This window comes from Capricornis sumatraensis, chromosome 15 (assembly GCF_032405125.1).
Source record: "Capricornis sumatraensis isolate serow.1 chromosome 15, serow.2, whole genome shotgun sequence".
In the NCBI taxonomy this organism is placed as follows: Eukaryota; Metazoa; Chordata; class Mammalia; order Artiodactyla; family Bovidae; genus Capricornis; species Capricornis sumatraensis.
Genome location: NC_091083.1, coordinates 56,732,026 through 56,873,192, shown reverse-complemented (window position 1 = coordinate 56,873,192; position 141,167 = coordinate 56,732,026). Strand labels below are relative to the sequence as shown.

Genomic DNA, 141,167 nt, shown 5'->3' with positions numbered 1-141,167 from the left:
CCAGGGGCCTGGCGGGTGGTAGATGCTGTTGGGAGGGTGCAGGGAGGTGCTGGGCGTGGGCCAGGAGAGGGGTAACCCTCCACCCCATTCTCCAGCTAAGGAAGGGCTGATAGGGTTCCCTGTGGACATGGGGATGGTCTGGAGATGAACGCAAGTGGCCCACCCCCAGCTGCTAACCTGACATCTATGTCCAGCCACCCCGTCCTGCTCTGACTGTCTACACCCCTGCCACAAGCAGCCTTCTCTGGGCCCCATCAGGCAGGGCTGGAAGATGTCCTGTGTCCCACAGCTGCCACTTGAAGAAGGACATGGCAGCCCAATCCAGTGTTCTTGCCTGAAGAATCCCATGGACAGAGGAGCCTGGAGGGCTACGATCCATGGGATGGCAAAGAGTCAGACACGACTGAAGTGACACTGGGAGGGCTCCCTAAAGCAGGGACGCTGAGAGGTGCAGGGTGCAGGGGAGCAGAGCTCACGACCCAGCAAAATTCTAGGGAAAAGCTGCGACCACCCGTGGAGCTCCTTTCTGACCTGCTGTGCCTGTTCCGGGGTTGAGGGCCTCGCGGTGGTGAAGGGCTGCTTCCTGTTCCCCTCTCCACTCCTCCAAGCCTCCTGCACAAACGCAGGAAGGTGGAGGGGTTTCCGGAGATGCCTAATGGCCAGGACATTCTCTCCCAGTGCTGGCTGTCCCCATTACAAGGTTTTCATTTCCTGATGAAGCAGTTTCCAACATACTGGCCCCATGTCACTGGGTGAATGTGAGGAACCATAAGGAGAGGCAAGGAAATGAGACACTTGGGGATATTGTCTGCAGAAGGCAGTCCGGCTGCAGGCACCTCTGGGCTGGGCCCTTGCATAGCCTCTGCTCAGGTTTGGGGGAGACCCCTCAAGCACAGACAGGCACCCAGCCTGAGCAGAGCAGACCAGATGCCCACCTCGCGTGGCTTCCCAGGGCAGGTGTGGGGTTGGGGCTCTGACCGGTGGCCTCAGGTTTGTGGCCTGTTCCTTGGTGTGGACAACTGTACCTGTCAGGAGGCACAAAGGGTGCTGGGAGCTGAGACCCAGGACACCTTGCCCTGGGGGGAGCTCACGGCCTGTGTGGAGGAAGGCCTCACAGTCTAAGGGGGGTATGTAGGCAACACGATGGGCCCTGGGTTGGGGGCAGTGGGCATCCATGGACCTTGGCCTGAATCTGGACGCATACCTACTAGATGGCAGCTGATGGGGACGGGCCCACTTGGGGCCCTGCCATGGTGATGGGCTAGACCTGTAGCTTTTGTGCTTGTTTCCAGCCATGCCCCTGCACAGGGGCAGGAATGGTGTGTGCAGGCAGGTGTGCATGCACACGCACACATGCACAGATATGCAAACACAGGTGTGCACACACACACGCACAGATGCTCACACAGTGACTACACAGCAGGAGGCACACACGTAAGTGCACACACACTCATAAGGGTGGACTCACCCTTGTGCAAGGTGTGTACACTGTCGCATGCCCATAGACGTGCCCAGCCAGAGGTACGCACAGGTGGACACGCACATCTTGTACTCGAGTGTCCCTCAGGAAACACACAGGCTCCCAGTGTGGAGAACGAGTGAGCACCCTTCTAGGCATGAGGTATATCAGAGGTTGGGCAGGCCCTTTCCAAGGAGGTGCTGGAGGACAGTGGGCCCTGTCTTGTGGAGGGAGGGACAGCCCATGGGACATGGTCAGGCCGACACACATAGCTGAGGTCACGGGCTGGGGTGACTGGACCAGTGACAGGGCTCTGTGTGGTCTTAGGACTCTGTGTCTGTCTGGCCCCCACCTCCCAAACCCCAGGTGTACACGGTGTGCACATGAGCATCTGCCTTGCACTCCTGTGCCCCGTGGGAGATATTGGGGGATATTGGCATGGTTTTTGACTTTCCAAGGAGCCCATCTCGGCTGAAGCAGGACGGTGCACTGGGCCGTGGCTCCCCTGTCGCCTGATTCCACGACCCTCAGAGAAGCCCTCTGACCTCTGTGAGCCTACAAAGCAGGTCAGGTCAGTCTTACCTGAAGTACAGTGACATTGCACTGAGTAACTCTGCGGGCCTCTGCTGGGGGTGCTTACTGTCACTGCTCTTCCTCCTGCCAGTATTGGGCACAAACTCAAATGGGCCCATCGTGGTGTTCTCGTGCAGCTTTAGCTTCAAGCTCAGCAGGGACTACTGTGCCAAGTCACAGCAAGCCCACAGTCCGAGTATCCTGTCCCTCAGCCACAGGGTCTGCAGGCCCAGGGTGGGGACCACAGCCTCTGCTCCTGGGATCCTACTCATCCCTTTTGGGGTGGGGGCCTTTGGCCACTCCAAGCGTATGGATGTCACCTCAAGGTCTCCAGGGTCTTCCCTGAGGCTTCCCTCCTCCCCGACCCTCCTCCCCAGCCCTCCCTCCCCCTGTGCTCTGCGGGATTTGCATACAGGTGCCCCCGCCTGGTGCAGCTGAGGGGTTGGGGGTGGAGCCAGCGGCCATACTGGGAAGCCAGCAGCACGGGAGCACAGGTGGTGGGACAATGGCCCCTCAGAAAGTGGGTTTTATTCCCTCGCTGCCAGCTTGAGCTGCAGCCGGGCCCCGTGCTGTGGAGGGGGAGGTGGGCTCTGGTGTGGTGGGCTCTGAGAGCCTTTCCACGTCAGCCACTGTCCGAGCCTCAGCACCTGGTCAAAAATGGGGCAGGGGGATGGGGTACAGCCTGCCCAGGCTTGTGTGAACTGCCGCCTGTGTCTGCTTGCAGATGGACGGGTTGGGGGGTGGGGTTCCCTGCAGTTGCTGGAGGACCCTTAGCCCAGTCTGCACTTTCACAAAACCTTCCTGTGAAGACTTCTGGGGCAGGTGGGATGGCCCTCAGCCAGACAGGCTGGTGAGCTGGGCAGGTCAGTGGGCGACAGCACCATCTTATCTGAAACATGGGTTAACCCAGCACTTATCACATGAGAAAGCTGACCGTGAACGGGGTGAGATGTGAAGGCAGGTGTCGGCGCACACCCTGAGTTTTGTCATGCAGCTTTGGCATTCTCTGTCTTCCTACAGCCTGGAGGCCTCCTGGTTACCACCCCGGGGGAAGGACCCGGGTGGCTCAGGGCTCATGGCGCCCCCTCCCAGCAGCCTCTTCTCCATCTCCTACCCTAGCTGTGCTCCTGGGGGTGGGGGTGGCCATGTTTGTCAGCCTGTTCCTCTTGTCTTGCAGACTCAGGGATGCCTGATGTGTGGGGTTCAGGTTGATGTTGTCACACGTGCCTCTGGCATTGGGTGGCCTTGTTTGGATGTGTCTTGGGCTCTGGAGGTGTGTGTAGTGGAGTCAGGGTCAGGGAGATAGGCCAGGGGCACACAGGGCTCTAGGGCCCAGCAGACTGTCACATTGTGGTCCCCAGTGAGATACGTCCCCGTGCCTGAGCTTGCACGTAGCCCTACCCATTTGTGCTGATCCGCACCAGCAAACCTTGTGCTCATCCATCCATTCATTCGTACATTTACTGTCCCCCATCTGTCCATCCATGCATTCACCCACCTACCCACCCAAACTTCCATCCACCCAGCCACCCACCAACCCATCCACCTACCTATCCATCTATCCACATACTCACCCACGCACCCACCCACTCTTTCCCCATCCATCATCTCCCCACCCACCCTTCCATCCACCCACCCACCCTCCCACCCTTTCACCCATGCATCCACCCACCTAACCATCATCTACCCACCCACTCACCCACTCATCCACCCATCCACTCACCTCTCCATCCACCCACCCACTCATCTGTGCATTCATTCATGCCCTCATGGCATGGACAAATCGAAGCCTCATCCAGTAGGTTCTGGGCTCTGCCCTTGTGTGCAGGAGGGAAGGGAGGACAGTACAGGGTTTGGAAGGTTCCCAATTGCTCTAACCAGTGAGAGGCTCTAACCAGATGGAATGTCTAGAGCGTGAATTTGGTTGGGGCCCAGGGGACGCTGTGGCCCTGGGACCCTCAGCATAGTTGCTAGGCCTGGCTTAGTCTAGATCACCTGGTAAGCTGGCCAGTCCTGGTTCTTGGAGGCTATGCAGTCCATAGTCCTTGGGGCTGCCCTGGTGGATTTCCTCCCGGTGCCTGCCCAGCCCCCCCTTGGCCATCTCCACTGCCTCCTGCCTCTGGCTCTTCTCATGCTCTGTCAGATGCTTTCTGCTCGCTCCAGGCAGGGACCAGGGTGAGACCTTAACACCACCCACTTTGTTACCTTCTCCTTGCCCCATTCTCCCTTGGGAGCCTAAGATAGGACCTTCCTCACCCTAACATTTTCCCCAGCTTGGGGAAGGGCCCCCGAGGCCTCTCCCTGTGGGGCTGAAAGCCCAGATCCAGGATTTGGCTCCAGACACTCCTGGGCTCCAGTCTTAGTCCTGTCCCTGGGAACAACCAGGTCTGCAAGGGCCCCCCAAACTGTCAGTCCTGCACAGGGCGGGGCTGCATGGCTCCCCCTCCTCATGGGTGTCCTACCTGGCTCCTTAGATGGCATTCCTGTGCCTGTTGGGGTGATGAGTGTGGAGGGAGCTTCCACCAAGATCTGTCCCCTGGTAGCAGTCCAGGTGCCCCTTCTCCTTCTGGGCTCCAGGACCCTGGCCCTCACGCCAGGGGACTGTGTGTAGGGTGGGGCTTTACTTCTCAGCTCACCAGGGAAGCTAGCTGGTTATACTAGAGTGTGGTGCTGACACCAGCTTGGGTTTGGTTTCCAATTCGGGGTGCATCAGTGTGTCTGGGTCCAGCCCAGGCATCTCAGGGCTGAATCTTGGAGCGGGGGTCCTCAAGCCTCCCAGCCTGTGCCCAACCAGTGCCCACTGGTTCCTCCAAGCTCCATTCCATTCTTGCTGCTGTGGGGGCTGGATGTCCAAGTGAGGGTGTCTCCCCACTGGGGCTCTCTGGGGGCTCCCCTCCCCAGAGCCCATGTTGACATTTGTGGGCCGTGCTCTTGTGGCCGCTAATAAGCAGAGGCCACCGGCTCGGCCTACCATGGCAACCGCCAGGGCCTCGCTCTCGCCCAGGCTCTCCGGCGGCTTTATCTCTGAGGCCATCTGTTCCGAGAGCAGAATTCCAAAGCCATTTAAACAGAGCCTGCAGCTCTCTGTCCTCCTGCTCGTGTGCGCACACATGCACGCGCACATCAGATGAGACACGACCCCTGCAGGGTGCAAACCCTCGAGAAGGACAGGATCAGGGGAGGCGCCTAGCCCACCCTCACTTTTTCCTGGGGCAGCTGCCAGCCCCAAGCCCTGGGGCCCGTCTCCCGCCTACCCCTTTGCAGGCACTGGCCTTCTTGCTTCCCTCATCTCTGTCCATCTGTCTGAGCCCATCTGATTTCTGCCTCCTCTCTGCTGCTTCTCCCTTGTGTCCCTGTGTGTCCACCATGGTGCTCATGCCTAACCCTGGACTCCACCCCGCACTGCCTCGCACTCCTGTTCCCGCACTGTAGCTGTACGTCCTCCTCTTGCCCCTCGGTCCTGGCAGCGCTGAGCCCTCAAGAGGCTGTGGTCCCTGAGCAGCTGGACATCCTGCAGAGTCCATGGGCCAGTTGCTCGCTCCTTCCCTGGTCTGGGTCCCTCTGTCTCCTCTCTTCTTTCCTCCCTTCCTTCCAGATGGCCAGAGTTGGCTGGGGGGTGGGGTGGGCGGGCAGGTGGCTACCAGACTCTGCTGTCAGCTTCCTAGCGCTGCACACCTGGGGGTGGACGTTGAGCTGTAACTACACCCCCTTGCTGTCTGAGCCCCTTGGTCTCTGATGCCCTTACTCTGATCCTCTCACTCTCTGAGCCCCTCACTGTGAGCTAGCAGCCCTCTGATACCAGACTGCAGGGAGGGGACATGAGGCCTCTCTGGGTCCATCTGGACCCGGATGATGGGCTGGGCTGTGTTCCCCACCTCAGTTACCCCCCTGGCCTGAGCTGAATCTGCTGAGAGCCCCACAGACCCCAAGACCACTGGGTTCCAGCCTCAATCTAGAGGCCTGAGGGTCCTGCAACCTGCGATCTGGGAATAGCTGCTGTCTTTGCGTCAATATGCACAGAATCCAGCTGCTTCAGGGCCTGTGTCCTCAGGAGACTGCTCTTGCCAGAGTGCTGCCTCTTCTGCCTCTGAGCAGCAGGCAGGACTGTTCATGGCTCAAGTCATCACCTCTGGGGCCCCTCCGGCTTGTGGAAGCAGGGTGGTGCCTGGGCCCCTGCAGGTGCTAGCTATTAGCAGAGCCAGTAGGGGAACCACAGGGCACACCCCAGGGAACATCTGGGCACACACATGAGGGTCTCCTAAAGCATGACCAGAAACAGTGCTGCTGGCCACGGTGCCCACTGCCCTGCCAGCCCACTCACCTTATGGCCCCAGAAGCCCACGCCTGACCCTGGGAGCAGGTCCCACTTCTGTGTCACTTTGTCCCGCAGGGCTGTGGCCTGTGTCAATCTCACTGGGAACATGGCCAGGGAGCCCGAGGGCTTGCCTGGGGTGGAGTGGCTGTGCTCAGCAAGTGACCTAGCTTCTGGTCAAGGGAAGGGAGGAGCTATAAGTGCCCCTGCCCGAGAGAGGCTGGGGTGGCTGCCATGTTTGACAGCCCTAAGGGCTGGGAGCCCTCCCAGCGGCCAATGCTCCTGAAATGCTAAGGGACCCGCAGGTCCCCTGGGGTCTGGTTGGAATGTGATTCTGACTCAGTCCTCAGAGTTCACATCTCATGTTGGGACTCCTGTGCTGCTCCTGCTATTCCTGAGCACACTGAGTTGGGGGAGGCAGAACTAAGGAGTCCGAGGACCTCCTGCAGCCCCCAAGCCTTCAGAGAAGACACTGACTTTGTCTTAGCTGACTCTGCACTTGTCCAAGGGCTTTTGTCATGTGCTGGCTTACAAGGTCATTTGGTTTTATTAAGGGAAACATTGCAAGTGTTCCCAGGCTGCTCCTGTTATTACTCTGTCATCAGCCTTAGTTAACTCCATCCAAGGATGCATTTCCCCCAAGGTTTGGGAGCCTAATGGACTCAGAATCACTCACCACAGGGACCTGGTGTCTGTGGTGCCGGGAGGGAGCCTTTTGGTCTTCCTGGTGGTCTCCCAGGTTGGCAGGCCGGGGATGGGAGGTGATAAGAGATAGTAAGCAATGACTCAGCACCAGCCAACAGGAGCAGCCCCATCTGGGGACCTGCAGGGCAGTGGGCAGTGTTCCTGATGCCCTTGCTTTACGGGGGAGTCACAGGAGGGTTGGCTAACTCAACGGAGGTAAATTCTCTGTAAGCATATCTCTCACTGCAGATGAGGGACCGTGATAGACATGGGGGGACCTCCCAGCCAGCCCCAGCCTCTCTTCCCTGTTGACCCCTGTTCCCCATGAGCCCCTGTTCCTCCATCTGCCCCTGCCCTCCCCTCTCCTTCCCCTCACTAGGCTCTAAGCACATTTGCCCCTCCCCTTGCTGCCCTCTAACCAGGTGACTCACCTTTATTTCTAGTCTTATTTGGCCCTGAGCCTCCGACTGAACCCATGACCTGAGGACAGTAGGGCTTTCAGTCCCCACACACCTGCTCTCCCTTGTCTGCCCCCTTCATTGCCCCTCCCAGGGCTCAGGCCAAACCCTGGAGTCCCCTGTGTCCCTTGATTGGACTCAACAGACCCTCAAGGAGCCTGGTCCTTCACCCAGCCTGTATCCTAGCGTGCGCAGCTCCCCCTAGGATCACATGCTTGTCCATTTCCTGCCCAGCTGCCCTCACTGGAGGCCTCACGACAGGCGTGGAGACAGTCGGCTGTTTGCTGGTGGTCACAGGGCTATGAGGGAACAGGGGATAGCCTGGGTTCCGTCCAGATTTCCGCCCTGCTGTCTTCAGGAGAGTGAAGCCCGGCCCCAGCACCCACCCCTCCAGCTTGTGTGGTCGCCTGGGGCCTGTGACTCACCACCCTCGGGCTTCGTAAAGAGGGATCCACAACCCCAGGGACCAGATTTGAGGCCTTTCCCCTTGAGGAAGGTCAGAGGGGTCCTGGGTCTCATCTGCCCTTCCCACCTTTACAGGGGATTGTCCTCAGGCCCATCTCCTGGGCCTCCCATGGAACCTGAGTGTGGCCACAGGCTGTATGGGCCTCGCCTATCAGGGGCAGACAGCTGCGCACAGAGAAGGGAGTACTCAGGCTGAGGATGGGATGGAGACTTGAGCTGTCACCTGAGAGGTGAATGGGAGTTTCACCCAGCATCAGGGAAAGCTGGGGGCTTCAGCCAGGTCTGGTGATGGCTGAACTTGTAGCTCCAAAGACTTCCACGGGCATCAAAGGGTCACGGGCATGGGGTAGGTCATGAGGGGTCACCACAGAGAGGCCTAACCCACCCCCCACCCACATGTGCCCCCACCCCGCCCTGCTTCTGTGGCCCCCCTCCTGACCCTCCATCCCTGAGGGAGCTGCTCCTCTCTTCACCTTCCCTCCACCCCTCAAGCTCCGCACCTGTGGGGTGGGGCATTCATTGTTCAGGGGCCACAAGGGCCTGCCCCCTCATAGTCAATGCTCGTGTTGGGGAAGTTCAAGGCCAATTAGATCTGACCCCACCCACTTGTCCTGAGTGGTCTTCAGCCAGGTTTCTGACCTAACTTGGTCTGGGGTGAAAAGGAGGGAGAGGAAAGTGAGAGGACGAAGAAGGCTAGGGATAGGGGAGAGCCAGGCAGAAAAGTGGGGAGGGCAAGGGGAAGGGGAGCACCTTCCAGACGGCCCCTCCTCTCCCTCACTTATTGGTCCCTTAGTGAGAAGAGGCTGTGTCTCTGCCTCCTCCCACCTGCAGGCAGGGCTCATTGTCTGGGGCCTGGGGCCCCTTTGTGTGGGGAATGGAGCCTCATTGGCAGGGCATCAATTTGTGATTATTTGCTCCCTGGCCCCCGATTGGCTGCTCGAGAAGGGAGCTCTCCAGGGCCCTGGACACAGAAGTTTGTGCCACAACTTTTGCAGCATGAAGTGACCGCACGGGGCAAGTTTCTGAGTGAAGGTGTGCCCGCTCAGCCAAGATGACACTCTGTGGGACCTTCCTGGGTGCGTACCCCCACCCCCCCACCCTTGAGTACCCCTCCCCCGGCTTGTTCACAGGTTTCTGCCAAGACGCCAAAGGGACTAATTAGCTGTGTGTCCCCATCAGCTCTCAGTGCTCTTTTCTGGGCAGCTGAGGAGGTGACAGACACACGCTCCCTTCAGAGCAAGGCCAGGGCCCTCAGAGACTGATGGAGGGGCTTGCAGAGCCCGTGGAGGCTGCCCTGCCTGTGGGAGGTGGGGAGGGCAGTGGGTGTGTGTGTGTGTGTGTGACCTGCCTGTCCACTCGGGACTCACTGCAGCAAATGGTTCATTGGGGCCGCTGGTGCTTGTGTTTCCATCACATGCAAAGTTACTGTGTGTGTGGGAGACTTTAACAGTGTGATACTCTCCCAGTCAAGTGTGTGTTTGTGTATGTAAGTGTGCACACAGTGTCAGAGGGTTGGTGTGTTTGCTGTCTCAGCACGAAACACTCTCCATGGTACAGCCAGTGTGTGTGTGAGTGTGTGTGAGTCAGCCCAGGATGCTGGTGAGAGTGTTCTCAGTTTTGTTTGCTCCATCTGCCAGAGCCTGCCTGGGGCAGCGCCCCCCCTCGCCCTCAGCTGTTCGTATACAATATTAATGCTGACCATCGCGGCTCCACACACAACGGCCCTAATTGTCGTCTGCAGCTTTAAGGCGGGCGCCCATCTGCAGGGACGCTTTCAGAGGGAAACAAGAAAACTCTCACCCCCAGCTGGTCACCGGAGAAGGTGGTGCCAATTACAGATGCAGAAAGTTTAGACCAAAATTACTTGAAAGAGTTTTTATGAAGCAAATGAACTGACACTTGGAATGTCTGTGTGCAGATTTGCACAAGTAATTACACTTTATTTGAAATGATCTTACTAGCTAAGCCATCTTTGAGCCTGCCTCCCCAGCTCCCACAAAACACTTCCTAAGATTTGCTTTTGCAAATCTGCCCATTTTTCTCCCCTGTGGCATTTGAGAACCCGCCAGTCAAGCAGAGGTTGCTTCCCTGTGGATCTTCCAAATTTTAAAATTACAAGTGTCCTCCTCACAGATCTTTTATGAACGAAAGCTTAGAGAACAAATGCGCTCCTTGCTTAGTTATGGCAAAGGAAATATTTTATAATTAAAAAAAATCCTGACAGTTTCCCCCTGTGCAAGAGGGAAAGTTTTCATGACACCTTGCTGCTGTCACTTACACGCAAGGCTGGGAGACTTGGTTTGGAATCGCCTCTCCCGCTAGGCTCGGGGACTGTCGAGTGCCAGTCCTGACTGCGCGAACAAAGAGCCCTCGGGCGAGGGAGCGCTGTCCAACGTGCTGATCAGATCCAGGCGCGTCTGGACCCTACCACTCAGGCTGACAAAGCTGTGAAACCTTAAAACTTGCGGCTAAGTCCCTTCCTGGCTCCCTTCCTTTGTTCTCTTGGTGGAGTGGGAGGGAGAATTTGAACCTTTATTCATCAAAACCTGTCTTCTGAACCGGCTCTTGCAACGATGACCTCCTGGGGTCGGGGGAGGCTCCCAGGGCTTCTCCCAGGTTCTCGGAACAGGCAGCAATTTGAAGTCGCTGAGCTCCCTGAAGTTGGAACGCTCCCTGAGCAGACTCAGGTGGATACCAGAGGCCGCACTCCGGACGACCAGGCTGCCTGCCTCGGGAGCCTGTTGTTCAGCGGGCAGGTGTAAGAGCTGCAGGTTCCTGAGTGTGTGAGCGGATGGAGTCTGTTACCTGCCATCCCAGGTCTTTCTGTCACACACACTGATCTCTCCCTATGTTACCTCTTGCTTGCTGCTGTTTCCTGCGTCTGAGTGTTCCGTGTCTGAATTACATGCTTTCATGAAACACTGGGTATTGTGGGGGAATCGGCTGATTCAGCACTGGCTCTCCCTTGATTCTGTCTCCAGCCTGGAACAACAGCGCGCAGGGCTGTCTGAGCCTGCAGTCTGCCGATAAGAGTTTAATAGAATTTCTGAATGCCAAAGGTTTGGGATGTAAAATATCCCAGTTCTTGCAGTGTGTCCAGAGGAGGCAGGAAATGGCTTTTCAAGAGAGCTCTTAACTGAATGTGTCCTTCTATGCTAATGGGTGTGAGCTTAGGAAAGAATAAAAACAACGTTAGGCAGTTGTGGTCGGGGCCACAAGCTGTTCTCATCTGGCTGATTAATATTTCATCCTCAGTTTGACCAGTGAGGGCTTGCCTTTATTTCCTATTGCTCAAATTAAGAGATTGCTTTGAGTGCATTTTGTCTTTTATTTGTTGAGAATAATGTGTGTGTAAGAACTGAACATACTTATTTTCAGCATGAATTTCCTTGGTTTACATGCAATGTGGGAGCAGCTCTGCAAGTTGAAAGTAACTGCTTGCGGAAGGGTTTTCCGCTGCCCTTCAAAAACGTTCTCTTAGAGAAAGCTAAATGTTTTGGTTCTGTCTCACTCATGCTTTGGGTGGCCCGAGCCCTTCAGTGCTGATTGATGTAGGACACACACACATTGTGTTCCCAAATAACATACCAAAAACTGATACCTGCTGTCTGTTGCAATCTCTGCACTGAATTTCTGGGCCACGGGTCTCTCTGGCGGTCTCATCGGCCTGCGACAGTCCATTCTGTGCAAGTGTCTGGAATTTGGCGTGTGTCATGTTTCACAGTGCAGTTTCTGACAATTGGATTATGATAATGAACAATTGTTTGCTAGCTTTGTCTGTAAGAAGAGGGACTTCAGATAATAAGCAAGAATCCCCAGCTCCTGGGTACTCTCACTGAGGAAATTCCTACATTTATTCCTAAGTGTGGGAAAAAAAAAAATCAAGCCTAACACCTAAAAAAGTAGACAGTTGGATTACTTAAAGAGTGGGTGGGCACTTCCATTGTGTGTGATATCAATTTTTTCTCTCCTGATTTTCATTGGCTAGCTCCTTGCAGACAGTTTGAAAAAAAAAACTCAAAAAGATGGAACTTGAGTGGTGTGCTTCCTTCTGGCTGGGAAAAACTCAGAGGTTTCAAGGTGTAGGATATATGTGTCTTCCAGAGTGCGCAGGCTTTCTGTGAGAGCGTTTTATGATTTTCAGACTGGAAATAAAAAGGAAACGTGTGATAAAGGCAAAGTCTCTTTTCCTCACCTGCTCTTTGTGTATATGACTCTTTTTTGGTCTGTGGCCATGAGAACCTTATGCACTTAAACAATATATACATATCCATTTAAGTCACTGATACTTAGATATGCAGATAAGCCACTGTGCACCCCTCCTGGCTCATCTGAGTAATAAATTCTGCAGTCTGCTCTTTATGATGGTAGGTCATATTCCTAACCACCAATAAATATTGTAAAGTACTTTCGCTGCAGCCGTGCTAACCCAGGGCATCTGTCATTCCGGTTGCTGCTATTAGGAATTATTGGACTGAACCACTGGTGGAGAAAGCAGAGGGGGGTGAGCCTGGTGGTTGTGATGCGTACTGCCCTTTTGTGTGTTTTGCATAAAAAACTCCAAATCGTGCTGCATATTAATTATGAATCAGTGTGGGCAAACGCGGGCACCTTCTGCTGGCTGAGGCTTGGAGCAAGAGACAGGGGCTCTGAGGGCCTGGGCACCTCTCGCTCCCCGTCAGCAGATCCATCTTTCTGATGCTATACTGTAAATTTATTTCACCTCGGAGAGTAAACAGATATATTGGAGCCCCAAGGGTTCATGGGTAGCGTATTTACAAAGGAGTCTCTCCGCCAGCCCGTGCCACCGCTGCTAATGAGAGCGGTCATTAAGTAAATGAGACGTCGCCTTCAGCTGGCTTAGGAGTTCGCACACTAAAGGGAGAAGATATTTAATTGAAACCCGCACACAGGCTTCCCCACATGTGACCGCTGGAAGCGAGGCAGCCGCCTCGCCTCTCCTCCCGTCCATCCGCACCCCCCATGTAAATTTCATGATTGCTTTCCGTGATGTCATTTTGAAAGAGGACAGACAATAGCTGTGGGGAAAGGTAAGTCAATGTTATGTTCTTTTGCTGACAAAGGCAGATGCCCAGTGCTTGGAGATGGGGAGAGGGCGCGCGCAGAGTTAATTTCTAAGATGAAGGCTTTCTCTGCTGGAAGAACAGGTCTGAGGATGGCTTTTTAAAGCCGCTCTGTTGGACCGAGGCTTTCTCCTCCTCCTGGGTCTGCCGGCGGCTGTTTTCCTCCGCGTTCTCTGTCCCTCCTTGGCTTGCTCACGCGCTTGGCTTCTCCGAGAATTTAGTGAACACATTGTGCGTCTGACAGAAAAGACATTGGGGGACCTGGTGTTGAGATGAAAACTTTATGTGCTTTTCTGGAAGAGGAACACAGTTGTATCTGCAGCCAGGGGACCTAGCCGCTGGGTTCCCTGGGAGAACGCTGGCTCCTTAGGCAGAAGACCGCTCTGCAGCGGGGACGCCGTCCGGACCGCGTTTGTGCCCCCACCCAAGACGGAGTAGAGATGGTCATGTGAGCGCCCTGTCTTCGCGTGTCACGTATTTCTAAACTTAAGGGTGCGTGTCTGTGGGATAGACTCACTGTTCCCTTACACTCCGTTTCTTGCTATGTGATCGGGGTCACGAGTGTGTGTTTATGGCGTTAGTAACTGGATTTTTGTATTTAAAACTGCAAATCAGGCTTAGCCAAGAAGTCTGTGTGAGCCTTGAAAGATATGATGCCTTTGCCTCTAAGGTGATGTGTTCCGGGCCGTGGACTTTGTCCGCTGGGTTCACTTTCCTCTTTGTGAATCAGGAAGATAAACAAGCCGCCAGCAGCTCCTGGGTTATGGTGTGGTGTGCCCTTGTCGCGAGAGTTGCTCCTTCTAAGTCACAGAGGGCTTCTCTGCTCTGGGCATTACCTTTGCGTCCAGGGACATTATTGGCTGGTAGAGTTGGGCTTTATTTTTCTGAGACAAAACCTCTGAGAGGAGGGTCTGGTAGCAGGGTATGGGCTCGGTCCTGAGCCATCAGACTGTGTCACTCTAGTGGCGATAACGGCCGTGATTGTTATGCTTTTGGGAGATGGAGTTGAGAAATTTTGCTCCAGTGGTTAAAAGAAAAAAATCAGAGAGACCTGAGGACTGAGGCTAGTGGCTGAGTGAACAAAAGGCAGGAGAGCACTGGGGCGAACCTGGAGGAGGCAAACCTCAGTCTCGGGTGAGAGGATGTGCCGGGACTTGGCCTCCTGGCCCAGGGAGGCCGGGCGGGTGCTGGGGAGAGGCCCAGGTTCCTCACCACCAGATCTCCCCGCCCTGGCCCTGTGGCTGTGACTCTCACATCTTTCCATATGGCCCTGCTGATTAATGGTAAACAAAAGAACGGGGGAGCAGCAATTGGAGTTTTGTGGTGCCGGTGGGGAGGGCTGGACCGGAGTTGTTGGCTGTGCAGAGGAGGCTTGCTTAGGGTTTACAGGGCAGTTTGTTTGCAAAGAGAAGGAAGTAGCTTCATGACCCCTCTGTCCTGCAGAGCTGGAGATGGGGGCCCCGACCTCCTGGGCACTCACAAGGGTGTCTGCTGATCCAGGGGCTGAGTGGAGCCTCAGAGCTGGCCATGGAGACCTTTTATTCTGCAACTCCTTGGGTTCTGGCCCTTTTGAACTCACCCAGGGCAGAGGGGCTACCTAAGTAGGCAGGGCAGGGGGGTGATGTCGTGGTCCTTGTGACCTCAGGCATTTCCCACAGGCCTGGAGGCAGCCCCAAATACTGGGAGCCAATGCTCCAGGCTCTCTCGGGAGGTTCTGGCAGCAGCAGCGGTCACCTGTCACCCTGAATGCTTCTGATGCCTGAGGGAGGAGGACCTGCTCTGAGATGCCCCCACACAACGGGCAGAGTCTTTGGGGTTGTTAAGAAGCTCTGTCCCTGGGGTCACAAAAGATTGTCCTGGAAAGTCTTGTCTGTGCCCAGAGGCATTAGGGAGAAGCCAGCAGAGAGAATGCTGGCACAGGAGCGTGCTCTGGGCACTCAGACCCCACCAGGGAGCTGACCTACAGCCACCCTTTCTGCATGAAGCTTGGCCTGTCCCCTGTCCTTGGCTGGGGTGGGCATTCTCTCTGATGCTGCCTAGAGTCAGGGGCCTTCCTCTCTGGACCCCACTGTCCTCTTCTGGCCTGGAGTCACCGAATGTGCCCACAAGAACCCGGGAGACTCTGTGCGATGGAATGGGGGCACAGGGGATCTGAGCCAACTCTGGGAGCTGGCTTGGGGGGCCTGGGGTGTGTGTGTGTGCAGCCCACCCCCCTGCTGGTGGTGCCTGGCCTGGGCGAAAGCTGCATGGTTTGGAATGCTGGTTCGCATGGCTAAGCGCTGGGCAGAGAGGGCAGGATGAGGGACCTGCAGACTGAGAGCGTGTGAGAAGTGCCCCTAGGCCTCTGGCTGCCTCCCTGATGGCTGGTGGGGGCTGAGGTGCTTCCGCTCTGGTGAAGAGAGAGTGAGGGAGGGTCTGCTCACACCTACCCCTCCTCCAGTGGCCTGAGCTAGGGAGGAGGGCCCGAAGCGACCAGAACACCCAGGTCAGCACTATGCCTGGAGTGGGCAGAGGGGTAGGGCCCAGGGTGGCTGCTGGGAGGGCGGGGGCTGCCTTGTCACCTGACCCCCTACTTCTTCAGAGAAGGGGATTGGGCGACCAGTGAGGCTTGGGTGCTAGAGAGAGAAACGCCGTCCTGGGCTTGGAAGACCCGTCTAGACATGCTTCTTGCTGGCTGTTACCCTGTGGAAAGCTGGGCCTGGGAGCTGAGAGGGGGCCTGGCCAGGGGCCCTCCCTCCACCAGCTCCCAACCCTTCTATCTTCTCCTTCCATATACACTCACTCATGAGTAAACCAGAAGCTAGTTGTCTACAGAGGTGGTTTAACAGGAATTTTACAGGGACAGTCTTTGGGAGCGGGCATCATCAGGAGATTGGTCAGCCTGGGCGGAAAACGCTGTTTCTCAGGAGTGGGAGCAGTGCCCCGAGCTGCCCCCATGCCTGCCCTGCTCCCTGGAGACCCTGGCGCCCTCTTGGGCCCCTCCTGGGTGCTGGCCAGGCTTTGGGATCCTCAGGGTACATCCTGCTCTTCACAGATGGCTGAATTTCCCCCAAATGTTGCTTAAAAACCCTCAAAACAAACCGGGAGGCATTTTCCACCTGACTTACAAAAGCTTTGCTCTCAGACCAGTTCTGGGCTGGCTCCAGAGAGAGCAGAGTGGAGACTGCTCGCCAGCAGGGAGCACAGTTCTCTTGGTCGGCCTCGCTCCTGTCAGAGCCTGCGTCTGGGTGTCCATCCTCCATCCCTCTTTCATTCTTATTTATGGTTTGTAAGCACAGCATTAGTTTAACCAGATGCACTGAAAGTAAGTCCGAGGAGGTGTAACCCGCCTCCATCAGGATTACTCCCGCATGGAGGGCCAGAGCCCTTGCCCGAATGCTGGTGCTCTGAGACCCCAGGACCCTTTCCGCTGCTCAGGCACCTGGAGGGCCGCGTGGGTCTGTGCGGACATGCCTGATGTGAGGGATTTCTCAGGATGGCAGACTGGGAGCATGGCTGTGTGCGTGTGGGGTGTGCCGGGGACAGGCCTTAGGCACCGCGGGGTTCAGGGTGGCGGGCAGGGCACGGCGTGTGTCCATCCGGACGTGCCATCTGGCTGAGTTGCCACCAGACAAGCCCTCACGCCTGGCTTCACACCTTGATCCTGGTTGACGTGGGTTTGAGGGCTCCGGTGGAAGCCACCTGGGGCCTCTCCTTTTCTCCTGTTTCGTGGCCTAAAAACTCCACACTAAAGCAGCGCTTGAGAGAGAGCTCCCCGGGGCTCCAGGCTGGACAGGCTGCCCTCCCCTTGGCCTGCACTCAGCACCCCCATCTCTCTCGGCTCAGACTCCAGACCTAGGGCCCTCCTGCCCCTCCAGCTTCTGTCCAAGCGGGCAGGAGCTCACTGCTCTGGTGTTCCTCACTCCCGTGCCTGCTTTCCATGGTCCGAGCCGGTCAGACACCCTGAGGTGCAGGCCCAGGCGGGACCCAGCTTCCCGCACATCAGGCTGAGTCTCCTCAGTCTTCACTTGACCACAGGCTATAAAGTGGCTCAGCCACTGTCCTTGCCGTGAGCTGCCCAGTGCTTTCTGAGTGAAGGCTGCCACGAGGCATCTCACAGACTCAGAGCTGACCTGGGACATAACTGAGGTGCTCGGGAACAGTGACTGTCCTAGGGCTCCCAGACCCAGTGGTTCAGAATGGCCTGCTTGCTCACTGGACTCCGCTGAGCAGTAAATTGGTTTGTTAACCACTGATTTTCACGTGTAATTGTGCAGCGTCTCATACGAATTCCAGACCTGCACAGCTTGACTTCCCAGGACCTTAGACCTCCCAGGAGGCCATCCGGGCCACACTGGCCCTCACTGCCCTTCTTGGTGCTTCCCAATTGCCTGGGAGATGTCCTTAGTCTGTCTTCCAACCTGATTCTCCATCCCCTATCCAGGCCACGCCGAGACCCCTGGCCCAGCTCCTGTCTCCTTTCACCTCCAGCTCCTCTTTCAGCCCCAAACAGATGCCATACCGGTCCCTCAGTGTCCCTCCCAGGAGCCACAGTCAAGCCCTAAGTGTTTCGTTGTTGAAACACCTCTGCTATCGCGTTGCATCAGCCTTGCGGGTGTTCCACCTGCCTTGGAGAGGGGTCTGCGGGGTTCGGGGTGCCCAGCGGGCAGTGCCCCTGCACTTGGTTCTGGTCCACACACGGGTACTGGCCTGGGTGCCCTTGTAAACTTAGCCCCTGGGCTGTCAGTGCTGGACTGGACACAGCCAGAGAACCTTCTGAATCCAGGTGGGAAGAAGAGCTACTTAAGGGTCTGCTTCTGAGTTTTCCCTCCAGAATCTGAGTGGATATGCTGTCAGCCAGGGTGGAAAGTTAGACTCCATTGTCCAGGCTAAGGGGTGTTTCTTTCTTTATTATTATATTTACCCTTCTTTTTATTATTTTAAATTAATTAATTATTTTTAATAGGAGGATAATTACAACATTGTGGTGGTTTTTGCCATACATCAGCATGAATCAGCCACGGGTATACATGTGTCCCCCCATCCTGAACCCCCCCTCCCACCTCCCTCACCCTAGAGGGGGTGTTTCTGTTATTACCTTTTAGTGATCTGGTTGTGTTCTGGCTAAATAACTTAGATTTTTGTGTATCTCCTTTTATTTCACGAAGCCCAGCCCCCAACCCTAGCTTCCTGAGGTCTCATTTTGCACCAGAGCAGGTTAGCTGTGAGGTCCCCTCCCCCAACACACATAAAGCAGCACTCTTCATGATGTGTGAGCGTCCTGAGGAGCTGTGAGCTCACCCGCCTTCCATCATCCTGAGGCTCTGATGCTTCCGGAAATGCCACTGAAGGCAGCAGAGAAACCCACGGAGACCTGAAGTCAGCACATCAGCCCAAAGGGAGAGAAAAAGTGGGTTGGATTTGACCTTGAATTGCAGCTAGCAAACTTTGTAGCCCTCTCAAAGGCTCCAAAGTGGTGTGTGATGGCACGAGTGAAGACTTCTGGGTCCTGGCTTCACTGAGTCAGCTGCAAGTCACACTTTGCGTTTCTTGGTTCAGAACCTGCTGCCTGGCGTGGGAGGCCTGCGCTCTCATGCTCAGCCTACACCTCTGGTGTCTGGGGGACCCGGAATGGGCTCTGCTGTGACAGTCAGAGTCCCACTCCTGCCCTGATGCCGTCCCAGAGAACATTCCGACAGCTCCTGAGCATGCGTGTCAGTGCAAGGGTGTGGGTGGGGGGCACAGGGCCTGGAGAGGCTCTTCCCACCCCACCATGCCCCTTCCCGGTGGTGGACCCCTTACTGCCCAGAGCGTTTTGGAGGCAGCTGCCTCTGGTCAGTGTGGTTTACGTTCTCTCCACATTCTGCCTTGTTGACGTCCTGTGTGCTGTGCGTGCCTATCCAAACTGGGAAGCTAGTGTGTGCAGCCCCCTGATATTTCTCACCTAAAGGCAGGAGAGAGGGGGCTGTCCCTGAGCAGTGCAGGAGGCTGATAGGTGGGCATCTTTGCTGGCCATGCCTACCCAGAAAACCAGCCACCGCCTGGGGGCCACTCCGAGCCCTGGGTCTGGGGCTACAATGTCAGCCCCCTGGGATCGCTCTCCGCCCCCAGACAGCAGTGCTTCCACGTCTCGAGTTAGAGGGATGGGGGTAGGAGAAGGAGAGTGGACTACTGTCAGAAACCCCTCCCTCTGGCTGCGAGGCCCTGGAGCTGCCGGGACCTCCCACCCTCCTGCCTGGTCCCCTCTCTTTCCGAACTGGACATGAGCCAGGGCAGAGACAGGCCTCAAGGGACCCTGGAGCAGCTTGGTTTTATTCTGTTTGTACAATGAGAGCCCGTTCTAGTCGAGTTAACTGCAGGAGTCTAAGTGTGTGGTTTCCAGGAAGGGAGAAGTGGCCATTTTCCCTCTCCTGGGCCGGACAGTTCTGACTCCTGCAGGGGAAATTCAGGGGACCCTGGGAGCTGTGGGTGGGCACAGGCCGTGACTGACACCTTCCCTGGCTCCTCCCCAGCCTGCGTCCTGACTTGGTCGATCAGTGGGTCAGGGAGTGGGGAGAGGCCCCCAGCCCAGGGGCCCCATGCACTGAGTAGCAGTGCTGTGCCTGTTTCCTGGGCTTCTCCAGCCCCCTGTCCTGGTCATTGCTCTTGGCCTCAGGGGTTGAGGGAGGGCAGAGAGCTTCCCATGAGCTGCCTGCCCCTGACCCCTCGTCCGGGGGTGAAGCGTGTGTGCCCGGATGGAGGTTGAGGTCGGGATCACTCGTCCTGACCCCTGGTGTTGAATTCCGTCTGTGTGGGGAGGCTTTATGACAAATCCTGTGCACCTGCCTGGGGCACACAGGCTGCCGCCCACGCTCCCACTCCCTTCCACCTGCCCGGGCGCCCGAGTCCTGGCTCCCACCATTGTGCCTCTCCCAGGACACTCAGCCCGCCCTGCGGCTGCAAGGGTCCCCACCCCTCATCATCTGGGGGCCCTCCCCTGCTGGCAGGCTCCCTGACAGGCCGCCTGGAGAGCCAGTCCTGTGATGGGGTTTGAAAAGTCATCATTACTGCCCGGCTGTTTAGCTGTTGTTTTTACAGCGTGGGTAAGTTTAAAAGAAATAATAATAATCATATAAGAAAGACTCAGCCACAGTCAGCCTGCAACATGCTATTTGCATTTTTAAGGAAACACTTCTTTGAGACAGCCTGGGTGAAAGGTCACTATTTGCATATAAATGGAAAAGAAAGTGTACGATGCTGGAAGTTACATCTATATTATTTTCTCAGCAGTGAGCTGCTGTTGGAGAGATTAGGGGACGTGGCTTGCGTTTGGCTTTTATTGAATAGAGAAAGCACCAGCGAGGCTGATTTAGAAGCAAAATAATGAGAAACGTGCAGAGCGATGGAACTGCCGACTCCCCTGCCCCCACTTCTCTCCTCTCATTTTCACCTAAACTCAGCAAAAGCAGGTCTGTCTTTGCTCCACTCAGCAAGTCTTCATTTTACTTCCTCTGAATTCCAGCAAAAAAAAAAAGAAAAAAGAAGAAAGAAAAAGAGCAAAACTTGCCCTCATTTCCCCATCAGTCCTGTTTGCATTTCCTGCCAAAAGCTGATCTGATGGGTGGTACACCAGTGCTGCCTCCAGACCCTGGAAACCAGGTCACAGACAGGCCTGGAGCAGAGAAGGGGGTGGGGATTGGAGAGGGGGAGGGCCACCCAGGTCAGCGTTCCTGGGGGCGCCAGGCACCCCACCCGCCTGCTCCTGCCCAGGACCCGCAGTGTCCAGGGCAAGAGTGCCACTCCCTTTAGGATTTCCAGGCTTGTCAGATTCCCCGGAGGGCCTGCCCTGCCCTGGCTGTCCCCAGCTCTCCAGCAGGTGCTGGGAAGCCAGCCTTGACCCAGGACATTTCAGCCTTGCTGTCTTCTAGGAACAGTCCTGGGACTTGGGAAGCAGGAGGGCCCTGAGGAGACCCTGGGGCTCAGCTTCAAGCTCTCGTCACAGATGCCTCCATTGACTGTCTGTTACTGAAATCTCACCCCCAACAGTGTTATTTTAAAAATATTTATTTATTTACCTGTGCCGAGTCTTAGTTGTAGCAAGTGGGATCTTTAGTTGCGGCACATGGGGTCTAGTTCCCTCACCAGGGATCGAACTTGAGCCCCCTGCCTTGGGAGCTCGGAGTCTTAGCTACTGCACCACCAGGGAAGTGCCAAATGTAATTCACAGAAACTTTTCAGACACAAAACAAACTGTTTTTTCTGACCCATTCTGGAGATATATCTGCCAATCTGTGCTCTTCACCCAGAGGGGTTTCCAATGAAGAAGTTCTCTAGAACCACCATCACTTGGGGCGTCTGGTCCACGATAGCGTCTCAACAGTGGGCTCGGGACCACATGGTGTGTTGGTCTTGGTCAGGCGAGACTTGCCTTGGCGACGCCCACTGTAGCTCTTTCCCTGGTTTGGGTGTTGCCATCCCAGTGTCTCTAGCTGCAACAACACTTTCCCCTTTGCAATGAATAAGTATTGGGTTGGCCAAAAGTTCATTTGGGTTTTTCCGCTAACCCTAACACCTTATGGAAAACCCAAGCAAACTCTTTGGCCAATCCAGTTATTTTGGGGGGAAATGCCGAATTCTTCCTCAAGCCACCAACTTATTCATTTTTATTGATCTCTGAATAGACTGACGATTTATTTATCCAGTGGATTATGATCATTATTTTGATGCTAAGATTGTCCAGTGCTGGCAACTGTGTCCTTCTGATGTGCATGTGATTCTCTGAGCTCTCCCAGACTCGGGCCTGGAGCCACCCCTGGACCTAGTGTGGACGTGCTCCCAGACTTTCAATGCACGTGTGTGTGACATGCACACAGACCTGGATTTTCTTGAAAACCACAGGTTCATCCTGAGAGCTCTGACTTCAATTCCCCCCAGGATACATTCTAGATTTCTCCCTCTCCACATGTGTAACTGCTGTGAGAAATTGGGCTCCTTAATATGCTTATTATTTGATCAGCCTAGTTTCTGTGCTGGGCTGCTCCTTACCCTTCCACATGCGCTTGCCCCGTCTGTGGGCTCTGGCACTCGCTCTCGAAGGGCGCCCAACGCTCCACTCCAGGCTGGGCCCTCAGGGGCCCCATTTGCCCAGGATCGTAGGTTTATGGGATGTGGGGCAGGACAGACCCAGCAGGACTCACAGCCTCAGGACCAGACTCTTCTGCCCTGCCAGTTGCCTGCGTGATGCTGACAGTCATCTTTATTCATTTATTTTCACTGCTAGGGTAATCACACACACCAGATTATTTCTCATACAAGCTTTGCTTTTCTTGTAGATAGTTTTCCCTGTTCCTTGCTAACTTTCTTAGTGTCCAGTGGGGAGCATACTTTTGAGACAGTCTGGGAAGGGTTTTTATTCTGTTGGGTTGGTGAACGAGGATTGAGATGAAAGTAGGAGAGAATTTTCCTTTTGAGTGGGAGCTGTGTTTATTTAGTTGTCCTTGAGACTCTATGGGGGATGGGGTCCAGGACCGCCCAACCAGGATTCCAAAGTCCATGGATGCTCCAGTCCCTTGTATGGAATGCTGGAGTATTTCCTGTAACCTACACACATCCTCCTTAGATTTCAGACCATCTATCTCTAGGTTACTAATAGCACCTACTACAATGTAAACGTGGGCTTCCCTAGTAGCTCAGGTGGTAAAGAGCCTGTCTGCAATGCGGGAGACCTGGAATCGACCCCTGGCTTGGGAAGATCCCCTGGAAGAGGGCATGGAAACCCACTCCAGTATTCTTGCCTGGAGCATTCCCATAGACAGAGGAGCCTGGCAGGCTACGGTCCGTGGGGTCAAAAAGAGTCGGACATGACTGAGCGACTGAGCGCAGCACAGCACGATGTAAACGCTGTGCAAATCGTCGCAAATCAAGTATTCTTTTTGGAACTCTCTGGAATTATGGAGGGAGTGTTTTCCATCCATGTTGGTTGACTCTATGGATGCAGACCCTGCAGACATGGGGAAAACTGTACTGGATTTCAGGGCCCAGGCTTTCAGTGGGTGTGGTCACTTCAGGCTTTAGAGCGGGGTGATGAGCTTCCAAGGGTGCCTGAGGCCTGATGAGAGCTGAGGAGGCTGGCCTCTCCAGGCCAGATACACAGGTGGGACACAGGGCCTGTCTGCCTGGTTGGCTCGTCGTGGGAGGAGGGTCCTGATGTGGTGGAGGGGGCTGCGTGTGGTGCTCTGGGCCTTGGTGCCGCTGCTGTGCAGAAGCGCTGGTCTTCTCCTGGCCTGTGTCCCCAGAGTGGTTGTGGGGTGGGGTGGGGCCTGAGACGCCTCTCCCTGCCCCTGACGGCCCATTCCGCATCCTCTGCCTATACCCCTGGACGCAGCCCTACATGGGCTGCAACTGGCTCTCCTGGTGGGCCCCAGATCACAGGCTCACAGACGCCAGGCTGGGAGAACTAAAGGCAGCCCACCAGACCTTCTTTCCCTACAAGATTCACTGGGGGCGGGCGGCGGGTGGGGGGTTGGGGCCGGGGCTCGCTGCCCCTCCCCTGAGGCTCTGCACCACTAATCTAATTTCTGTTTCTATGGGTTTGCCATTTCAGGACATTCTGTAACTGAGGAAGGGTACAATATGTGATCGTTTTGTCTGACTTCTTCTACTGAGCCCGATGGTGTTGAGGTTCACCTGCTTTTTATTCCTAAATACCATTCAGTCATATTTTATATTGTCCATTCAGCAATCAATGGACATTTGGGTTGCTTCCTATTTTTGGCTAGCGTAAATAAACCTATGATGAAGAGTTGTGTACAGGGCTTTCTGTGGACATGTATTTTCATTTCTCTTGGATCTGTATCTGGGAGTAGAACTGCTGGATTCTGTGGTAAGTCTATGTTTAATATAATGATGGGCCACCAGAATGCTTTCCAAACTAGCAGTGCCATTTTATCCTCCTGCCAGCAGGGTACACGGGCTCCAGTGTCTCCACATCCTGCCCAATACTTATTGTCTGTTTTTTTTTTTATTATAGCCATTTTAGTGGGTGTGCCGTAAGATCATGTTGTGGTTTTGACTTGCGTTTCCCTGATGACTACATGATGAGCAGCTTTTATTGGCCATTTATATGTTGTCTTTGGATGAATGACTGTTCAAATCCTTTGCTCACTTTGTTTTTCGGCCACACCCAATGGCTTGAGGGATCTTAGTTCCCCAGAAAGTGCCAAGTCCTAACCATTGGCATGCCCACTTTAAAACTGGGTTAATTTGTTTTATTCTGGAGTAGTATGAGTTCTTTCTGCACTCTAAATTTGTTATTGTTGTTTGGTCGCCAAGTCATGTCCGACTCTTTGTGACCCCATAGACTGTAGCACACCAGTCTCCTCTATCCTCCACTATCTCCAAGAGTTTTCTCAAATTCATGTCCATTGAGTTGGTGATGCTACCTAACCATTTAATCCTCTGTCGTCCCCTTCTCCTGCCCTCAATCTTTCCCAGCATCAGGGTCTTTCCCAATGAGTTGGCTCTTCCCAGCAGGTGGCCAAAGTATTAGAGCTTCAGCTTCAGCATCAATCCTTCCAATGAATATTCAGGTCTGATTTCCTTTAGGATTGACTGGTTTGGTCTCCTTGCAGTCCAAGGGACTCTCAAGAGTCTTCTCCAGCACCACAATTCAAAAGTATAAATTCTTTGGTACCCAGCCTTCTTTATGGTCCAACTTTCGCATTTGTACATGACTACTGGAAAAACCATAGCTTTGACTATGCAGAGCTTTGTTGGCAAGGCGATGTTTCTGCTTTTTAATATGCCGTCTAAGTTGGTCACAGCTTTCTGTGCAAGGAACAAATGTCTTTTAGTTTTGTGGCTGCAGTCACCATCCACAGTGATTTCGGAGCCCAAGATCTGTCACTGCTTCCACTTTTTTCCCCTTCTATTTGCCATGAAGGGATGGGACTGGATGTCATGATCTTAGTGTTTTGAGCGTTTAATTTTAAGCCAGCTTTTTCACTCTCCTCTTTCACCCTTATCAAGAGGCTCTATATTCCCTCTTCACTTTCTGCCATTAAAGTTATATCACCTGTATATCTGAGATTGTTGATATTTCTCCTGGCAATCTTGATTCTAGTTTGTGATTCATCCAGCCCAGCATTTTACATGATGTACTCTGCACAGAAGTTGAATAAGCAGGGTGACAGTATGCAGCCTTGTGGTACTCCTTTCTCAATTTTGAACCAGTCAGTTGTCCCATGCCCAACTCTGTTGCTTCTTGACCCACATATAGGTTTCTCAGGAGACAAGTAAGGTGGTCTGATATTCCCATCTCTTTAAGAATTTTCCACAGTTAACATAGTCAATGAAGCAGAAGTAGATGTTTTTCTGGAATCTCATTGCTTTCTTTATGATCCAATGAATGTTAGCAATTTGATCTCTGGTTTCTCTGCCTTTTCTAAACCCAGCTTGTACATGTGGAAGTTCTTGGATCACATACTGTTAAAACCTAGCTTGAAGTATTTTGAGCATTACCTTGCTAGCGTGTGAAATGAGTGCAACTGTACACTAGTTTGAACATTCTTTGACATTGCCCTTCTTTGGGATGAGAATGAGAACTGACCTTTTCCAGTCCTGTGGCCACTGCTGAGTTTTCAAATTTGCTGACGTATTGAGTACAGCACTTTCACAGCATCATCTAGGATTTGAAATAGCTCAGTTGGAATTCCATTGCTTCCACTGGCTTTGTTTGTAGTAATGCTTCCTAAGGCCTGCTTGACTTCACACCCCAGGATGTCTGGCTCTAGGTGAGTGACCACACCATCGTGGTTGTTCAGTTCATTAAGACCTTTCTTGTATAGCTCTTCTGTGTATTCTTACTACCTCTTCTTAATCTCTTTTATTTCTGTTACGTCCTTGCAGTTTCTGTCTTATCATGCCCATGCTGCCATGAAATGTTCCCTTGATATCTCCACTTTTCTTGAAGAGATCTTTATTCTTTCCCATTCTATTGTTTCCCTCTATTTCTTTGCATTGTTCGTTTAAGAAGGCCTTCCTATCCCTCCTAGCCATTCTCTGGAACTCTACATTCAGTTGGGTATATCTTTCCCTTTCTCCTTTGCCTTTTGTTTCTCTTCTTTCCTCAGCTATTTGTAAAGCCTTGTCAGACAACCGCTTTGCCTTCTTGCATTTCTTTTTTTGGGGGATGGTTTTGGTCACTACCTCCTATACAGTGTTACGAATCTCTGTCCAGAGTTCTTCAGGCACTCTGTCCACTAGGTCTAAGCTCTTGAATCTATTTGTCACCTCCATTGTATAATCATAAGGGATTTGATTTAGGTCATACCTGAATGGCCTAGTGGCTTTCCCTACTCGATATAAGTCCCTTATCAGGTATGTGATTGGCAAATGATTTCTCCCAGTTTGTGGGTTCTTTCTTCACTTGATTGGTGGTATTATTTGACTTCCAAAAGTGTTAAACTTTGATGATGTCCAGTTCATACATGTTTTTCTTTTGTTGCTTATGATTTCCGTGTTGTATTAAAGAAACCACTCCTAACTCTAAGTCAGGAAGATTTACTCCTGTGCTTTCTAAGAGTATTACCTGGGATGTTTAGATCTCTGATTTATGTGAATTTCTACGTATGATATGAGTTGGTCCAACTTTATCATTTTGGCTTTTTTATGTCCCTTCCTCTGCCATATCAGTTTTAGAATTAGCTTATCAATTTTTGGACACAAATGAAACAGCCCGAGAGGCCAAAAGTGGCCAGATACTGGTGAAATTCAGAAAATGACAGGCAGAATTCTGGGCCAGGACTAAGAGCCAAAGACTGAGAGCAGGGAGGGGAGGAGTCAGAGGGGGCGGTGACAGGACGGCCAGAGAAGCAGAGGGAGGAGAGGCTGGGGATGGGGCTGGAGCACCCCAGGGGAGGAGGGAGGGCTGGGTGTGGGTGCAGGTTGGGCAGGTGACCGGGACTTTACTGAGACTTTTCAAGGGTGCTACTTTGGTGGAGGGCTGTGAGCTGGTGTGGGGTGTGGGGCGTGGGGCCAGAGTCAGCTCGCCAGGGGTCACTTAAGAAATCAGATTGTGAAGGGTGTGGAGACGTGGAGCCCTGGGTCTGGGGTGTGGAATCCAGACAGATTGAGCTCTGTGAATGTGGATGCTTCAAGCTTGTTGAAGAGTTGAGAAGCCCCAGGGAAGGGCCAGTGAGGGGGATGAGCAAGCATTTGAGAGGAAGACGGGCTATAGTTGCTACTCCGAGGACACTTGTTTATGAAAACAGCTTTTTTTGTTAACTGTCCATTTGCTGATGGTCTGCTTGGTTGTGCCAGGTCTCAGTCGCAGCACGAAGGACCTTGTGCCACAGGGGTCTGCTCTGGTGCTTGGACTCTGGTTGTGGTGTGCTGGCTTAGTTGCTCTGCGGCCTGTGCAATCTTAGTTCCCTGACCAGGGATCGAACCTGTGTCCCCTGCACGGCACGGTGCATTCTTAACCCTGGACCACCAGGGATGTCCCTGAGGACACTTTAATTGGCAGTGGGAAAAAGAGCCTGTCAAGCCTGGAGGGAGAGGTGGGCTCAGCCAGGATGGGAAGACCCTCCCCCTTTGCTTGTTGGATGAGAGGCAAGTCACCAGACACATAGAATCTAGTGAAGACCCTGAAGACATCTTGACGGGAGTCTCTCATGAGCCCACAGGGTCTCTATTTCCAGAGCTAAACAGTCCACATGCCAAAGTGGCACGTGCTGGGGATGCCTGATCCGACCCTGACTGGCCCTGAGCATGGGCGTCCTTTGGGACTCTGGCCCCAGGAGGGAGATGCCCTGCCCCGCAGCTCTGATGAGGCTGCTCACGGGCCCTGGTGGCTTTTCTGAGCTTGTCCGTCTGCTGGAGTCCTGCGACACTGAGTTGGGTGGGGTCAGATGCTGGAACAACATGGTGCAGGTGCTCCTGAAGGGACATCACGGCCAAGGCCACTGTCCTCGCCACACGCTCCCATGCAGCCCCTTCGCTCCGTGTGTCTGGGAGCAGGGGTTCAGAACTCACTAGAGACCTCCTAGCCCAAAGAAAGGGATCTTGAAGAAAACCCTCCTCACTGCCGATTCCCGATAACGAGGACAGAGGCAGCCCCGCTCGCGGTCCCTGTGTGTGAGGTGCTCTGAGTCTCCGATGGCTGTCCTCTCACCCTGTGTTGGAGACGGTGGCTGGCAGGGCAGCTGCAGGTGTGGGGGCTGCCTCCACGGGCTGAGTGTCCGTCTTTGTTCTACTCCACGCGTCCATACACGAGGGGTCTGGTCTGTGGTGGGGACAGTCTCCCAGTGGGAGACCAAGAGGGCCCCCGGTTCCTCCCAGCAAAGGAGAAGCACTGTCACGTTTTACTGTAGTGACTGTGGTTTGCTATCCAAAGATTCCCAGGAAAAGGACGGATTGGTTGAAGGACTCCGTCAGTCATGGATCCTTGCGACATAGTTCTGGTCTTGTGTGTGTGCCTCCTGCAAATGTCTTCTGCATCCTGGGGCAGTGCTGTTGTGAGGGAGTGGTGCTGGGGCAGGCGTCCTTAAGCCCTTGTGTGAGGCCCGAGCAGGTGTGGGGCTATGTACACATGACATCCACGGGAACGTGGGTGAGGGGGAGAATTCCCTCAACGGGGCTTCTCCTGGGGAGAGAGCAGAGGCCCCTGTGAGTGGGCTCTCTCCTGGCAGAACACCGAGGGCCCTTGGCACAGACTTGGCTCTCCCACTGCTGAGCTTCTCTGGGGTTGGAGCGCTTTTCAGACACGTGCTGGGGGTCTGTAAGGAGGGAACCATCCCTTTCAAAGATCTCAGGTTGCCCCTTCCCTCCAATTCCCAGGGAGGCCTGCCAGGGCTAACCACTGTTTACATATGTCACCATGACGAGGAATTTCACCAGAGCCTCGCAGATCAGCCCAGGGTGCAGGTCTCTCGTGGGAGGCACATGTGGAAAGGGAACCCCACTTGGGGCTGGGGATTCTGGCCTCCACTGTCACTCTGTCACGAGGAGCAGGGTCCTTGTCCCTGTCTTCAGGTGTGGCACATACCCCATGACCTGACCCATCCTTGTTGACTCATCTCCCGAGTTTCCTCCCTTCCCTCCCCTCCCTCCTCACCACCCTCGCTGTTTGCCGCACACCTCTTAGGGATCCAGGGCCCTAGGCAACTCCTGTCACGGTGTGGGTGAGCCTGTTTCCTCTCACCGTCTGCTAATAACCATGAGGTACCTGGCCCAAGATGTCCAGTTCCCAGCTCTCAGGCTGAGTTCAGTGCTCACCTGTTCAGGTCGAGTTCAGGGCCCTGCAGGTGACCCACAGCTCACTGAGGGTGAGGCACGCAGTAGGCAGTCACAGCAGGTGGTTTAACCCATTCCTCTGAAGGGGATGCATTAGGCTGTTTGCCAACCCACCTGCTTTCCTGTTTGTGCTACTGGAGTCACAGGAGGCCCTTAAATAGATGGAGGCATTTCCAGACAAGAGGACACTGTGGCCAAAGCCACAGGGCTGCCCGGGACAGGACCAGTAAAGTTAGAGGAAAATAGTGTTTGGGAATGCACGTCGAAAACGTGAGAAGACAGATGAGGGGTGTGACAGCACCCAGCCTAACCTGCCTTCAGCAGAACCAAACTCACCTCCAAGGAGAGGAAAAACGCAGGAACATTCATTTCCTGTTTTTATTGTTGGTTACTTCGTGACCTTCCTTTGAAAGCTGCTGTTGTAGAAAGCTGGTTGTCATGGAAACAGGGAGTGCCGTGCGGGGGAATAGGTACACAATGCATCTCTTTGTCCGGTCCAGATGATGCCTTTAGCCTCTGCTCTGACGTGTGAATTTATGTGAGGAATTAAATATTAACTGGAGGTACTGCCCTAGAGAGAGGCAGATACAGAAGGAGAGGAAGGATGCCAGCCACCGGGGCAAAGCAGAGGCAAAGCTTTGGGCCTCACCTGACTGGCACTAGCCCCCCGTTCGGAGTGGCCATGTTAGAGGAAATCTGCCCCCACTCCCTGACATGTCCCATAAAAGAGTGCCACAGCCTATTTGATGATGATTCTGGGTGTGGGCACTAGAAGCCTCTGAGGAGTGTCCCAAACAGAGAGTGATTTTCCCCGAAGAGCTCCTGTCTTTTGTCCCTGAAATAGCCATGGGGCCATGACCTTGGGTGTCTCTGCAGGACAAGTGCTGTGTACAAGAGTGGACCAAGTTTCTCTATTTCTCCCCTTGAGCTGGTGTTCATTAGGTTTTTTTTCTGACTCTCAGAAAATGAGTTCCGGGGTGAGCTTCTGAGTCAGAGGTGGACACACGGAGACAAGGCCGACAACTGTAGGACCCCGAGACTCTTCCTGGGCGGACGCGGCAAGGTAAGGCACTCGGAGGGCAGCCCCTGGGCCTGGGCCCCTGGGTCTTGGCAAGAATCCTTCTAACTCCTCAGCATGGAGTGTGGAGGTGACTTTTGGTCTAGTTGTTATCAGTCCAGCTTAGGCGAAGAGTGAGTAGGGGCTAGGACCATTGATGATCTGGACACTTTAACATTAAAGGAAGACGGGTGACTCCGAGTAGGCCAAAACTAAAATGTGACGGCAGGTCCCGTCTGCCAAGTCTCTGCCCTGAAGCCCCATCACACGCGGCTCTCCAGGCACACTAGTCCCTGCTCTCTGTTCTCCCTGGGCAGCCTTTGCCGCAGGAACTCCTGAGGTCTGCTGGCTTGGTTTACTGCTGTCTTCTCAAATGGGGCCTGTGGTGCCCTGCTCATACCTGCCTGGATCTGGCTGGTGGAGGTGCCTGGAGTCTCCACTTCCCAGTGGTGCTCCAAGCCCAAATATCACATGCTCTTACAGCTGCACCAAGCCTGTAATTCTGGATGTCCTCGCTCCCCATGACATGGTCTGGCAAAGCCAGGTCCCCAGGCTCAGGTGACCCTCAAAGATGGAAGTTGGGTGACAACAGGCTTGATGGGCATCCCTTCCCAGATCTCAGATTCCGACCTCTCACATACTCTGACATGAATACACTCTCCATCAAGGATCCAAGCCATGACCCAGAGCATGGCCACCAAGAAGTGGCGGCCCAGAGTACAGAAGGGCAGGGCTGTGAGGTTTGAAGTGGCAACCTCTTTTGAGGGTGCTTGCATTTTTTCTCTTAAAGCCCAACACTTTCCTCCTGAATCTGGGGACTGAAATGTACAGGGATGGGTTTGTCCTCGCATTGCCTCAGGCTCCTCCACTCACAGTTTTATCCCTTTGTGACCATCAGTGCTTTGCTGACCCATGTTTGAGTCTGGTGCAAAAGGGAAAGCCAGAAATGCTGGCGCAGTCTTTATTTACATCTTTGTTCTTTTGTTCCTCATGGAATATTTGCATTGACTTAGATGTTCTAATAAATAAATAAATAAATAAATTTAAAAAATAAATGTTTTAAGAAGCGAATGTTTTTAGAAACTATCACAGGCATTTATGTTCACCAATCTACAGAATATTAATTTGGAAGACATCATAATTGGTTACTTTCTCAGTTTTCACTAGAAATTAAGGTTTTTAAGAGTTGAGGACTCTATAATTTAAATATGTAATTAGGGAAGAATTTCAGTATATAGGAGGAAAGTAGGATGTGTGTTTTCAATGAACAAGGTATGAGGAATGGAATTGCATTTTATTAGGGGAAAAGACAGATAATGCACTGGCGACCCACTCCAGTACTCTTGCCTGGAAAATCCCATGGGCGGAGGAGCCTGGTGGGCTACAGTTCATGGGGTCGCGAAAAGTCGGACACGACTGAGTGGCTTCACTTTCACTTTTCACTCATGCATTGGAGAAGGAAATGGCAACCCACTCCAGTGTTCTTGCCTGGAGAATCCCAGGGATGGCGGAGCTTGGTGGGCTGCTGTCTATGGGGTCGCACAGAGTCGGACACGACTGAAGCGACTTAGCAGTAGCAGTAGCAGCAGATGTTCTAAAATGCTGCATTAAAATTGTTATCTAACTGATCACTTAGTTTTGTTTTCCCCTTAAATTTGCCTCTGACTGAATGTGCACTCGCCTCACCCATCCAGCCCTAAGCATTCAGACATCACATGACCAAGAAGCTCCTTGATCTGAGGCCAGAGGCTCTGGGTGCTTTGTCTCCGTAGTGGTCAGTGCTGTGGATGTGATGGGCAGGAAGGCTGCACGTGCCTATGGCTCAGGCGTGACAAGACTGGAGGGTGTGGGACCTGCTGGGAAAAAGCTCAGTGGCCGTGCTCAGCTTCTCCCCCAGGGCCAGTGTTTCACAGCTGCTCCATTATGGTCATTTCCTCTAGTTTGGGCAGATAAGGCCCTAGTTACTGCTCTGAGCAGAGAAGCTAAGACCAAGAGTGGGCCAGAGAAGGAGGGACTGTGGGGCTGGCACCAGGGGCACTGTCTGACTGAGGAGGTGGAGAAGGGGTGGGGGCACAAGAGGGCAGGACACATACAACAGAGGCCTGGCCTGAGAAGGAAGTGGGGAGCTGAGGAGCTCATGCCTGGAGACGTCCTGTGTAGGAGGCAGTCACAGCTGCCTGGACTCTGAGTTCAGCACCAGGCATGTGGACAGCTCACAGGTGAGTGTGGAAGTGGCTGATAGAATTATGTCGTTGTATGCTTGTGAAAGTGCTGGGCATTGGGCTTTTTTTCTTTCTTAACTTAAGGAGAAAAGGGTAGGTATTGGTCAACCGCTTCTTGACCTTGAAGAATGAAGTATTTGGGCCCCAGATTATGGGTGTTCAGTGGATGGCTAGAGATATGCAACCCTGGAGCATAGTGAATGCATGGGTGCTCAGCAGGGCCTCCTTACTGCCTCCCCTACTGGATGCTCCTGACAGGGGAAGGGGTAGCACTGGGTGTGCCCGCTGACCGGCCTCATTGGATGTGGCTAGGTTGCTACCCCTCAAAAGTTGGCAATTCCATTTATGTTGAAGTTTTAAACAGATGGGCCCAGACAAGGCTGCTTTATCAGGATATCTGTTACATAGCTATAATTTTAATGTAGGGGTTACAGTGAGCCATGATCTCATGCTTAGAGATGTCAGGAGAGTCCCTCCCAAGACTGGTATTAAATAATTCTCCATGGGGTGTCCTTTCTACAACCCAAGGAGAGGGCTGGTCTATGCAGCTGCTTATGGATTGAACAATGGGTGGAGTGTCAGAGAATTTCAGATACACAATGAGATGTTCCCAAGGGAGGGACACTGATAGGAACCAGAGAGGTGCTGTGGTGGTTGTCAGGAGGTGCAGGCGTGTGCCTGTGTGGTTTAGCCTCAGCTGACTGAGAATGGAGAGCAGGATGTGTGGGAGGGGAGGTCCCTGAGATAGTAGGACTTCTAGAAGCAGAAGGCAGCTCTTGGGGCTGCCTGGGCTGCAGGCTGGGGAGGATCCTGCTGGAAGGCTTGGTGGGGAGAGGGAGCAAGGGACATACTTGACAGCAGCTCTTATGTCCTTAGGGGAGCATCTCCCCAGATGTGGAAATGTGGATATGCCCAGGATTCTGACCCGAGGCTATGCAACGGTGATGTGCCTGCTGGAGGCACTCTTGGCTGTGCACACAGGACCAGATCATGTCCTCCTCTGCCCCCTCCTTCCCCTGCACCCCTTGGTTTCATTCGGTTAGGTATCTCTACCTTCCTCGTTGCAAAGTCATCCCTTCATTCTAGGCAGGTTGCTTGGTCTCGGGAGTCAGCAGAATTCCTTGTTTGGGTCTTCCCAGAGTAAAAAGAACTCTGTCATTCAAATAATCTTGTATGTTTAAAAAGTTGTCCCAAGTTCAGGAGAAGGAAATGGCAACCCACTCCAGTATTCTTGCCTGGAGAATCCCATGGACTGAGGAGCCTACTGGGTTACAGTCCACTGGATTGCAAAGAGTCAGACATGACTGAGTGAGTTCACTTTCACTTTCACTTTGACATGGAGAGAGGGTGAAGAGGAACTAAAAAGCCTCTTGATGAAATTCAAAGAGGAGAGTGGGGGAGTTGGCTTAAAACTCAGCATTCAGAAAAATAAGATCATGGCATCTGGTCTCATCACTTCATGGGAAATAGATGGGGAAACAGTGGAAAGAGTGTCAGACTATTTTGGGGGCTCCAAAGTCACCACAGATGGTGATTGCAGCCATGAAATTGAAAGACACTTGCTCCTTGGAAGAAAAGTTATGACCAACACAGATAGCATTTTAAAAAGCAGAGACACTACTTTGCCAACAAAGGTCCATCTAGTCAAGGCTATTGTTTTTCCAGCGGTCATGTGTGGATGTGAGAGTTGGACTGTGAAGAAAGCTGAGCGCCAAAGAACTGATGCTTTTGAACTGTGGTGTAGGAGAATATTCTTGAGAGTCCCTTGGACTGCAAAGAGGTCCAACCAGTCCATCCTAAAGGAGATCAGTCCTGGGTGTTCATTGGAAGGACTGATGCTAAAGCCGAAACTCCAATACTTTGGCCAGCTCATGCGAAGAGCTGACTCATTGGGAAAGACCCTGATGCTGGGAGGGATTGGGGGCAGGAGGAGAAGGGGATAACAGATGAGATGGCTGGATGGCGTCACTTGATGGACATGAGTTTGAGTGAACTCCAGGAGTTGGTGATGGACTGGGAGGCCTGGCATGCTGTGATTCATGGGGTCCCAAGGAGTCGGACACGACTGAGCGAATGAACTGAACTGAACTGAACTTTGATATGGGCTGCCTTTTGGCCTTAGGGCCTCTATTGCTCTTTGTTTCCTTGGTAACTTGTAAAGTCTGGTCTTTTGATCTTTATCTGAAGAAACTACCTTGTAATACAGTATATATACTCACACAGAATTCAATAAAGCACCCTTGTTCCACCAGAAAAAAAAAAAAAAAGTTGTCCCAAGTTCATTCTAATTCCCCAGCTTTGCAGGCTTTTGGATGTGTTCTAAGTAAAATGGAACATGGCCTGTTTCCTCCAGCCCAGGGCCAGTGTGGGTCCTCTGTGGCCTCAGGGGCCTGGACTCTCCTGTGACTTGGGGCTCTGGGTTCTGCTCTGATGGTCTTAGCCACCTTCCCCAGCTCCAGGATCTCAGTAGACACTTCTGATTGTCCCCATTTGTCTGTCTGTCTGCCTGTTTGTCTGACCTTACATAATACACCCTGAGCAGTGAATGAGGTCTCTGCAGGGAGGCACTGACCTCAAAAACATGAACCAGTGAGCTTATTTCAGATGGAGATGAGCAGGCACAGAGGGAGAGGGAGAGAGGGGGTGTGAAGAGGGAGGACACAGGCCTGACCCCCAAGAGGTGCTGGTCACACAGGGGTGCACCTTCTCTGTGGGTCAGAGGTACTCGCTTCTCGAGGCCTTCCTCCCTGAAATGCCCTCAGGTCATCGCTGATCCATGGGGCCTCCCCACCCCTGCCCGGGCTTGTGGCTGAGCAGCTCCTTCCTCTTGCCATCCCCCCTTCCCTGGAGTGAGACACCTGCTGCCTCAGGTCCCATAGCTGGTGCTGTTCAGGCCAGGGCCCCCTGCAGGGACGGGAGAGGCAGGTGATGTCCAGGGCCACACAGGGCCAGGCTCCAGCATGGAGTCTGTCGTCCAGCCCTTAGCTGTGTGCAGATGGGCAGGGACATGGTTCAAGGTGGAGAGATGGGAAGCTCTTCAGTTGTGAAGGCCTGGGAAGAACCAGGAAGAAAAGAGATTGAAAGAGAGAGAGTCAGAGAGAGACAGAGACAGACAGACAGAGGGATGGGGGAGGCACCCCTCTAGAAACTACCACCAGGTCCCTGAACTAGGCAGGGGGTGGGCAGACCCTTTGGGGAAAAGGTGAAGCTTGGTGCAAAGCCTGCTGGGCCTGACTGGATGTTCCTGGGGGAGAGCCCACGCTGTCCTGTGTGTTCCTGGAGTCCTCACAATCACAGCCGGAGAAGCTGCTGGTTCAAGGTCACTCAACATGACCTTGGTCCCAGAGTGTGTAAACGTCCAGCTCGGGGAACTCAGGTTGGGCAAGGGTGCGGCGGGACAGGTCTGAAAGGGGCTGGTCATGTGAGAGCTGTTTACATTTAAGAAGAGCTTACATGGTTTACTAAAACATACAAAGCAAAGGACTTCCCTGGTGGTCCAATGGCTAAGACTTCAGGCTTCCACTGCAGGCGGTACAGGTTTGATCCCCACTTGGGGAACTAAGATCCCAGGTGCCACGTGGCACAGCCAAAAAAATGAAAAATAAGAAAACAAACAAACAAACACACAGAGCCAAGCATTGCCCCTCTCTTGAGCCCATCTCTTGACACAATAAGGCAGATTCAGAGGAAGGACAAAGAAACCGCTCTTACTGGTCAAGAAATGTGGCTAGTACTGGTGTTTATAGATTGTTCTTCTGTAGTTTTCCTACTGAGGCCAGAATGACTGAAGTATTAACCAGAGCAAAGAGTGGGTTTGGGGAGCACAGGGCAGCTGTGGACAGGCAGCCGGTGGCAGACAGCGCAGACCTGTCCTTGGGAGGCCTCTGGCCCCTTGTGGGGGACGTCTAGGCTGCTCGGCCAGGACAGGGGCCTTTCACCCTCCAGGCAGGAGGCCACTTAGCTATGTGAGGGCTTTTCAGAAACAGGCATGGTTGATTTGTTCTTGGAACAGGGGAAGAATTTTCAAAAATAAATCAGTGAAAAATTGGGAAGTGTTTCATTGTCTTAGCCTATCTTCCCGTGGTGGCAGAGGTGGTGCAGCCAGCAGCTGAGCAGTGCTGCCCACCGACACGTGGGCGCACGAGTGCTGCGGGCCAGAGGACATGGACAGCCGCCCTTGGAGGAGGAAAGCAGGGTAAGTCCAGTGGAGCTAGTCAAATAGTTCAGAAATCGAGGTTTACCTGCTTGTGCGTCGGTGTGGTTTCTGGTTCTTACAGCTGATGCTCATGTTGAAAGGCTAACCCTAGTTCCTCCCCCCTTAGTTCAGTTTTTTTCCCTTTTACATCAAAACTCTGTGCACTGAGGAGAACTTCTCACTTATTGACCATTGGATGCAGATAAATTGCAAATGGAAAGGTGCTCGGCAGAATGAATGGCACAGCTGTCAGCTCGCCGACGTGAGCTCCCAGTGTGAGAGCAGCCCGCACGCATCCTGCAGCCCTCTCCATTTTGTGCTCTTTGAATAATTTATCTGCAGGAAATCCAAATTGCCAAGGCCCGCTTTAACCCAGCAGAATGCTTGCCAATTTCCTTGGGAAAACTGACAAAAAAAAGAGGTGTAGATTGCATTTCGGCTGAGAGTGGCTAGGCAATCAGAGCTCGGCCCCTTTGTGCCGCTGCATCGGAAGCCACTGCGCCGGGCTCGCGCAGACGACATTTGAAGGCTCATAAATGTAATGAAGTCCCTTTGACACCTGCTCCTCTCTTCACTTTAAATGTGAGCCATTGGTCCATGGGGAACCTCCGCTTTAAAAATAGAAATTATAGTAATTGTCTTCCGTGCTGTCGGGAGGCTGTAAATGCATGGCTCTCAGCTCTACTGCCTGCAATCGACGGCTGCAAGGATTACCCCAGGTTGGGATTTTTTGTCCTTAACAAATCACATGTATGCTCGTGCTGCTTGGGGGCAGGGGGGCTCCCTTTGCAAGTTCCAACTTATGAACTGGGGGGTCCATGGGAAGGGTCCCTCTCTTCCTTCCTGGGTGGGACCTTAGATGCTGGACCTGTGTTGGTTTCTGGCGGACAAAGTCCCTCTCTGCTGCTCCTTTCTGGGCATCTGGCTTTGCTCTGATGGCCATGCAGTGCAGGAGGGTGGGGGCGGCTTCCTCCGCTTTCTGGCCACAGGGCACACCTGCTGGGTAAAGGCCCCTCCTACCTCCTGCCCAGACCCAGGTTGAGGATTCTCTGTGATGATCTGTGCCCCTGGGGGCATCCCTCCCCTCCCAGGCTTCTGCCTCCACTCCCTGAAGGACAGTGTGGGCAGCATTCCCATGGAAGTGGGTCTGGGGCAGAGAATGGGGGGGCGGGAGCTCTGATTGGCTTGGGCAGGTGGTTGGGTGACACTAGGGTCTGGATTATGTCGGGCACCAACCCCCCTTGGGGGCTCCATTCACTCTTTCCTGGGGGAATTGTCATCTCTAGAAGGGCGACCTGCAGGTTGGGTCCAGATGACCCGTCAGCCTGCACTCTTACTCCAGCCTGGCTCTCATCCCTGACTCCTTCCCACCCCCAGAGCCAGTGCCGTGGCACATGGCTGATCAAACTCAGATGAGCTTTGAGTCCAGGAGATGTGCAGGATCTCTAAGAGTTAGCACTAAACAAAAATCCTAGTCATAATTTTTTCTATTGATACTGTTGAAATGATAATGTTTTGGATAGATCGAGCTAAGTAAGGTTTAAAATCAATCCCATCCATTTCTTTTTATGCTTTTAAGGTGGCTTTTAGAAAAGTTTAAATGATGTGTGTGACTGACACTCTGTTCCACTGGGCAGCGTTGCCTGAAAACCAAACCCCTGGCTGTGGGCAGTACCCCATCTCATGTAGGAGTGGCCAGGTCCCCAAACTCAGGCTGTGTCCCTGGGATTTCCCTGGACAGCACCCAATAGAGAGTGGGAGCCATCCACTCGAAGCTTTGTGGAGTTCTGCTCAGGTCTCAGGCGCCTGTTTCTAACAAGACAGCCCTCGTGTGCCAGGATCAACAGCTGTGGGTGGAAGCCGGGTTCTCAGCACGGTGGGGTCAGAGTCTGTGGCGGGCACTGTCACCAGGAGACCATGCATTACGACATCGTGACGGTAACAAAGGTTTAGTGGGTGAGGCTTCCTCCTCGGGCCGTGAACCTGGGGGCAGGGGGTGGGGGCACGCTCGGGCCCGGGGTCTCCTCCCAGAAGCACGGTGCCTCACCTGCTGCTCCTGGTTCTCAGCTCGTTCCTGCCCTGTGAACCATTCCTTGTCTCCTGGGTCAGATTCACAGGCACCAGCAACGCTGGAGCCAGACGATGGCGTAGGCCACACTGCAGACACAGGGGTGGTTCTGCTGGGTCCTGTTAACAGCGCAGTTGTTTTTACTTGCAGATGAGCTTAGAAAATGATGAAAAGAGAGCTCGTACAAGATCCAAGGCCCTCCGAGGTGAGTGCTGCCCTCCCCTCCCAGCTGACTCTGGCCAAGAGTCCTGGGTCCTGAAGCTATAAATGCCACTCCCAGCAGCTGTCCTCAGGAGAATAGAGTCCTGGAGCAGTGCCTCGGCCCTGGGATGCACCTCCCCTGCTCTGGGCACCTGGGGCTTCAGGTACCTGGTGGCTTCAGGCCTCCTCAGCCTTGGGCTGCCTAAGAGGGCTACCAGGGAGGCTTTAGGCCCAGAGGCACCTGCTGGGGTGGAAATGAGGAGCAGACCCAGCTCTCCAGAGGGGGAAGCAAAGCTGCGTTAGACCTGCTCTGTTTGGAAAGGAAAGGCCGCCAGCCTTGCATCACCAGTCTCTCTGCTCCCAGGATATTAATCTTGGTGCTGGAGGGGGTGGGGATGTCATTGGTTGAACTGGCAGTGGGGTGGGGAGAGGGGCTGAGGCCCTTCTTGTTCTGCAGGGATCGAGCCCTGACCCCTTGGCCAGCCTCACCTCCCAACACCACGGGGTACATGCTGCTTCTGTGTATGGGTGGCCCTCAAGGAGGGGCCGGGCGCCCTGAGCTTCCTGTGTCTGCCGGTCAGACTCCTGAAGTTTTTGCTCCAGTGGCCCATCCCTGAGGGGCCAGTCTCTCGGGCCACCTTCTCTTCTTTGTCCAGCTTTATCTGCTGGGGGGTTTCTGACCAGACACTGACTTCGGCATGCAATTAAAGAAAGAGACCCTGTCCTGCCTGGACGGCCCACAGAGCCTGTCTTGTGTAAGGCTTCCGTGAGTCTGTAAATCCAGGAGCCCCCAGGGAGGGTCTGGCAGGGGCACCAGCTTGGGGGACCGTGGATTCACTAGACCCCAGAAGATATTCCAGAAGGCTGGGGAACGTGGGGTTCAGGTCTCAGGGGAATTGCCTCCACGCTTCAGCCCACTTGTGCTGTAGGACAATGTGCCTTTTTCAATTCTACTTGCACACAAGTTCCCTCTTTCTTCTCTCACTCAGCTCCCCTGGAGCCCACAGGAGCCGACCTCAGGTAAGATGTGGTGCTTGCCGGTGACCCCCTTTGTCCTAAATGAACTGCCGGGCACTTGGAGTTGACCAGTTGCCCCTGAGCCCCCTGCTTTCTGTGACAAGGCACCTTCCCTCCTGGCCCGTGTCCAGCTGTATTCATCCTGCCTTGTCCTCTCACCCTGTGTCCTGGTGCCACCATGCAGCCAGCCTTGCGCAGGGGCACAGAGGTGCTGACAGCTGGTCCCCGGAACCTCCTGGCACCGTGGTTCTCAGCCAGCAACAAGGTGCTGTCTTAGTGGCTCCTTGACCAGAGACGAGGGTCCAGCTGCCCCACTCCCGAGTCTTCCACTGGAGTGTGAGCAGCCGTGGCCTGTGTGTCGGCTGAGCTCTGTGACTTTCCAGATCCCGGGCCGGTCTCACGGGGCACATCCTGAGCAGGAGGGAGACAGATGCACAGGGCTTTGCTGGTTGAAGCAGGAGGAGCAGGCCCTCTTTCTTGGAGGCAGACTTCCCTGTCTGCAGGCATCTGTCCTGGGCTTGGCTAAGGCTTAGTGTGTGGGGCGTGGGGAGGCCAGAGAGACCACACCCCATCCCTCCGCAGTGTCTGCGTGTTGGGACACCACGCACCACCCACTTGGCCTTTGGACCGGAGGCTCTGTGGATCTAGGCTCTTTCTCGGGTCTCCCCACCAGCCCTGGGCTGTTTTGCCCAGGCAGAGCTCCAGTGAACAGTGTCCAGTGAGTGGCCAATAATACCAGCCTCCCACACACCCTGTTTTCTGAAGAGGGGTCGTGCCGATGCATTTGGGTCAGAGCACTAGAGAAGGAAGGGAGGGCCCCAGTGTACCTGGTCCAATTTTATAAACATCCTGGGAGCTGGGCCAGACTTCAACTTGTGACCGAGGTAACCTGCCCAAGGCCACTTGGAGGGATGGAGGGACTCTGAATGCTCCCTCCTGCCCCCGGGGCTGCTCTGCCCACGCGGTAGGGTAAGATGTGATACCCACACCCTGATGGCAGGTCTGTGGGCTTCCATACTGGTGGCTGGAGACAGCTTTCTAGACACTGAGGGAGGGGCTGCTCTTCTGTGGGGCCACTGCCCCTGTCTGGAGTGACTCTCTCCATGGAGCTGTGCGGGCCTAGGGCATCGGCCACGTCGATATTCTCAGGGGTGAAGTCTCTCACGGGACAGTGAGCACAGCTGGGGCTGGCCCATCTTATTCTTAACCAGGCAGTAGTCAAGTGGTTGGCCTTTGCCAGTCAGGAATATGAGGACCCCAAACATGCCAGCATGTCTGTAGCCTCTGAGGCTGTAACGTGGAGGCGGGAGGGCAGAGGGCCTGGGAGGGGTGCTCAGAGCCCCGCGGGTGGTAGGCGCTGCAGTGGCTGTACCATGCCGTCTGAGCTCAGGAACTCTCATGGAAGCACCGGCTGGGGGTGGTATGGCCCCATGTGTGAAGTGGAGAAACTGAGGCTCAGAGTATAACAAACAGTTCATGCAGTCAGAAGAGTTAGTCACACACCCTCCTACACAAAGACTGGTTGTGGTTGCATGGCTGGAGGGTGGGGTGGGTGGGGAGAGAAGCCAAGCCAGGCCCCTGGGAGCTGCCTGGAGGGTCAGGGCCTGTGGGTGAGCTCCTGGAGGGACCCAGCGTGGTGCTCGGAGCAGCACAGGCTGGAGAGCAGGTCTCCCAGAGGACGCACTGCTCCCCTGGGGCCATGTGATGTTCACCTGAGGACCTCCTGGGGATAGCAAGGGGGAGGAGGCTGTGCACAGGACTTGAGCTTCAGTAACAGCAGTCACGTTTGGCAGCAGATACAGTAAGGGAGGAAGTCGGAAAGGCAAACCAAAGGGCTAGGTTTCTCTTGAAACTTTGAAGCCAAAGTGACCCCAAAACAGATTTGTCTTGAAATCTGTGTACACAATCAGTGTAAGGGATTGTGTGACCATCCAGGTTTTGTCCACTTTTGTTGATCTCGTGGTCTCACCCTGTTTACTTGGTAAGGGTGAGACCTGTATGCAATCTGATGGGGAAACTGGGGAGAAATGTTCTAGCGACAAATGTTCTCAGCAATCCTTCCCGTTTTGAAGAATCGATGCTCAGAGGAAATGGCTCCTCTGTGCTAAGGAGCCATATGTGGTCCACCTGGCACTTGCCTCTCAGGCCTGAGCAATGCACTGAGATTGTGTGTCCAGCCCGTGGGCAGGGACAGGTGCTGCAAGCTGGACTCCTCCTCGGGGCACACCAGGTCCTGTGGTGGGACAAGCAGATGAGCCCCCATTCTGGCGGAGCCTTTGTGGTGGGGCCTTTATGGTGGGTGCTGGCACGGGGAGAATGACCCGTGGAGCAGACTCACCCCTGGGATGGCAAAGGAATGCTTTCGGAATCACCTGATGGGAGGATGGGTCACAGGGAAGCTGTCCCCGTGGGACTCACTCTGTGGACAAGGGACTTGAGCCTGCGGACCCAGAACCTGTGGGGCTCCCTCCCCCACCACAGTGGCCCCCTCCTCCGCTCAAGCAGAGACCCCGGGAGCAGCTTGCTCTCACACCGTGGTTGCTAGGACACAAGCCAGGTCCGAGCAGGACTCTCAGCTGCCCCCTCCCACCCGTAGCCCGTCAGTTCTTGCTCTGGTTTGCGGCGAGTCCCTGAGAGAAGATGAGAGGTCTGTTGGCCTTTCCCTTTGTACCAGTGGAGAACTAGTAGACCCCGGCCCTTGTCTCCACGGACTCATCTGCTGTCTGTCCCACAGCTGCGGGAGGCGGGATAGGACTGAAGGAAGTGGGCGGGCCCCTCTCGGAGCACCCTCGGGGTGTCTCCCTCTTCCATGAGAGATGCCTATCTGTCCTGCCTGCATCCTGGCTCCCAGCCCACCTGTCTTTACCTGAGGGCCTTCTCCTTGAGCCACCAGCTAGCTCCCACTAAGGGGACAGACAGGAGTAGGGAGCCCTCTACCTGCCTCCAGGGGCCGGAGAGAATCCAGTCCCTTAAAGGGCTTCCGCTGGGATGGGCTCCTCTGCCTTGGCCTGAGACCTAGTGTTTATGTTCAGAGTCCCCTGGGCCGTTGCCTGACCCCACTCAGTGCTAACTGAGGGCAGGCCCTCCGGGAGCGCCTCTGCCACACTTGGAGCCAGGTTGGGAAGTTGGGGGAGGGCTCAGCAGGGTCCCCCATGCTGGGGGGCTAGGCTCCAGAGGCCTGGACCAGAGCTGGTGCTTCACCCCGCCCTCTGGCCCCAGGCACATGGAGGGCACCCTACGAGCACGGGGTGCTCACTTCAGTTTCCGTGGGTGCTCTCTTGGCTGCCACGTAGGGAGCAGTTTCTTCCGTTTCCTCTCCCAGAGTGCCCCTTGGCAGCTCAGCGCATGTGGGCGCATGCCTGGCCTGCTGCCCTGGGAGGAGCTGGCCCTCAGGGCTGGAAGCCAGGCGCCTCTGAACTGGGGGGGCGGAGGTGTGGCTTTGAGCAGGTGATGTGTTTGGGGGTAGTGCCAGTACCACAGCAGCTGGCACCTAATTGCCTGATTAACTCTGATTAATCGACTAATTGGGACCTCAGCTTCAAATCCCCAATAACAAGGAGCTTTTGTGGAGTCTTCACGCTAGTACTTGAGAAAGTGGCAGCAAGTGTGGGGCATGGATTTCAGAATGAGAGGCCATGGGCGGCAGAAGTCCTCTGGGTCTGGAAAGGAAACGCACAGTAAAGTTGGCATGCTCCCCTCGCCCCTCCCCTTTCCTCTTCCTCTCCACCCTGTCTCCTTTCGTCTCTCCTTTTAAATGCCAGGAGATCAGCCTCAGTGGTGCCATCATGGGGGGCTGCAGGGTGCGTCCCCTGCAGAGACCCTGGCTCTCCCAAAGGCTGCCGCTGAGCTGGGGGACAGGGCTCTGCTTGAACAGACCATTTAAGCAGACCGTTTCTGTTTCTCGGTGGTCCATCAGCCAGGGTGGCCTGCCAGCTGGTGGGGCCCCCTAGTCCTCTGTAGTCAAGTGGGTGATCAGTCAGTGTGTCTGGACAGAGGCCACAGTGGTGTACTCTTCTGGGCCCCAGGAGCCCACAGGTATCAGTGGCCACACAGCTTTCCTTCCTTGGCTCCAGGAGAGCCTGATCGGAGGTGGGGGCTCAGACAAGCTTGTCCATCACCTTGGGGGGTGATGGACAAGCTTGTCCATCCTTGGATTGGGGGCACCTTGGAGTGACCCCTCCCAGGAGGAGCTGGGGCTCCCCCTCCTCCCACCACGGCCTCTCCATCTCACCAGCATCTATCTGCTGCTCCACAACAAGGGTGATGTCAGCCCCTTGCTGTCCCGGTTCCTTGCACATGCCCTGGAGCCCACAGGACACTGGCCTTGAGCGCTTCACAGTCCTGGAGAGCTAACTCGCAGGGAAATGGGTAGGGTGGGCTGAGCCATGATGAGCAGTTCCCAGAGTCTGGTTGGTGGAGAGACAGAAGTTGTGGAAGGAGCAGGACTCCTGGGCTCTCGCCTCTGTCCCCCGGGGTGCGAGCTGCTAGAAGCCAGGCATCGTCCTCCCAGCTCCCCACCCCTGAGGTGTCATGGCAGCTCCTGGGTCACCTGTCCTCATGGCTTCACCTCCCTTGCAGCAGGCTGCAGGTGCTGGAGTGGGGTCTTTACCACCACACCGTGCCTACCTCCAGCGGGATCCTGTGACTTAGGTCAAGGCTGCATGTTGTGGAGTTGTTCCTGTCTGTGGGCGCCACCTCAGTGAGCCAGCACAGGGCAGTCTTGGCTGGGCCTCACAGCCTCATGAAGGCCACGGAGAATCCCACGTTTGTGCTTTGCGCATGGGCCAGACTCGGGTGCTGGTTCCAGGAGCACCTTGAGGGCCCTGCTCCCCAGGCCCTGAAAACCTGGTGGAGGCTTGCCTGCAGTGGGGAGACTCATCGTGGACAAAGGAATCCTGCCTTGATCTCGTACACACAGAGCTTTAATTAAACACACTCATGAAACTGTAACGAGCCATTCATTTATTTAAATGGGGTGAGTTATTTCATTAATTTTTTGCAAACTGTAAGCAGCCGTCCTAAGATGAACTGTTTGGAGACAATCTTCTACTCCCTGAGGGGACGGTCTGGGGTGGCCCCTGAGATTCTGACCCTGTCCCCATGCCACATCGGGCCGCCCCCAGGTGACTGCTCCTGCTTGTCTCCCCCCAGCTGTCCCACCCCTGGATGCACAGGCTCGGGGCATATCCGTGGCAAATACTCCAGGCACCGAAGGTGAGGAGCTGGCGGGCCCTCAACGGGTTCCTGGGAAAGAGTTTGGGCTGTGAGGGGGTGGAGCTCCTCTCCTACTCTGAGACCCTCTGTGGGTCTAGAACTGTCCCCATCTGTTCTGGGCTGATGAGCTCCGGTGGCCTCCCGTGCAACCCCGAGCCTTTCTGGGTGTCTCCCCAGTGGGGCTGCTCTGAGGCCGGAGGAGGCCTTGAGGGCAAACCCAGAACAGAGCCAGCACATGGTGGGGTGACCGTTTTCACTGCTGTCTTCCTGGGGGTTCCAGGGTCCCACTGGACCTCAGGGGCCTCTGACTGTGGTGCCTGGTACAGGGGGTAGATGAGGGTGGGAAGGGTCTGGAGGTGGAAGAGGAAGGCCTGGGTGCTCCTGGGGGTAGTGGGCACAGGGCAGAGTAGCTTGGGCCAGCCCCCATCCCCAGCCATCCCAGAGCAGGTGACTCTGGCATGGACAGGGCCCCCCGAGGTTGGGGGTCCCCAGACAAGCAGGAAGTGAAATTTAAAACACAATCTGGTGCTTTTTAATGTGGACACTTACTGTAAAATTTTGAACACATTGATCTGCCAGTCTTGCTTTTGGATTTTGGTGGAGGGAGGTGATGAGAGGCAAAGAGAACTTTTCAGGATAGGGGAAGTGCTGCAGAGGGTGAAGGGTTGGGGGACTGGGAGATGCTGATGGGGGGGCCCGGCCTCCTCCCTCCCAGTTTGCAGAGCTGCCCTCTGGCCAAGAAGAGGAAGCTAGAGGGTCCCGAGGCCGAGCACCTGGGGTCCAAGCGGAAGGCACCCCCGCTGAAGCTGGCTCTGGACGAGGGCTACGGCGTGGACAGCGACGGCAGCGAGGACACTGAGGTGAAGGACGCCTCTGTTTCCGATGAATCGGAAGGAACTGTGGAGGAGAACGAGGCCGAGGCGCCGGCACAGGAGGAGATTCATCGCCCCGAGCCAGCTGAAGGTGCTTTGTTGCTCTGTCTCCCCTGAATAAAGGCGCTTAGTGTGGCCCCGGAGAATCGCAGCCTGTGGGCGGGCAGGGCTCCCGCGAGCCAGGAAGCCCTGCTGAGAACAAGTGCCTCTTGTCCAACATTTGGGACTTCCTGGGGAGGGGCCGGCTCTGGGGGCTCAGGGTCTGTGTGTGAACACTGTGCATTTGGATGTGTGTCTATCTGCGTGTGTGACAGACAGACGGACAGATGGATGTGGCTGTGGGTCTGTATGGGGTGGTCTTGGACAGACCTGCCCCACTTGGCCTCAAAAGAGCCACCTGTTAGGGGGGCAGGGGTCTGCTTGGCATTAAGGGAGATAGGGGGGGTGTCCAGCGAAGCTGGGCCGGGCAGTGAGAACTGAGGAGTCTCCTTGCTGTCACCTTTTTCTCTGTAGGGCCCCCAGATCTTGGAAATCACTAGTGTGAAGGTGGGGCATGTCTGTGTCCTGAGACCCTGGGAGACTGTGGGGTCCTGGGGGTCTGGCAGAGGCCGGAGGCCCAAACCCTCCCCTCCAATACATCCATGTTTCTGGTGTTCTCCCCTTTTGGGATCTGAGGTGGATTCTTACTTCACTTTAGAGCCACTGTAGGGGGAGTTCTTGCAACCCGCCTCCCTGCTGGGGACCTGGCTGTGCCCAAGTGTGTGCCAGGTCAGGGGCTTGGCCTCCCGGCTTCCTTACACAGGAGGGAGCTCTGTGCTCTGGCTCAGCCCTCCTGAAGGGGGAGTAGGCAGGCTGGCTCTCACATTCTGGGGTCCTTATCCACCACCCAGAGGGCCCAGGTGTGGTGAGCACCCACTGCATCTCAGCCACGGCGATGAAATGACTTAACCTTGAAAAACAGCTTTTACTGCTTCTCAATTATGAAACAGTGTTAAAAAGCCTTACGCATTTTTTAGGCTCCATGTTATGAAACACAGACTTGCCTGATTTTAAAAAGTGCACATAACAGGGAGGACTGTTCATCAAAACTATCATTGAAAATCTTAGTTGCAAAAGTACAGCAGTGGTTTCTCCAGGCAGACAAAAATGGCTATATGGATCCTGTTTCTGGGGTCTGGTGTCCTCTGGCTGTGGCGGAGTGGGGTGAAGAAACTGGAGCCAGTGGCCTGGAGACACGCTCCAGGTGACTCTCAGCTGCCCCTCCCCTGTTCCCATGTGCCTCCCATATGGTTTCTGATTTTGTGTAGGAAGGAGCCCAGTAAAGGCGCATTTTGGATCCAATCCCATCAGCAGCCCCTCGGGCTCCTCCAAGGGCAGCTACAGCAGCTATCAGGAAATCATTGCAACTTCTCTCCTAAATTTGGGCCAAATCGCTGAAGAGACCCTGGTTGGCGGAGACTCAGGCCAGGTGGCCACGCCAGGTCTAGTTCAGGAGGCTGAGGAAGAAGCCACCAGTGATGAGGGGGAGAAGGAGGACTTTATTCAGCCGGAGGACGTGGAGGAGGTGATTGAAGTCACCAGTGAGCGCTCCCAGGAGCCGTGTCCCCAGTCTCTGGAGAGTGTGGCCAGTGAGGCATCCAGTAAGCAGAAAGTGATCCTGGGCAACGAGGAGGAAGACGAGGAGGAGGAGGAGGAGGAAGATGAGGAGGAGGAAGAAGATGAGGAGGAGGACGAGGAAGACGAGGAGGAGGCCCCTCCTGATGTAATCTGCCAGGAGGATGCCCCCCATGTCCCTGCCCCAAAGAGTCCTCAGCCACGGGGCCCAGTGCCTCCCAGCCCCAAGCCCGGGTACTCCGTCCTGGTGGAGGTGCGGTCCGATGACGGCAAAGATGAGGACTCGCGCTCCCAGAAGTCTGCGGTCACAGATGAGTCGGAGATGTATGACATGATGACCCGTGGCAACCTGGGCCTCCTGGAGCAGGCCATTGCCCTGAAGGCCGAGCAGGTGCGGGCTGTCTGTGAGCCGGGATGCCCACCTGCCGAGCAAGGCCCGCTGGGCCCGGGCGAGCCGGGGAAGGCAGTGAGGCCCCTGGACGCTGCCCGGAAGAGCTACTGCAGCAAAGGTAGGCTGGGCTCCCAGGGCTGGGCAGCCCGGGACCCGTGGACATGCCCTGAGGATTTCACTGGCTGGGGGTCAGGGGAGGTGGGGAGTGTTGGCCAGACAGACACAGACTGTGCTCAGTGAGGCAGGAGGCAGGGCTGGGAGCACCAGAAGAGCATTGGCACTGGTCCTCAGGGACCCTGATGCTGAGGCACAGGTCCCCACAAGCCCTAGAGGGTTTAGAGGCCAGTGGCAGTGAACTCAGGAGGGTGGTGCCTGGGAGAGGCTTGTGAGCCCCTTAGGGTGCCTCTGCCTGCCTGGGGGTCAAAGGACAACCTCCTCCCATTTGAATCAGGCAGAGCCCCCAGGGGCCCTGTCCTCCCTGGGGTGGGCATTCTGAGCATGGTCTGTGATTTCTGCGTTCTACCAGAGGGGATGACAGCTCCATTGGAAGTTTCCCTGGGTCACTGGCTATGCCCTGGGGACCATGTGTGTCCTGAGGGGTCTTCCCTTCTGCCCCCAGACTTGCAATGACCTCTCTGGCATGTAGAGGCTTAATGAGGTCAGTAGCTGAGATTTGGGGTTAAGTTTCTGCCTAAGCCTTTATTAGCTGCTTTGATTCCCCGGTGGCTCAGACCTTAAAGAGTCTGCCTGCAATGTGGGAGACCTGGGTTCGATCATCGGGTTGGGAAGATCCCCTGGAGAAGGAAATGGCAACCCACTCCAGTATTCTTGCCTGGAAAATTCCATGGACGGAGGAGCCTAGCGGGCTACAGTCCATGAGTTCTCAAAAAAGTCAGACACTACTCAGCAACTTCATTTTGGGCGAGTTACTTAGCTTCTGTCTCCCCCTTTTGTGTCAACATGAAGGACGAGTCCTGGCAGGGGTGTTGCTGCCCAGCTTCACTTCTCTGTGGAGGCCTGGGGCTGTGCAGGACATTAGCAGGACAGGGCAGAGGGCACCGGCCGCCATCCAGGTGGTCTTCCTTGAAAAGCTACAGTCCCACTGTTTGGGTTTTCACCATCTGTGGGCTTTTCCACTTAGACACCCTGGACAGTCCCTCTAGTATCCCCTTGCTGTCCAGCCCTGGTGCCTTTCGGGCTCTTGGGCGGTCTGGTCATCCTTCTCTCTGGACAGCCAGAGAGAAGGCTTGTGAGCTGCACTACCCCCTCCCTGCTCACCACTACCCACCCCCCCAGCTTCCTGGCTGCCCTCTGACCCAGAGGCCCTGTGTGTTTAGATCCCTCAAGAACTGAGAAGCGTGAGATCAAGTGTCCGACACCTGGCTGTGATGGCACCGGCCACGTCACTGGGCTGTACCCTCACCACCGCAGCCTGTCTGGCTGTCCCCACAAGGACAGGATCCCCCCGGAGAGTGAGTAGCTCTGCATGGCTCAGGCTGCCTCTGGTGTTTGGAAGGTGCCCACGTTGGGGAATGGCCACACAGAGCCCTGTCCCTCTGAACCGGCATGTCCTGAAGCCCATACTTGAGCCCTACAAGCATGGGGACGTGGAGCGTCCAGTGATTCTCCTGGAGATGGCAGCCTGGGTCAGGGTCCCGGGAAGCTGGCCATGGACACGGGCACACGGGAGGGGAGGCTGGGCTCTGGAGCTGGGGAGGGGCCACTTTCTATGTGCTGGGGGCTCAGAAGGAGAAAGGCTGTCCCTGCTTCCGTGTGAGGGGCAGCAAGTTGAGAGCAGGGACATTGTAAGGCTGAAGTGGTTTCTGCCTTAGGGAGCCAGGGCCACCGTGGGAGGGCTTCTCTGACTGAGCTGAGCCTGGGGCCTCTGCATGCTCCATGGAGGGAGGTGCTCACTGGCTCCTCCCGGTTGTCTTGCAGTCCTGGCCATGCACGAAAACGTGCTCAAGTGCCCCACTCCTGGCTGCACAGGCCAGGGCCACGTGAACAGCAACCGTAATACGCACAGAAGGTATGGGGCTGGACTGGGCATGGTGAGGGTGGTGGTGGGGGCATGCTGTGGGTGCTCCAACCTGGCACATGTCTCGGGCTTGCCCTGTCCCCCTGTGTGCTGCTCTTTGGGGTGAGTGCAAGGTCAGGACAGACCTTTGGTGGGTGCAGACCAGAGTGCACCTGGAGGAATGGGCGCCTGCAGCCTGGGGGAGAGCCAGGTGGGGACCCTGCCCTGCGGAGATTCGGGAAGCCTCTGGACACTAGCTCTTGCTTAGGGCACAGCCTCAGCATCTGGGCCTAAGCCTGGTTGCTCGGTGGGATGCTGAGACCCTGGTGCTTCCATTGTCTGCCATCTCTGGCCACTGCTTCCCCGAGCCCTGGGCAGCTGTGGCTGTGGCAGCAGGTGCCTTTGCTCCAGTGAGTGAAGCTCAGCTGAAAGGATGGTCAGAGTCTTTGAGGTCCAATCACTGAGAAGAGGCTGAGCTCCCCAGCACTGCTGTGATGACGTCACCCTCCCTGGTTGATCAGCTTCGTAGTTCTAACAGTCAAAGCCGTATCCATGGTGTATTGGATTAGGTGCTTTCCTGGGAAGGACCTGTGCCCTTCTGCTGTGACCCTGGTGGTCCATGTCCTCCAGGGTCAGCACCCAGTTCATGGCCTGTGGGTGACAGAATTTGATCAGCTCTGGTTGGTGGTAAGGCGAGAGGAGCAGGGTGAGAGACAGGCCCATCCCCCAGACCCATCCAGAAGAGAGGCCTTTGTCCAGAGCCTTGTAGAACTTTAGGATCCATTTTGTCTCTGTGTGTCATTGGCTTAAAATTTCCAAAAACAGAAACTGAGTGAGCAGCAGGTGCTTTGAGGGCTGAGGACAGACCTGGGGAAAAGCCCCCTCTATAGGAGCAACAGCCTTCCCTGGGCGCCTGCAGGTGTCTGGCTCCTGGCTTAGATGGGCGGGGCCTGGAGAAGGGCTCAGCTGTCCTCCTGTCCTGTCTCTAGTTTGTCTGGGTGTCCCATTGCTGCTGCCGAAAAATTAGCCAAATCTCATGAGAAGCAACAGCCACAGCCGGGAGAGCCTTCCAAGAATAGCTCCAATTCGGATCGGATCCTCAGGTGAGTGACATGAGCCACAGACCCGGAGGGGTGTTCTTAGACCCAGGTTCATCTGCCTGACATATAGCGAGGCCAAACAAACCAAAACTGGGTTGGAGTTTGGAGCAGAGAAAAGTTTATTACAAAAGCCATGGAAGGAGAATGGGTGGCTGGTGCTCAGAGCATTCGATTTCCCATTGGCTGTCTGGTGAGGTCTTTACAGACAGTGTGAGGGAAGAGGGTTCGAGGTGCATAATAGCTTGTGGAGCTTCTTCTGATCAGCTGATGGTGAGGTGGTAGGTGATTTTTTTAGGAATCTCAACCTTACAATTCCAACACTCTGGGGTCCACAGGCTTGTGGTCGGCATGTCGCCACTGGGCAAGTGTCTTAGTTTCTGCAGAGTGACTCAGATACGTGTCAGATTGTTCCCTCTGTCTCTTCCAGAGGAGCTAGGAGCCCTGTTGAACCTCTTAATTGACTGACTTGCTCTTTGGAACCTGGAAGGTTGAGGGGGTTTACAGCCTTTTTCCTACAAACGAGAAATGGGGACACAGAGGGGCTTTTGTCCCAGGAAGGCCCTGTAAAGTTCTGCTTGATTTCAGGGGCTGCCTCCTGAAATGCCCAGGGAGCATCTAGTCTTTCTGCAGCTGCATGTGTGTGCATGAGTGCATGCATGTATGTGTCCGCACACATGTATGTACAGCATGTGTGTGCACATACGTGTGTGCAGTGTGTATGTGTGTATGTATGTGTGCGTGGGTGTGCATGCGTGTACTGGTGTTTCTCAGCAGTTTTGGAGGCGCCAGCACCTGCAAGGCTGCCCCTGCCTTGCCCTTTCTGAGGGTACTGATATCACTGCTGGATGATTCAGGATTTGTTTGTGGAGATTCTGGTTCTGTTTGGAGAGTGGGCTGCACCAGCTGAGGGCTAAAACCCTGGACTGGGAAGAGGTGCCCTCCAGAGTGCCACCCCCATGACCCCTGAGATGCTGTGTGTTTAGGTGTGTGTGTGTGTGTGTGTGTGAGTGTGTGTGCATCCATATGAGGTTGCAGATGTGGCTTATTGATGAGAGGGCTTCTGAAAGGCCATTTAGAATGAATCTGCTTTGTGCAACCTCACCCACAAGCCCCCATTGGCGTGGGGCCAGAGGCTGGGGAACTTCCTAAGGCCACATGTCCCCCGCCATCCCACCAGACTACCTTCAGAATCTCCTCCCAGCGGGACCAGTTCCCTGGTGCCCACCATGCTGGGGGATTCTCCCCCACCGTGTCCTTGTTCAGTGGACTCCTTGCTCCCTTGTCTCCAAGGAGCTAGAACTCACAGGTCCTCTCCTCCAGACTCCTGTTCTACGTCTGTCATAGATACAAGAGTTTGGGAGACCAGGGCCACCACACCCTGTTCAAGCTCAGTGCTCAGCAATCGTGAGCATGGGGCATGGCATAGACCCTGGTCTGGAGACCCACCTGTCCCTTCCCTGGCAGGTGCCTGGCGGACACTCAGACCGAGGATTGAGCTGCACACCTTGGCTTTGGAGGGTGGTGTGTGAGGAGTCTTTGTGAGGGGCCCACCCTCCCACACTGGGGCTGCCCTTGCAGCCCAGTCCTTTGGTGCCCTGTACTCCATTTGGCTTCTTTCATCCAGGAAGCTGCTTCTTTTTTCCATCTTAATCCCTGTTTCTCCCATCTTCTTGATAATTTTCCTATCTTGAGCCAAGTCACTGACAAAATGTCAAACCACCAGGCGGGTAAGGCTTGGGAAGGCCAGTCTTGGGGCCAAACAGGTGCTGAACGTGGAGGTGGTGTCCCAGGAAGGTGACTGCAGTTTGTTCCCCTGTAAAAATGAGACAACAGTCTTAGTGACTTGAGTTTCTCACGAGGCCTGGACGAGGCCCTGCGCCCTTGGTGAGGAGCCCTGATGGTAGCAGCTGCGGCCAAGATGCTGGAGCCTTCCACCCAGGCTCCATGTGTTCCGTGGGGCCGCGTTTTGGGTATTGTACCCTGGGGTGTGCAGATAATCTTAAAAAAGTTTTGCTGGCATCATAGACACCGAGTCTGCTGCTGGACGAAGCCCGGGCTGAGGAAGCCACCAAAACATGGCGCAGGCATTAACTTTAGGCCTCATCTTCCCTTGAGGGTAGCTGAGAGCTCACCAGCAACTTCTCAGATGCATTGGCCAGTCTAGAGTGGAGGAGGAGAGCCTGTTCATGCTCTGGTGGCATCGTTTTCCCAAGACCCTTCAGAGCTGGCCTTATCATGGTTCCAGGGTCTTCTTGGCAACAGGCTCCTCATTTCGGGTCATGCTTAAGTTCTTACAGTGCCTGGCACCTTGGGGCCTCTCCACTGGTTCTTCTTCATTCCACCCTTTCCAGAGTGAAGTCACTGCTTGGCTCTAGAGGCCTCCTCTGCTTTTCTTCTCTCCGAGCCCCTCACTGGAATGGTACAGGCCCCATGGCCTTTCTCTTCTGCTGGTCTCGCTCCTGCCCCGGCTCCTGGGCTGTGGAGGCTGGTGTCTCCACACCATCTCTTGTACATTTAAAAATCTGAGCTCTTCCAGAGCTCTAGTAACAGTGACTGAATGCTTGCGGCAGTGCTTTCATGCCTGTCCTTAACTGGGCAGCAGCCCCTCCAGGGGCATCTTAAGCAACTTTAAGCAGAGGACAGTGGAGGGCTTGGCCACTCCCTTCAAAGAGTGGAGCTATTGTGCCCTGAGGCTGATTCTCAGAACCACCCCCATATCCCCTCCAGGTGCCCCAGCTCCCTCCTGTCCAGGGAATTGTATTAACAAGTTATTCCACCACCAGAGTTCCACCTTGACTGCCCACCACCCTAAAGATGCTCCTCTGGGGCTCCCGGCCAAGGGCTCAGAAACCAGCTCTCCTTTTCCCTTCCTCTGGCTGATGCTGTCTGCAAGGGGATACGAGCTGTTACTTCAAGTCTCCTAGTGCTTCTTCCCCATGGCGGTTCTTCCTGCACATCCCGCGGGCAGCCTGTAGCGGTGGGCAGGGGAGGGCCTGCCTGGGTCTCCGTCCACACTGGCCTCTGAGGGATGGCTGGCCTAGGCCATGGCAGAGGGTGCTGGGTTGAATAGCACAGGGTCCTTGTGTCCTGTCTTCATGCTTCTCATCTCCATCCTGCACCCCAGGCCCATGTGCTTCGTGAAGCAGCTTGAGGTCCCTCCATATGGAAGCTATCGGCCCAGCGTGGCGCCCACCACACCCAGGGCCAACCTGGCCAAGGAGCTGGAGAAGTTCTCCAAGGTCACCTTTGACTACGCAAGTTTTGATGCTCAGGTTTTTGGTAAGCGCATGCTTGCCCCAAAGATTCAGACCAGCGAAACCTCACCGAAAGCCTTTAAATGTAAGTTGGAGAAACTGCTCCGCGAGGTGTAGGGTCTGAGGGGTGGAGGAGGAGGAACCCTTCCCCAGGAGCATGTAGGGAGTCTCCATCTGGGGCCCCAGCTGTCCCAGTCTACCACGGTGATGTTCTCAGAGTCTGGGTCTCACCCACGTTGCAGCCTCCATGTTCAGCACCAAACTGAATGTGTCTCCTCACTACACGTTGAAAACAAAACACAAGTGTGTTATGGTGTGCATGTCCAAAGAGTTAAGCCCAACATCGCTGACATAGTTTACCCTATGAGTGTGCCCTCCCCTAGATGTCCTTTCCCAGGCAGTTTATTCCAGCTCAAGGGTGGAGGTCTAGGGGGAACCACTGTGCTGAGCCTGGACACCCAACAGATGCTTAGACAGGGACATCTTGCTGGATACAGTAAGCCATTTGTAATATTAGCAACAAAATTTCTGGGTGCTTGCACTAACAAAATGCATTCCTACAAACCTTTGAGAACAAGCTCTCCTGTCTTTCTAAAAAGTTATTCCTATACTTAGGTTGCACTGGGTCTTTGTTGCTGTGCAGGCTTTCTCTAGTTGTGGCGAGTGGGGGCTACTCTGTGGCAGTGCACGGGCTTCTCACTGTGGTGGCTTCTGTTGTGGAGCACAGGCTCTAGGTGTGTGGGTTTCAGTAGTTGCAGCTTGGGAGCTCAAGAGCATGTGCTCAATAGTTGTGGCACACCAGCTTAGCTGCTCCTCAGCATGTGGACTCTCTGATCCCCCAGACTAGGGATCAAACCCATGTCTCCTGCATTGGCAGGTAGACTCTCAACCACTGGAGCACCAAGGAAGTCCCCTGTCTTTTTGTGGTCACTTACTACACTAATTTGTGAGTTGCAAGCCAATTAGCTTGCATAATACCTACAAAATGGAAAACTGCCCCAGTGTACATAAGATTGGAACTGGCAGCTCATGATGGATGTTCAGACGCCAAAATCAGCAATGATGAGTTTCCTATGAGTTCATACTAGAAACACTGATCGATACAACGGCCAGCTGGAGTGTTTGGCCAACTTGTTAGGAGAGGGCTTCATGCAAGGCACCCACTTACGCTGGGGCACTGGAAATTTGCTGGTGATATCATAATTACTCAGAAATCATACCTGAGAGTGATCTTATGGTTACGGCACAGTTATTAGAAAAGGTGATGTTTTATGCCTTCGTGTTTCATGTTCTGTTGTTGTTCAGTAGCTAAGGCCTGTCCAACTCTTTGTAATCCCATGGACTGCAGCATGCCAGGCTCCTCTGTCCTCCACTAACTCCCAAGTTTGCTCAGATTCATGTCCATTGAGTCGGTGATCCTATCTAAATCTTATCCTCTGCTGCCCCCTTCTCCTTTTGCGTTCAGTCTTTCCCAGCATGAGGGTCTTTTCGAGTGAGTCAACTCTTCGCATCATTATATTTGAGCAACAGTGTTATTTACTAAAGCTGTGGCTGTTGAGGAGGTGATACCAAAATGAGCCTTTTGAGATATTGTGACAAAATTTGCCTACTTGAATGACACTGCAGACACTCTTCCTATTTATAGACTTGAGTCTCTCAATAAGCATTCGCCAACAGATAACTTGTTTCGTTTGCAATATCAGGGATGCTAGCCTGTCTTTGCCCTTTCTGGCCAAGTTATGGTCAAGACAGAAGTAGCCTTCTCAATACCTGACAAGGATGGGGGAGGACTGGGGTATGCGAGCTCATGGCAGTGGGTGGAAGACCCAGCCCTAAACCTACCTTCACATAGCTGTGCTCAAAGCCCCCAGCCACCCTAAAGCTCCCTTGTGGGTCTTTGTGGCTGCCTCCCGTTCACGTTGTATATCAGCCTGCTGTTGTTCCCTTTTTGCAGCCAAACCTTTCCCAAAGGCCTCTCCCCCCAGGCCCAGCCCCTGCACCTCATCCTCTTCTGCAGGCTTCGACTACGCCCACGATGCAGAGGCCGCGCACATGGCTGCCACTGCCATCCTGAACCTCTCCACGCGTTGCTGGGAGATGCCTGAGAACCTCAGCACGAAGCCACAGGACCTGCCCAGCAAGGTGGGCGAGGGCCCTGCTGGGAGCCCCTTCTGAGGCAGAGAAGGCGGGTGGGGTTTGCAGTCAGGACTATATGCAGCCTGCACAAAGCAGGCTCAGTAAACCCAGCATCTATGAGAGGAGTACCACTCTTTCCTTTTCTCCCTCCTGACCACTGACCCTGCTGCCCAAAGACACTGGATGGTTCCACCTCCCTGAGCACCACGCGCTGTGCCTAGGGGCGCCAAGTGGGTGTACACACGTGTTCCCGCATCTACCAGGATGCGGGCTTCCACTGGCTTCCGCATGTTCCTGTGCCCACACAGGTGGCCATGTGCAGGGGCTGGTTTTACGGGCTGGAGGCCTTGAGGGAGTGGGTAGAGTGAGTCCACGTCAGCTTCAGAATACTTTCTTCTCAGAGGCTCTTCTTTTTGGCCCTGTTCCCTTTGGAGGGAAAATAAGGCACATGTGGGAGGGGATGGCGTCTAACCTAGATGTCACCTTTGCAACGCAGGCCGCGGACATTGAGGTGGATGAGAACGGAACCCTGGACTTGAGCATGCACAAGCACCGCAGGCGGGAGAACACCTTCCCCAGCGGGAGCAGCAGCAGCAGCAGCCCTGGCGTGAAGTCAGCTGACGCCTGCCAGCGCCAGAGCAGTACCAGCGCCCCCAGCAGCTCCCTGACCTCACCCCCGTCCAGCCACGCCTCCCGCCAGGATGAGTGGGACCGGCCTCTGGACTACACCAAGCCCAGCCGCCCACGAGAGGAGGAGCCTGAGGAGGTGGGTGCTGTCCAAGTGGGAGGTCCAGGGCTGTCGAAAGTCGGAGGAGGGGGGCATTGGGCAGGCGCTGGTGGTCAGCTTGCCTTACCCAAGGGTTGGCATAAACACGCTAGCATCTCCAGGCAGAGGTGCTGTGGGTCCTACCCCTTTCCACACAGGGTTCTGCCTGCTCCGGGCAGCTAAGTCCACCTTCCTGGAGGTGTTTTCACTATTGGCTCAGTTTGTGGCCTTGTCCCCTCAAAGAGGGAGGTGGTCTCACCTCTGGAGAATTAGTGGTCAGCAGCAGTGTGGCTCTCCAAGAGTGCAGAGAGGACAGGGGCAGTTCAGGGGATGATTCGGGAAAGGCCTCAAATTCCTCAGTTTCGTGGGCCTCCCACCAGCCTGCTGTCCAGATGAGGGACACCCTGAACTCTGGTGGCAGCCTCTCCTCACCATCCCCAGGACACTGCAGGCACCTGGTTCCCTGGACAGAGGCAGGAGAAAATGCCTGGCTTCAGAAGCACCTCTAGCAGCCAGTGGTCTGAGTCCCAGAGCAGTACTGCCTGCTAAGGAGGGGCAAGCCAGGCTTCTGTGTTGACCCATCCATAGCCTGGGGGCTGGTGGAACATTCCTTTCCTGGTGACTCCACCCACTCGAGGTGGGGCTGACTGGGGGCTTCCAGAACAGCAGAACTCCGCTCTGAGGGTACAGCTCCAGGTGGGCTCTGCATAGTGTGGACAGGCCTGAGGGGTCCCTCCCAGCCCTCCCCTGACTGCCAGCCCCTACCTCCAGGAGGGCGAGGGGGCCAGGTCCCTGCGTGTGTGCTAAGCCGTGTCTGATTCTTTGTGAGCCCACTGACTGTAGCCCTCCAGCCTCCTCTGTCCATGGGATTCTCCAGGCAAGAATACTGGAGTGGCTTGCCAGTGCCCTTCTCCGGGGGATCTTCCTGACCCAGGGATCGAACCCAAGTCTTTTGCGTCTTCTGCATTGGCGGGGAGTTCTTTACCACTAGGGCCACTGAAGCAGAACCAGGAGGCCCCTGGAATGTTTGTGTCTGGGCAGGGCAGGGTGGTGTGTGGGTGGAGCCATCCCGTTGGCAGGCGGGGCTGGGGACAGACCCCTGTGGAGGGAGGGGCAGTGGTGGTGAGGATTCTACTCTGAGAACCCACCCCCTCTACAGTTTCATCTTCAGGGGTGGCCATCATCTACTGGCCGCACATGCACTCCTACTTTACAGAGCAGCTGCCTGGTCTAGGTCTAGGTCATCTGGCTCATCCCATGGCAGCCACTCAATGTCAGGGCTCAGAAGAGGGATACTTCTCTGAGTGAGCCCCTGGGGTAGGGAGGCTGGCTGAGGGTCAGCGGGGGCTGCAGGAGGGCTTCTCTCTGCCAGTGGGCCAAGTCTGAGGCCCGGTGGGGCCCTTCTGTTCTGTTGGGGTCACCAGGCTATGTCCCCACATCTGCTGTCATCCTTGTTCAGTTCTGTGCCTGTGACCTCGTCTCCCCTCCACCCCTCCAGGGGTCCTTCCCCTTTCCTTGGCCCCTAGCTCAAGCTGGTCTCTCTGGCCACTTTCCCCTGCCACCCGCCCAGCCCCGCTCCACTTTCCCATGCCCTCTGAGCATCCTCACCCCTTCCCAGGACTGTTGTGTCATCTGTAGGTGACCTGGGTCTCAGAGGTCCTGGGGAGCCTGGCCGTGGAAGCCTGCTGCTGTGCTCCGTCGCCGACCATCCACGCCCTGGCAGGAAGCCTCAGTTAACCCCCAGGCCCTTCCCTTCCTCCCCTGTGCCCTGGGCACATGTGTCCCTGTCCTATTGGGTCACCCCCTGGATCAGGCCTTCCCAGTCCATCTACTGTGGTCTGGGCTCCCTGTTCAGACTCTCCTTCTAGCTCTGCCCAAGACTCCTTGACCATCTTGCCCCAGCCTTTAGCATCACCTCCCACCCAACTCTGGCAGCAGTGCCCCCTCACGTCCCCAAACAGCCCTGGCCCCTGTGTCTGTGGCCTTCTGGGATATGCTTCATGTTCTGGAGCTGCCTCTGCCCCTGTGATTCTGGGAGGCCCTTGTTTCTCCTGAAGGCTGGACTCAAGTTGAGGCTCTTTGTCCACACCGCTGTGCCTTGTTCAGTAGTAACAGTAGCAACAGCATCGCATGGGGCCACAGGCCTTTCTTGCCTCAGCCCCAGACGTCCTGGGAGGGCCTGCTACTGTTTCCAGCTCAAACGTGTGGGGTCCAGGAGGTTGGACAATGTGCCTGGGACACACAGCAAGTCCTGAGACTTGAATCGTGATCCACCACTGGGGCTAGTGGTCCATTACAGACTGACCTGCAGGGCACTGACCTTCCTGACTCTCGTGGATGTCTTCCCTGCCCTGGATGGAGGGAATGTCCTTGTTCACCACTATGTTCATAGTGCCCTGTTCTTGGGTGGTGACTGAACACTTCCAGACCCTGCATTTGAGGTCAAAGTGTTTATTAACGTGCCTGTTGCAGTCAGGTCATCGTCCCGGCTGGGCCCACCGGGCCAGATGGCCCTAAGGTTGCTGCGATTATTTCTATCATACTTTGTACATTGTACCCCTCATCCTCATAGCATTTCAACAGACACACCCTCAGTGGTAAAGGCCCCAAAGGAGCTGCACTTGGTGTGCACTCTGGTGTGCAGGAGGTGACCCAGGGCGGGTGGCCGGAGGTGACACACAGGCCAGAGGCCGTGGAGGGTGTCAGAGCAGCTGCCCTGGGTGGCATCTGTGTCTCCCCGTTCCTGGGTCAGCTCGGGCGCAGCAGCTGAGGTGAGGGAGCGCCCCAGCCCCTCTGGGTGCTGCCTCCTGCATCTTGGGAGTATGTCTTACTCCTGCATGCATAAGACAGGAGACTCCAGAAAACGCCTCTGTGGACCCTGTTCTGAAAGGCCCCTCTCCCTCAGCCCTGGGCTGGGCGCCCAGCCCCCGCCAGCTGGTTAAAACATCTCCCTGCTGGTCTTTTGCAGTCAGAGCCAGCAGCCCATTCTTTTGCTTCTTCTGAAGCAGATGACCAGGAAGTGTCGGAGGAGAATTTTGAGGAGCGGAAGTACCCCGGGGAGGTCACCCTGGCCAACTTTAAGCTGAAGTTTCTCTCCAAGGACATAAAGAAGGAGCTGCTCACGTAAGTCCCCACCTTGAATGACAGGACCCCCCCAGGGGACTTCTATAGTCTGGAAAGGAGCACACCCTAGTGGGAGCCTGTGATGACCAGGCCGGCCCCTGCACAGCCCTGCACTGACTGTCCTCCTGCCCTGGCCATGGCAGAGGCTGAGCTGCCTTTATTAGGACCTTCCTGGGCCAGACAGCAGGGGAGGTTCCCCTCACCTCTGTACCATGCTGGCCTCTAACCTGCTCCTTCAGGGTGATAAAGAGCGAGAATGAGTCTTCATCTGGCCCACAAAGCAGACAAGGGCTGAGGGGAGTGGACGCCTCCTGAGCCCCCACTGTGTGCCAGTCCTCAGCGTGCTCTGCCTCAGAGCTGGTGCCCTCAGCCCTGGCAGCCAGAGCTAGTTTAACCAGACGCCACTGGAGAGGGGACAGCTGCTGGCTAATTGCCACTGAACACCACCTCCCCTAGGAGACGGTGCGAAGCAGGTGATCCAGCCCTCACCTCTGCTCAGAGTTTGTCCCTGGGATTCCTCTTTGTGCCCCAAACCCTGCCAGCTTCCTCCTGCCCTGTAGCTGGCTCTGGCTGGGGCCTTTTCCTCGGGGAAGGCCCTGCCACATCACGAAGGCGCCCCCTGCCCCGCTATCCACAAGCCTGGACACGTGTGCGTGCACAGTGCGAGGGCTGCAGAGCATCTCGACTTTAAGTTGAGCTTCACTTTGGTTCCCTTTTCCTTCTTGAGCTGAGTGGTATGGGAGAAACTTGCAGTCGGAGAGGCGGAGGTGAAGGGTCTGCTCCGAGACGGGCAGGGAGCAGGCGCCGCCGCCCTCCCTGAGTGGACTCAGCCCCGGGGGCGGGTCTGGCAGGGTGCCTCGCTCTCTGATCTGACGCTCTGTTTCCTTTGTCCAGCTGCCCCACCCCTGGCTGTGACGGCAGTGGCCACATCACTGGGAACTATGCCTCCCACCGCAGGTTCGTCCCCCGCTTGGGTCCGCCTGGCCTGGGTGCTGTGTGGTGGGTCTTCTTCCTCTGCTGCTCTGCTCCCCCTCTTTGGCTCACCCCAATATCCCATCTCTTCTCTTTCAGCCTCTCTGGTTGCCCTCTTGCTGACAAGAGCCTCAGAAACCTCATGGCTGCCCATTCTGCTGACCTCAAGTATGTCTGCCCTCCTGGCCTCCCATCTCTGGGGTGGCTTCCTTGCTCTGCTCACTCCTTTCATGAGGCTCCAGCCCAAATCAGCCTTCTCGAGGGCTCCGGCACCAGGCCGGCCCCAGCCAGAGGCGCAGGGCCGTGGGGCAGAGAGGCAGGGCCATGGACGGGCTGATTCTGCTTGGCTGGGATTCTCGCCACTCTGCCTGTCTCTGTCTGCTCTGAGCACTGCTGTCTGCCTGTCCCCTCAGGCCCAGGGCTGCTACGGGGTCCTGTGCTCCCCTCGGCCCTGCCAGCCTCTCTGAGGGCTGGGGGTCGGGAGGGCCAACAGGATGTAGGACCTGCCTCTGGCTCCTGGTGGCCCCGGCCCATTCTCTTCCTCTCCTGAGGACCCCTGATGGGCTGCTGTCTGGGCCTGCTTTCCCCTGCCGTGGAGATCTGGGAGAAGTGGCTCAGAGGGCTGCAAGCTGTGTAGCTCTTGCTAAGTGGACTGGATGCTGGTGACGGCTGGGAAACTCTGTGCTTGTCCCTCCTCCTGCACCCCTTTCAGCTGCTTCTGTCTTGGCCCCTGGTGCTCACCCCTGCCCTGCCCACGCCTCACCTCTATGCTCGCCCCTCCTTTTTGCTGTGCCTGCTCTCTGCTTCTGCTCCTCCTGCCCCTGACAACAGGGCAGGGCAGCCCGGTGGCACCAGCCACTCTGACTGACAGCCTTGTTCAAGTGAGGAGCACTTGCCCAGAGGTTTCCTGGCTCTCAGCGTCCTTCTGGGGCTGGAGTGGGGGATTGTGATGGCCTTTGATTTCATGCTTTTAGTTGAGCTGTGACATCGTGGCTGGTGTGGCCCCGAGCCACATAATGGTGACCCTGTGCTCCTAGGCTGAACCGAGGTTGTGGAAGGAGGGCCCCCTCTTGGCCCCTCAGGTCACTCCCTCTCCAGGGGATTTCTCCCACTCTGGGCCTCTGTGTTGGGGGCCTTGCATCCAGGCCAGGTTTCACCGGCTCAGCCTGATCTGGGGCTCTGGTGCCTTTAAGGTGAGGAGCTACGGCTGCTGGAAGCTTCCACGGGCCTGCACTGACTTAGAACGGGCAGGAAGCTCCCAGTCTGTCTGAGCAGCAGGTCCTGCCAGCCTCACTTCTGTGGTTCTGGGAAGCCTGTCTGGTCCTAGTAGCCAGGAAAAGCGTGTCGTTACCTGTTTTACCAGTGTGGTCTTCCAGTCCCCCAGATGAGGCTGGGCAGAGTTCATGACCAGAAGCATGTTTCCAGTAGTTCGTTCTATCAGCTTTGACACTAGCATGTTCTGAGGCAGGTTCACACATGCGCTCGCTGACCCCAAGTGTCCAGCTCCAGAAATGCAATGAGACCCGCAGGCCTGTGGGCTTGGAATGCTCTTCCCCACCCTCCTCTTCCCTCTTTCCTTCCTCTCTTCTTCTACCGTCTTTCTCATGATCCTTTCTCCTGTTTTCTTTTCCAATTCGACTTACTTTTCTAACTGATCAGTTTCTGTGGTTTTCCAGCTTGAGGGTGGTGGAATTCTAGAAGTGACCACATGCCCTCAATAGCCCTTTACCTGCAGCGCAGTTGGTCAGGGTTCCTGGAAGTGACACATGGACTTGGCCCTTGGTCTGGGTCCAGAAACGTGGCCAATAGGGAGGGTCAGCACCCTTTGAGATGGAGAGACTGTGAAGAGCTGTAACGCAAACTTGTTTGGAAGCTGGTGATGGAAAGTGTTCCTTGTATGAAAAAAGTCACTCCTGACTCCCTCTGAAGTGTCCTCCTGTGGAGGCTACTCCTCACCTGCTTCAGGCCACAGCGTGGATGTGGCCTGGCTCCCCCATGTCCTTCTCTCCTTCCCCTGCCCAGTGGGCATCTGGCACCTTGATCAGCTTTGTGGCAGTATCGGGTGAAGGTAACCCATCCGCAGAGGGGCAAAGGCACCCGTGCCACGCCTCGCAAATGAGTCTTCTTTGGTGGCCCCCACCAACACTTGAGTGCAGCGACAGCTGCAGAGAAAGTGTTTTCTGTGTTTTGATCACATTCCAAGGGCATTCATGCTTCCCTCCCAAGTGTCCCATGTGGTCAGGATCTGGGGACTTGGGTGCCTCGGGGCACATGGGCTACTCCATGTGTGGGGCTTATGAGCACAGCCATGAGCCCTGCTGGACTGTGATGGGGGAGCTCTGCACAGGTTGGGGGATAGCCCCTGCCCCGGCCATGGGACATGGATAGAGGCAGGGTGAGGTCTGGTGTGAGCCATGCTGCCTAGCTTCACCCTTGGGCCCAGACAATGCACTCAGAAGGGATGGTTGGCCGGCGCTGCCAGTCGCCAGTGCCGACACTTGCTTCTCCAGCCACATGACATCATCTTCTCTTGGACACGACTCTGAGGGAAAAGCCATGACATCAGGCTGGCAAGGAAGGTGGCGGGGTGGGGGGGGGGATCCTGCCTTTCTGGAATGGGAGTGCCCCCATGTGCGTGTTCTCACCGAGTCTCTCCCCGACCAAGACCCCCTCCCAGGTACTGCCAGAGGCTGCACCTTGCAAGAGTGTCACTCACAGACAAGCGTCTTGCTCACAGCCGCAGACGCTGGGGGCTGCTGTGAACCCACCACCCTGGCCACTGCCTACAGCGCTGAGCCCTGTGTTCTGCAGCTGAGAAGGAGCAGGGAGAAGGACTGTCCTAGCAGAGGGTGTCACAGAGCCTGGGCCTCAGTGCAGAGGGCCATGCAAAGGACTGCCTGGCCCTCACAGTGTAGTCCAGAGGACTTTCTTGAGCAGCTGGAGCCTGAGGACCTGAGGCCACACGGAGACACAGAATGTCAGAGCAGGAGGTCCTGGCAGCTGGGGTTCATTTGAACGGGTGATGCTTACCTGGATGGAGGTGGTGGGTGATTTCCATTAAAACACAGAAGCCTCCTTGCCCCAGATGTGGGTTGAAATGTGACCACACATGACTGAGGTGAGGGGCATCATAATCTCATTGGGGTCTAAGTCACCCCAAAGCCCGACAGGAGGGAGATTGACCTGCCTGCCAACTGCCAGGCCAGGGAAGCCTCGATGGGTGGCCCTTGGGGCAGGGATGAGGAGGGTACCTCAAGAAGGTCTGAGGGGCTGGGAAGGAGGCTCCCGGGCATCTAGCCCCTCCATGTTGCCATGCCAGCCTAATGGGGGCGGCAGTGTCGGCCCATGGACATCTGGGAGGAGGATGGAGAGGAGGGGCCTTGGATGTGCCAGAGCCTGGGTGCGAGGCAGCCTCCACTGATTGACAGGCCAACTTCAATGTCCATGTCCTGCCCCAGCTGGCGCTCTGCCCTGCCACCCACTGGGCCAGTTTTGTGCTGAGGAATGGCCTTGGCTCCACAGCTCTCTCTCTCTGTGTGAGGATGAAGCCAGAAATGGCAGATAAGCACCAGAGTCCTGCTGGGTCACACAGGATGGAACTGGGCCCTCACAAGGGACAAGGCATGAGCGGCAGGCGCATCCTGGAGGAGGCATCCTGAGGACTGCCTGCAGGGTTGGGAACCAGTGCTCTGATGCCAGCAGAAACCGATCCATGTTTCGTCCCTGGACACTCAGGGAAAAATAGCTCAAGCTGGTGTATTAAAGGGGATTTCTACCTTCGACATGATATATTCACCAAACATTTTGGACTTTTGCATTCTGTGCCTCCCCAGCTCCCTTCCACTGGTGCCAGCCACTTCTCAAAAACCTTGGGTGCTCGCCAAGCGGGGGTGATGCCCCAACATTGCCAGGGCTGGGGGTGGTGTGTCTCAGGTGCTCGGTACAGCCGTCTGTGAGCACAGGCAGTCCTTCTCCAGCAACCTCAAGCAGGATGAGCCAGTCCTTGGTGCTAGGTTTGCATCCCAAGAGCACACGTACAGGTCCACAGGTGTTCTGGAGTCTTCTCATCCAGCCTGGTCCTTTGCAGGAGGCCAAGTTGGGAGCCCACCATCCTGCAGAGGAATGTGCTCTCTCCCCTGGTCCTCCTGGTTCCCCCAGAGAGACTGGGTGCCAAGTTCTGAGGCCTGCAGGTCATGACTATGTGAGACCTCAGTGGTGGGGCTGTCGAGGGCCAAGTATGGTCTGCGGCCGAGTGACTTCCGCAGCTCTGGTCTCAGCCATGCTGTCCTCCACAGGTGCCCCACGCCCGGCTGCGATGGCTCAGGCCACATAACGGGGAACTACGCGTCGCACCGGAGGTGAGCCTGCCCCAGGTGCCCTGGGTGCTGGGCCAGCAGTGGGGTCTCCTCAGGCTGATGAAGTTCCAGGCTCCAAGTGACACATTAGTGCCGCTGCACCCCAGCCTGTTTCTTCCCTCGAGTCTGAATTGTCAATGTTCTCAGAGCTGATTGGGATACCCTCTGGCCAGAGCTGGGGGCCGCTTCCTGGACATGGCCTTGCTGCCCACAGAACCTGAGGGGTGGAGGGAGGCAGGTGGGTTGAGAAGTTGCTGTCCTTAAACCACTGTGACATTTTTTCCTCTTGTGAAACTAGCTTGTCAGGCTGCCCTCGTGCCAAGAAAAGTGGAGCCAAGGCCGCACCTGCGAAGGACGACAAGGAAGACCCTGAGCTGATGAAGTGAGTGGGGGTCCTGCTGGCCGCCTGGCTGTTGTGCAGACTTGGGGTTTCCCTGTATTTTATCATTTTAAAACCTCCTTCTAGACTCTATTTACTTTAATACAGCTGTGACAATGCCCGTTTCTAGGATGCACTCAGGCCATGCACAGGGACACCCTTGCAGGTGGGAGCCATGTGCATTATGTGGAGGGCACCTGCGTGCATGGGCTCCTATCGGGACTTCCCAGGTCTGTGGTGTTAGATGGGCCGAAGGAGGCAGAGTGCCCTGCCGCCCGTGCACCCAGGGCATCTGGGCCTGGGCCTCAGGGCGTGGGCCACCCCGGGGCACTCACGGGCACTACAGCCTGCATGGCTTCTGGTCTGGTGGGAGGGGTCAGTGTAGGAGTCAAGGAGGAGAGGGTGGTTAGAAAGACAGGGAGCCTTTGAACTGTGTGCATCTGTGTGTCCTCACGCCTCTGCAGGGAGCTGATGTGCAGTGAGGGGGCCTGGGAGGATCTCTCTGAACTGGGAGTCGACAGTCCTCTTGGGAGGAGAGAGACACCCTGGGCCTTAAGTGAACAGTGTCCCTGACCTCTACTGACCTTCTCCCTGGGGGTTGCTGCCCTGTCATGAACCCTGACCCGAACTTACCTGGTGGGACTGGTATCAGGGCAAACTTATCCTTCCAGAAGGGGCCCTGCCCCTCAAGCTCCCCATGTGTACGTACCACAGGTGTAAGCAGGTGACCCACCACCCAATTTGCCCAGGACTTTCAGAGCTGACATTGGGTAGAGCAGGCAGTGGGTCTTGGCGGGGCAGGTGAGGCCTGGAAGAGAATGACTCTGGCTGCCTGGTGGCCCAGGGACTGGAGTAGCTTGGCTGGGCAGGTCCATGGGAAGCAGGTCTGCAATGACAGCTGGCACTCACCTCTGCAGAGGGGCTCGACCTGGCCGGAGTTGTGCTGGCTTCTCCAGGGAGATCAGCCCAGCTGTGGCCCAAACATCTGCTTGGCCACAGAGAAGGGGCCAAAGTGACCAGTGTTATGCCCTTCAAAGAGGACAGCCCCACCAGCTGGTTGCTGTAATAAGGCAGTGACTTGTTTATTTAATTTATACAGTAAAACTGTAATGAATACTAAATCAAAAATGCAAAATACTGGCTGTCGGTATTGTGAATGCTGCCTACCAAATGAGAGGGTGGATAGAGAATATTTTTTTCTTCCTAGAATCTCGGAATTTGCCTGTGATCATATAAACACATTGCTGTTATGGATTTAGCAGGGATCCTGCTGGTGTGATAAGTGAATTGTGCTGCATTTGCAAACGATTAAAATCAAGATCAGCATTTTTCACATTAACTGGCAAAAATGGTTTTCCTCTTCCTAATGTGCTGTCAACTTCGCTTTAAAAAAAAAAAAACTTGAGAATTTGCAGCCAAGTGGAGAATGTGACTTCTAGAAATAGTTCAGCATTTATAGGATGGATGAAGTTTCTAATGGCTCCATGGCAAGGAGAAGAGGCCACCCATGTAGCGTCCCTGTTTCATAGGATCTCCTCCCTAGCCATAAACTTTACCTATATCTGTAATTGATGAGCGTCTTTACACAAGTGCAGACGGCAGCAGAAACTTTAATCAGTGCCCCAGTTCCTACTGCTTGAAGTGACGTGGCTGGCAGGCACTGGCAGTGATGCGTAGGGGCTGGTGGAGGCAGGGTCCCTTTTATGACATCTTGCGTCTGCAGCTTTTGAGATTAAGTCGGGTCAGCGCTTTGTGGTAGATCCCTTTGGCCACAAGTAGATAACTGACCATTAAAGTCTATGGAGGTTCCGATGTGGAGGTTGGGAGCTGCATGTCCATCACCTTGGAGAGGCCCCACTGTCCCCAGCTGCACTGGCACTTGACCAAACAGCTGTGCCTCTGACCGGGGGTCCCCTGGGTGCGCTACACGACTTAACGAGAGGTCACCTGACGCTGAAGATTTGGACCCAGGGTGTGGAGGGAGAGACCCTCCTGAGGTAAAAGCCCATGAGTGCACTTCCTGGGGGCGCCTGCAGCCCCTCCTGAGGTAAAAGCTAGGATTCTGCAAAGAGAGTGGGAAAGCAGAGCCTGGGTTCATCCGTGTAGTGACTTGAAGAGGCGCCTCTCACTTGGCTTTTTGATCCTGTGACGTCAGCCTCACAGGCACCTCAAAGGGGCCCAGCCCAGGAGTCCTCTGGAACCGCACAGTTGGGAGGTGTCCAAGTGTGGGGGGTGGACATAGAATGGAACCTCCCCAAGCCCCCTGCAGGGGCCCCTGGTAGTGACTGGGGCTGTTCTGGACTGGGGCTACAGTGGTCTTGGACCAGCTCATTGGACAGCCCTCATGTCTGGGCCCACGTGGCTGGGCTAGATAAGAAAGAAGAGCCAAGAGAGGGGACAGGTGAGGATGGTCCCAGCCAAGGAGTCCACATCTGAGACTGAAAGGTTGCTGCTGCAAGCTGTGAATGACGCCGGGATTCGTGGCTTCCAGAGGAGAGGAATTTGATCAGCGGCCAGAGACGAGGCTTGATCACTCGGAGCTTTTGTGTAGCAAAATTTTATTAAAGTATAAAATGGATAGAGAACATGGCTGACACAGACATCAAAGGGGATAGAAAGAGTGCCCCGTTGCTAGTTTTTAGCAAGGCATTTTATACCTGTTGGCAAGCTGCTAATCAGATAAAAGAAATGCCTCAAGACTGAGAGTTGCACCAGGGCCCTCTCCCACAACACGCATTTTGAGATAGAATGGGACAAGGGGAGTCATCTCTGGCCATAAAACAATTGACACATATCTTGAAGAAAGGCAGATTTCCAAGCAAATACATAATTTCATTAATGTAGCTTAAGAAAACATTTCCATAAGAAAAACACATTGGTTAGCTCAAGGTTTGAGATAAAGTTCAGTTCAGGCGGAACCAGATGTTGCCACGACAACACAGGATTAGAAGAGAAAAGAGAAAAAAAAAACGTCCGCCACTTGAAGTTTATTTCCTCCTGCTGCCTGGGGACCTCCAGCCTTCCTACCCAAGCTGTGAACCCTCTCAAGATGAGGGCAGAGTGTGGGGGCCACCAGGCAGCGCATCACCCCCGGCCTTGCCACCTCTGGGGGCTTCCTGCCTCTGACTTGTCTGTATCCCAGAGACCTCTCTGTGAACTGGGTCCTCTGCGACTTTCGGGTCTTCGGCCGTAGAAAGCTTTGACAAATGTCTAGTGCTCAGAGCAAGCTCCCAGCAAGTGGTCTCTGGGGTGATACAGGAGTGATGCTGGCAGCAAGGTCTAGGTGTGGACCAGGAGGCCACCAAGAGTCAGCTCCAGGCCCCCCAGGGTCACTGCTGCTGGGGGACAGGGAGAGAAGGTGGGTGCTGGCCCCCAAGCCACACGGGGGTTGTGAGGCTGAGGCTGAAGAGGGGGTGCAAGCCCTCTGCTAGTTTGTCCAGGGGACCCTAGCACGTCTCTGGGTCTGGCTTGGTGGGGTCTCTGGGCTCCTCTTCCAGCTCCAGCACCCAGTGTTCACCTCTGACCTCTCTGTGCCCAGGTGCCCGGTTCCAGGCTGTGTGGGGCTTGGTCACATCAGCGGCAAATACGCCTCTCACAGAAGCGCATCCGGCTGCCCGCTGGCAGCTCGGAGGCAGAAAGAGGGTTCCCTCAACGGCTCGTCTTTCTCCTGGAAGTCCCTGAAGAATGAGGGGCCCGCCTGCCCCACCCCAGGCTGTGACGGCTCTGGTCATGCCAATGGGAGCTTCCTCACTCACCGCAGGTGATTGTCCCCACCCCACCCTTCTGTCACCCAGGAGAGACCCCAGCTGTGGCACTGTGGCATGGCTCCCAGGGATGTGCCAGACCAGGGCACAGGTGAGAACAGTAGTTTCTTGAGGAAAAAGACCCAAACTGATAGCCACCTGGGGGAAGCCATGGAAACCTGCTGGGACCACGTGATGGCCTGTGTGACGTGTCACCCAGGTGTCTACTGTCCTAAGACCCCTTTATACATCCCATGGAGTCCCTCTGGCAAGAGAGAGCAGAGCCCCCCTGTGTCTGGGATACACTTTCTTAAAGCAGGCTGAGGCTTTTTCTGAAAAGCGTTGTCACAGCTCATGCCCTGTCCCTCCTACTGGGGTTTCATCTTTGAACTTGGGGCCCAGGCCTTTCCTCTACAAGGGACCCCTCCATGCCTGGGCAGTGGGCCCGGGCAGCACTGGCCAGCTCTGACCTGCCCTGATACTGCCCTTGGTGCTGAGGGTCTTGCCCCATCAGCCCTCTTCCTCTCTGTGCTGGGAAGCCACACGAGTCACTGCTTGGTCCTGTCAGAAACCTTTTTTCTATGTTATTTTTTTTGTCCTTATCTCTCCACCTTTAAGATTAATTAGCTCATTTATTCCACAAGCCGTTGCTGAAAGCACATCAAATACCAGTCTCTGGAGAACAAGATGACAACCAGCCCTCCTGGAGCTGAGTGGTCAGGGCAGGTGCAGAGACAGACTTTGCAACCAGCAAATATGTTATTAGTTTGGCGAAGGATGCTGTGGGGAAGATAGAGCAGGCAGGGGTGAGGAGGTCTTTTCTGAGAGGTGGCGCTTGCCCCGAGCCTCTGGGAACAAACCTTCAGAGCAGGGGCCTGAGCTGGGAATGGCCCGTGCTGTTGGAGGAGTGAGGAAGCTGGGGGCCAGGAGCCAGGACCAGAACACCAGGGATGAGTGACAACGCTCCAGACAGGATAGTCCTCCAACAGCCCGGCTCTCACTGGGACTTGTGACCTTAGACTGGCTTGTGAGGCATGACCTTGGATTGGTCTTCATGCATGATCTTTGCTTCCAGCTTGTCTGGCTGTCCCAGAGCGACCTTTGCAGGAAAGAAGGGAAAACTCTCAGGGGATGAGGTTCTTGGCACGAAATTCAAGACGAGTGATGGTGAGGCTGCCCCCTGCACCCCCTGCATGTGGTCCTGGGACCTAAGTGGGCGGGTAGTTTAGGCAAGAGATGGGTCGGGAAGCAAAGCCCCTCCTGGAGTGAGTTGTGGTGGAGACAGAGCTCTTGAGCTGAGCTGCCAGGGCCCCTCACCTCGGCTCAGAACCTCTGGCTGTCCTGTGCCCAGCATGGCCATCACAGCTCTAGCCTGGGGCTTGGTGAGCCCTACTGGCAGCACCAGAAGCCGTGTTCTCGGGGTGTGTGGACCTGTGTTTTCAGGCTTCGTGAGGGGGAAGTGGAGGAAACCAGCACCATCTGGAAAGGCTTCCGTTTTTAACTTAGCAATTAACACTTGCCCAGGAGGTATCTGTTTTCCCACCAAGACCAGGGCCTGGAGCCCCACAGCTGACACGCAGCCACTTTCCCAGTCTGAGATGTGGGCCACGAGTCCCTGGGGCTTCTACTCCGAAAGGGCTCCTCAGGCCCATCTAGAAAGCAGGCCTTGACTGACCCCCTCCCCTCCTTGTGAGAGCCACGACTGAGGTTTCTCTCTGGGGTAGTGCTGGACAATGACGAGGAGATCAAGCAGCTGAACCAGGAGATTCGAGACCTAAACGAGTCCAACTCTGAGATGGAGGCCGCCATGCTGCAGCTGCAGTCCCAGGTGGGTGGTGCCGCCCTGCCCTGTCCCCACCTGCCCTAAAACCCAGGATGTCCTTCCCATCCTCCCCCTTTTTCTGCTCAGTACGTGTTCCACCCATCAGGAGTCCTGAGGTGCTGGTAGGCACCATCCTGTTGGTTTGTAGGAGCAGAACCGCAGCGTGGGTCATCAGAACCTGACTGGAGCTGTGTTCCAGCCCAGCATGGCCATACACCTGCTAAGTGACCTGGTGTACCTCTTATTCTGAGTGTGCCTTGATGCCCTCCCAGGCAAGTGAGGATAATAGGAGAATCTGTCCTATTCGGTTGTCGTGAGATGAATGCATTCCTACAAGGAAAGCAGTTCACACAGGGTCTGACCCAGAAGAACCGCTGTGCTGAGGGACAGGGTTACAGATTGCCTTGAGTCTGTGTCCTATCCCTGAGTTCCCCAAAATGAACACTCAAAACGAAAACAAAAACAAAAACAAACCAAAAAACAGTGAATTTCTTATTTTGAAAAGAACACGCCCTTCCTTGGCTGCTGAGTAGGGGCTGGAGCAGAGATAGGGGCACAGTGGAGCAGCCGCGCATGGCCATGTCCCCAAGGACAAGGAGGTGACCTGGCCCTGTGGGGGTGGAGGGCATGGGGACTGGGGAAGTGTGAGATGCTGGAGTCCTTGTGTCTTCTGCGGCCCCTCCTTTCTCTGGCAGACGGGCTTTTACGCCGACCTCCTCTTACCCAGAAGCTGGTGTAAAAATAGCACCAGCTGATGAGGATCAGCAGGGATTTCTGTCCTGCCCTGCAGCGTCTCCCCAGTTCAGAGGCAGTGCAAGTGGAGAGGGGGTACAGGGGCTGCCTCTGGGCACCGAGACACCCTTCTGGGTGGCTTTCCCCATATTCTTCCCTGCTGTTTTCCTTCTCGAAGTCCAAGGCATCTCCCAGTGTCAGTACCCTTGAAAAGCACCTCTGGTTTCTCTTTATTGGCCAGCACCCACTTACTTACAGAGAGATTATTCACTGAGTCCTTTTGGAAGGACTTTCCCCTCCAGGGAGTTTTGCATTACATGCCCTGCTGGAGAGCAGGGAAGGCAGGCTCAGGACCTCTGATCAAACCTTTTAAAGCCAAAGGCTTGTCACTGGGTAAGGAGAACCCAACCCCTCCTAAAAGTGTTCCTGCACCCCAGGGATGGCCTGAGGCGCCATCCACACTGATGAGCTTGCCTTTGCCCTGAGTGAGGCTGGGGGCTGCCCTCCCAAGCATGTCTGCTCCAGGCCAGGCCCCAGGGTGAGCTTCTTGCCCACCTTGCCTACAGGGCTCTGACACTCTGAGACTCATGTGGTGCCTGCAGCACCCAGAGCAGGCGAGACTGCCCATGGCCGGCAGCCCGGTGGAGTTGTCCTCTGTTCTCTGATGTTCCATGTGGAAGCCTTGGAGCCCCTGGAGAACTTTCGGACTCCCTCCTGGCGCTCTGTTGGGTCCAGAGAAGACATGCTTGTGCTGGAAACCCCAGGGTGAGCTTTGACGTGCTGGTCCACTCACTGAGAGTGGCAGTGGTCTGCTCTGCTGCCTTCATAGTTTTGATGAGGCACTTGGTTGGTCTTTCTGGTGGGGATGTTCCACCAGTTGGGAACAGTGTTTCCACCACAGAGGAAGAGCAGGAAGCCAGTGATGGGCTGGGACATGAAGCCAGCGTCTCCTTCTGTGCTCCTTTCCACCCCACAGGACAGCTGGGCTCAGAAAGCCATGGCCCCCAGCCCCTAGCTCAGTCACTGTCCCCCCCCTCCACCCAGGGACCAGGGCACTGCCAACCCTCACTCTGGCAGGGCTCCTGCCTCTTCGCCCTCTCCTGGAGGGACATGAGACGGCCCAGCGGGCATGCCGGGCCTGCTCCCAGGAGGACACTCCAGGCAGCAGCTCTCGTCTCTGTCTGGCAGATCTCGTCCATGGAGAAGAGCCTGAAGAACATCGAGGAGGAGAACAAGCTCATCGAGGAGCAGAACGAAGCCCTGTTCCTGGAGCTGTCGGGCCTGAGCCAGGCCCTCATCCAAAGTCTTGCCAACATCCGCCTTCCGCACATGGTAAGCAGTTAGCAGCCCTGTGGCCTCCCCAGCTGAGCTGGCACCTGTATTCTGGGGCTTCGGGGAGGGCAGGCACCCCTCTGCCTCTGGAAGGGCCCCACCCCGGGCAGATTGCTACCCATGGTGGCTGTCGCAGCCTGGGCAGCCTGTGCCATGATGGTCTTAGCCGAGTGTTGCCTGTGGCGGGTCTGTGTGCTCATCTCTGGCGGCGTGGGCTTCCTGGGTCTGGGGCTCCCCCATCCTCTCCCATTACTTCTGGAAACCCTGGGGCCCCTGCATGGACGGGCCTTGCTAAACCAGTTGTGTTCTCCAGGAGCCGATATGTGAGCAGAATTTTGACGCCTATGTCAGCACCCTCACCGACATGTACTCCAACCAGGAGTGCTACCAGAACCCCGAGAACAAGGACCTCCTCGAGAGCATCAAGCAGGCCGTGAGGGGCATCCAGGTCTAGGCCTCCTTGTGTGAGGAGCCACCATGCTGACTCGGGGCGCCCAGGGCACCCCGACTCACCTCTGTCTTTTACCTCCCTAGCCCTGCCCTCCCAGTGGAGATTCCCACTCACAGTGACTTCTCGTTGGCAGCCCAGGGTGGCCTCGGCAAGGGGGTGGGAGTGTTTAGACAGAGGAGTGCCTGGAAATCCTCGTCTCCCTCGTTGTGACTCACGCGCCGGGCCAGAGGCCTTGACCTCTCAATGTGAGTGCGGGGCGTGAAGTATTACAAAGTGATTTATTTTTGCTTCTGAAAGCTCGAAGTCTCCAATGGAAACTCACGGACAAGGTTCTCAGGGAAGTTTTGGAGCTGCAACCACAGTATTCCTTTGTCTGTCAAGGCCGAGGGGGCAGCCTGGCCGGGCGGGTGGTGCGTGTGACGAGTCAGCCTGGAGTGGCCAGTGCGCCCATGCGGTGAGGCCGCTGTGACAAGTGTGTTTCCTGTTGTCCTTTAATTCACTTTTATGTTAAGCGTGGAAGAGAGCAGCGTTCCAGAGGGTAGGTTAGGAACAGGCCTGGAGGAAGCTGGCCCGGGACCCCCTGAAGACAGCGCTGGTTCCACAGGGAAGCACCTCTGGCGGAGCCTGCAGACCCTGCGCTCAGGGTCAGGCTCCCTCAAGGCTGCAGCCTTTAGACCCAGGTCGGGCTCCAGGTCAGGGCCTCTGGCTGTCTGTGTGCCCACCTGGCCTGTGACCCACCACTGCCCATCACCGGGTCATGGCTGAGCTTTACCGAGGTGGGGGAAGTGACAGCAAGGTCAGGCGATAAATTCCTGACTGGAGACCACCAAGGTGTCACTTCTGTTTAGATCCATTCGAGATTCAAAAGAAGATAAATTTTGATTTAATGTGTTAAAAACACAATGTTCCTAACATGTAAATAGAATCCAAGCCAGCTGTGACTGCGATTCCAAGTTAGTATTTAAAAGTAGAGAAATTGCACTTCCTGGAAGAAATGAGAAAGTAGTTAGTTTAATTATTCTGTAAATTATTTAATTTTGTCAAAATGTAAGTATTTATATTCACAACCTCTTATGTTAATGTTGGCTATTTATTTACCATTTTTATTTATTAATTTTATACTATTTTACCTAGACCCCACACCAGGACATATGAGAGGGAAGTAAATGAAATCAAAGCAAACTTAACTATTTGACTATGAGAAGGGCCACAAAAAATCTTGCTGTAACTTCTAGTTATGATTTTAATGCAACTGAGTTATTTTTTATATATTTTGTTATTTATTCTTTTAATAATGGAGTTTTTAAAAAGTATTTTGTAACTGAGGAATTTTGATAATTTGGGGATATTTCCCCTTTGGTCCAATGGAAAGAAAGACTTTTCGGTTCTCTTCATCCCTTTGGCTCTTTGTTTCAGGCACGGACGACAGCAAATGGCATTCTGTGTTCATTGTTTATTTAAGTGTAGTGCAGCTGTGTGCTCTGGCGTGTCTCTTGTGTTGCGTCTGTGTGCCGGTTCTTGATGGCTGAGTCCTATCGCTGTGAGGGGCGCTGGCTGCAGGCCGCCCTGAGCAGCTCCCGCTCTAGGCTCCTGTCCTCTGACAGCTCTGATACTGTGATCCTCCTTCCTCAGGAAACGCTGACCCCACAGCACAGCACTTCTCAGTGTGTTTGCAGGGTGATTTCCTAATAAAAGTCCACTCTGACTGTGAGTGGGAGCCGTGTCTGTGGTGGGGACGCCGACTCTGTCCCGGGAGCTCTGGGGGTCACTTTCCTGGAGAGAGGGCGGTGGGTGGGTCCTCTGTGATGCACACGTAGGAGCCACGTTTCCTTTGTGGAACTGCCCTCCTCGGAGGTCTGAGTCACAGACAGTGCGTGTGTGAATCGGGGTTTTCTCAGCGTCAGAAGTCTTTCTGCTGGCGTTGTTGGCCTGGGGGGTGGGGGGGTGGCGCTGTGAAATGAGGGCTGCCCCAGACCACCTCTCCTGGCTTCAGGAGGAAGTCCTGTGCAGAGGAGAGTTTGGGCATTCCGGAGGGAGGCAGAGTTGACAGGAGGGGAGGGAAAAGTGGGAGGGGGAGGCAGAGAGACCTCTCTGGTGGCCTTTTCAGAGCTCCTGCATTCAGCCATATGTGAAGGCGGCTATGATTGCAGCGGCTCCTCACTGCTTTACACTTTTGTGTCGGCTGTGGCTCTCCCAGATGAGACTCAGGTATGGGGCTTCTAGTCAACATTCACCCTGAACTGTCAACACGCTTTGACCTCCCTGGGCATCTAGCTCTTGAGGGCAACCTGGAGCTCCCTGCCTGACCTGTGAATAAAGCGAGACTTTTAGGAATGCTGGGCCTTACTCCCAAGCCCTGTCCAAGTCAGATGGCTGAGGATCTGGAGGGTTCCAGCTACTGGCTTTGGAGACCAGAGAAGGTAGCAGCATGGAGGGGTGTGTGAAACCTGTACAGCCTCGAGGAGGGGCTCCTGGAAGGCACGGAGGATTGGTGGTCCAGGTCGTGCCCATCCGTGTCAGTACCCATCCGTGGGTGCTGGGGTGACAGCATTCTGGGGCCATGAAAGTTGGCTGGCTGATGGCAGGTGATGAGCAGAGGCCAGGACTGTGGAAGAATGGGCGGATGGCCACGTCCATCCTGCATCATCTTGCTTCCACCCTCTCCCAGGACTCCGCCTGCTCCCTGCCAAGTGTTTAGCGGGCTGCTTAGCCTCCTGACTCTGAAATGTTGCACTTCAGGGGACCCACATCCCTGCCCCCAACCCCGCACCAGTTTAGCCAGAGCCTCTCCCCAGTGCCACGGGGCGTGGCCTCAGCACGTGTTTCCGAGGCCTCCAGCACCTGAGAAGCACCGATGCCTGTGGAGGCGGCAGTGTGCAGGAGCAGGTGTGCTTGCCGTGCTGGCCCCCAGCCAGCTTCATCGTGGGGTGCTCTGCCGGTGGGCTCCGCGCAGCCTGATTGGTCTGAAGACCCAGGAAGATAGCATGACTGGGAAGAGGGCCCCGGAGGTCACCCTCCAGAGCAGGTGAGTGTGCATATGTAGGGGGACCAAGGGGCTGTGGGGGGTGGGGACAGGGCTGGAGCAGGGCTCTCTCCACTAGCTGCATCTCAGTAAAGACTTCTGTGCGTAGGTGGGGACAGGTGGGCCATGGTGAGAGGACAGCCGGGGAGAGATCAGTTCCAAACCAGCCCGGGACTGGCCCTGGGCCTGGGCTCCAGCCACGATGGACTCAACTTTGCCCTTCAGGGCTGCTCCGGCCCATGGCTGGCTGGGGTGCACCAAGGGTGTGCCCCTGGAACGTGGGTGGCACCCCCTGCTGTGGGATTCCGGAAGACCTCTCAGGGAAGCTGTGTGTGGGATGTGGCTGGTGGGTCGGAGGAAGGGCTTGCTGGAGAGGGAGCACTGAGCACCTTGAGCGTGGGTGTTGGTGTGTAGGACCCTGATATTGAAGAACTATGGCACAGAGGAGGCTGCTTGGTCCTGTAAGACCTGTAGATTTTCCCAACTCTGTTTCGGTTGCCAGAGTTCTGGGATGTACTAGGGAGCCTGGTCTCGGGGTTCTGGGCCCTCAGTATCTTTCCTTTGGAAGCTCTCGGCTTCTATCCACCATGATGTCCTGGGCTTCTGAGGGTTTGTCCATTGTGGGGTCAGCAGACTGAGCTTGAATGGGGCTCTGCCTTTACCCACTGGTGTCTGTGCCTGATGCTGTGGGCAGAGGGACCATAGTAGCCCCCCTGGCTTCAAGCAGAGGCAGCATCACCGTGATGCTAGAAGGTTGTATAGTTCTGCAGTCTGATGATGACATTAGCTATTCACCCCCCAAAAGCTGCTTCCACCTCTTGCTTGAAGGGTCTACCTTCAGGGTTGGAGGAGGGTCTTGGTGTCATTGACATATGCTGCTCAGGACTTATCTGTGCTATGGGGACCTCATCCATAGCCAGGCCTCCTCTCCCAGCCTGTGGCCCCTTCTTTTACACTTTCCAGAGAGTACAACTCAAGGCTTTATCTGGAGGGAGGGGAGCATTCCCCAGTGCCAGTCATCTTTGTTACAGGACCCCTCTTCCTTCTCCAGCATCACCTGAATCTGCCAGTTCCTGGCTTCCTGAGGAGTGGACGGCCTTGGTCCTGAACTTCCCACACTCTGGCTGTAATCCAGCCTTTGGGTCTAGAAGTCATTCGCTACACATTTATGTGTTTTGGCTTCTAAATCACAGTGTTGTCCCCTCTTCCATCTTCCCATTCCTGCCAGTTTACACCTTAAAAGTTGTCAGTTTAGCCAGGTCTTGAGAGGGTGCCAAGGTAGATAGGTGAGTCTACCTGCCCTCCTTACCTGGACCCACAGGTGGAGAGCACCTGGCTGTGTGTGGAGGCTGCCTGATTGCAGGAGAGACTCTTCCTTTCACCACTGTGCCGCTAAGGCTCATGGCTCTGTAGAGGCTGTTACAGCTGTGGGTGTGGAGGGTTCCTAACATAGGTCCAAACTTGCCATACAGGTCAGCCAATGTTATAGACACTTCCTTTCTCTTTGCTCCTCCTTTGAAATGGTACATGGCTTCTCTGACAGAACTCCAGTCCCCACATCAGCCAAGTGCCTGTCAGGTTAAACCACACAGTGGGCCAGGTGACCCGTGACTGTAGGCACCCTACCAGTGCTGGCAGCTGGCCTTTGGGAGAGGCCCTGCAGTCTTCTCTGTCCCCCAGCCCTCTGCCCCCACTAGCCTCTCCCCTTTCCCTGTCCCCTCATGTCAAGGGTGTGTGGGCTGCTGAAGTCTGGCCTCTCCCCTCCCGACACTTTTTAGGGCTCCCCATCCCTCGGTCTCTGGGCCCTCCTCCAACCTGTCCCCTTGCACTCTGCAGAGGTGGCCCTGGGTCACCCCCTGGCCTCTGCCCTCTCTTTCTCACCCTCTCTACAGCAGTGTGCCATGTGCAGAGAATGCCTGCGCTGCTCCCCGAGGCTGCCTTTCCCAGCTCTTTCTGGGTCTCCACTTGAATGTCCCACCTGTTGCAGGAGGGCTGATCAGGGTGCCCATTGTCAGGCCACAGTGGGCAGGGGGATGGCTGCACTGGGCAGGAGGAGGGCCCAGGGCCCAAGCTATGATTAGGAGGATCCAGCTGTGCCCCTGGACACCTTGGCTAGGGGCAGCTCAAAGGTGGGAGCCACGCCTGGCAGAATCCCCAGGGTTAAGAAGTCTCTAGACCTGCTTGGAGCATCAAACAAGAGACCTTGAGCCTAACCCTCCTGATAGGGGGCTCCAGGGTGAACTCCAGCCTCAGTTCCCCACCTTCTGGTCCCTCCTTCCAGATGCTGAGGGCCTGAGAGGAAAGCAATCAGTGCTTCTGATTTGTCAGTTTAAAATGTGAAGGGGGCTTTCCTGGTGGCTCAGATGGTAAAGAATCCACCTGCAATGTGGGAAACCTGGGTTTGATCCCTGGGTTGGGAAGATGCCGCTGGAGGAGGGCATGGCAACCCGCTCCAGTACTCTCGCCTGGAGAATCCCCATGGACAGAGGAGCCTGGTGGCTATAGTCCATGGAGTCGTAAAGAGTTGGACACGACTGAGTGAGAGTGGCCACAAAGAGACAGTGTTTGTCTCCGTTCATCTTGAGCTCATAACAGATTGAGTCTTTCTTCCCAGGATGAGGAGAAGGCTCATTACAGATCAGAATGTCTGGATGCCCCAGGGCAGTGTGGGAAGAGCCAGGTGGAAGCTGACCTCTGTGTCTTGGACAAAGATGGTGATGTAGCCTCAGGCAGCCCCACCTGGACATAGGGGGTCTGCAGCTTTATTTCTAGGTTCACACAGTCCATGTCCTCTGAAGGGAGGAGGGCAGACCAGCCACATGTTCTGATCTGCTCTCTGGGTCCTCCGGGAGAGGGTCTACCTTCGCTGTAAGCTGGGGATGGTGGCGGCCACCAGACAGCTCACATCTGCTGTCGGAGTGGCCTCGTGAACAGGAAGGCCCAGAGGCCCCTTTTCTGTTCTTGGGTGAGGATTCACTGTCACTGGAGTGACCATAGGTTCCCCACAGAGTGGCCAGGCTTGTCCATGAGGCGGTCTCCTCCAAGGCACACATTTTTGGTCATAAGCAGAGAGGAGTAAGACATGGTCCTTGCTCTGGGACCACATTTTCCAGAACTTTCCTGATTATTCCAGAACCGCCTCCACACTGTACCCTCCCTGGAGGCCCCTCCACATTCCCGTTGTTCCCGGAGGGTATGGCGGGCTCCTGACCTCATCCCCTGTGCTGACCCTGGGGTGAGGGGAAGGTCTGTCCTGTGTGATTCCCACCAAACTCAGATCTGGGATCATGACTAGACCTACAAACATGTTTCCTTTGTGAAGTGCTGACTGCTGGGGCCTTTTAGAGTCCAGAACAACTTGAAATTGAGAAATGACATGTGCATGTGCAGAGGGTTTCTTTACCTGGTCCATGGCCCTCTCCAAATTCTTCAGTGTAGCAGGGACACATCCCCACTCACAGTCCCCACCTGTCCTGTGATTATGACACTAGGGGCAGTCCAGACCCTGGGCAAGTCAACCCCTCTGTATGGCAGTTTCCTTGTCAGTTCAGGGGCCGTGCAAGCTGAGACATGAGTTCACTGCAGTGGGGACCAGGCCATTCTGAAACATCTGGATGCCCCAGCCCTTCTATCGCAGGTCCCTGCGAAGCCAGCTCAGAGGCATCTGTGAGAGAGGTAATAATAGTGGTGGTCTGCTCCAGGTCTCAGAGTTCACCCCCTGCCCACAGAGCTTTGCCCCAGAGGCCATCCGCACTCCTCACTCTTGCTGGAGGTGCTCTGGGGGCACTTTCCACAAGGCTTATGCACCCCTGGGTAACCAGTGGTGTTGGGGCAGGGGATTCTATTGCCCGCCCCCAACACCCTGCTGTGTGTTGGAGCCGTGGGTCAGAACTGGCGACCTTCAAACATTGTTCAGTCACGTGAACCCTTTAAATGGAGTGTCACCTGGAGCCTCTGAGCTGCTCTGGCAGAGGCTGAGGGTCAGGACTGGTGCGGTCATGCGGAGCCAAGCACAGACTTCATGCTCAGTGGGTTGGAGGAGGGCCCAGGAAGCATATCTGGACAGGTACAAGGAGCAACACATGGAGGTGAGTTAGGAGCGCTGGGTGAGACCTCCTCATGGGGCTCTGGTTTCTGATATGGTTATGTCATGATTTCTCGTAACATCTTATGAAAAACCCAAACGAACTTTTTACATTACACTGGTGTCAGCTCTCAGGGTGTGAGTCCAGGGCCACCTCACAGCTGTGGACCTTGAGCAGGATACTTCCGGCCTCTATGCCTCAGCTTCCTTCTTGATACATCGGTTCATAGCACATGCTGCTGAAGGGGTGTGGGAGGGAGTGATGGGAGCCCAGACCCCAGGCCACACACCACTTCTGAGACTCTGTGAACACCTGTAGCCCACCTCCTCTTCCTGCAACCCCATCAGCACCAGCCACCATTCCTGGCCCCAAGGTCAGACCCCTGCTGTCTGATCACCGTGACCAGCTAAGCTCAGGGCTTGTGGGTGCCACCTGGGGCAGTGCTGTGCCACCCACCTGGTGACCACAGGTTGAAGCTGTCTGCTGCTGCCGCCCTTCCCTAGTACCTGGTTTTGTCCACCAACAGCTGAAGCCAGAGGTTCTGGAGTTTGCTCTCTCCAGACCAGCCCGTGACTCTAAGGCTGTTACCCGCTCATTCTCTCCCCTCATCTTTCCCTCTCATGAGTCACAAAACATAGTGGCGGGTGGCTAAGTGGCTGGATAAGGGGGAGGGGACCCTTGAACCTGGGAACAGCATCCTAAGAAATGGGGCTGTCAGCTTCTTGGGGGGTGGTGCTTCCACCCCAGGGGTCCTGCAGACAGGCTTCTGGACCCTGGTCTGGCATCCCTTGTGTAGAAGGACCCAATTCTAAGGTTCTCCAGAGAAACAGAACCAAGAGGTAGCATTTGTATCAGCTGTGTCTCTTTCTGTAAGCCTACATTTATATCTGTATATCAAGAGAGATGTGTTTTCAGGAACTGGCTCACATAGTGTGGGAGTGTAAGTCTGAAATCTGCAGAGCAGGCCAGCAATCTGGAGACCTGGGAAAAGGTGATGTTTGGAGGCAGAATCCCTTCTCCCATGGCCCCAGGAGCAGGGGATGGGGGGTGGGATGGGAGTGGAGGGGTGGGGAGGGATCTCCATCTTTGCTCTTAGGGCCCCAGATACATGGATGAGGCCTTCCTACATTCTGACACATAATTTGCTTTATTCAAAATTAACTGATTTAAATGTTAACTACATTTTAAAAATACCCTCACAATAATACCTAACTTGTATTTGACAAAATATCCGAGCACCATAACTTAGTCAAGCGGACACATAAAAGTAATCATTGCAGATTCCTTCCCTGTGCCCGGGCATTTCTAACCTTTTTTTTTAAGGTGATTTAAGATGAGATGTTATTTTTCAGAATCCCTTTCCAGTTATTTTACATATGTGAATACATGTAAGTTCACCAGTATTTTCAGATCAAAATTAAAATGTGGTCACCTTATAGTACAAATTGTAGAGAAACGTTGACTCATGTCTAAAACCGTGGTTAATTTCACTACAAATGGCTTAAAATGAGAAAGATAAAATTTTTTTTTTCTCTTCACACAACCTACTTTGGATGCTTTCAGCACACAGTGGCGACGCCTTGTGGTCAGTTTTGTATCTTGTCACTGCTGTGGCCTGAAACCAGGGTGTGGACCCCTCCTGGCTCACTTCTCTGACCACCAGAGGTAGGAGAGATGGTCCAGGTGTAACAGTGTTCACTTGGGCTGTGGTCCCCACCTTGACCACCCATCCACCCCCTGCAGTGAAGTTTGATGCGTCTGTGGGCAGTAAACTCACTTAGAGGCCCAAGATGCCAAGAGTAGGTGAGAGCCCTTCCTTTACCTGAGGAGATATCGGAAGTGAGGCTGGTGGCTGGGGGGTGAAGAGTGGGAGGCGTGTTTTAGTTACTGTAATTGCAAAAGCAATTCTGCTGCTGCTACTGCTGCTAAGTCGCCTCAGTCCTGTCTGACTGTGCAATCCCATAGACAGCAGCCCACCAGGCTCCCCTGTCCCTGGGATTCTCCAGGCAATAACACTGGAGTGGGTTGCCATTTCCTTCTCCAATGCATGAAAGTGAAAAGTGAAAGTGAAGTCGCTTAGTCGTGTCCGACTCTTTGCGCCCATGGGATTTTCCAGGCAAGAGTACTGGAGTGGGTTGCCATTGCCTTCTCCAAAAGCAATTCTACCCCATAGTAGAAACAGACAACACCACAGTAAGTAAAGTAAGAAGTGACATCCTTATCCAGGACTGAGGTGCACTAAGAAAATAATCTTAACATATTTACCCCTATAATTATCATTTCTAGAGCTCTTCATTCTTTTGTGTAGATCTGTGTTTCCATCTCTTATTGCTTTCGGTATGAAAAACTAGCTTTATCATTTCCTGTGTGGGTCTGCTGCTTCTAGCTTTTGTATTTCTTAAAAAAAAAAAAATTGTCTCCTTTTAAAAAAACAGCAAACTAATATACTTCATTTTTGAGAGTAGTTTTAGGTTTACAGAAATATTGAAGGGGTAGTACAGAGACTTCTCATATATACTCTCTTCCATGCAAACAATTTCCCCTATTATTAACATCTTGCATTTATGTGGTACATTGTTACAACTGATATACCAATATTGATACACTATTAAAGTTCACAATTTACATTAAGGTCACTCATGGTGTTGTACATCCTACGAGTTCTGACAATGCGCATGCCCTATAGCCACCACTACAGTATCGCACAGAATAGCTTCACTGCCCTAAAAAGCCTGCGTGCTCCGTTTATTTATCCCCCTTCCCCCTAGCCCACAAGGGCTTCCCTTGTGGCTCAGCTGGTAAATAATCTGCCTATGATATGGGAGACCTGGGTTTGATCCCAGGGTTGGGGAGATCCCCTGGAGAAGGGACAGGCTACCCACTCCGGTATTCTGGCCTGGAGAATTTCATGGACTGTATACAGTCCGTGGGGTTGCAAAGAGTCAGATACAACTGAACGACTTTTACTTTCACTTTCCCCTCACCCTATCCCTGGAAACCACTAATCTTTTTACTGTTGCTACAGTTTTGCTCTTCCTAAAATGTCATATTATACAGTATGTATGGAACCACACAATCTGTACCCTTTTAAGACTGGTTTCTTTCATTTAGAAATAAGGTTTCTCCCTGTCTCTCCATGGCCTGGTAACTCATTTCATTTTAGTGCTGAATAACATTACACTATTGCGATATACCACAGCTGTGTACAAAAACTGGCAATTATGAATCAATTGCTATAAACATTCCTATGCAGATTTCTGTGTGTACACAGGTTTTCAGCTCCTTTGGGTAAACACCAAGGAAACCGCCGTATCTAATGATAAGACTGGTTTGCTTTGTAAGAAACTGCCAAAGTGTATTTCAAAGTGGCTGTACTATTTTGTATTCCTATCAGAGATGAATGAGAGTTCCCAGTACTCCATTCTAATTAGCGTTTGGTATTGTCAGTGTTTTGGGTTTTAGCCATTGTAACAGGTGTGGAGTATATCTCATTATTTTAATTTGCATTTCCTGATGACATAGGATGTTGAACATCTTTTTGTATGCTTATTTGCCATCTGTATATCTTTTTTTGCTGAGGTGTCTGTTCAGGTCTTTGGCCCATCTTTTAATTGGGTTATTTAGTTTTTGCTGCTGTTGAGTTTTAAGAGTTCTTTATATATTTTGGATATAAGTCCATTATCAGTTATGTGTTTGGCAAATAGTTTCTGTCTGTGACTTATCCTTTCATTCTCTTAATAGTGTCTTGCACAGAGCAGAAGTTTTGAATTTTAATGAAATCCACTTTATCAGTTTTTTCTTTCATGAATCACGTCATTAATACTATATATAAAATATCATTGCCAAGCCGAAGGTCTCCCTGACTTTGTTCCAGAACTTTAAGGAGATGACTGTGAGGTTTGTGTGCAGATCCGCTTCTCTGTTTCTGCTGTTCTAGGACCATTTGTTGAAAAGACTGCTCTTTCTCCATTGAATTGATTTGCTCCTTTGTCAAAGAACAGTTGACTGTATTTGTATAGGTCTTTTTCTGAGCCCTCTATTCTGTTTTATTGACCCATTTGTCTATTCTTTAATCAATACCGCAACTGTCATCATTACTCATTACTGTAACTTCAAAGTAAGTCTTAAAGTCGAGCACTGTCAGGCCTCTAATTTTATTCTACTCCTTCAATACTGTGTTGGATATTCTTTTTTTTTTTTCCTTACCACATAAACTTTAAATCAGTTTGTTGATATCCACGAAATAGTGTGTTGGAATTTTGACTGGATTGCATTGAATCTACAGATCAAAGTTGGAAGAATTGACATTTTAACAACATTGAGTCTTCCTACCTATAAATACAGAATCTCTATTCCGTTAATTAGGTTTTCTTTGATTTATTTAATCAGAATATTATAGTTTTTCTCTTATCCATCTTGTACTTTTTTGGGTAAGATTTATACCTAAGGGTTTTTTTTGGTGCCAATGTAAATGTTATCGTTTATTATTTCAAATTCCAGTTGTCCATTGCTGGTAAATAGGAAAGAGAGATTTTGTTTAAGAAAAAAGACTTATCCATTTTATTTTTGGCTGTATTGGGTCTTCATTGCTGCTTGCGGGCTTTCTCTAGCTGTGGCAAGCAGGAGATACTCTAGTTTTGGTTTGGAGGCTTCGCATTGTGGTGGGTTCTTTTGTTGCGGAGCACAGGCTCCCAGCGGCTCGTGGGCTTCAGGAGTGGCAGGGCATGGGGCTTAGTGGTTCCAAGGCATGTGGGGTCTTCCCAGACCAGGCATTGAACCCATGTCCCCTGCATTGGCAGTTGGATTCTTAACCATTGGACCACTAGGGACATTCCAAAGACAGTAAAATTGTATTCTGGAAACTCGCTACAATCATTTATGACTTTAGGAGGTTTTTGTTTATTTGCTTATATTTAATAGATTTTGGTGTACATTCTATGTAGACAATCTTGTCATCTATGAACAAAAACAATTATTTCTTCCTTCCAAATCTGTATACTTTTGTTCTCCTTTTCCTGTCTTATTGGATTATCTAGAGCTCACAGTACAAGTGGTGAGAACATTCTTGCCTTACTACCCATTTTATGGGAAAGTATCTTTTCACCAATAAATATGATGTTGGCTGTGGTTTCTTGTGGATGTTCTGTATCAAGTTGAGAAAGTTTCCCTCTAATTCTAGTTTGCTTAGAGTCTTTATAGCGAATGGGTATTGGATTAGTCAGATGTTTTTCTGTGTCTTCTGATATGATCCTAAGACTTTTTCTGCTTTAGCCTATTGATGTAATGGATTACACTGAAATGTTAAACTAGCTTTGCATCCCTGGCATAAACTTCATTTGGTTATAGTGTGTAATTCATTCTATATATATTGGGTTATATTTGTATACATTTGATTTTTATGTCTATGTTCTTGAGAGATATTGGTTTGTGCTTTCTTTCTTGTAATGTCTTTGTCTAGTTTTAGTATTAGGGCAATTCTGCTCTCTTAGAAAGGGTTAGGAAGTATTACCTAGCTTCTATTCCCCAGAAGAGATCATATAACTGGTATCATTCCTTCCTTAAGTATTTGGTAGAATTCACCAGTATACCCATCTGTGCCTGGTACTTTCTGTTTTGAAAGGTTATTAATTATTGACTTAATAGATGTAGGACTACTCAGATGATCTATATATCCTTGTAAGAGTTTGTTAACTTGTGTCTTAAAAGGAACTGGTTCATTCTTTATCACATTTGTAAGCTGGAGTTGTTCACAATATTCCTTTATTATCCTCTTCATGTTAATAGGAATCATAGTGATGATCCTTATTTTGTTCGATAATTAATCATTTGTATCTGTTTTTCTTGATTAGCCTGGCTAGAGGTTTATCGATTTTATCAATCTTTTCAGAGAACCACCTGTGATTTCAACCATTTCCTCAATTGATTTGCTTTCAGTTTCATTTATTTCTGCTCTCATTTGTATTATTTCTTTTCTTCTGCTCACTTTGGATTTAACTCACTCTTTGACGTGTCAGCCCCAGCCTATTGATGGTAATGATCTCAGCTAGGAATGCCTTAGAACTTTCTGGGTGTGTATTACTTGTAGTGAGCCCCAGAGACATCCCCTCTACTCCTGCCGCTGGGGCAATTGTGGCTGGACTGCCCCTTGTGGTTCGTATATGATCACTGGATGCACTTCAGCAAAAACCACGAGCAAATTCTGAGGAACAAGATTTATCACTCACAGGTCCTGGAGGGAACATAACAAACATCAGGGTCACACAGCAAGGTCAGAGTGGGAGAGGGAGAGCCTGGGGCTCTGTCTTACTAGGGTCTGAGAGTGGAGTGTCTGGGATTTCACGGGGTCACTCCCTATGGTGTGCACCCCAACCCCTGGGACCAAGAATAATCCCAGCTTACCCAACTACTGATGTGCCTGGTAGCCTTGGTGGGGCACTGACATTTCTCTCACAGACGGGGAAACTGCGTGGGCTGCATGCTGTCAGGCAGCAGGGGCGTCTAAACCAGTGATACCGGTGAGCGGCAGCACACAGGGAAGCTCAGTTGTGCTGACAGAGGGGTGGGGCTCACGCTGTGGGGTAGGAGAGGGCACGCTGGTGGCACAGGGACCTGGTCTTGGTCTGTGCCTGGACACAGTTGTGACGTGGCCTTTATCACAGTGCAGCTCCTCTGCCAGGTGTCCATGTCCAGGAGGACAACCACGGGGCCTTGCTGTGAGTTAGGCCAACTCCCGCCATCTGGGCTGCTCCTCTCCTTCCTGGAGGGCATGCTAGTATCCACTGCAAGGAAATGAGCTCTGTAAAGTGCTCAGCATGACGCTCTACAAAGGCTAATACTGATGGTACGTTATCTGCCATGTATATTAGGAAGACCACTGGACAGAGCCCAGGGAAGGCTGTGAGAGGTGAGGTTGGAAGCCAGTGAAGAGGCCTCGGTAGGAGACACGAGGGAAGCAAGGCCAAAGCAGGCCGGGGTGTATGGAGGGGGTATCTGCTCACAGCAGGGAGAGGTCAAGGATGGCTTCAGGGCCTCTGCTGCAGACAATCACAGGCACTTGGGGAGGAAAGGCTCAGAGAGCTAGTGTGACTGGCACAATGTTGGCAGCAACCTTAGGGTCGCTGCCACCAAGGAAGCAGGCCTTCCCTGGAACCATGGAAAGTGCTGAAAACTATGCTCTGAGTGGAGCTCAAGTCTGGGGAGGAAAGTGGGGGCAGGAAGGGCCCAGGCAGCAACGCCTGTAGCTGTAGAAAAACAGGTAAAATACAGGGCTGTGTCTAAACAAAGGGTTCTGTTGCTAAAAACTAGTTGGAAAACCTATGTGAGGTTTGTGCTGAGCAAAAGTAGGACTGAGGCAGATCTCACAGAGTCTACTGGGAGGGCCAGGCAGGTGGCCCACAACAATGGGTGGCATCAGGGGGCAGAAGGCCCTAGGGCTGCATGGGTGGCTGGGGGAGGTAACCTGGAGGATCTGCTAGTGGGCCAGGACGCTGGGGCAGGCCACTTCTGAGACGCAGAAAGATCCTGACTGACGCCGGGACAACTCTCCCAGGAAGGGCTGAGCAAGATGCGGTGCGGGTGGACGCGGCAGTGACGCAGTGAGGGCGGGTGAGCAGCCATGGGAGTGGACCCTCGCAGGGGTGGGAACGCCAGGGGCTCCTGGCCACGTCAGCTCTCCCTGGCCTGAAGCCATTGGACTTCTCTTGGCACAGCTGGATGCTTCTTGTCTTGCAGATCTTCGCTTGAATGTCCCTTCCGGGTCACTCAAGCCACAGTAGCCACCACCGTGCCAGTTACTGTCCATCGCCTCTGTTTTCCTTTCTTCCTCACCTGTCGGCCCCCCTCCTGGAAGGTCATTTCCACAGGAGTGAGCCCTGCCGGTCGTGCTCACAGCTGGGTCTTGGCCCGTACTGGGGCCTGGAAGTGACAGCGTTCACCTGCGGCTGCCCTTTGACCTCCGCATTCGAGCAGCTCTCTGGGCGGGCGGAGAGCTCAGGACGCGGCTCCTGCTGCGCGGTTGCCCCTTTAGGCGCTGGGCCGCGGCGCACGCGTATTAGGGCCGTTACGCGCGCAGGCGCAGTGGGGCGGCGGATGTTTACAGCGGCAGAGGTCGGAGCTGGGAATCGGCAGGCGGCGGGGCGAGGGGCTCCCGGCGAGGGGCGGCGGAGGAGCTGCAGGTGCGGTCCGGCTGCCGATCCCGCGGGCTGGCCGAGGCGGGAGGTAGAGCCGCCAATGTCGCGGCTCTCGGCCCGGCCTGCGAGGGTGGGGAGCGGTGCGTCCCCTCGGCCCCTTCTCCCTTCCTCCCTCAGCTCCATACCTTCCCTCCCGCTGGGCGCGGGCTCCAGGTCCCTCCCCCGGGGGCGCTTCCTCCTCTCCGAGTCTTCCGGTCCTTTTCCGCTGCTCTCTCGCCCCCACCCCAGCATGAACGCCCCTCGTCATCCCAGGCGGCTCCCCTCCCCTCTCCCGCCCTCTCGGGGGTCAGCCGGCGCGGGTTCCCGGGGGTGTCGAGGTCTGTCTTCGTGCGCAGTGCTCACACCCCTTGGGTTGACTTAACTCTCCAGACGCGCAGCTCGTTCCTAAATTACTAAGTAGGAAACATTTGCCGTTAGCGCAGCACGTAAAGAGTTACCGAGGTTTGAAACAGGTTGTGCCTTTTCAGAAGGTGGAAGAATCTGTTGAGTTGACCCAGCCTTGGGGACTTGGCTTCAGGCAAGACCTGGAAGAGGTCTTCAGTTGCGAAGGGAGCTTTCCTGGCTGTGGTGCCTGTGTTTTGTGTTTGCCAGGGCCTGTCTCCCCACTTGGTTTATGTGCCTGCTAACGTTTTCTGCGTCTTTTTGGCCAGGGAGGGGCTTAAGGAAGCAACTGCATTGTTAGTGTTGGGTAGACCTGCAGGTTCCTATAACTCAAGTCCGCACTTGCCTCTCTTGGGTGGGAGGACGGTCGAGGCTCCTGAGACGAGCGCCTGGCATCTCTGTGCTTGCACTTGGCCGGGAGAGACTCCTTGTTCTGACAGTGGCGGTATTTCTCCAGCCTCGATTTTAGAAAGCTTTCTTGTGTGTTAAAAGAAATTCTCTCCATCCAATATGTGCCCCACTGCTCTGGTTTTTTCAGGCCCATGAATAGTGTGTATATGGCAGACTTTCAAGTATTTGAAAAATCCCTTGCGTTCCTTGTAGGAGTTCTGGTTTTCACAATGAGAAACGTCTCCATTTCTTCCCTTATTCCTCCGGCAGGAGGTGTGATTTTGCTTTCCTCTCCTCAGCTCCGCTTCTACCTGAGTTACTTTGTCCATGTTGCCCTTAGTAAGTAGCCTGATGAGTATAGACTTGAATCTTGGCCCCCTTATCAGAGCTTCATTCTGTGTTAACTGGCCCCGTGACAGCCTCTTTGGGCACCAGTCTGAGACCTTCCTACTCTTGCTCAGCCAGCTCCTCCCTGTGCCCTTGCTGTTAGTTTTGGAAGGAGCAGCCTGAGAGTAAGGTTGTCCTGCTGGGCAGTGCCCAGTTACATGGAGTGTTGAATTAAGGGTTGCAAAGTGTAACCAGTCAAGCATCCAGAAAATGATACGCCATTACTTTGAAAACTTGGATTAGAGTGGATTATAAGTCTAGATTTGGTTTGTCAAAGCCATCTCTGAGGTTGTTGTTGGTGTTTTTGGTGGCATTAGAGCTGATCACATTGATGGTTAGTAATAAGCAATGATTGTTTTCAGTGTGAGGAAGTGTTAGGTTGCCAGGCAAAGCTAATAATAAATATCAGATCCTACGAATGGTCACGTGCAGCCCACTAGTGGCAGCAGATAAGGTTACCACATAGTTATTTAGCCTGTTGTTTTGGATAGGGGTACCAGTGTGTTCAAAGTGAAAGAATTTTGCTCCCTTGAGAATTTTTCAAAGCAGAATTTGGTGTAGGGTATAAAACACAGGCCTGTGTTTGAATGCCAGCTCTCCTTACAGACTGGTGTGTGATCATGAGCAAAGTTAACTTTTCAGTCTGAAGTTGCCTCACAATGTTGTGAAGCCAAAATGAGGTCGTGACTGGCAGGTGGTGCCTGTAAAAAGATTGTAGTTATTTTTACTAAAAAGCTAGCCTTTGCATGTGGATTAAACTCTTAAAGTGAGGCAAAGTTGAAAATAAGGGATAAATACTTGGTAGACAGTGAAACATACCCATCATATACTTGGTGTTTGCTTTCTGAGGATAGAACATTACACTCTGGGGGCTTCTAGGTGAAGAGGTGGCTTTCACCTCCACCCTGGAGGATGTGTGAGAGCTAGACCTTTCCCTGAAGCAACCAAACAGGACTCCACTTTTAACTAGTGACCCAAATCTTAAGATGATTGTCCTAGCCTAGGGGTATAGGCAGTAGCCTCAGAACTAAGTAGTTCATCTAGGATTGAATTTGACCTCATTAACACTTTATCCTCTCTGGCTGAGTTAGTTGGCGGTGGTCTGTAACCACCGTGGGCTCTGAAACAGCTTAAAAACAGGGTGAGAATTAAATAACTGAGCCATCCTAGTGATTTGAGAAGTCTGATATTCTGCTTTAAAATCTTGATGATGAAGATGAATCGCTCCAGTCATAAAATGGAAGAGTGCTTGTGTTAAGCCCCCACCTTTCACACACTTTGTGTCCTTGTGAGAAGCTGAAGATTCATGCATGTGGTCAGTAACTTTCATTCCTGGGGCATGCTCTCCCACCGCAGTTGCTAGTTTTGTGTGTGTGGTGTGTGTATGGACTTTTTCTAGAGGTAGTATTTGTGATTCTCATTCTGCTGTTAGAAGTCCTCAGGATTGTGAGAGAGAAGCAAGCATAAACTTTGTAATAATAAAAATGTAACATTATGGACATCATCCTGATTCAGAAAATATATCAGCCATTGTGATGTCAGTTTTTTTCTCCCCCCCCCCAGCAGTTAATATAAAGTGTTTTGTAAAACATTTTCCATTTTATATGAAGTGAAAGTTGCCTGTCGTGAGTATAAAATTGGAGTTGTTCAGGAAGAGTGAAACCTCTACAGATGCAGGATCATTCTCCCTAGGAATCAGATGAGGATACATTGTACTTTAGTAGTTGGCTCAGAGAGGAGGACATGTTACTTTCTCTTCTTGAAGGCAATTTGGAAGAGAGCAAAAATGTCCTTTTTATTGTTGAAGAGGTGAAATGGTGGTATGGTAGCTGCTTCTCAGGAGTTGAGGGAATTCTAGGAGTCTCCTGCTCCTGAGCTGCAGCCTTGAGACAGTTCTGTATTTGTTAAAATGAGGTGTTTGTCACAGTATGTTCCAGGGGGAAGAGAGTTTTGTGGATGTTGTTTTGGCCTGAAGTTTTACATCAGAACATCCAAATCAAAGGTTGAATGGTTTGCTTGACTTGATATTTATGGGCATGTGGGACCATGCATTGGAGAAGGAAATGGCAACCTACTCCAGCGTTCTTGCCTAGAGAATCGCAGGGACAGGGGAGCCTGGTGGGCTGCCGTCTATGGGGTCGCACAGAATCAGACACGACTGAAGCGACTTAGCAGCAGCAGCAGGCAGAATATAAGACAACAGTTGAATTTGAATTTCAAAGTAACAGTGAATACCTTTTTAATATTCATTGACCTGAACTTAATTTTTTTTGCTTTTAAAGATTTATTTACAAAAGATCTATAGCACTTGAAATATTCAAAAAAGATCCCTCTTAGAATGATTTTTTAGTAAATATATCTGCTCTCTTTTCATGTTTACGTTCAATTATTTTTTCATATGTGGAAATATCCTTGTTAAGAGATGTATAAGCAAGATATTTTTAATCCTAATTGCTTGACTTTCTAGAATGATGACTTTTAGTAAAGTCTTGAATTCTTTAATGATGTTTTTAAGTTGTCAGCTGTGTGTTAGGTATCACATGTTCATTTGTATTCAGTTGATATTATAAGTTACAACTTACTTTTGGATGAATATAATTAAATTTGAAATTTAACTTTTTTTTTTGTTCTGGGTCTGGCATCCTTGGAAGTGGAGGGAGGTAGTGTAAGGGGCTGGGTGTTGAGTAAGTATATTCCATCTGTGTTACTTTTAGAATTCAGAATCTGAAATTGGTGTGTGTTTAGGACTTATTGTTCTGCTCTAACCTTTAATGTGAATAGCTCTTTTGAAAATTCTAAAACTGCAGCTTTGCCTGAGTGTGATCTCAAAGATGGGAGGCGCGGTGAGTGCTGGTGAGGACAACGACGAGCTGATAGACAATCTGAAGGAGGCGCAGTACATCCGCTCTGAGCTGGTGGAGCAGGCTTTCCGAGCTATTGACCGTGCAGACTATTACCTCGAAGAATTTAAAGAGAACGCATATAAAGATTTAGCATGGAAGCATGGCAACATCCACCTCTCTGCTCCGTGCATCTACTCGGAGGTGATGGAGGCCCTGGACCTGCAGCCTGGTCTCTCATTCTTGAACCTGGGCAGTGGCACTGGCTACCTCAGCTCCATGGTGGGGCTCATCCTCGGTGAGTCTGGCTCTGTCTCACGTGCAGGAGGGAGAGCCTGCTGGCAGCCTGTCCTTAGTGGGGGCCAAGTTGTAACTGCCCTTGGCCTGCCTAGCCATCATGGTGTCCACACAGTTCTTGGGTTGGAGGGTAATGGTATTAATGGAGAAATTGCCGTAATGAACAGAAGAGTCCCTCTGGAGCTTTCCTATTGCCCCCACCTGTACCTCCAGCATCTGACCAGCACAGCCTCCTCTTGGACAGCAGAGGACCTAGAGATTGTATAAATCTAGACGTTATGGTGATTTCTCGATTAATATAATCACTCAGCGTGCCTGTCATTGTCTCTAAACTGGAATAATTAAAGTCCCTGGCAGTTTAAGTTCTTCCAAGCAGTTTTTGTTTTTTGTTGTTTTAATACTAAAGGAGTTAATACTTGTAAGTTATTTTCAAATGTATTCCAGGGGTAGGAAAGATTTCACAAGTTATGCTGTTTGAAGACATTTAGCCTGTTTTCTCAAACAAGTAAGTTGTGAGATTATGCATGGAAACTGACCATTTTAATACTGAAACATTGTTATCAGATTACTGAAGATTTTAAAGATTCCTACCTCATGTTAAATGTGGTAGTAGGAGATAGGTGTCTGTTTTCACTCAGGGTCAGGTGAACAGTTCTGTGAGAGGAGGGCCAGGAGCTGCTCTGTGCTTTAGGAAAGGGCACTGTGGAGGAAGTGGCCTGGTGCCCCTGGGTGGAGGAAGACATGGCTGGCCCGAGGCTGCTGGGGTCTTGGTACACGTGGATGTTGGAACTGACAAGGTTTGCTAAATATCTTAATTTTTTGGCTTAGGTATCTTAACATTGTTATCAAGTCAGTGTAAGAGTCTGAATATTGGTGATTTCAAGTAATAACAGCTTAAAAGTCAAGTTTAATCATTAGCAGCACATTACAGCATTGTTTCTCTGTGGTTATTAGAGGCACTTTAGAAAACCTTAGTAGTCACAGTTGCTTTTGTGGGTATGGAATGAAATTTTTGGTTGCTTTATAAGTTCATATAATTCAGAATTTGGTAAAGTTTTGAGATTCTGATCATCTGACTTTGGGCTATAAAATATAAATTTGGGCTATATCCTCAGATTATTAAACGTGTAGTTTTTTGTTTTCTTGTTTTTTTTTAGGCTAAATGCTTTTTGAACTTGTCTTGGATTGAGACTGCTTTGCAAAAAGAGCTCAGGTTTTTCATCATTCTGGAATTAGTGAATTGTAATTCCTGCTGTTGGAGCTGAAAATTGGAGGAGCTAAGGATAAGGTGGTATTTGGGGGGAGGGGGAGGGTTATCAAACTGATTAGATTGGAAATGCTATTAGAAAATGAAATGCTTAGGAAAGGATGACTTAAAGTCATCTTCAACTGACCTGGTGCATTTGACGTTCTCTAGAAGTCATAAAAAAACAGCTTACGACGGATGTTGTTGTCTTTTCTGAGCCCCCACTTTCTCTTTTCTGGGGGTTTTGCTGGATGTCAGGGAGGAGAGTTCTGAAGGAAGGAAAGCTGTGTTTTTGGTCGTAATGGACACTGCGTGCTGCTTTGATGTATTTGAAGGCAGTAACTTGAGAGTCCGATTTCACGGGTAGAATCTCGGATCTGCAGGGAGAAGGATTCAGACCCTGGACCGTTTTCACCCTGTGTGCCGTAGGTCTCCCTCTGTGGCTTATTCAGCTTCATGCTGCTCACTGCCGAGGTGAAGACTTGCTGGTCTCCCAGTGCCTGCAGTCTTTCGTGTGGCTTAGGGTGACTTGGGGTCCTTACTCTCTCTGCCCTGCTGCCTCTCTGCCACTCTGCTGTGCTTACGTTGCGACTCCTTGCCTTGCTGAGGGTGGTCCTTTCTCGAGGTTCCAGTTGGCAGGACGGCGGGCGGCGGGGGGAGATAGAGCGCTTGTGAGCTTCACCTGACGTTGTGTGGCGTGGGAGCTGCTCTGTGGGGGGGCCTTGTGGGACCAGCTTCAGTGTTGTGTCCTTGGTACCACCGTTCTGACCCATCCTGTACTTCCTCCTCTTTCAATCATCTTTTTACTGGAGTGGGTCAGGGGATATGTGTTGTTACTTTGTTTCGTGTGTCTTGTCCTCAGTAAGAGTCTAACAGAGCTGAGGGGCCAATGAGAATATGATGAGGGGGAAGTCAATGCATGTTTTCTTGACCTCTGGCAAGTGACCCAGAGAGCAGTGGGATTGGACAGGAAGTAATGGGGATGTGGTGTCATAAACAGTGGAAGCATGACTTCTCAAGGAGGCTGTGTTTTGATGAGAGGCGGTTTTAGCAGCCACTCTGCGTGGGAGGTGTTGAGAAAGGAGAGCGGGTGAGTCCTCCGGTAGAGGCAGGGAAGCCTGCACCGGGGGAGCTGCTGCACTGGGAAGGGCCCAGGTGAACAGTGGAAGCAGAGACGTGTGTGCAGTGCACAGATGGCTGCATTTACCAGTATTTCTGTTGGATGTAGGGTTGAGTGTTACACTGTGACTTTATATGTATGTCTTCTAAATAAAGCCCTACATGCCGTGTTCATTTTCTCATGCAGATTTTTAAAAAATCAAGGTATAACTTATCCATAGTAACTTGACAAAGTTGCATGAAGCATGTATGAATGAAGTACGAAGCTTGATGACTTTTTACATCCTCCTCCATGTAAGCACCACCCAGAACAAGATGCAGAGTAGAATCTGTGCCCCAGAGGTTCCCATGGCCACCCCTCCAATAGTAGGGCCCCACCCCCTCGAGGGGGAAGTATGCTCACCTCCGTCACACAGATGAGTGTTGCCTGTTTTGCCCTTCGTACCAATGGATTCTTAAAACCCAGAGATTCAATGAAGCTGTTTTGTGTCAGTAGTTCTCACTGAGATTTAACCCGGAGGCATTTGTATGTGGAGGAAGCACTTTTATTATTAAGTGGGCTCCTAACTTTCTCATAACTTTAGTTCAGTTATTGATAAATTTCTTTCTTTTCTTCATTCTTTCATTTATTTGGCTGTGCTGGGTGTTAGTTGCGGCATATGGGATCTAGTTTCCTGAATAGGGATGGAACCTGGCCCCTTGCATTGGGAGTGTGGAGTCTTAGCCCCTGGACCACCAGGGAAGTCCCTGATATATTTATTTTGATTAAAAAATATTTCATTGTGACTTTGGAATTACAGTTTTATTTTGATGATGATTAAAACTATTTTTTGAGGATTAAATACCGCATCTGAGTGTTTGGGGAGACCTTTGTTGGAAAAAAGACCTGTGTCCACTTGCTTTTGCAGACACGTTTCTTCTTTAATTCGTTGTGTTGTTCAGTCGCTAAGTTGTGTCCGACTCTGTGTGACTCCGTGGACTGCAGCATGCCAGGCTTCCGTGTTCTTCACTATCTCCCAGAGTTTGCTCAACTCATGTCCATCCAACCATCTCATCCTCTGTTGTCCCCTTCTCCTCTAGCCTTCAGTCTTTCCTAGCATCAGGGTCTTTTCCAGTGAGTTGGCTCTTTGCATCAGGTGGCCACAGTATTGGAGTTTCAGCTTTAGCATCAGTCGTTCTAGTGAATATTCAGGGTTGATTTCCTTTAGGATTCACTGGTTTAGTGGCACTTGTAACTCTTGGTTTCAGACCTTGGCTGTTTCACCGAAAAGATGATTCTTTAAAAGTTTGAGGACAGATGGTCAAGGCTTTAGGAAGCTGTGAGTTGGTAGTGCCGTGTAAGGAGTATTAATGATGTGGTGAGCAGAGGCTAGTCTGCATATTTAAAGAATGGATTGGGTGATTTCGGCCCAATAAATGTGAATTTCTGTAATTATACATGTCCAGTGAAATGTGTTGCAGTCAGTGAAATAGAAATAAAGAGTAGGGGTTCTTGTCCTGTTTCCATATGTTTTCTTATTCTGAAACCTTTTAGGCCCTTTTGGAGTGAACCACGGGGTAGAACTCCATTCAGATGTGACAGAGTATGCAAAGCAGAAGCTGGACTTCTTCATCAGGACAAGCGACAGCTTTGACAAGTAAGAGCAAAACTGTCCATGGGTCTGGGTGTCAGTTATAACTTAAACTTTGGATTAAGTGGAAAGAAATCAGTTTATTATTGTTCATGTTCTGGCAGTTGTGATTAAACTGTGGCAGGTGAGTCAGTGATATATGTATATATGTTCTAGTTATTTAAAAAATATTTTGTGTTTTTAAGGACCTTAAGTTTGTTTTTTTTTTTAATTATGATACCTAAATAAAGGTAATTTATCACCAGTGTAAGAGAAGGAAATAGAATGTTAATTTTTTCTTAATTTTCATGTTTCCAATAGAGGCAGCATTTTATCATGTACTTGTTTCTGAAATGGAATTGTTACAGTTGTCTTTAAATGTACCATGCAACTAGCTCTTGCCATTTTAAAACAAGGCATTTAAGTTCTTATTTTGGGGATTAAAATTTTTAGAAAAACCAAATGTATTTTTTCTCTTTTTACTCTGTTAGTAGATCTTGAATAAGATATAAAGCAAGATAGGATAGTAACAGATAATGAAGATGAAAGCTAAAAAAGATGAAAGATAATAAGATAATCATAACAGCAAAGATAGTGATATGCGTGGAGCTTGGGTGACTTAAGCTTGGATTGTGTTTACGATACTGACTTTCATAATATTTTCTTTGGAATTTCTAGAGTTCTGTTTATTACTCACGTAGTTCTTTCAGAAATCTGCTATCCCAGCTTCTGACTCTTAATTTTATTACGTCGCTGTGGGATTGTACAGTGAAAACATAACCTATGTTTAACGTAGATTTACTATATAGACTTGTTATAACATGATATATTTAGTTGTGGAAAACATCTTTTGCTTTCAGGTTTGACTTCTGTGAACCGTCCTTTGTTACTGGCAATTGCCTGGAGATTTCTCCAGATTGTTCTCAGTATGACCGGGTGTACTGCGGGGCAGGCGTGCAGAAGGAGCACGAGGAGTACATGAAGAGCCTCCTCAAGGTCGGGGGCATCCTGGTCATGCCGCTGGAAGAGAAGGTCGGGTCCTCTTGTAACCAGCGGTTTTGTGCACTCAGCTGTCTGCTGAGGTCTGTTCGGGGGAGTTGACAGGCATTTTCCTTTGTAACTCTTGTTACAAATCCCTTCGTCTTGCAGATGAGGAAATAGGCTAGAGAGATGGCCAAGGTGGGGCGGGTCCTGAGGACTTGCCTAGGTTCTGCTTTGATTTATGTTGGAAGAGAAAGGACACCTGAATACTTGGCCAGCAGTTACAGAGTCCTCCCTTTTTTAAGATCTTGCCTGTTCTTTCTTTCTGATGCCAGCAGTGTGACTGGCCCTGATCCATTGTTTTGTTAAGGGCCGTAGAATGATACCTCCTCATTCTGTCATTTTTCTTCATTTAGAAGCCAGAATACACAGGTGGAGAGAAACACCCTCATTAGTTATTTGTTTACCCTGAGGTATACTTTATAAAAGGAGGTGCAGGATAGATTCTGATTCTTATTAACCTTTGTTTATCAGTTTTTCTCAATAATTGGTTTTCTAGCATCTGCCAAAGATAGTGACCAGTGAGGTTTTGGTTGATTTTTTTAGCAAAATGAATTCATGCAAAATTGTGACCCTTATCAGAGTTCAGACTGTCTCACTTTGGCCATGGCTGCCTCTCCACATTGGCTCTTGGGCTCTGCAGCCTCAAGAATCTTTGATAGTTTTGTTAGTTTCTGGTAAGAAGATGTTCCAGACTTTGTGTACTTTTTTTTTAACCACAAACTTGGAATTAACTCTTTCTGAAAATGAATAATCCCTGTTCGTTTTCAGTTTGGTGGGAATTGGTGTTTAGACACCACAGTTGGGATCTCGAAGGTGCTCGTGGATCTGTATTCGTTTTTCTGATGGACTACTAATGCCTGGGAGTCAACCGCCATCCACCGCCCCAACACACACATTTTTTTTTTTTTTTGCTTTGATGTTTTGGAGAGAATAGACACCATAAATTCATATCAATTCTTCCAAATCAAGATCAGGACCAGGGTTTTTTTTCCCTCACATTTTAGTGTTATATGTAGCACTTTTTTCTCAAACCGAAAGTCCTGATCCCCAACCACCCGGCTTACTGTTTATCTGCAATGCATGGTGTAATCAGCAGCAATCTTGATTTCTGAAACTAGTGCAGGATTTTTCTTGTTTTGTCAGGGAGTGGCTTGGGGGCCTCACTGTATTGTCCTTATATTCCACTAGAGATGTTCAAATTACTGTGTTTTAAGTTACTGGGAATTATACCTCTGTGTGAAGTTATGGCGCCAGCCCCAGAGAACTGCTCGTTTGTTTTCTTTTCAGTTTTGAGAGGTTGCTATTTTGGGGATCACAACTTTGTAAAATAGTTGTAAGATTCCAAAGTCTAAGCAAGGAATACTCAGAATTTTATTCTGTGTATGTCCCCTCTTCTCTGCTCCCTTCACCTGTAGGTGCCTTGTTTCTTGTTTGTTTTTGGTTTATCTTTCATTGAAAAAGTAGAAGCTAAAAAAATTTTCAGTGAGGGTACGCACTTTTTTACACTTCACCCACCCGTTCATACATATGAGAGTTGATAATTTTAAGTTTTATACATCATTTTTTTAAAAAAAAGTGATGTTCCTTATAGCTAGAAATTTTTTTTGTCCCTGTTTTAATAAAATTTTTGTTGGTGTGTAAGAGTGTGGCTTTTCAGATAGGCGTGTATAAGGCTGTGGCTGTTTCAGATAGAGATGTATAAGGCTGTCGCTGTTTCAGATGGGGGGTGTGTAAGGCTGTGGCTGTATCGGATAGGGGTGTGTACGGCTGTTGCTATTTTGGATAAGGGTGTATAAGGCTGTGGCTGTTTTGGATAGGGGTGTGTAAGGCTGTTGCTTTTTTGGATAGGGGTGTATAAGGCTGTGGCTGTTTTGGATAGGGGTGTGTAAGGCTGTTGCTATTTCGGATAGGGGTGTATAAGGCTGTGGCAGTTTTGGATAGGGGTGTATAAGGCTGTGGCTGTTTCGGATGGGTGTGTATAAGTTTGTGACTGTTTCAGATAGGCATTTGAATTCTTTCTAGCCTTTCACTGTTAGAAACAATGCTGCTGTGAAGAGCCTGCATAGACCGTGGCCATTACCTTGGTTTTGTCTGAATTTTGATCTCCTACAGAAGTGCCTGACCAGAGGGTGTTTAACCTTGGCCATTTCAGAGGCAGGTCGCCAGGAGCCAGTTCTTATTGCGGTTTTAGTAGTTTGCAGGATAGGGCCAGACGTCCCTGTGTTTGCTTTTCTTTCTCAGAGTATTGTTTTAAATACGTATTTACTTATACAGATGAGTTTAGAAGTCTGTGTTGTGTTGCAGAAATACATTGGGTTAACATCTAGATGAATGAGGGATTGATGCAGTATTCATGCAGATGAATACTCCAACATGAAATAGGGGTTTATAGTTTTGTTTACAGGTTTACATATAGTTCACTGATTATATTCAAATATTTCATCTTCATTATAACTAGAAGCTCTCCTTTTAAAAAATTAAAAAAAAAAGATTTTGCGGGTATATAGGAATGTGGTGAGTTGTTGATGTTTGTCTAGTACACGGGCACTTAGTTCTTTCAGTTCTGAGATCCAGGACACAGAGTCTTAGTTTTCAGAGGATTTGCTAGCTTAGATATTTTTAGATGAGGGTGCAGTCATCGTGGCTTGTCAAAGCTGACCAGAAATCCTCCTGTGAGCTGTTCAGGCCCTTCAGAACCTGGCACAGTCATGGAGCACGTGCCTGGCCGTGTTGTCCAGTCGAGTTCTCGTGGTGCTCCTTGTACTGTGGTTCACAGGAACCATCTGGCTGACCTACACTGCAGCATGTCAACCAGACGACCCTGTGTCCCATGGGGGCTGCTTCCCTGGAAGCACTGTAGGCACATTGATGAGCACCTCCGAGAGTGAGGCCAGTTGCCCACATCCAGGGTGGCCCACTTGCCTGTGGGGAAGCAGCACTGGTTTGTAATGGAAGCTGCTGTTCGGTGGGGGCAAGGTGGTCTCTTATTGTAGCCCCATCCCCTCGAGCAGCAGCCAGGCCTCAGTCTAGGTGGCAGGTGGTTATGTCTTCAGTGACTTTTACTTTAGGATCACCCTGGTCTCCCTACGTTTCCCCTGCAACAGTGACTTCTTTGGAGAGTCTGTAAGAAGCTTGTCTTATCAGATTCCCCACCTTCCTTCTCTCATTGTTTCCTTAACTTCTGTACTAGGAACTGGAGTACCTTTGCAAGAATATCGCTAAGTTAGGTGTCGTTCCAGTCACGTCACATCAGAGGCCTGTGTTGCCAGGTGTTTTCATCTTTAGTGTCTGTGCTTTTTTAGATGTATATAGGAATGATGGCACCCCACTCCATGCATTGGAGAAGGAAATGGCAACCTACTCCAGTGTTCTTGCCTGGAGAATCCCAGGGACAGGGGAGCCTGGTGGGCTGCCGTCTATGGGGTCGCAGAGTCGGACACGACTGAAGCGACTTAGCAGCAGTAGCAGCAGGAGTGATTATATTTAAATATAAATTGAAAGTGAAAGTAAAGTGAAGTCGCTCAGTAGTGTCCGACTCTTTGCGACCCCATAGACTGTAGCCTACCAGGCTCCTCTGTCCATGGGATTTTTCAGGCAATAGTACTGGAATCAGTTGCCATTTCCTTCTCCAGGGGATCTTCCCAACCCAGAGCTCGAACCCAGGTCTCCCACATTGTAGACAAACGCTTTACCATCTGAGCCACCAGGGAAATCCAGATATAAACTACCAGTAGTCAAATCTTTTGAATATTCTCATTTTAACCTCTGGGACAGCTGACTAAGATAACGCGCACTGGCCCTTCCGCTTGGGAAACCAAGAAGATTCTGGCTGTCTCCTTTGCTCCACTGATCCAGCCCTGCCAGTCCGAGAACGGAAAGTCGAGGCTCGTCCAGTTACGTGAGTGCAGAGATTCTTACTTACCTTTTAAGTCTTTTTACTCTTTCTAGAATTTGAAGGGAAACAAAATTCATCAGGAACCTTTTAATATTAAACAGCATTTTTCCAGTCACTGAAGCCTTAAAGTTTTACAAGTGATTTTTTAAAAATCACTTGAAATCATTTAAAAATTATAATTGGTTTTTAGCTTATTTTGAGTTATTTTAGGTCATTTGTGCTTAATATTCAAGGGTGAAAAGAAGCTCTCTAGAAAGAGAAAAAAACAGAAGAGAAGCATGAGCTGAGGCAGGTGACTGTCAGCTGGAGGACCCGATGTGTGCAGTCAGGTTGTGGGAAGCACTGGGTGGGCAGGTGCTTAGACCTGAGTTCATCATGTAGGTGGTGGAGCCTGTCCCGTATTTTAAGTAGAAGATGTGGCACCTCTGGACTCCTGGTGGTCAGGGGAAGATGACTTTATTAAGTGCTTGCTTCCCTGAAAATGCCTTCAGAGCAAGTAGGCAGATGTGACCTGCAGTGGGGAGGGCACTGCTGTCCAGAGCCTCTGCAGAGTTTTGGAAGGTAAGGGCTCAGGCCTGACCTGAGACCAGTGTCTTGGCCACGCTTGGACAGGATCATGATGGGATGGAGGGCACCGGAGAGGCAGGTTTTAAGGCCAGAGCTTCAAAGCAAATGTGGCCCAATGAACAACTATGATGCTATTTAGGGCTCCTGAAGTGAACATTCCAGTTATTTGTAACTTTATCTCCTGGGCCAGAGGTTCCTAGACTAGTAGAGTCACGTTGATGAGGGTCAGCTTTTGGATGGATAGGCAGGTGATCAGACTGTGGGCAGGAGCCAGTCAGGAGATCCTTGGGATTTTCCAGGCAGGAGATAAAGACCAAAGCCAAGACGCTGGGCTCCAGAGCGTCAGGGACTCAGGAGGCACGCAGGGCCTTTCTGAGGAAGGTTGTGGGAGTCAGAGCTGGCTGGCATGTTGTGAAGGTGGGTGTGTGGGAGGCTCTGACCCCAGTCAGGCCTGGATTGGAACCCAGGGAGCCTTTGGCTGCTCTGTGTTACCTGAGGCTATGGGATGGATGTCAAATCAGGGATTAGTAGGCATAAGCAGAGGGGAACCTCTTTAGGGAACATGCCAGGCTGGGTGGAAGAGGAAGAGGCAGCAGGAGAGGCTGGGGCCAGGAGGAAGAGGTGGCTTCCACCAGTGGGACGTTGGGGTGAGCTGGAGGCCAGAGCTGGCCGTCGGGAGGGCTGAGAAGGCATCCTCGGGGGTCACAGCAGGAGGAACGCCAAGTGGCATTGGAGCAGGATGCTCTGGTGGGGTGTCTAGGAGCAGGTGAGTGCCAGGGCTCCTCCCATGTCAAAGGAGCCTGGCGTCCCTGCAGGGCAGCGAGTGCAGAGCCAATTCTGTGAGGGCCTCTGTGGTTTGGATAAGAGATGTTGCAGGCAACAGGAGCCCTCTCTATAGTGTGGGTTATTATTATTATTTTTTGGAGAAGTTAGGTTCAAGGGGTAGAAAGTGAAGCTCATTTTCAGTTTAATGTATTTAAAACATAATTGCTAATAATTCTTCTCCCCTCAGAAAAACCCTTATATTGCCATGTAATTTAATTACCAGATTTTATTTTTCCTTGATGTGCTTTGGGAATTTTGTTCCTAAAAATGTTTTGGAACTGCTTGTTCTCTACTTTAATAAAAAAGAAACAAATACTTAAATTTCTGATATACTGTGAAAATATTAAAATAGATACAGGAATGCTGGAGCCCCATGGTCACTGTATTTCTGCTGGATGAGAAAATGCATCAGTGAACACACCAAACAGAGAAATGAAGCCCGATGCCAGAGGATCAGACTCTGTAACCCTGGTCTGATTCTTTCACTGACTGATTATCTGAGCAGTGCTGCTTCCTTTTCTTACCTGATTTAAGGGCCAATTTATTTGAAAATATGTTTTGAAAAATACCATATGAATGCAAATTAGAGCATAGATAACATTTGCCTCCAACCCTCTCCTATTCTTGTCATGTGTTTGTAAATGCCAGGGAATGAAAATGAGGTTAGAATTTTCTCAGGTGTCTAGACCTTATGACGTCACGAAGGTGAGGCTGAGTCTTGTTCTTTGCACGCAGCACCCCTGGCGGTTCGCAGCCTCCAGGACCTGGCACGCATCGCCATCCGGGGCACCATTAAGAAGGTCATTCACCAGGAAGCAGTGAACAAAAATGGAAATGGACTGAAGAGCACTCCCAGGTTTAAACGAAGGAGAGTTCGCCGCCGCCGAATGGAAACGATTGTCTTTTTGGACAAAGAGGTCTTTGCCAGTCGGATCTCCAACCCCTCTGATGACAACAGCTCTGGAGACCTGGAGGAGGAGCGGCAGGAAGAAGAGGTGACCACCCCGCCGAACACCAAGCCTGAGCCCCCGGTGAACTTCCTGCGTGAGAAGGTCCTGAGCCTCCCTCTGCCAGATCCCCTGAAGTACTACCTGCTTTATTACAGAGAGAAGTAGGTCTGTGGTTCAGGGGAGGAGAGCCCGTCTGCCTGGAGGGCCTCCGGAGCAGGCGCACTGGGCACGGAGGGGCTCCTCGCTGCAGCTTGTCTGTCCTTGACTGTCCTCCAGAGCGCTCGCCCCTCAGTCTGACTTCCGTGAACACGGTCCACAAGTTAAGAATGTTTTCTCAGAAGGCCGAGAGTCCCCTGGAGGAGGCTCTGACTTCCCGCTCTCAGGAATCACTGAGGTCTGTGTGTGAGGCGGCTGGGAGACTGTTCCTTACACGAGATACACTGCATCAGAAAGGAAAACTGAAGTTGAAATCGACCTGTGTTGCTTATAAAATGTGAGACAGAAAGCACAAGTTTCTAACTGTATAAAATCTTTTCTGAGTGGGACACACCTGTGCCCAAGTTTGAATTTTATAGGATCAACCTTTTAATTATTGGCACTGAGTTTAACTAAATAAGTGAAACGGAGTGAAAATTTCACTAAATATTTCAGTTATCTGGAGTGAAGAGACACTGAAAAGCCCTCCATTATTTTAAGTAAATTAATGAAATCTTATGTGAGTTGTCACTTGTAATTTAGAAAAAGAAAAATTGTGATGGGGGAGGAATGAAAGTATGAAATTGCCAGGTGTCTATGGAATTGCAGAAGAGTTCCAAGGAATTTTTTGTGATACCTTTGTTACCTTTAAAAGAAGTTGAGTAATACCATCAAAGAAAATCCTGAAGAAGGAAATCAGTGTCATGTTAAGAAAGAAGCTACATTGCTTGTGCTGCAGTGACAGAGATGATCATTGATTCAGCTTTGAGGTGACAGTTTCTGAGGCTCTGTCCTCAGAGCACATGGAAGGTACTGGCTATAGAAAGTGGATTGGGGATGATGTGGACAGCCCGTGGAGTTTTCTTCTGTTGGCTATTTTTCCGTAATCACATTACAGTACTGACTCATAGATTTTATCTTTTATAATTCTGGAGAAAAAGATTGGTTAGTTTTGTAATTTTTTTTTAAGAACAAACATAAATGATCAGTAGCTCTGTTGCAGTGGAGTGGTTTTACTCAACAGTGATATGTGCAGTCCATCTTCTCCAGGCCTGTGTGTTGAGAGCTTCCTGTCTTATCACGTCCCAGGTCTTGAAGCAGAGGCCGTCCTGTTAGTCGTGTGGCAGGATGTTTACAGGTGACACTGCTTCTTCCAAAACATTGGTTCTTGTCAGACTTTTCAATTTCATCCAAAGACTAGTATAAAATCTTAATAGTAAATCTAAAATCAGAGTGCTGATGGAAGATTGATCATCCAGATTTTATGATTAATTTTATTCCTTAGCTTCTCAAATGTTGTTGGAGTTCAATACGTTTGTGGTTTCACTAGCTTCACTGAGTTCTATTTTTTTTTCATTTATGCTGTTTTTTTTAAATTGAATCATTTTGTCATAGAATACTGTGTGCACGCATAGTTGGGGAAATGTGTACAGTGCCCTAAATTGGAACAGTTGAGCTGTTATAAAGAAGGTTTCTTCATTGCTGTGCTTACCTGCCTTTCACTGGAAGTCAAGCCTCTTTCTTTCAGAGACAGAAGCATGAGTCATGTTTACTTGCTAAGGCTTCTGTTTGCAGATCTTGTTGACGTTATTCTAATTGATTTGTAGAGACCTCTGCAGCACATGGACATTTTTAGACATAATGTTAAATAAGTGATATCTGAAATCTGTTGTTATTAGGTGGCTTGACTGAATTTTTTTCTATCATTGTATATGGATTTCCCTATTTTTTCAACCATATTTGCCTTTATGCTGGATTGTAAAAACTCTTTACAATGCATAAGACCTTATTTTCCCCTATATATGTTAAACCCTTCCTAACATTTTGTATCTACATGTTGGTTTGTGACTTTTACACCAGAATTTGGTTTAAAAAAAGAAAAATATATATAAAGATAGATAGATAGATACTGAGTATATGTGAAACAATTTGGTGTTGATCTATATTATAAAGGAGAGTCATCAGTGAGCTTCCCCATGTATCTGCCTTTCTGTAGAGTTTGGTATCAGTGCTTTCTGTTTTCAAAAACAGATGAATTATATAGTCTGTGTTGTCTGCATTGTAAACCATAGACATTGGCTGACTTTTATGTTTTGAGTAGTCTGTATTTTTATATGTGACTTTTGTCTTGAAAGTAGTAAAGCCATAGACATGTGCAAAACAAATAATAAATTTATAAATATTAAGTGTTGTATAGAAATCAGCTGTGTACTTAATATTTTTGCCAGTCTGGAGCTTTCAGGGGATTAATGCAAGAAATAGAAAACAAAGACTTTAATGAGCTGATACTCAAAAGACTCCAATAAAGGTCATTAAGACACGTTAGCCTTCTTGGAATTGCTTTTGTTTCCTGTGTGGAATTAAAATTCTTGGCTACCTTTTTTTTTCCAAAAAATCTTTTAAAGTATGTTTTAAAAAGTTAGCATCATGTGTTTTCTTTCACTGTATTATTGCTGAATTCTGTACCATTTTAGCACTCCTGTGGGGGGCCCTCATTTGTAATTAACACAGGAAGTTGGAATAGACAAAGTCAGGCTATGTGAACATAGGTGTCTGTAGAGTGTCTGGTTAGTTTTTTGGTACGATTTCCCCATACTGTGAAAATATTAAATAAAAGATAACTGGATAATGGCAGCATATCTTATAGGGCCATAGAGGTGAGGGTAGGGTTTAGGTGTAAGGTTGGTTGGGGGTCAGGCCAGGGCCACGGTCCAGATTTAAGGTCGGGGTCCGAGGGTTGTGGTCCAGTATGTTTCAGTTACCAGGGTCTTCATGGTTGAGAAAAGGACCTCCCCTCACAGCCTTGTGGCTTGCCAAGAGAGACATTAATACTCTAAACATTTGTGTGTCCCTCTTGACATCAACCATCTAGCGCTCTGTGGCCCTGCAATCCTTTGGCCTCCCAGTTGTCACAGACTTTTGACACTCATACTCATTAAGACTCAAAGATACGGGAGCAACTGGGCCTCTCCAGGGGGGGTTCACACTGTGGTTGCCTGGTCTTGGGGAGCCACATGCACCCATGTGGGCTCTGAGAGCTGCCAATCCTGGATTCCATGAAATGGAATAACCCTGGAGCCTCCCACTGCGTCACTGAGCAAGAATTTCCGTACCACCGTGGCATGTAGTCTCTGCTCTTTGTAAAGAGGGGAGAAGACGGGATAAATGAGCAATATTGTTCTTGGGGCCTGGGTGAGAAATGCAGCCAGGGGGCAGGTGTGACTCCGGTGCCCCCACCACCAGGGACGCGAGTGAGGTCTGTGCCTTTTGCAAGTGAAGGGCTTCTTGCTGTTGTGGGAGGACCGCAAGGGCATTGAACAGGTGGTTGCAGCTCCTGACTCTCAGTCAGCCTTCCTTCCTTGGCCTTCATGTTCCACGGCTGTGCTGTAGGCCGTCAGTGATATGGAACCCACTGTTTTCCCTAAGCCAGCATCTGTCTCAAACCAAAGCCCAGAACCTCAGCTTTCCTTTTGGAACTTTGTTATCATTGAATTGTTTAAGCAGGAGTAGGCTTGTGAGACTGCTTAGTAGGCTGGGAGTGGTGATATTATTCCAGATTATGTGATTTTTGATAATCAGGTTAGTGGTATTGTTGGCCAAAATCTTGGCCTTCTCTCCCCACTGAAGCTGAGACAGAGTTTGGAGGAAATAAAAAAGAGGCTTTAATTCTCAGCTGGCGGAGAGGGGAACACAGTAGACTCGTGCCTCGAGAATGGTGCCCCCCACTGCCCCACCCTATGAAGAGTCTAGGGGCTTATATAAGGCAAGGGCTCACAGTCAGGAGTTGGTGATGAGAAACAAAGGTGATAGGATCTGTATTTCTTCTTGCATTTTTTTCAAAGAGTCATAAACTGGCTTCAGTAACCCAGTCAGTGAGTCTGGCAGTTCAGTGGCTCTGCAGCCTTCTTTCTGATGCGTAACTACAAGGAGAAGGGTGTTGTAAGGGTAAACACCAGATGGGGATGTATTTAGCATAGAGTCCAAGGGAAAAATGTGAATTGTAGCTCCCGCAGAGTTAGGGGGCAGAAAAGCAAACTCAGTTACACACATTCAGAATTAGGAACTAGGAATGTTCAGGCCTGCTCACTGTTCTCTTTATCTTCTTTGTGCTCAGGAAAGGAAAGGAGAAAAACTCGTTGCTCTTTTTTTCCTTTTCACTGATCCTGCAGCAGTATGAGCATGATTAGGATAATAATTTCTAGCACTGGAGCAGATTAAGATTTTGTACATAGTCAGTGCCATATGTATTTGATGCTGTAACTAAAGGGATAATCCAAGTGCTGTTTCACAGGCTGCTTTGTGGTAAAGAATCCACCTACAATACAGGAGACATGGGTTTGATCCTTGAGTGGGGAAGAGTCTCTGGAGAAGGAAATGGCAACCCACTCCAGTATTCTTGCCTGGGAAATCCCATGGACAGAGGAGCCTGGCAGGCCACAGTCAACGGGGTTGTGAAAGAGTCACACGTGACTTAGTGACTACATCTACAACAACAAATACCTCCTGTAAACAGGTTGCTAACAAGTAAAACAGTTACTCCCTGAAATGTCCAAAGCCATCAGCATAAATAATACCTTCAGCTAAAAACAGAAGAAAGGCATTGGGAGGTGAAGTCAGTTATGGCAGGTTATGCAAAACACAAGTAAAGAGGGGTATGATTGCAGATTTAAATTGGGACCTCTCCACTGATTAGAGTTACTTGAGTTTTAATTATTCTTGTATTTTTGATGCAAAGAGGGATAGCCCTTAAATATGGAGATTTCTCTGTTGAAAATATCCTTCATAACAGGGCAGTTGCTACTTAGTTTTCTGAGATTTCTTTTTTTTTCCAAAGCTTACTTAAAAATCCTTACACCAGAGAGGCATATTTTGGGGTGGCATATTCTGTTTGGGTTCCTCTCTGTAGCTCAGCTGGTAAAGAATCTGCCTGCAATGCAGGAGACCCAGGTTTGATCCCTGGGTGTGGAAGATCCCCCGGAGAAGGGAATGGCAACTCACTCCAGTATTCTTGCCTGGATAATTGCATGAACAGAGGAGACTGGGGGGCTACAGTCCGTGGGATCGCAGAGAGTTGGACACGACTGAGTGACTAACACTTATATTCTACTTGCCTTGCTGCTGCTGCTGCTGCTAAGTCACCTCAGTCGTGTCCGACTGTGTGCGACTCCATAGACAGCAGCCCACCAGGCTCCCCTGTCCCCAGGATTCTCCAGGCAAGAACACTGGAGTGGGTTGCCATTTACTTCTCCAGTGGGTGAAAGTGAAAAGTGAAAGTGAAGTTGCTCAGTCGTGTCCGACTCCTGGCAACCCCACGGACTGCAGCCTACCAGGCTCCTCCATCCATGGGATTTTCCAGGCAAGAGTACTGGAGTGGGGTGCCACTGCCTTCTCCTCTGCTTGCCTTGACATACCCCAATTTGCTTATGCACTCATTTATTGAAGAATATCCTGATTTCTTCAAGTTTTTAACTATTTTGAATAGTGCTGCTATGCATAAGTCCGTCTTGTTTGCATTTGGGCATGGATTTTCAAAGCTGTTTTCTAAATACTGAAAGCACTATTGTTGATCTCCTGCAAGGAGATCAAACCAGTCAGTCCTAAAGGAAATCAGTCCTGAACATTCATTGAAAGGGCTGATGCTGAAGCTGAAACTCCAATACTTTGGCCACCTGATGCGAAGAACTGACTCATTGGAAAAGACTCTGATGCTGGGAATGATTGAAGGCAGGAGGAGAAGGGAACGACAGAGGATGAGATGGTTGGATAGCATCACCGACTTGATGGACATGAGTTTGAGCAAGCTCCGGGAGTTAGTGATGGACATGGAAGCCTGTGTGCTACAGTACATGGGGTTGCAATGAGTGATTGAGCAACTGAACTGAACTGAACTTTTGTTGAATGCCAAAGTGAGGCTTGTTTAGCTTTGGGGAAAACTGCCCAACTGTGTTACAGAGTGGCCATGCATGTGTCCCACCAGCAGTGAGGAAGAGTTCCTGTTGTTCCTCACTGTGCAGCAGTTGATATTGTCATATATATGGAGTTTAGCGGTCCAAATTGGTGTAGTGTGGTATCTCTTAATTTGTAATTCCTTAGTGTTATGATTGGAGAAGGCAATGGCAACCCACTCCAGTACTCTTGCCTGAAAGATCCCATGGATGGAGGTGCCTGGTGAGCTGCAGTCCATGGGTTTGCGAAGAGTTGAACACGACTGAGCGACTTCACTTTCACTCTTCACTTTCACCCATTGGAGAAGGAAATGGCAGCCCACTCCAGTGTTCTTGCCTGGCGAATCCCAGGGACGGGGGAGCCTGGTGGGCTGCAGTCGATGGGGTTGCACAGAGTCGGACATGACTGAAGTGACTTAGCAGTAGCAGTTAGCAGTGTTATGATATTTTAATCTAATTTTTATGTGATATTTACTATCTGTATGTATCTTCAGATCCTTACCCATTTTTTATGGGGTTGTTTATTATGTTTTTTATGGTCTTTGTCTATTTTGAGTCTAAATCCTTTATTAGATATGTGGTTTACAAATATTTTTCTCCCAGTTTGTGGCTTGTCTTTAGACTTTCAGAATAAGGTCTTTCAGAATAGAATTCTTTAATTTGATAGAGTCTGTAAGGCAAGTCCAAGGAGCCTGTGCAGAGCTGGGTCAGAGGACCCCTGCTCGAGACCAGAAGGCGGTGTCTGGATCTCTAGAGGGGGGTTTGGGCAGTCGACTTTCCAATGTCCTTTTATGCCACAGCTGGGACATGGACCTGGAAGGGGCCTCGGCTTTGGGCGTGAGTGGGCCCAGTGACCTTCTTTGCCAAATTTGAAGCAAGGCCTAGATGGCTTCCTGTCTTTGTTGGTTGATGGAGGCTTGGAGCCATGTAGAAGTGAAGTGAAGTCGCTCAGTCGTGCCCAACTCTTTCTTTTGCAACCCCGTGGACTGTAGCCCACCAGGCTCCTTGGTCCATGGGATTCTCCAGGCAAGAATACTGGAGTAGGTTGCCATTTCCTTCTCCAGGGGATCTTCCCGATCCAAGGATCGAACCCAGATCTTCCGCACTGTGGGCAGACGTTAAAGCCTCTGAGCCACCTGGGAAGCCTGTAGAGCAGTGGCTAAAAGGTGGTGTTTGGCCTGATGTCGTTTGGCCTTCTCTAGCTTTGCCTGTTCTTCCCTGTTGTTTAAAACCTTAAAGGCTAAATTTAAAAGGTCTTGTTGAAGGGTTTGAGGGCCGCCTTCTGCCTTTTTTAGTTGGATATTAGGGGATGACTGGGAGATAAAATGGGTGTTAAGGACAGTGGTGCCCTCTGCTGAAGTGGGGTCTAATCTTGTATATTTTTGTAGGGCTTCTGTTAACCTGGCTAGAATTTGTGCCGGATTTTCATCTAGTCCTTGAGTTACTAGCTGGAGCTTATCAAGGATGATGGTTGTATGTCCTGCCTTTTGAAGGCTCACAATGAGGCAAGCAATCATATGATTACAGGCTGCCCACCCAGGTCTCTCTGCCTGATAATCCCAGTTGGGATCATCTCTGGGGACATGTGTATCTCATCAGCATGTGCCTGAGAGGCTTACCATACTCTTTCCTTCTCTTCTGGGAGAAGAGTGGAGGAAAGTATGATGTAAATGTCATGGCAGGTTAAGTCATAAGACTGGGTAAGATACCTGAATTCTTTTAGATACTTAGCTGGCATCTGAGGAGAAGGAGCCAGGATGCTTTTTGATTTGAGATAGGTCGATGAGGGAGAATGGGGCATGAACCTGAACAATGCCTTCTGCTCCAGCTGCATCCTGTAAGGGGAGGAGAAGAGCAGGGAAAGGAGTGGGGTCCTGCTGTGAAGTTTCCTGCTTTAAAGCTGGTATGGGGAGGGGATCGAGGGAGGTCAGGGTAGAAACTTGGGACCCTTGGGGTGGAGGGTGGGGCTGAGGTCTCAGAGCTCCCTCCAGCACAGGCCGGGGTCGAGGGGAGGTTGGGAGCTGCAGCAGCTGTGGCCTGTGCTTGAGAAGGAGGGAGGGAGGAGGGGGCGAGAGGTGGAAGTTGCAGGACTGGATCTAGAGCGGCTGCAACGGGTTGGGGAGCAATAGGGGGAGCTCCTTTCAGAAGGGTGAGCTGTGGTCGGAAGGGTCTAAGGAAGAAGAAAAGTCTGAACAGAGATTGGGAGACATTGTGTTAGGAGGATGTGGCCCTGAGAGGGCTAAGAGTATTTGAGCAGTAGAACAGGATTCACAGAGGGAGGGTCGAGAGCGAAGAGCAAAGAAAGCCTGCACATGAGGGATCTCTGACCACCTGCCTTTGCGGTGGCAGAAGTTACCGAGATCCTGTAGAGTATTATAATAGAGAGTTTCGTTTTCTGGCCATTGGGACCTATTAATCAAGTCTGTATTGTGGCCAGACAGTGTTAGAATAGTGAATAAGTCTTTCTGGTCTTAACTCCCCTTGGAAGCCCAAGGCTTTTAGGTTTTGGAGAAGGCATCCTAGAGGAGTAGATTTTGAAGGCTGGGATTGAGAATTTCCCATTGTGGCTGAATAGGGTAGACAAGGGTGAGAGAGCGAGGAGAAAGGTCTGAGAGAAAAGCCATCCCCATTCCCAGGACCTTCTCAGAAAGTAATAATAGTCTGCTTTGAAATGAGCGTCCCCTATTTCACAGTCAGATGGGACACAAGGCCAAGGGCCAAAGGGCCGTGGGGATCCTCCCGCCCTTGTAACCAATGGATGAAATGTGGGCCAGTGTGTGGATGTCAGTCCAGCAACTCAAGTGGAGAGTCCTGTGCTGGGGCTCGTCTCAGTTTCTCGGCAAGATCCAAGGGAGGGGACCACCAGAGGTGAGCTTGTGAGAGGGGACCTCCCAGTTGCGGTGGATCTTCCCTCCTGGCACCAGAATGTAAGACGAGTGCAGAGAAAAAGAGAGTGAGCCGGGCAGTCAGGCAAGAAAACGAAATTTATTAGAGGGAAATGAGAGGGTGACTGGCCCTTGATTAGAACCTTGTCTGATGGAGTCTTTCTTATACCCTGCCAGTGCAAAATTCTCTGAAGGGATAGTTAATTTTTAGCCTGTAGTTAGGTCATGTGGTCATGCAGCTGGAGGTCTGGAATCTGATGGTCTCCTAGCTTTGAGAAGGTAGGTACCAGCGGGAAAACAGAATGTCGTTTGGGCAATTTGGTCAGTCTCAAGGGTCACTGTGATTTTATTCTTTGTTTGCGAGGTCAACATAATGAGCCATTTTAACCATGAGCCCCCATGTAGGCCTTGTTAAAGTCCACAGTATTTTTTTCTTCTGCATACTGGCTTTTTGTGTGTTAAAACTCAGAACTCATGATCTGCAGAGCAAAGCCAAGGTCATGTAGATTTTCTTCTGTGTTTCTGTGTAATTTTGATAGTTTTACATTTTAAATGTCTTAGTAAATTTGAGTGAATTTGGTATAAGTTTGACAGTTTGTGTTCACAGTCATTTCATTTCATATGGTTTCCAGTTAATTGTTCTGTAACTTTTGGAGGAATCGTGAGATATTTGTCTCTATTTCAATTTGAATTTCTACCATTTACTGTCTGCTGTAGAACCACCCTCGGGGCGGGGCCTGACCTGTGAGGAAGGCCATGTCTGCACTCTCCCACTGGCTGTCAGGGAAGGCAGAGCTCACCTCCCTGAGCTGGGGTGGGAAAGCCCAAGGGTGTAGCTCTGCCCTCAGCTGATGGGATCCCCGTCTCCTCAGGACCTGCTGGGGCTTCGGCTTGTAGAATGCTGGAATCTGAGTCCTTGGTGACAGCCTGGGCTTCAAGACAGCCCCAGGGGTGAGTCCACGCTGATGGGAGCCTGCTCTCCTCAGGACCCACGGGGGATTCAGCCTTAGGACCTTGTGGCGTCCAGTTCACATGGACAGGAGCTTGGTCTCCTGGGGACCTGCCAGGAGGTGGTGGGAGGAAAAGGTGAGGAAGAGTGGGGAGGAGAGTTCTGGTGTGTGACTGACTGCCGAGGGTGTCTGCCTTCAGAGGACCCGAGAGAGGAAGGGCTTGAGGTGGAAAACTGGCTCTTCGTGTGTGGTGTAGATGGAGCACCATGTTCTTCAGTGTGTGGCACGGTTTATTGAGTGGACTGCCCTTGCCCCGGTGTGTGTTCTTGGCTCCTTTCTTGCGAGTTAACTGACCGCACGCCTGTAGGGTTATTTTTGGTTTCTGTTCTGTTCCCGTGCTCTGTGTGCCCGTTTTTGGGCCAATTCCACACTTTTTTGGTGAATTAGCTACATCGCATAGGGTGAAGTCTGGGAGGGAGATGCCTTCAGCCTGTCCTCTTTTCTCAGAGCGTTTTCTTTTCTCAGCCTGTTCTCTTTTATTCAGAGGCCTTGGTGTTCCCACACAAATGTTCAGAATGTTTGTTGTGTTTCTGTGGAAAATGCCATTGAAGTTTGACCAGGTTTGTTTTGCAATTGAATACTGCTCTGGGTAGAATGGACATTGTGAGCATGTTCCTTGTGTCCCTGAGCGCGGGATAGCCTTCCGTTTATTTGTGTCTGCTCAGTGTGCTTTCACATCCTTAGTTAGATTTATGCCTAGGTATTATTTGGGATTGCTGTCTTAATTTCTCTTTGTTGCTTTGCATGTGCTTTCTCTAATTGTGGTGAGCTGAATTTGGGGGGCCCCTACTCTTTAGTTGAGGAGCATGGGTTCTAGAGCACAGGCTTTAGTAGCTCACGGGCTTAATTCCCATGGTATGTGGAATCTTCCTGGATAAGGGATAGAACCCATGAATTCATTTATTCTAACAGTTTTTTGGCAGCTTGATGTGGAAAACTAGAATACAGATATCTCACTATTTCTACTACATTGAAGTCTTCCACAGCACCTAGTGGCCCCTATTATAATCTTCCCACCATGCCTCTTGATAACACGTGGACTCCTGTCAAGAGCAACTGGCATCACCACTTTGGGTGAACTGAATCTGGTTAAGGCTTGGCCTCTGTAATGGAGTTTGATGCCTTCTCTGCTGTTTTTTAAGCATGGTTTTGACATGGTTCTTTTGAAAAGTAGTTTACCTTCCAGTCATTTCAAGTGTATAAAAAAGTGTAAGTAGCAGTACAAAGTACTCCCATTCGCCAGGTCACATCTAACACTCCAGTGTGTTTTACCCCATACTGGGATACCCTAACAGGGACGCAGCACAGAAACCCCCAAAGAGGAAATTTCACGGTTCGACCTTTTAATCCTATCCACGGAACCCTTGCCCCAGCTATACGGAAGTCTTTTCCCATGCTGTTCAGTTTTCTTTTTCTGCAACTACTGGTGATACTTTCCTTCCTTTTCAAAACCTTTGTGGATTTAAAGCACACAGGATGATTAGGACCTGGGTGACCTTTTGTGTATGACTTATTTGACTTAATGTCTTCAATATTCATCCATGTTGTAACCTGTATCATAAGTGCTTCATTCATCTTTTCAATGCAATTAGAAATAGATAACATTGAGCATTAAAACCATTTCAATACACAGTCTATAGCATTAACTACCCTCGCTTTGTTGTACACACATTCTCACCACCATCTCCACAACTTATTCATTTGCCCTTGAGAAACTATTTAATTTCTCTACATCCTTACCAACGTTTTGTTCTGTTTAGTTTTCTTGGTTGTAGGTCCTCTGGTATTGGAGGGTATGGTATTATGGTGTTAATTTGCATTTAACATCATGTGCAATGATGTTTAACATCTTTTCACGTGTTTGTTGACCATTTGTATGTCTTTTCTGGAGAAGACCTACAAAAAGGACTATTCAAGTCCTTTTTCCATTTAAAAACTTGTGTTGTTTGCAGGGGCTAGCAGCGCACCCAGGCCCAAGTCAGGTCTGCCAGGCCGTCCTCTTGGCTGCACTGGTCTCAGTGAGTCCAGCTTGGTGTGGTCTCCGTGCAGAGGAAGTTCGGGCACCAGGGCATTGCTAGCGGCTTTACCGGGGCGCCACTTCCTCCCTGGCCGTTGCAGGAGAGGGAACTCCAGGTTGCAGGTGCCCTGGAACTGGAGAGCAAGGAATCTGCAGCTCCACGTGGACGTGGCCTTAGTGTGGCAGGATTTGCTCAGCATTGCCTCCTGAGAAATCTGCATGCAGTCAAGAAGCAACAGTCAGAACTGGACATGGAACAACAAACTGCTTCCAACTTGAGAAAGGAATACGTCAAGGCTGTATATTGTCACCCTGCTTATTTAACTTATACGCAGAGTACATCATGTGAAATGCTGGGATGGATGAAGCACAAGCTGGAATCAAGATTGCCAGGAGAAATATCAATAACCTCAGATACTCAGATGACACCACCATTATGGCAGAAAGCGAAGAGAACTAAAGAGCTTCTTGATGAAAGTGAAAGAGGAGAGTGAAAAAGTTGGCTTAAAACTCAACATTCAAAAAACTAAGATCATGGCATCTGGTCCCATCACTTTATGGCAAATAGATGGGGAAACTGAGAGACTTTATTTTCGGGGGCTCCAAAATCACTGCAGGTGGTGACTGCAGCCATGAAATTAAAAGACACTTGCTCCTTGGAAGAAAAGTTATGGCCAACCTAGACAGCATATTAAAAAGCAGAGACATTACTTTACCAACAAAGATCTGCCTAGTCAAAGCTGTGGTTTTTCCGGTAGTCATGTATGGCTGTGAGAGTTGGACTCTATAAAGAAAGCTGAGTGCTGGAAAATTGATGCTTTTGAACTGTGATGTTGGAGGAGACTCTTGAGAGTCCCTTGGACTGCAAGGAGATCCAGCCAGTCAATCCTGAAGGAAATCAGTCCTGAATATTCATTGGAGGGACTGATGCTAAAGCTGAAGCTCCAATACTTTGGGCACCTGATGCGAAGAACTGACTGATTTAAAAAGACCCTGATGCTGGGAATGATTGAAGGCAGGAGGAGAAGGGGACGACAGAGGATGAGATGGTTGGATGGCATCACCGACTCAACAGACGTGAGTTTGAATAAACTCTGGGAGTTGGTGATGGACAGGAAGGCCTGGCATGCTGCAGTTCACGGGGTCACAAAGAGTCTGACGTGACTGAGCTACTGAACTGACTGGATTTAAAATGTACAGAAAACTCCTAATAATGGTAAAAAGTACGTTTGCCACATCACCTAAAATACTCCCATGTGTTTTATCCAAAATGGGCGCATTCTCCTGTGGAACCAGCACATAACCCCTGAAATCAGGAAATCACATGGTTTCCACATTATAATGTAATCCACAGGCCTCCTTCTACTTTCGGCAATTGTCCAAGTGTATGAATGTATCTTTTTTCCCATCCTCATCTAATTTTTGTTTGGTGTATTACTGAAAATTTCCGTCATTTGGACAACCTTGTGGATTTAAAGCAGTCAAGGTGAACATTTGATCTGTGGCTTTTTCTGTATGGATTTTTTTTCACTAAAGATATTTGTAATGTTTATTCATGTTATAACGTGTATCAATACTATATTCTTTTTTTCCCATTGTAATTAAAAAAGATAACATGCCGTTTACCATTTAAATCATTGTAAGTGTACAGTGTGGTAGTATGAGCTACCTTCATCTGTGCAGACCAGTTTAGTAACATGTGTACCTTGTGTGTGCTTTGGAGAAATCCAGGAAATTGAGTCAGTGCTTGAAATGGCCCAGGATATCACCTTAGACACCATCATCTAAAAACAAAACAGGGACTTCCCTGGTTGTCCAGTGGCTAAGACTCTGCACTCCCAAAGAAGGGGGCCCAGGTTTAGTCTGTGGTTGGGAAACTAGATCTCACATGCCACAGCCAAGAGTTCGCATGCCGCAGCTAAATATCTGGCCTGCCTCAAGGAAAGTCAACCCGGTGCAGCCACATAAACAAGAAAATAAATATTAAAAAAATAAAAACAAGAAAGAAAGGGTGTGGTTGTTGTGCAGATTTCTATCTTAGCCTCTCCTATCAATAGTTTCTCAAGACTGTCTTCCTTCTATCTGGTATAGGGACTTTGGAGTGGAGATTTCTCTTGTAAATGTGACTCACTGAAGAGCCATCTTGACTTGGGTTTCAAAGATGATCATGTGTCCTCTTAAAAAAAGCTTAGCTCCAAATAATTCTCATGCTGAAAAGGTATATTTTGGGGTAGCATTTGCTCCCCCTCACTTTGGATGTATCCATTTGCTTACACAGCCATCTATGGAAGACATCCTGATATTTGAAAGCTTGTAGCTCCTGCAAGTAGAGCTGCTGTGTGTGATTGCATGATAGTTTTTGTTTGGACACTTTTTCAAAGCCGTTTTCTAAATACTAGACATGCAGTGTTCAATCCTCAGGTGAACCTTGTTTAGCTTTGGGGAAAAACAGCTAAGTTGCTCCGTGGCGTGTGGGATATTCCTGGGTAAGAGGTTGAGCTTGAGTCTCTTGGGTTGTCAGGTGGATTCTTTACCACTGAGCCACCAAGGAAGCCCCTGGGTTTTTTTTTTTTTTTCTTTTTTTGAGTTTACTGGTTTTAATAGGTGTGCAGTGGTACTTCACTGTAGTTTTAATTTGTAATTTCCTAATGAAACATGATTTTTTAGTATTTTTGATATGTTTATTTACTATCTGTATGTTTTCTTTGGCTGGGTGTTCACATTTATACATCTTTATTTTATTTTATTTTTTTTATACATCTTTAATGAGGTTGTTTGTTTCTGATTTTTTGGTATTTGAGTACAAGCGTTTATCAGATATATATTTTGTAAATGTATTTGTGGCTTGTGTTTAGGTTTTCTGAATAAAGTCTTTTACGAGTTAAAATTTTTAATTTTTTAAAGGTCATGTTATAAATTTTACATCCTTTTTTGGATAGACTTTAGTTTTTTTGTTAAAACTCATAAGCAAAACAGGTACTGTAGATACAGCTTTGCATTTTGTCTGTTGAGAAGTTTGAGTGAATTTGGTGTAAATTGTAAAATTTCTTTCTACTTTTATTTGATTGCATATGGTTTCCAGTTATTTATGTAACAGGTTTTAGAGATATCATGGGAAGTCAGTTTCTGCAAGTGAAACTGTGTCCATGAAACATCAGCTCTTTTCAACCCCTGTTCTGTCTTTGAATTTGACTTGCTTTGAGTTGATTTCACTATCTCATACAAGCAGAATCACAGAATGTTTGTCCTTTTTTGGTCTGGTTTGTTTCACTTAGCATAATGACTTTAGGGGTTATCCACATTGTCAGAATTACCTACTTTTAAAGGCTGAATCATATTCCACTGTGTGTATACCACAGTTTGTTTATGGAATTGTCTGTCCATGGACACTTGGATTCCTTCTGTTTGTTGGCCAGTGTGAATAATGCTGTTGTGAATATGAGTGTAGAAGTATGTTTATTTTTTCCAGCATGTTTTCTCAAATCTTTTGGGTACATAACCTGAATTGGAATTGACAAATTGTATGTTAATTCCATTTATTAATTTTTGAGGAAATTAATGTCTTGCACAGTGGCTATACCATTTCATTGTATTTTTTGTGTGGTAGAATATTATTGAAGCTTTTTGTATATACCCTATTTTGCATATTAATTTGTCCACTAGTGGATAGTTGAATGGGTTCTACCTTTGGGCTGTTGTGAATAATGTTGCTATGAATATTTGTGTACCGGTTGTTGTTTGAACATCTGTTTTAGTTAATTGATGTATATATCCAAGAATGGAGTTGGTGAAGTAAACAGTAAGTATATTTTTATCTTTCTGAGGAAATGCTGCCCTATTGTACGTACAGTCTGTACTATTTTCCATATCCACAAGCAAAGTGTAAGGTTTCTAGTTTCCTACAATGCTGTTAATATTTTGATCTTGATTATAATCATTTAGTGAATGTGAACAAATATTGCATTGTGATTTTAATCTGTATTTCCATCATTACAGAAAGGAAATATACCTAAGACAATTTTTAACTCAAACCTCAGCATCCTGCTTAGTAGCAATAGCTGTTGCATTACCAAAACTACTAACAGTTACCCTATATATTAAAAAAAAATTAACCCCCAGAATCACTCATCAGAACTCATTAGGATAACACAACCAATTCTACCATGTTAATAAATCCAAGCCCACTACAAATTTATGAAGATTTTGAAGAAAAGGCTTTTAAAACTAACAACAGAATACAATGAATGTCATCAGTATTCTTACATGGAATGGAAACATGGCAATGAAGTGGAAAATCATCACTGTTATGACTGTAAGATCAGTAGTGACCAACGTTTGAAAATTCAAGGTGTTGATCATAATTGTTAACAGTGCATTTATTGATTTACCATCCCCTTCAAATACCTCATTTGATTGAAATTCCCGTTGTTTGCTTCATATTTGTTTACTTTTGCAAATGAAATCACAACAGATTTATTCTGGCAATTCATTATACATGAAGTACAAGTCATATGTACCAATATGTAAGCAATCTATGGATTATTTGTTAATTACATGAAAATGGAGGCTCCATGTTCTTTATTTATTTATTCATGTAGCAAGAAGCCTGCAGTGAGGATTTTACACCTTTTTAGAATTATGAACATTAGAATCAGCTTACTGTTTATTTAATAGCCATAGCATTTATACGTTAACCTGTTACAATGAGGCTAAATGTCCTTTCGAGGAGAAACAGTTATGCCAAACTTTGTTTTAGCCATTCCTCCCATTGGCACTAAGTTAGTCAAAAGAATCAAGAGGATTCTTATCTGCATTTGATTATTTGCCATCCGTTTTATCCTCCCATTTTTTAAATTGAAGTTTTATCAGCTGATTACCTACTAATCTGTCATGAAACAGGGTCTAGTAATCCAACAGGGATCCCATCCAGCTATAGCAAAATCTCATTTCATCCAAACTACAAAATTAAGCATCCCTTGGTTGCTTTGTTCTTATTAAAGTCTGGCTCCAAATCAGGAAAGGAATACATCAGTCCTGTATATTGTCACCCTGCTTATTTAACTTATATGCAGAGTACATCATGAGAAACGCTAGGCTGGATGAAGCACAAGCTGGAATCAAGATTGCCAGGAGAAATATCAATAACCTCAGATATGCAGATGACACCACCCTTATGGCAGAAAGTGAACTAAAGAGCCTCTTGATGAAAGTGAAAGAGGAAAGTGAAAAAGCTGGCTTAAAACTCAACATTCAGAAAACTGAAATCATGGTATGTGGTCCCAACACTTCATGGCAGATAGATGGAGAAACAATGGAAACAGTGACAGACTTTATTTGGGGGGCTCCAAAATCACTGTAGATGGTGACTGCAGTCATGAAATTAAAAGATGCTTGCTCCTTGGAAGAAAAGCTATGAGCAACCTAGACAGCATATTAAAAAGCAGAGACATTACTTTGCTGACAAAGGTCCAGCTAGTCAAAGCTCCGGTTTTTCCAGTAGTCATGTATGGATGTGAGAGTTGGACTATAAAGAAAGCTGAGTGCCGAAGAATTGATGCTTTTGAACTGTGGTGTTGGAGAAGACTCTTGAGAGTTTCTTGGACTGCAAGGATATCGAACCAGTCAATCCTAAAGGAAATCAGTCCTGAATATTCATTGGAAGACCTGATGCTAAAGCTGAAGCTCCAGTACTTTGGCCACCTAATGCGAAGAACTGATTCACTGGAAAAGACCCTGATGTTGGGAAAGACTGAAGGCATCCCCAGTGCCTTCATTCTCCTTCTGAAGGCAGGAGGAGAAGGTGATGACAGAGGATGAGATGGTTGGATGGCATCACCAACTCGATGGACATTAGTTTGAGCAGGCTCCAGGAGTTGGTGATGGACAGGGAGGCCTGGCGTGCTGCAGTCCATGGGGTCACAAAGAGTCAGACATGACTGAGTGACTGAACTGAACTAGGGTCCTGATGTATGCAAGCTCTTGCCAGTCAATTTAAAAATCATCATGTCAGTGTGTCAATTTTTATGGCCCTCTTTTTGATCTCCCAGTTCTTTAATTTTCTTATGATGTTGAGTCTCCATCCTCTGACCTTTTCTCTGACTTCAGGCCATTGTCTAAGGACCAGAGTCTGTTCTAAAGTTAATGGACCACCTGGTGTTTTTTTACCTTGATCAGTTTCTGATTGTCCTGTCATGGGTTTGGGTGATTTATAGTCTTCAGGTCAAAGGGGCATGGAGGCATTCTCTTTGAATGTCAAGAAACTGGAACAGCTACTATGGTTATAGATTACTGGAGTGAAATGCTCATGTGAAAAATAAGTGAAGATTGGAATTAGATTTTTAGAAGAAGAAACCAAGGTCTTGTTTTCTTTTGACCCTACGCTGACTACCTAACATTTTTCTACCTCTCTAGGACCAAGATGGCAATGAATCTGACCCTCAGCAGACCCCAAATCTCATAGTATGTTGATTTTAGTATATTATTGATGTAGGAGATAGATGGGCTCCATTTATAATTGGACATAGACATTTATAAATGGCCTCCTGTTTGCATTTCATGTGACACAAAAAAGTGGACTTTAGGCTGAATGCTTACAAATGTGTTAGCATTTCTGAGAGAAGAGATAGATGCGCTTCGGTCTAGGTATTTACAATCAGCCTCCTGTTTGCCCTCTGAAATGGAAGTAACAACTGAGTAAATAGCCAGTGTTTGTCTCTTGTAAACACCTTAAGGTGATAGTCATGGCAAGGACAAAGAGGGGGCAAAAGCCCGTATGAGTGAAGGATTCAGGGATCTCTGCCCCCACTCTTTTGGAACAAGGGAGACACTACGCATGCACAGAAAGGCTTTTTGTGAGTCAGAACTCGAGATAATGCCAGGCCATAGTGAGTCTTGCTCCTCCCAGAAGCCTTCACTTCGAGATCCATCTTGGCTGAGGGGTGAGTGTGCACCCAGGGGAGGGTCCCAGGGTAGGTGAGGTGTGGGAAAAGGAGCCAGATAATTGGGCTGAAGGTAGACAAAGACCCGGAAGGACCACCCTCTATGAATGACTTAACTGCCTCTTTACTGCGCGCCCCCTCACTGGGGGGTACACCACCCACACCCTTTTCTGCCTTGCTTCTATCTTAACAAACCATTTCTCTACGTGCTTTCCCGCTTGCTGTTATCCTCTGTCTCTAACAATAAAATTTGCACCTGCATTTACAGTTTCTGCCTCCACGGTAAAAGCATTTTTCACTGGGGGCAAAGATGCAGGGGAAAATAGCTTCTAGCCTCTAGCCCTTGTTGGTCTGGTGGCTGATTCCTGGTTCTTATCCAGGTTTCCCAAGTTCAGTTCCTCGGCAGGGAATTAAGATCTCTTCACGTCCCTGCTCACTGCTAACTTGATCATTATATTAAATGACCCACCAACCATTGGCCATGACCCAACATGAAGAACCAAAAAAAGGTGAAAAGGAGGCGGCACCCCACTAACTTGGAAAAACCCTAAATGCGCCTGCCTCCCCAGCATCAGCCTCACTGCTCCTCCCTTCGTCTTTGCTGTTTAAGATCAAGCCACTCTCTCCAGGTGGGTGAGAAGTTGAGCTGTGAACTTTGTTTCCACTTCTCCACTCTTTGGCCCCTGAATAAACTGTGCTGAGTTGGTCTCAGCTTTGGTTTCATAATTACCTACTTGAACCCGAATGGAGAAAGGAAACCTTCCCTGTTGAAGGCTAATGGAAAAAGGAAACCTTCCCTGTTGAAGGCAGAGAGCCTCGGCCAAGCTAGGGCCCGAGCAGGGTCCATAGCACTGACTTGGTAACAACCTGTAGGGGGACTGTGGTCTCTGCCTGTGGGGTGGGTGGAGGGCGCACCTGCAGCCGCAGCACCGGCTCCGTGGACAGTCAGCCCCTCCTGGGCCTGGACTGTAAGCTCTCGTCCCCACACCCCGACACCACCTGACAGTCTGACTTGGTGACACTGGCTGCTGGGCGTCCAGTCAAGAGGGACCCAGAAGCAGCACCTGGAGCCAGATCAGACGTGCCGCCTTTTCATGGGCTGTGGATGTACTGGGTATTAGGACTTTGTGTGTAGAAAACAGAGCCTCTAGAAGCTCATGTGTGCTGTGGATTTGAGACCTACGTGCAGGGCCGGAGTTCCCACTGGCCCCTGGGTTGGAAGCTGCTGCACAGGTGAGGGCCACCATAGTGCTTCCTTGCCAAGTTCTCCAGGCCTCCCTGGTGGGCACAGCTGGACCCACACCCCACGGGCTCCCTGACCCAGAGCCTGAAGAGCTAACGCTGGCAGGGTCTGGGGATAAGAGTGGTCACTCCCCCAACCACCAAGACCAAGCCCATCCCAGGCTCTGCTGCAGGTCTGCTCACATTTGCTCTCCAGATCCTGAAGACAGACCTGCAGGAAGCAGGGGCCATGAGTCCCATATTGATGGTGTTCTGTGGAATTTCTGTGAGACCCCTTTCTGCCCTGTTCTGAGCAAATGACTAGTCAGTCCACGCTACCATCACCCCACAAGCAGCCTGAGAGGCTGAGGTTCCGAGAAGACAAGTAACCTACCCAGAAGGACAGATGGGCAGCCATGGAGTGGGTGGGGCCTGTGCCCGCCACCTGCCCAGGGTGACTGCTCATTCATAGCACGTTCACATCTGCCCCTCACCCTCTCCCGGGGCAGCAGCTCAGAGAGCCTCGTCTTAGGGGGACTCACTCACCTTCTTTCACCAGGACTCTTGTCTCACAGTCGTGGTTCTGGGCTCATCCGAAAGGCTTGTCACTGTGAAGTGGATTCAGGCTCACGTCACCAGTGCCGCTTTCCTAGCTCACACTCACCACCTGCTCATCCACTCCCAGCTCAGACCAGAAGGGCCCCCTCGGGCCCTGGGTTCCATGGCTCTGCCTGGGCGCTCACTCCCCTCCGGCCTGGTCTTTCCTTCTCATGTCCCCTGCAGGGCCACCAGGAGCTCCCACTGCCTGGGGCAGGCTGTTTGCTCTGTCCTGGGGAGGTCTCCATGGTTGTCAGGTGCAAGAGCCAACAGGTACCTGTGGGGCTTCCCACACACAGCATCGTGTCCAGCACCTGCCTACTGCCCTCTTCACTCTGGATGGGTCCAGGGTGGGTTCAGAGCCCCACTGTGTGTCCTGGTACTCAGTCTCATCCGAGTGCTGCCCGCAGGGAAGTTGCTAAGCTATTCTGTGCCTGCTGCACAGAGAGGGTGCTCGTTCACACACCCCTCCCAGGAGCACAGGGTTCTGATGGGCAGGCTCCTCCAAAATTGGATTAAAGATTTACTGAGCATGGCCCTGCCCATCAGAACAAGACCCAGTTTCCCCCTCGGTCAGTCTCTCCCATCAGGAAACTTCCATAGGCCTCTTATCCTTCATCAGAGGGCAGACAGAATGAAAACCACAATCACAGAAAACTAACCAATCTGATCACATGGACCACAGCCTTGTCTAACTCAGTGAAACTATGAGCCATGCCATATAGGGCCACCCAAGATGAAAGGGTCATGGTGGAGAGGTCTGACAAAACATGGTATACTGGAGAAGGGAATGGCAAACCTCTTCAGTATTCTTGCCTTGAGAACCCCATGAACAGTATGAAGAGGCAAAAAGATAGGCACTGAAAGATGAACTCCCCAGGTGCCCATTATGCTACTGGAGATCAGTGGAGAAATAACTCCAGAAAGAATGAAGAGACGGAGCCAAAGCAAAAACAACACCCAGCTGTGGATGTGACTGGTGGTGGAAGTAAAGTCCAACGCTGTAAAGAGCAATATTGCATAGGAACCTGGAACGTTAGGTCCATGAATCAAGGCAAACTGTAAGTGGTCAAACAGGAGATGGCAAGAGTGGCCATCGACATTTTAGGAATCAGTGAACTAAAATGGACTGGAATGGGTGAATTTAACTCAGATGACCATTATATCTACTACTGTGGGCAAGAATCCCTTAGAAGAAATGGAGTAGCCATCATAGTCAACAAAAGAGTCTGAAATGCAGTACTTGGATGCAGTCTCAAAAATGACAGAATGATCTCTGTTCATTTCCAAGGCAAACCATTCAATATCACAGTAATCCAAGTCTATTCCCTGACCAGTAATGCTAAAGAAGCTGAACCTGAACCGTTCTATGAAGACCTACAAGACCTTCTAGAACTAACACCCCCAAAAGATGTCCTTTTCATTATAGGGGACTGGAATGCAAAAGTAGGAGGTCAAGAGATAACCTGGAATAACAGGCAAATTTGCCCTTGGAGTGCAGAATGAAGCAGGGCAAAGGCTAACAGAGTTTTGCCAAGAGAACGCACTGCTCATAGCAAACACCCTCTTACAAAAACACAAGTGAAGACTCTACACATGGATATCACCAGATGGTCAATACTGAAATCAGATTGATTATATTCTTTGCAGCCAAAGATGGAGAAGCTCTATTCAGTCAGCAAAAACAAGCCTGGGAGTTGACTGTGGCTCAGGTAATGAACTCCTTATTGCCACATTCAGACTTAATTGAAGAAAGTGGGGAAAACCACGAGGCCATTCAGGTATGACCTAAATCAAATCTCTTATGATTATACAGTGGAAGTGACAAATAAATTCAAGGGATTAGATCTGATAGACAGAATGCCTAAAGAAATATGGATGGAGGTTTGTGATATTGTACAGGAGGCAGTGATCAAGACCATTCCCAAGAAAAAGAAATGCAAAAAGGCAAAATGGTTGTCTGAGGAGGCCTTACAAATAGCTGTGAAAAAAAGAGAAGTGAAAGGCAGAGGAGAAAAGGAAGCTATACCCATCTGAATGCAGAGTTCCAAACAATAGCAGAGAGATAAGAAAGCCTTCCTCAGCGATCCAGGCAAAGAAATAGAGGAAGACAATAGAATGGGAAAGACCAGAGATCTCTTCAAGAAAATGAGAGATACCAAGGGAACATTTCATGCAAAGATGGGCACAGTAAAGGACAGAAATGGTATGGACCTAACAGAAGCAGAAGATATTAAGAGGTGGCAAGAATACACAGAAGAACTATAAAAAAAGATCTTCATGACCCAGATAACCATGATGGTGTGATCACACACCTAGAGCCAGACGTCCTGGACACTGAAGTCAGATGGGCCTTAGGAAGCATCACTATGAACAAAGCTAGTGGAGGTGATGGAATTCCAGTTGAACTATTTGAAATGCTAAAAGACGATGCTGTGAAAGTGCTGCACTCAATATGCCAGCAAATTTGGGAAACTCAGCAGTGGCCACAGGACTGAAAAAGGTTTTCATTGCTATCCCAAAGAAAGCAATGCCAAAGAATGTTTAAGCTACTGCACAATTGCACTCATCTCACCTGCTAGCTGGAGAAGGCATTGGCAACCCACTCCAGTATACTTGCCTGGAAAATCCCATGGACAGAGGAGCCTGGAAGGCTATAGTCCATGGGGTCGCAAAATGTCAGACACGACTGAACGACTTCACTTTCACTTTCCTGCATTGGAGAAGGAAATGGCAACCCACTCCAGTGTTCTTGCCTGGAGAATCCCAGGAACGGGGGATCCTGGTGGGCTGCCGTCTATGGGGTCACACAGAGTCGGCCATGACTGAAGCGACTTAGCAGCACACACAGAATGCTAAATTCCTTAACTTGATATCTGATCTTTGCTGTTCAGACTGCCTGCTCCCTTTGTTGCAAACTTGTATATAGCCTGATTCCCCCTCCTGCCTCCTTGGAGCAGTTTTCTCAGAGCTACTGAGATGCTGTCTCCCATGCTTGGAGTTGTAAATATTCCCACCAAGTAAAATAACTTTCTACTTTCAGATGTGACTATATTTTTCAGTTGACAACAGACCTTGAATCATGTGTGAATGTGCCCAGCAGCGCAGCTCTTCATGATGTTGTTACAGAAAATGGCCACAAGGCGGCAGCACTTCTTCATGCCACGCTTTTTTTTTTTTAACTGTAATTTCCTTGTTATCTTCTATTGGAATATGATTGATTTCTAATGTTGTGCTTGTTTCAGATGTACAGGAACTTGGTTCAGTTATATTAATACATAGACATTTATCTATTCTCTTTTAGTTTCATTTTCACTTACAGATGATCACAGTGTTCAATAAACTATGCTATTCGGTAAGTACTTTTTGATCATCTATTTGATATATATTAATGTGTATATGTTAATCCCAATCCCTTAAATTATCCCACTCGTATCTGGAGGGCAGCAGGCACTCCAGATTCCCTGTGGGAGCACCCTGCCTGCCACATGCTCCCAGCTCCCTCAGCCCCAGGACACTCCAGCCTTGGGACCCAAGCCAATCAGACTCCAGGGATGACACCAGCCCAGGTCACTATGTCCTCAGGGAAATAGAGTCAGCATTTCTTTTTTGCTTTTGCTGTTTTTATCTCATCATTTGAACTGGAATATATGGGGGAATTACAGTCTTGTGGGTGGTTTCTTTTTTTTCCTTCTATCACAACTAGTTTCACTTCTGTTAATACATATTGAGTTCTTTCCATATAGATTCTTACAGAGTGTGGAGTAAGTGTCCTTGTGTTATGCAGTGGGTCCTGGGCGTTTATTTTATAACTAATAGTGTGCATATATTAGTCTGAAGTAACTCATTTCTCCATGCCCCACATCTTTATATCTTGGTGATTAGAAGTTTCTTTTCTAAGTCTGTGAGGCTCTGTCTCCGGGCAAGAAGTTCCATGGTATCCATCTTTAGATTACGCCGAGAGGTGATATCATGTGATCCTGATACTAGTCTCCTTCTGTGTCCCTTACTTCGCATGGAGTGGTCATCTCTGCTTCCTCTCCTGTGCAGCCTTGGCATTATTTCCTGCTTTCTCTGTGGTTGAGAAACTCCGCAGTATGTGCGTGTACCGCATGGATCAGTCTAACTGTGCTTCTACAGTTAGCTTGATTCCCAGCCTTGGCTATTTTACCTTACGGGGTCAAAATCACAGGGTTACCCATCTTTTTCTTAATAGTTTGGCTGTATTCTCAACCCCACCCCAGTTCAAACATGAGACACAAGCCGGCTCAGGCGCCAGGGATGGGATAGCAGCCCAAATCAATGAGGCTGCAGGGAATAAATTAGGCATTGATTTTTTTCTTTTTGTTTTCTTTAATTTCATGCTGAAGCTATGTCAGAGTACAGTCAATTTGCAGTTTTGTGCTTGCTATTAGTGTACAACTGCCTGATTCAGTTATGACACACACACACACACACACACACATGTATATATATATATACAGCATATCTGTTCCTGTTTGAATTCTTTTGCCATAGAGATTATTGCAGAAGCTCAAGCAAAGTTCCACTTGCTGAACATCAGGTCCTTCTTGAACATCTATGACAGCTACAGTTTTCTGTGTATCTATGGAAGGAAGGAAAGAGATAATCCTTTTGGATTATCTATTCAGTTCAGTTCAGTTCACTCAGTCGTGTCCAACTCTTTGCGACCCCATGAATCGCAGCACGCCAGGCCTCCCTGTCCATCACCATCTCCCGGAGCTCACTCAGACTCACGTCCATCGAGTCCGTGATGCCACCCAGCCATCTCATCCTGGGTCGTCCCCTTCTGCCCCCAATCTCTCCCAGCATCAGAGTCTTTTCCAATGAGTCAATTCTTCGCATGAGGTGTCCAAAGTACTGGAGCTTCAGCTTTAGCATCATTCCTTCCAAAGAAATCCCAGGGTTGATCTCCTTCAGAATGGACTGGTTGGATCTCCCTGCAGTCCAAGGGACCCTCAAGAGTCTTCTCCAACACCACAGTTCAAACGCATCAATTCTTTAGCGCTCAGCCTTCTTCACAGTCCAACTCTCACATCCATACATGACCACAGGAAAAACCATAGCCTTGACTAGATGGACCTTAGTTGGTAATGTCTCTGCTTTTGAATATGCTATGTAGGTTGGTCATAACTTTTCTTCCAAGGAGTAAGTGTCTTTTAATTTCATGGCTGCAGTCACCATCTGCAGTGATTCTGGAGCCCAAAAAAATAAAGTCTGACACTATTTCCACTGTTTCCCCATCTATTTCCCATGAAGTGATGGGACCGGATGCCATGATCTTCATTTTCTGAATGTTGAGCTTTAAGCCGACTTTTTCACTCTCCTCTTTCACTTTCATCAAGAGACTTTTTAGCTCCTCTTCACTTTCTGCCATAAGGGTGGTGTCATCTGCATATCTGAGGTTATTGATGTTTCTCCTGGCAATCTTGATTCCAGCTTGTGCTTCTTCCAGCCCAGTGTTTCTCATGATGTACTCTGCATAGAAGTTAAATAAGCAGGGTGACAATATACAGCCTTGACGTACTCCTTTTCCTATTTAGAACCAGTCTGTTGTTCCATGTCCAGTTCTAACTGTTGCTTCCTGACCTGCATACAGATTCCTCAAGAGGCAGGTCAGGTGGTCTGGTATTCCCATCTCTTTCAGAATTTTCCACAGTTTATTGTGATCCACACAGTCAAAGGCTTTGGCATAGTCAATAAAGCAGAAATAGATGTTTTTATCTATTACAGCTACAGATTTCTGTGTATATGTAAGTCCCTACTTCTGAATTCATCCTTGCCCTTTTTTTTTTTTACGGGAACCCTCTGTATTTGAATTCTCAGTCTCTTTGTGGGTTGTAACTTAGTTCCTTTGTGTCTCTTTTAAAATTTTTCCTACAAGGGACATCAAAGGCTGTTGTCTTCCTTTCAGAAATCAGTCTGGCTGATTTCACTTAGTGTATGATCCTTCAGGGTTCCATCCTCCTAGCAAACAGTGGCATAATTTCATAATTTCAGTGGTGCTTTTCCATGGCTGAGTAATGGTCCATTGTCTATATGGAACACATCCTCTTTAACCTTTAGTCTGTCAGTGGACATTTTGCAGGTTCTGTTCTGGCTGTTGCAAGTGGAGCTGCAGTGTACGTTGGGCTGCATGTGATTTTATTGAATGATGACTTTCTCAGGATATTGGCCCAGGTATGGAGATGTCTGATCCTAGTGAAGGAGGAACCGGACAGAACAGGCTTCATCTTGAAAGCAGGACTCCCTCTTGGGCCAGACTGTGGACTTTGAGCTATATGCCCAGTCCTATGGAAACGACATACCAACTGGAAAACCAGACTCCCGGATGGAAGACCTCCAGGGCTCGTACCTAGACTCTGTCACCTAAAAGAATACCCTAATTATCTGTGTAACTGAATAGAATCATAAATTCTATTATGCTTATTGGGATATGACCATAGGCCTATTGATAATTGTCCACTGTTATAGGCTTAAGGCATATGAATCATGGGTTAACTTTGATTGTATCTTTCTTTTCCTTTGTTCAGACTATTTTCAGAGAATTTGGGGAGGTGGGTTTGAGCAGGTACACTTAGGGTATACAGGGTTTTCACAAAAACTGGCCGGGGTCTTTGGCTAGGAGACTCTGCCCTGGGCCTGCCGGTGTAATAAACTGCACTCCGCTGTCTGCCTTGTCCTTCTGAGTGAGCTTGTTTCCCGGAACGCGTGGCCACAACACTAGGATTGGCTCTCTTAAGAGATTTCTTTTTCCTTGACATTCGGAGGCTGTGGTTTCTAGTGGCTGTTGTCAATGTCTGTTTCGACGGAGCGTGTGGTGGGGTTACCTCACGTGCCAGCTCTCTCCTGCCTCTGTCTGTAGACTCGTGAGGACGGCAGTCTGACCGGTGGGGTTTGACTTCACCACTGTTGTTTTGATTGGCTTTCCGGCAGCAGTTAGGGAGGCTGTGCATCTATTCCTGTGGTGGAGGTTTGCTTTTTTAAATTTTTTTCTTTTTTCCTTTACATGAAAGGGTGTGAGGAAAGTTTATTGGCTTCTTGAAACTCTGTTGTGTTTGGAATTTATTTCTGCAACCCCCCACCCTAGGAGTTTTCCTGAGGGCAGCTGTCATTAACAGGAACCCCAGGCCTTGTGAATTAGAGGTGCTGGTCCGCCTCTTTGACCCAGTTGTAGTTACAGGAAATGTTTACAGGCAACTACACTTTTTAAAGCACAGCTCTGGTTCCTGGGAGTCAGCATCCTGGGCTGTGGATTAGAGTGAGTTGCACCTGAGCAAACACCTAAGGGCTTGTGTTCACTATTTTTCCCCCGTAAAGCATCACACACACACACACACACACACACACACACACCCCAGACTAATTCCTACTGGGTGCACAGAACCCTGCTGAGTGTGCTCAGGTGCCTAGGAGGCTACACCCTAGAAAGAAGGCTTGAGCTGGAATGCCCAGCACCAGGAGAAGTTCAGGGTTCGTAATATTTGTTCCCAAGTCCCTGGAGGCCTGGATCCTGCTGGGGAGTCTGGTCCGAGCCAGAACATAGCAGACAGTAGATGTTTAAAAAAGGTTCAGTGAAGGGCACCGTCAGGTTGTGTGAAACTCACCCCAGTCCAGCAGTGGGACCTAAGCCTGACAGGGAAGTCGGGAGGAATAAAGAAGGCACTGCTTCTTTTTCCTTCTCTTTAATATCATGCCGAGGTTATGCTGCAGTATAGCTGATGTGCAGTGTTCTGATCGTTGTCGTATATAGCCGCCCAATTCAGGTATAACATATCTATCAGATATGTCTACTCTTTTGGGGGTTTTTTGCCACAGAAGGTCAAACAGAGTGGTGAGCATCAGGTCCTGGTGGATTATGTATGTCAGATAAAGTTTTCTGTGTATACAAAGAGGGAAGGTAGGAGATAATTTCTGTGGCTTCTAGAGATACAGATTTCCGTGTATAGGTTAGAGGTACAGATTCCCATGTATATTGGGAAAGGAGGAAGGAAGGGAGAAAGGAAGAGGATAATCTTTGGGGATTATCCATTACACACACAGGAATATTATCTACAGCCCTTGAGGAGCATAGTCTTTGAGTTTAATTGCTAAGTTATTGTTTTGTCTTCTTTGACATGTTCTCACTTCTCTTGTTAAACGTACTCTTTGGGACTCAGATACAGACAGGAGGCAGACAGAGGACATGCTATGTTTTCCCTTAAAATTTGAATATTTTTTGGATTAATGAATTAATCAATGCATTGTAGGATCTTCTCCTCTTGTTTCATTCCCGCCTCTTCCCAGGGAGGTCACCAGTGATGAAAGGTCATGGTAGGGACTTCCCTGGCAGTCCAGTGGCTAATAGTCTGCACTTACAATGCAGGAGACCCAGGTTCATTCCCTGATCAGAGAACTAGATCCCACATGCCACACCTAGAATATCCCTTGTGCTAGACTGGTGCCAGCCAAATATTATGATAAATAAATTACAAATATAAAAAACAAAAATGTTTAATTAAAAATAAAATATTTGGTAAAACCCATGTGTAGCCATTCTTGCAAGTCCTTATTCAGAGAGCACATGGTCATGCTATGTGTCTGCAGACGGGATGCCATGACAGTTAGAGAGAGGTCACCAGACAGGGCACGCCTCTGATACCAGAACTACGAGAGGCAGTGTTCTTGGTAAAAGGCAGGGTTTGTGACTGCTGAGTTCATTCACTTGCTTTAATCTTTCCTTGAATGTATGTCTGTGCTTGAAACTGAGCAGGACCCTGTTGTCCTGGGCCCCCCTCCCCTAGCATGTCTTCCGCCTGCCTTTTGTCTGTGGAAAGTTTCCATCAAAAGGTAAGTTTAATCAGAGAAATGAGAAATGCTGAAACAAAGGAAAACAGTCAAAGGAGACTAAACAATAATAATACTGTCACTAAGCATCGTCAAGGACCTTTAGCTCTTTCTCTAGGTCTGTAGAGAAGATTCTGAGCCACATCCTGTGCGCTGTCTTATAGATACCAAAACATCAGGCGGAGTTAACTACACGATGACCAGACTGGACCCAGGACACGAGCTGCCACCATTCAGAGAACTGGCCACAAAGAGATGGGAACACGCGGACCCTGGAACTGAAGATCAACTGAACTTACAGCAAGATGGCGCTGGTCAGACCCCGATGACCAATTTCAAGATGACCCTCAGAGCTGACTGTGCTGTTTCTGCATGTAGCCCATTTCCCCCATTCCCAACCCCCCACCCACCCTCTGTCTAGAAATGCTTTCACCCCTCGTATGTCAGTGGTGGGCATGGCCTTTGGACAGACGTCCACCGCTCCGCTCCTCGCAGCTGCTAGCATCTAAAATAAAGCACACTTTCCTTTCTGCCAGCCTGGCCTGTTTATTGGCTTTAGAGCAGTTAGCAGCCAGACCTCATGTACCTTTCAGTAACATGCTGATTAACAATTGTTTTAATAAATAAATAGGAATTGGTTTATTTTACTGTTAATTATCAGTGGGCTTACACATTCTGATATAAGCTTTATACAAGCAGAAAAATTTCTTGTTACTAATATGAACAGTATTGCTTCTATTAGTTAATAAATTCAGTTCAGTTCAGTCAATCAGTTGTGTCCAACTCTTTGCGACCCCATGGACTGCAACACACCAGGCCTCCCTGTCCATCACCAACTCCTGGAGTTTACTTAAACTCATGTCCATTGAGTCAGTGATGCCATCCAACCATCTCATCCTGTTATCCCCCTCTCCTCCTAACTTCAAATTTCCCAGCATCAGGGTCTCTTCAAATGAGTCAGTTCTTCACATGAGGTGGCCAAAGTATTGGAGCTTCAGCTTCAGCATCAGTCCTTCCAATGAATATTCAGGACTGATTTCCTTTAGGATGGACTGGTTGGATCTCCTTGAAGTCCAAGGGACTCTCAAGAGTCTTCTCCAACACCACAGTTCAAAAGCATCAATTCTTCGGTGCTTTCTTGATGGTCCAACTCTCACATCCATCCATGATTACTGGAAAAATCTTAGCTTTAACTAGACAGACCTTTGTTGGGAAAGTAATGTCTCTGCTTTTTAATATGCTGTCTAGGTTGGTCATAGCTTTTCTTCCAAGGAGCGAGTGTCTTTTAATTTCATGACTGCAGTCACCATCTGAAGTGATTTTGGAGCCCCCTAAGATAAAATCTGTCACTGTTTCCATTGTTTCCCCATCTATCTGCCATGAACTGATGGGACTGGATGCCATGATCTTAGTTTTTTCAGTGTTGAGTTTCAAGCCAGCCTTTTCACTTTCCTCTTTCCCTTTTATCAAGAGGCTCTTTAGATCCTCTTCACTTTCTGCCATAAGGGTGGTGTCATCTGCATATCTGAGGTTATTGATATTTCTCACGGCAATCTTGATTTCTGCTTGTGCTTCCTCCAGCCTGGCATGTAAGTTCAATAAGCAGGGTGACAATATATGGCCTTGACTACTCCTTTCCCAATTTGGAACAGAGGTGCATATCTTTTTGAATTATGTTTTTCTCCAGATACATGCCCAGGAGTGGGATTGCTGAATCATATGGCAACTCTGTACTTAGTTTTTTAAGAAACCTGCATACTGTTCTCCACAGTGGCTATACCTACTTACATCCCCATCAACAGTGTAGGACGGTTCCCTTTTCTCCAGTCTCTCCAGCATTTATTGTTTGTAGACTTTTTGATGGTGGCTATTCTGATTCGTGTGAAGTAATACCTCAATGTAGTATTTCTGCATCTCTAACAATTAGTGATGTGGAGCATCCTTTCATGTGCTTTTTGGTCCTCTGTAGGTATTCTTTAGAGAAGTCTATTTAGATCTTACACTCGTTTTTTTGATTGGGTTGTTTGTATTTTGATATTGAGCTTCTTGAGCTGTTTGAATATTTTGGAGGTTAATCCCTTGTCAGTTTTATCATTTCCCAATATTGTCCCTATTCTGTGGGTTTTGTCTTGTTTAAGAATACCCGTGCTGTGCAGAAACTTTTAAGTTTAATTAGATCCCATTTGCTTATTTTTGTTTTTATTACATTACTCTTAAGAGCTGGGTCAAAAAGATACTGCTGTGATTTATGTCAGAGAGTGTCCTGCCTATGTTGAGTTTTGTAGGGTCTGGCCATATATTTAGGTCTTTAATCCATTTGGAGTTTATTTTTTGTATGGTGTTGGGGAGTGTTCTAATTTTACTATTATGCATGGAGCTGTCCAGTTTCATCAGCACCACTTATTGAAGAGGCTGTCTTTTCTCCACCTATAGTCTTAACCCCTTTATCCTCGATTACTTGACCATAGGTGCATCGGTTTCTCTCTGGACTTTGTATCTTGTTCCATTGATATATGCAATATATTTGTTTTTCTTCCAGTACCAGTGTCTTGATTACTTTAGCTTGTAGTATAGTCTGAAGTCAGGGAACCTGATTCTGTCAGCTCTTGGTTTTCTTTCTGAGGATTGTTTGGCTATTGGGGTCTTTTATTCCCATACACACCGTAAAATTTTTTGTTCTAGTTCTGTGAAAAACAACATTGTTACGGTGATGCATTCAATCTGCAGAGTGCTTTGGGTAGTATGATTATTTTGACGGAAACAATTTGTTCAAAGTGGTTCTAGGAAAGGCCAGCATCTTAAACAAGCCATCACATGGTCTGTCCGCGACCCTTTGTTTTGCTTCATTGTAGTTTGATGTGGGTCAAAATGAGAACCAGACAGGCATAGTTGCCTCTCCTGGCAGGTGGTAATATTGTGGAATATGAAAATGTGAGTCAGAGATAGCCCAGTAGAGTGGCGCCTAACACAGAGCTGGTTGAGAACCTGTGTGTGCGCACTTGTGCTTCTGAGAAAGAGTGCACAAGTGAAGAACGAAACATAGTTCAAAAAAAGGTAAAGTGGTAGTATTGTAGAAAAACCTATAAAAAGAATAAAAAAGTTGGAGACCAAAGAGAAAGGAGAGCTCCAGGGAGCGAGAGACCAGGGAATGTGGATGAGAGGACTGACATGGGAGCTCCAGGAGGTAAGCTCCTATTCCTCTATTTCTTGCAGTTCTAATAGTAATTGAATTTCAGAAGAATATTGTACAAGTAGAGGACAAGAAAAAATACAAGTCATCTGGAATTAATTCAATGGAATTCTTCATTTCATGGGACTCTATACTTTTAATATATTTTACATATCTCTTACCTACTGTATTTTATATGTTTACATATAATATTTATATAACAATGTCAAGTTTTGAATTTTCAGTGATACCAAAGGGAGAGTTGCAGGAATTTAGGAGTTGTGTGGATGTGAGCTAGTGTGGTCAGGAGAGGACAGCTCTAGAAGGGGCCGTGACATGGCCTGGGCCCTGATTGATGGGGAGTAAACACGATATTTGAGGTGAACAGAATTTGCTTCCTATGATAGTTGTTAAGCAAGGACATTATGAACATCCATAAACCTACAGTAAATATGCAGAGTGGCAAAGCATGGTCAGGGGTTAAAGAAATACTCTTGTTAATGACCTTCAGAGGAGTTAAACAAAGGATGAGAGCCTGAAGTTCCAGAGTCAGGAGCATCATCTCCTTGCTTTTCCAGTGTTCTGGTGTCAGTTGTGCCACTTTTTAAAAGAACAATTAAGTTAGTAAATGGTAGGAAAGCGTGACATTTATTCCACATGTCCTGTTTTTCACAGATCCATATTTATTTTGTCCAGCTGCTTTTAAAAGTTAAAACTGTCTACACATGGATGTCGTACTCTGCAACCAGCTTATTGGTTTTGTTTTCCTTTGTAGTCAATTTTTTTTTTAAATCTGTTTTATATTGGAGTATAGCCTGTTAGCAATATTGTGATGGTTTCAGGTGCATAGCTAAGGGGCTCAGCCATACCTGTATCCATTCTCTGTAGCACCATTTACAATAGACAAGACGTGGAAACAGCCTAAACATCTGTCAACAGAGCGATGAAGATGAGTACATGTATACAGTGGAATATTACTCAGCCACAGTGAAGAGCAGACAGTGCCATCTGCAGCAACATGATGGACCTAGAGAGGATCATACTAAGTCAGAGAAAGACAAGTACCGTTATTGATATCATTCAGACCTAGAATCTCATCTAAAAAATGACAAACGAACTTATCTACAAAACAGAAACAGACTCACGGATTTCAGAAACAAGTTTAGGACTACCAAAGGGGAAATGTGGTTTAGAGGGATAATTAGGAGCTTGGGATTAACATACACACATTAAGATACATAAATAGCCAACTACTGTATAGCACAAGGAACTCAATATTCTGTAATAATCTATATGGGAAAAGAATCTGAAAAAGAATGGATATATGTATAACAATCATTTTGCTGTACATTTGAAACTAACACAGCATTGTAAATCAGCTGTACTTCTATAAAATTAAAAAAAAATTCTTTTTTAAAAGTAGGTTCTTCTAAATTAGAATTCAAGGCCAAAATGACATCTGAAAAGTCCCAGGTATTTGGAAACTGATGTACAGGCAATGAAAGATTTAGAATTGACTGAAAATGAAACATTAAAATTTGTGGGGGTGGAAAGCAGTGCTTAGGGGGAAATTAATAGCACTATATAACTGGATTTCAGCTTCCACCACAGAAAAAGAGCAAATTAAACCTAGAGTAAGCTGAAGAAAAGAAATATTAAACATCACTGTAGAAGTTAAGGAATAGAACAGGGGTTGGCAAGCTTCATGCTCCGGGTGAAAGCCGGCCCCACGGCCTGCTTTTGTGCAACTGAGCACTGAGCAGCTGCAAATGAGACTGCGTGGACTGCAACCCAAGACAAAGTTTACTGGCCCTAATAAACTAGAAGACACAAACTATACTATCAACAGATACAGAAAATGAAAAGACAAATTCCAACACCCATTCCTGATAAAATCTCAGGTGGACCAGGGATAGACGGGAACTTCCTTAACCAGATAATGGGCATCCACAAAAAACTCAGAGCTGAACTATACTTAATGGTAAAAGACCAAGAGCTTGCCACCTAAGATCAGGAACAAGATAGGGACTTCTGTTCAGACCACTTTGATTCAATACTCTCCAGAAGGTTCTAGGCAGGGCAATTGGGCAAGAAATAAAAGGCATCCAGATTAGAAAGGGAGGAGTAAAACTTTTAATTCCGGAAAACATGACCATGGTGTAGAAGACTTGGTGTAATTTACAAAAGAGCTATTAGAACTAATAAGTGAGTTTAGCAAGGACCCAGGACACAAGTTAGATATCAATTGTATTTTTATTTATAAACTATTAGGATTTAAAATTTACAATGCCATTTACAACAGCATCAAAACTATGAAATGCTGGCAAGCGATATGATAGGCTTGTATACTGAAAACTACAAAGTATTACTGAAAGAAAAGGAAGCAGACAAAAATAACCAGGCTGTTTGTGGGCTGAAAAGTTCAATATTGTTAGGATGTGAATTCTCCCCAAATTGATACACAGATTCAATGTAGTTTCAATCTATAATACTAGCAGGTCTGTTTTTGGTAGAAATTGACAAGCTGATCCTAAATTTCATATGAAAAGCAAAGGGTTCAGTACAGCCAAGGCAAATAAGAAAAAGCAGAAATTTGGAGCAAATCAGGTAACACTATTTCTACAACCATTCCAACCAGTGACCTCAACTTCCACCTTGAATAACTAGAAAAAGAGCAAATTAAATCCAAAGGATGCAGACAAAAGGAAACTATGAAGATTACTCTAGAGCCATTCCTTAGTGCTTTATGAGGAAAAGGGTACTGGAGGAGTTGAATATCCATATTATCCCTCTCAACCCCTGCTGTGACCTTGCACCCACACCTTACACCAAAATTGAGTCAAAATGGATCATAGACTTAAGTGTAGAACCTAAAAGTGTAACACTTCCACATAAAGAAAGAAGTTTTGAGATTGTCGGCTGGAAAAAAAATTTCTTACATATGACCCCCAAAGCAGAAAAAAATATAAATGAATGAATTTGATTTTGTTAAAACCAAATATGTCTACTTTATTCAAAAGATTGTTAAAGAAAATGAGTAAGACAAGTCAAGCCAAGCCACAAAGTGGGAGAATATTTTGCAAAGAACATGGCTCATAAAGGACTTATATCCAGAACACATAAAGAATTCCCCAAACTCAATGAGACGGCAACCTAGTTGTTTAACAAACAGGCAAC

At 50.4% G+C, this 141,167-nt stretch overlaps 2 protein-coding genes across 2 annotated transcripts; both read left to right on the top strand.

Moving 5' to 3' along the window:
- The first annotated feature begins 30,256 nt into the window (after positions 1-30,256).
- On the top strand, positions 30,257-74,322 carry MYT1 (myelin transcription factor 1). The gene is made up of 22 exons (XM_068987192.1): positions 30,257-30,349; positions 38,979-39,033; positions 40,019-40,049; positions 45,198-45,260; positions 45,976-46,223; positions 47,440-48,255; positions 49,475-49,609; positions 50,076-50,166; positions 51,144-51,257; positions 54,379-54,593; positions 56,526-56,650; positions 57,141-57,410; positions 60,379-60,533; positions 61,428-61,490; positions 61,605-61,673; positions 65,801-65,863; positions 66,159-66,242; positions 69,778-69,999; positions 71,058-71,149; positions 71,707-71,810; positions 73,725-73,868; positions 74,182-74,322. Exons 2-22 carry the CDS (start codon positions 38,979-38,981, stop codon positions 74,320-74,322), a joined length of 3,300 nt encoding a protein of 1,099 aa, XP_068843293.1. The 5' UTR covers positions 30,257-30,349.
- Positions 74,323-89,527: 15,205 nt separating this feature from the next.
- Positions 89,528-107,593, top strand: PCMTD2 (protein-L-isoaspartate (D-aspartate) O-methyltransferase domain containing 2). The gene is made up of 6 exons (XM_068987182.1): positions 89,528-89,600; positions 93,581-93,911; positions 97,810-97,912; positions 98,746-98,917; positions 102,704-102,827; positions 104,952-107,593. Exons 2-6 carry the CDS (start codon positions 93,605-93,607, stop codon positions 105,329-105,331), a joined length of 1,086 nt encoding a protein of 361 aa, XP_068843283.1. The 5' UTR covers positions 89,528-89,600; positions 93,581-93,604; the 3' UTR covers positions 105,332-107,593.
- The last annotated feature ends 33,574 nt before the right edge of the window (positions 107,594-141,167 follow it).

Excerpts from the sequence above, each read along its gene's own strand:
- MYT1 (XM_068987192.1), top strand. The coding sequence starts at position 38,979 with ATGAGCTTAGAAAATGATGAAAAGAGAGCTCGTACAAGATCCAAGGCC. Across the intron at positions 49,610-50,075 it reads GGACAGGATCCCCCCGGAGA|TCCTGGCCATGCACGAAAAC; the intron begins GTGAGTAGCTCT and ends GTTGTCTTGCAG. Across the intron at positions 66,243-69,777 it reads GAAGACCCTGAGCTGATGAA|GTGCCCGGTTCCAGGCTGTG; the intron begins GTGAGTGGGGGT and ends CTCTGTGCCCAG.
- PCMTD2 (XM_068987182.1), top strand. The coding sequence starts at position 93,605 with ATGGGAGGCGCGGTGAGTGCTGGTGAGGACAACGACGAGCTGATAGAC. Across the intron at positions 97,913-98,745 it reads ACAAGCGACAGCTTTGACAA|GTTTGACTTCTGTGAACCGT; the intron begins GTAAGAGCAAAA and ends TTTTGCTTTCAG. Across the intron at positions 98,918-102,703 it reads TCATGCCGCTGGAAGAGAAG|CTGACTAAGATAACGCGCAC; the intron begins GTCGGGTCCTCT and ends CCTCTGGGACAG.